Source organism: Alnus glutinosa, chromosome 7 (assembly GCF_958979055.1).
Source record: "Alnus glutinosa chromosome 7, dhAlnGlut1.1, whole genome shotgun sequence".
NCBI classification, from domain to species: Eukaryota; Viridiplantae; Streptophyta; class Magnoliopsida; order Fagales; family Betulaceae; genus Alnus; species Alnus glutinosa.
The window spans coordinates 14,624,610-14,768,788 of record NC_084892.1 but is presented as its reverse complement, the minus strand read 5'-3'; the positions used below and the strand labels follow the sequence as shown (position 1 = coordinate 14,768,788).

The window sequence follows — 144,179 nt, the reverse complement described above, 5'->3', positions numbered from 1 at the left end:
CCGGACCTCTTGCCTCATTAGGCACTGAGTGTTTGCGTCAAAAGAAAAAAGTGATTAATAAAATGGCTAGTTTGACTTCGTAGCTTTCTTGACTTGAGTTATTAAGCCCTTAGGGATGTTTTACATCTAGTACCCTAAAGCCATCTAGTTTGGGAGTCACTGGCCTAACACTTGCTATATAGGTCAATTAGATGCTTAAGGAAGTTAAGCATTACACAGCCATATAAATGTTGTAAATATTAAAATTCTGCCTATGCCATGGGTATTCCATCTTATGAGAAATTTGAAGAAATTTGAGATGCTGGAGCATGTATGCAGGAAAATACTTTGAAGCCCCATAGTGATGTGCTAAAACTAGAGTGCACCAAGTTGAAAATGTGATATCTTATCTGGCCATTTGTAAGTGATTGGACATGAATTCCCTAAATTGTGTGAAGATGGAGTTTATTAAGTTAAAAGTGTTCATGAACAAGATTCCATAATTTTGAAGATACTTAATTCTTAGGGCCAACATGAATATGAAAAATGTTTGCAGGTAGCATTTCTGCTAAACCTTCACAAGACTTCACTCGTCCACTAGGGAGGCGTAGGGGTTTAAAAGGCTTGTTGCATGTGCTAAATGTAATCGCGTTTCCCACGAAAGAGGAATTTTAGAGTAGTTGTTTATCTTTCATTTCTAGTTTTGATGTTAGGGACTACCATTATGTAAGTTTGGGGGTATGATAAGTCTTGAAATATTCTATTCAAAGAACCCTTTATTCACATATGTTATACCTAGTTTGTGTTGTAAATATAATGTTTTATTGTGCTTTTGTGTTTTGTCTTATTTGCAGGTCTTAATTGAAAACTAGTTCAAAACATCCGACTTAGACTTGAAAATACATCAAGGATGATTTCCATCACTTCCAAAGTTCAAGTTTGCTCCTGCCATTTGGAAAATCGGCCAAGGCAAACAGATCGATCGACTTTATAATTGATCGATCGAAATTCATCAGTCGAAGAAAAATCGATCATGCGACATGCGATCGAGTGACACAGGGTAACAACAAAAAATTGATCAAGTGACATTCGATCGAGCGACTTAAAAATCGATCGAGGGACATTCAATTGAGCGATTTCAAATATTGCGGATAAAGTTGCAGGTATCAACCCAATCTGTTTGCAATTCAAAATTCAAAATCAAGTTGTCCGATTGAAATGGGATATCGACGCTCTTCATTTGTGTGGCTGAGATGGATTGTTTGAGAGATTTTGACACATCAAATTTTCTATAAATAAAGAAAAGCCGAGAGAACCATGAGCAGTTTTTTTTATATAGAATTAGTTTTCTTTTATTTTTTAGTTGTAATCCTTTGATGCAACCTTTTCATTTACATTTTCCAGAGAGCTTAGATTAGTTTTTTAAAAAAAAAGCTTTGATCTACTTTGATGCAATTCTTTTCCTTATTTATTTTCAGCAATCTTTTCTTCTTCCTTTAGTTTTGTTTTCCTTTTCTTTTTGAGACAACTCTAGAATCCAAAAATTCCAGAGAGCGTAACCTCGTCCCGTTAATGCTTTTCTTTAATTTTTCTTATTGTCTTTCCATTTTTAGCTTAGGTTTTGTATTCCTTTTTTATTTCTTTTCATGAATCCGAATTTTATACTTTTAATCTAGTGTTTTTAATTCATTTCCAGCTTGTGTCTTTACTATTTTTCTTAGAGTACATGTTTAGATTAGTTTTAATTATGCGTAACTAAATCTGTTCTTAGGGTTTTGATCAATTCTTTTCCAAAATCCATGGTTTGATCTTGATGTTCTTAGGGTTTTCTTGATATGTATGATGATTGCATGGTCTTGAGATCGCAAAACCCATGCTTTTACGATTGCAAAACGGTTTTGTTATTGCTTTTCAATCTATATTGATTCATGAAAAAAAGAGTCCTTGTCTATGAGAGTTCTTAGATTTCTTAAGTTAAACCAACGTTTCCGATTTCTGTGATTGAGGAAACGATGGCTATGCAATGGTAGGTGAACGGGTTATGCATAAAATGCCTTACTATTATTTCTTAATTAAAGTACTTCATGCTTTGTGTATCCTTATTAGGATCTTTTATAGGGCATGATAGCGAACACTAATCACTACACGCCTTTCGTAGTCTAAATGTTTTTCCATTGTAGTGTAACTTTTATGTGGTAGTGATTGGTGTGTAACTAAGATGCGTTATTATTACATCTTAACCGAAGTAATCTTTATGTCGATGTCGTCGTGTGGTTGACACCCATCACGTGCTCATATCATGCGTGTTAGGAAGATCCATGTTAGACTTTAAGCTTTCCATTGGTATGCGGATTTGATGGGATCATTACCTTAAGATTTTCTTTCTCTAAGTTTCTTCATTTTTTTTTCTTAGCTTGTGTTAACTTAGTTTTTTAAATATATATATATATATATATATATTTTTCAAGGTTAAATTGGATAATATCTTAAGTATTCTGTTACGCAAAACAACCCCCTAATCCTTATGGTTCGATAACCCTTACTATAGTACAACTAATTCGTACAATTGCGAGTGGTTCAATTATAAATTTTAAAATCCATGTAGTCGTTCAAAGCCAATTTAGTTTTCAAAACCAAAATTACTAATTTTAGTCATCGGTAAAAACGCTACCAGTAGACCGTAGGGCCGGAGCTCCTTATAGGCATTGTGTGCTGATTGCCATGCAGGTTGTTGCTTTATGGACTATGAACTGCCATGTTTGGTTAAAGTTGATGTTAACTCTGTGATGATGACTTGGTATATGTGGTAATGAACTATAATGTGAAAAGGTAACACGTTGATAAATTGATGTTGAAGAATTGCATGAGATTTGTATTGAGAATGTAAATGTGAAGATGTGAAGATGTAATGATGTAGAGTTATGCATTAAATTGCATGTAAGGGGGTAACATGATGATATGCGTGTGTGTTTTGTTAAAACGATTTGAGAATGATATTATTGAATTATGTGTGTATGTACATTTGTATGCATTGTTTACACCATAGTGAGTCTTATACCACTAAGGCCTCAGTAATTTATTACTGAGGTGGTGAACTCACACTTTCACCTGTACGGATGTAGATAACCCCACAACCGTACAGACTCTAATGCTTTGATTGCAGGTCTAATAATCTAAGGGATGACGCCGAAGCATAGTGCTTGGGATATTATGACTGAACCTTGACACGACAGTGATAATGGTTGGACTATGAGTTGTCCACCTTTTTGGTAGTCTTTGTTCATGGCTCATGTTAGTTTTTGTGTTGGCTGCATTCTTTTGCACAAAATCACTTCTATGTAATGTTGCTGCTTTCACAAGGATGCCGTTTATTTCAGAGCCTTCAGATATTCAAAGTGTATTTCTCTGATATGAAAAGAGCCTCATTATTACAAGTTGCAAGTGTCACAAGCTTCAAGAAGGCTATTTGAGTGTTCCAAGAAGATTCTGTGCAGATTCAAACTGAGAGAAGTCAGATCCCAAGCTTCCATCCGGACGACTCAATATAACGTCCGGACACTCATCAATCAGTAACATCTGTCAGGACGACGAGAACTTTACGTTCGGACGCCCATCAATGTCTAGAAACTTCGAATTGTTCAAGATTGCATCCGTCCGGACGTAATGGCAAATCTTTCGTCCGCTATTCAGAGTTCAAGAAGAATCTAGCATTCAAGTGCATCAGTTTGGACGACGTGGCAATACCGTCTAGACACCACTTAGTGTTCAATCAGCTATGGGATTTCTTTCCAAAACATAGATATGGGAAGACAGCTGTAACCATCTAGATGATGTGGATTCCCATCCGAACGCGCTCATGCATGAGGTAAGTCGTGCATTCAAAATCAAGACGTCTGTATTAGTTTTTGTGTTGGCTGCATTCTGTTGGATAAAATCACTTCTAAGTAATGTTGCTGTTTTCATAGGGATGTTGCTTTATCCACAGTCTAATCTTCAGCTATGTTCTTCAAGAAGATTCTGACGTGGTATTCCGTCCGGACTCTCATCAGTCAACAACATCCATCCAGATGACGTGGTATTCCGTCCGGACGCTCATCAGTCAGCAACATCCGTCCGGACGACGAGAACATTCCGTCTGGATGCCCATCAGTGTCTAGAAGCTTCGAACAGTTCAAGATTGCATCCGTCCGGACGTAATGGCAAATCGTCCGGACGCTCTTCAGAGTTCGAGAAGATCGCAGTGTTCCAACACATCCGTCCGGACAAAGTGGCTATACCATCCGGACGCCATTCAGTGTTTGACAAGCATTAGGGTTTCTGACTCAAGACACAGTTATTGGAAGACGGCTTCTACCGTCCGGACGATGTTCTCTATAAGGCAAGACGTGTATACAAAGTTTAACCATCCGAACGGCAATCTTCATGGTTCGGACAATCAAGCTTCATATATGGAAATTGCGTGCACCAGTTCAACCGTCCGAACGTCAGCCTTTAGGGTCCAGACACTCAAAGCCTTATTATGGTAATTACGTGCAGCCGAAGTTCAACCGTCCAGACGCTAGGGCAACACCGTCTGGACGCGGCCTTGTTATGGTAGTTTTCAGTGCTACTTCGGAAAGGCGGTTGCAGTTGACCCTCCGGACGCTCGGCCAAGCTGTCCAGATGCCCTCCAGTATTTTAGTCATAACTTTTTACTCAAATATCAGATTGGGACGAAATTGGCGTCGTTGGAAAGCTTATAAAAAATGCTGTAAATTGAGCATCCAGATGGCCAATAGATCCAGATGGCCCCCGTCCGGACGGCCTTGCAAAAATTCTAGAATTACTTTTCGGACAAGGAAAAGTTGCCCGTCCGGACGGCCAAGGCTCCCGTCTGGAAGCGCTTGCCTCAGACTCCGTTTTTGACCTAATTTAGAGCTTCCTAAGCCTATAAATAAGAGGCTCTAGGCATGCATTCAACACAGAATTCGGTGGTGAATTCTCTACAGCTTAGAGAGGGTGTTTACGGAGATATTGAAGATCTGCTAGCTCTCTAGCTTTGCCAGTGTGTGATTTGATCAACTGTGAAGTCTATCTTAAGGGTTGGCCCTAAGGTAAAGGATTCCATTGAAGACCCCTTCAAGTAGGAGACCTGGTTGGGAGGCGTTCGTGTTGGGTTACACGTTAGAGAGTAAGGTGCGACCATTGCATCAGGGGTATGTGAGTGTTACTACTTTGTATCTAGTCTTGTCTTCTGAATAGTGGATATCCTGGGTTTGGCTTCCCCAGAGTGGTTTTTCTCTAAATTGTGTTTCCACTTCGTCAACAAAATATTTGTCTCCTTTAATTCCACATTTAATATTTTGTTGCACAGTGTTCACACACACTTGTTAAAATTAGAAGTCCAATAATTTTTTAATTGGTGTCAGAGCAGGCACACTCCGTTGAAAGGATTTATTTCCTGAGTGTGATCCTCATATCTTTGTGATTTCTATTTTTTTATTACACATTTTATCATGGATTTCTCTCAATTATTTGAAGAAAATTATGATATTGAGCTCTCTAAAGTTTTTGCAAAATTCGAAAAACTTGTTTCTCCAAAAGAGCTCAAAAAGGTGAAGCAAGAAAAAGAGTCTTTGATTGTTCAGTTGTCTGAATCACATGCTTTGATTGACTCTTTGAAATCTGAGAATACCATGCTATTTGACTTTATTGATAAACTTGAGAATAAATTAAAAGAATCTGAAGATCTCTTGAAAAAATTCTCTAGTGATAATTTAAAGAGCATGTTTTGTATTCATTCAGATATTCCTAACAAGCCTGGTTTAATTATTGATGATTTGAGAGTTTCTACTTCACATGCTTCTGATTCCAAATTAGATTCCATTATTAGTAAGCCTGTGATAGTAGACACTGCTTGTTTGGATAATTCTTGATTGAATAATTGTGTGAAGCCAAAATCCAAAGATACAAGTACACAAGTTCATGGTAAGTTTGTCCCTACTTGTCATAATTGTGGAAAGATTGGTTATATTATGCCAAATTGTTATTTGTTGAAATCCCACAGGCCTTGGATTAAGTAGGATGCTCTGAGGAAAAGTGAAGTTGAAGATTCTTCCTCATGAAAATATGTCCCTTCGCATAGGAGACATATAAAAGGTAAGGGCAATGTTATTTGTAAGAATGCTAACCATAATTTTGCAAAGAATGTCAAGAAGCATTCAAACAAAAGAAGCTTGCCCACCTGTCATCACTGCGGCATCACTGGTCACATCCAACCCAAATGTCCACAGCTCCAGAAGTTGAAGGTTCAAAGGAAGCTACCAACAAGAGCTACACCTCCGATGGCTCTTCAGGCTCCACGGCATCAGCAGAAGTTTGTTCTACCAATCAGAGTGGCAAACCAAAGAAGAACAAATCTAGGCGCTACAAGAGAAAGCTGCAAAAGCCTAATGGCAGCCATGGCTATGAAGGATTGCTGAGCCTAATACAAGGTATGCTCAGAAGTATGGCCAACATGGATATGACCCGCAAACCATCTCCACGGGTTAAGCAGGTATGGGTCAAGAAGGATGAGACCATTCACCCCTTGAAGGGGAGTCGACTCACCTAGTAGATGATATCTCCCATGCCTAGGATTTTGGTTCCTAAATCCTAGTGCATGTCTAGTATGTTTGCATTGCATTGTCTATCTTGTCATATCTTATTCATACCTTGCATTCTGTTTGAGGAACCATTTATTTTATCCCCCATATTTTCTCTTGTTATCTTGAGAAACATCTGTAGATATTTTTTTTGGGGATGACAATTAAAGCACGTCGGGCGGTTGCTTTTCTGTCTTGGTATTTCTAAACCTCTCCCTGAGGACAAGTTTGGTTTTACCTTACTTGCTGGGACTAGATGTCATTTCCTTTTCCATAAGCATGTCTTTATGGTTTTTCTATGTGTTGGTTTTCAAAAAAAAAAAAATTGGGGAGAAGATGCGGAATTTTATTTTTTTTCTTTTGATAACTTTTCAGATATTGCATGTGATTTTGCCTGATATCTCAGTTCATTATGCATTGATTAAATATGCTTCTATAAGATTGAGAGTTTATGCATGATATCTGCTAAGTTTTCTTGTTGCATCTTAATGATAGATAGTTACTTTCCTCATGCGATGAAAATGTGCACTATCCAAGACTCCCCTAAGGTACATCTTTCCTTCTCTGACTTCTTGCTTCTAGAAATTCTAATGAGAGAGATGTCTTTGATTAAGACGGTCAAATTGACAAAATGCTAGTTAAAACTAGAACCTAAAAATTCTGGCATTCTCTCTAGGTTGCAGCATCAAAAGATTCAAGCAGTTACCTTTATGAATTATGCGCGATATAAGTATATTTTCTGCTTATGTGTTAAAATATGCCTTGTCCTTCATGGTACAAGTAAAACAATTGGATGCTGCATCTTAGGGGGAGTGTATCAGATGAGGGTGGCTAGGCCCTAGTAAGTTATAAGGTTTGACTTTTAACTAATCTTTCACTGATTTTTTCTCTTGTCTAGAAAATCTGGTTGCTTTTTGTCATATCAGTTAAAGTCATACCTTATGGGAAAAGTCTTCACACACACACGCATTGCATGAGTTGAGTAATCTATTTAAAATTTCTATCTGCAGGGAAATTTGTGCTTATTGAATACTTAACTCTCATTTATATCTTTGCATATTTTTGCAATGCTATTTGACTGTTTTATCAGTTGATTATACATGCGTGTTTTGAAGCTAACTTTAGGGAAAAATATTTTTCTGCAAATTTTTCTCCAGCTTCAGAGTGTGAAGCGTCCGAATGGATCTATTCTTACATCCGGACGAGCGCAGTCTTGCCATACGCTGTTCTAGCAATAGCCGTTCGGATGGTTAAGTGACATGTCCAAACGGGATCTCTACAGGTTTAAGACTTGCGTCTCTTTTTTTGCCATACACACATCTTTGCATTTTTATTGATTTATCATGGCATGTTGTGTGTTTTTCTCGTGGATTTCTCCCGCATCTCTTCTCATCCCATGATCTTCATTGTGTCTTCCATTATTCTTTTAAGTTTTTGTGCTTTTAGAATATTGGAATATTCGTTGGGATATTTTCTTGAGATAGTGTGCATGAAAATCCTATTATGTGTGTGTGTTGGGTTGATATTGATATATCTGGGTCATTTGGATTGCGATCTTTGTTTTTGTAATTCTTTGGCATCCATTTGACAACCGTCTTAAATACCACATTATTTTTGGCACTAACAGGATCTAATGGTATTTTTGGAGATATTTCTGATTGGTTTTGGTTCAGGAATATGACATCCAGCGGCTCCCAGCACAGTGTTTGAATAGATGCATCCTTTGGAAAATTAATTTTGTTTGAGGTCATGTGATCAAAATTTCTAAGGGTCTCAGGATTTAAGATGAGCTTTTTCCCCCAAGCTCATGCAGAGCTTTCGGTAGCATTCCCTCAGATCTGCATCAGTCAGAGCTTCAATGGTGAATCTCCTCAGTTATCTTGCAGATCAGTTTCTTAGAGGATGTCAATCTGCGGATAACCAGTTTCAGGCTTTGCAAAATCAAGCGACAGAAGGTTTTTCAGTCCATGGTTCCCGACTTTCGGAGCTAGAAGCCGAAGTAGTACAAATCCAGCTTTTACGGATTTCTCTCCGTTACTTGATTTCAGTGGATCAGCAGGATTTGGTACTTGGAGGAATTTTGTTCCTCTCTTTTGGGCCACTTGCAGACTTTTCTCTATTTTCCTATTGTTTTGGATTTTAGAAAGTTTTTGTCTGTGGATATTATTACTCTGTTTTTTGATTTGGACCGGGATTCTATTTTTAACTGGTCAAGTGATTTTTGTCCCGGAATGGCCAAAGGGGGAGTTTGTTAGTTTTTGTGTTGGCTGCATTCTGTTGGACAAAATCACTTCTATGAAATGTTGCTATTTTCACAGGGATGCTGCTTTATCCAGAGTCTACTCTTCAGCTATGTTCTTCAAGAAGATTCTTTGAAGTTTTCAAGGAAGTTTATTTCAGTTCCCTGTCAGCTGTCTGGACGACATGGTATTCCGTCCGGACTCTCGTCAGTCAGCACTATCCGTCCGGACGACGTGGTATTCCATCCGGATGCTCATCAGTCAGCAACATTCGTCCGGATGACGAGAACTTTCCGTCCGGACGCTCTTCAGAGTTCGAGAAGATCCCAATGTTCCAGCGCATCCGTCCGGACGAAGTGGCTATACCGTCCGGACGCCATTTAGTGTTTGACAAGCATTAGAGTTTCTGACTCAAGACACAGTTATGGGAAGACGGTTGCTACTGTCTGGACGATGTTCTCTATAAGGCAAGACGTGCATACAAAGTTCAACCGTCCGGACGGCAGTCTTCATGGTCCGGACGATCAAGCTTCATATATGGAAATTGCGTGCACCAGTTCAACCGTCCGGACGTCAGCCTTTAGTTCCAGACGCTCAAGGCCTTATTATGGTAATTACGTGCAGCCGAAGTGCAACCATCCGAATGCTAGGGCAACACCGTCCTGACGTGGCCTTGTTATGGAAGTTTTCAGTGCTACTTCGGAAAGGCGGTTGCAGTTGACCGTCCGGACGCCCTCCGGTATTTTGTTCATAACTTTTTACTCAAATATCGGATTGGGATGAAATCAGCATCGTTGGAAAGCTTAGAACAAATACTATAAATTGAGCAGCCGGAAGGCCAATAGAAGCATCTAGAAGACGCCCTTAAGGACGGAAACATCTGGCGTCCGGACGGCCCAGCGAAAATTCTAGAATTACTTTTCGGTTAAGGGAAAAGGTGCCCGTTCAGACAGCCAAGGCTCCCGTCCGGACGTGCGTGCCTCAGACTCCATTTTTTTACCTAAATTAGATCTTCCTAAGCCTATAAATAAGAAGCTCTAGGCATGCATTCAACACAGAATTCGGTGGTGAATTCTCTACGGCTTAGAGACGGTGTTTACGGAGATATTGAAGATCTGCTAGCTCTCTAGCTTTGCCAGTGTGTGATTTGATTAGCTGTGAAGTTTATCTTAGGGGTTGGCCCTAAGGTAAAGAATTTCATTGAAGACCCCTTCAGGTAAGAGACCTGGTTGGGAGACGTTCGTGTTGGGTTACACGTTAGAGAGCAAGGTACGACCACTGCATCAGGGGGTATGTGAGTGTTACTACTTTGTATCTAGTCTTGTCTTCTGAATAGTGGATATCCTGGGTTTGGCTACCCTAGAGTGGTTTTTCTCTTAATTGAGTTTCCACTTCATCAACAAAATATTTTTCTCTTTTAAATTCCTCATTTAATATTTTGTTGCACACTGTTCACACGCACAGTCAATTAGAAGTTCAATAATTTTCAATTGGTATTAGAACGGGTACACTCCGTTTAAAGGATTTACTTCCTAAGTGTGATCCTTATCTCTTTGTGACTTCTATTTTTTTATTACACCTTTTATCATAAATTCTTCTCAGTTATCTAGTGAGGATTCTGATAATAAGCTCTTTAAGGTTTTTAATAAATTAAAGAATGGTCAACATTCTAAAGTTTCTCATAAAGAGCTTAAAAAGGTAAAGCAAGAAAAAAAGTCTTTGATTGTTCAATTATCTTAATCACATGCTTTGATTGACTCTTTGAAATCTAAGAATACCGTGCTATTTGACATTATTGATTCACTTGAGAAGAAATTAGAAAAATTCTCTAGTGATAATATAAAGACCGTGCTTTGTATTCATTCAGATATTTCTAACAAGCCAGATTTAATTGTTGATAATTTGAGTGCTTCTACTTCACATACTTCTGATTCTGAATTAGATTCTATTGTTATTAAGCCTGTGATAGTAGACACTGCTTGTTTGGATAATTCTAAAAATTCTTGTTTGAATAATTGTGTGAAGCCAAAATCCAAAGATACAGGTACACAAGCTCATGGGAAGTTGTCCCTACTTGTCATAATTGTGGGAAGAATGGTCATATTAGGCCAAATTGTTATTTATTGAAATCCCATAGGCCTTTGATTAAGCAGAATGCTCTGAGGAAAAGTGAAATTGAAGATTCTTCCTCATCTAAATATGTCCCTCCTCATAGGAGACATATAAAAGGTAAGGGCAATGTTATTTGTAAGAATGCTAATCATAATTCTGCAGAGAATGTCAAGAAGCATTCAACCAAAAGAAGCCTGCCTACCTGTCATCACTGTGACATCACCGGTCACATCTGATCCAAATGTCCACAGCTCTAGAAGTCGAAGGTTCAGAGGAAGCTGCCAACAAGAGCTACATCAGGCAAAAGTTTGTTCCTGCCAATCAGAGTGGCAAACCAAAGAAGAACAAATCAAAGCGGTATAAGAGAAAGCCACAGAAGCCCAATGGCATCCATGGCTATGAAGGATTGCTGAGCCTAATACAAAGTATGCTAAGGAGTATGGCCAACATGGACATTACCCGCAAACCATCTCCACGGGTTAAGCAGGTATGGGTCAAGAATGATGAGACCATTTACCCCTTGAAGGGGAGTGGACTCACCTAGTAAAGGTAAAGTCTCACCATGCCTAGGATTTTGGTTCCTAAATCCTAGTGCATGTCAAGTATGTTTGCATTGCCATATCTTATTCATGCCTTGCATTTTGTTTGAGGAACCATTTATTCTATCCCTATATTTTTCTCTTGTTATCTTAAGAATCTTCTACATGTATTTTTTTTTGGGATGACAGTTTAAAGCACGTCAGGCGGATGCTTTTCTGTCTTGGTATTTCTAAACCTCTCTCCTTGAGGACAGGTTTGATTTTACCTTACATGCTGGGACTAGATGTTATTTCCTTTTCCATAAGCATGTCCTTGTTGTTTTTCTGTTTTATTGTTTTGAACATAAAAATAAAAAATAAAATAAAATAAAAAAAGAAAAATTGGGTGAGAAGATGCAGAATTTTCTTTTTTTATTTTGATAGCTTTTCAAATATTGCATGTGTTTTTGCCTGATATTTCAGTTCATTGTGCATTAATTGAATATGCTTATATATGATTTAGAGTTTATGTCTGATATCTGCTAAGTTTTTCTTGTTGCATCTTAATGATAGATAGTTGTTTTTCTCATGGGATGAAATATTGTGCACTATCCAAGGCTCCCCTAAGGTACATCATTTCCTCTCTGACTTCTTTATTTGGGAAATTCTAATGAGAGAGACGTTTTTGATAAGATGGTCAAATTGACCAACATGCTAGTTGAACCTAGAGCCTAAAAATTCTAGCATTCTCTCTAGGTTGCAACACCAACAAGAATCAAACAATAATTCTTCAGTTTTCTGTGCTATATGCTTATATTCACTACTTCTGTGCTAAATTAGCTTTATGCCTTGTCCTTGATGGTGCAAGTAAAATTTTACCTTGTCCTTCATGGTACAAGTAAAACAGTTAGGTGTTGCATCTTAGGGGGAGTGTATCAGATGAGGGTGGCTAAGCCCTAGTACTTTATAAGGTTTGACTTTTGACTGATCTTTCATTGATTTTCTCTTTTGTTTAGAAAATCTAGTTGCTTTAAGTTATATCAGTAAACTTCATACCTTACTGAGAAAGCTTTCACATACACATGCATTGCATGAGTTGAGTAATCTATTTAAAATTTCTAACTGTAGGGAAATTTGTGCTTATTGAATACTTAACTCTCATTTATATTTTTTCATATTTTTGCAACGTTATTTGACTGTTTTATCAGTTAATTCTACATGCGTGTTCTGAACCTAATTTTAGGGAAAAATATTTTTTTTGCAAATTCTTCTCCATTTTCAAATTTTCTGTGTGAAGCGTCCGGGCGGGCCTATTCTTACTTCCAGACGAGATCAGTCTTGCCGTACACTGTCCTAGCAGCAGCCGTTCAGACGGTTAAGTGACATGTCCGAACGAGATCTCTACAGGTTTAAGACTTGTGTCTCTTTCTCTGCCATACACACATCTCTACATTTTTATTGATTTATCATATCATGTTGTGTTTTTCTTGCGGATTTCTCCCGAAAGTTTGGCATTCTCTGCACATTTTTTCTCATTCCATGGTATTTGCTGTATTTTCCTTTGTTCTTCTAAGTTTTTGTGCTTTTTAGAATATTGGAATATTTGGTGATTGGAATTTTTTTTTTGAGATATTGTGCATGAAAATCATATTATGTCTGTGTGTTGGGTTTATATTGATATATCCGGGTCATTTGGATTGCGATCTTTGTTTTTGTCATACTTGGGCATCTAATTGACAGCTGTCATAATACCACTTTCTTTTTTAGACTAACAAGATCTAATATTTCTTTGTGGTGTTATTTTGGAAACATTTCTATTTAAATCTTTTTAGGAATATGACGTCCAGCAGCTCTCAACACAATATCTGACAGATGGGTCCTTTGGAAAACTGACTATTGTTGAAGTCAGATGTTCAAATTCCAAAGATCTCAGGATTAAGATGAGCTTTTTTCCCTAGCTCATGCAGAGCCTTCTGAAGCATTCCCTCAAATCTGTATCAGTTAGAGGTTTCAGCGGTGAATCTCCTCATTTATCTTGCAGACCAGTTGCTTAGAGGATGTCAATCTGCAGATAACCAGTTTCAGGCTTTGCAAAATCAAAAGATTGAAGGTTTTTCAGTTTGATGGTTCCCGGCTTCATGAGCTAGAAGCCGAAGTAGTACAAATCTAGCTTTTTATACGGATTTCTCTCCGTTACTTGATTTTAAGGGATCAATAGGATTTGGTACTTGAAGAATTTTTGTTCCTCTCTTTTGGGCCACTTGTAGACTTTTCTCTATTTTCCTATTGTTTTGGATTTTAGAACGTTTTTGTCTGAGGATTTTGTATACTCTGTTTACCCTTGTCCTGCTGAGACATCAAGGGGGAGTATTTTATTACTATGGTCTTTCTATACTCTGTTTACCCTTTGTCCGTTTGAGAGAAAAATTGGGTGTATTGTTAGTTTTGGACCGAAAATGTATTTTTAACCCAGTCAAGCGATTTTTGTCCCAGAATGGCCAAAGGGGAAGTTTGTTAGTTTTTGTGTTGGCTGCATTCTGTTGGACAAAATCACTTCTATGTATTGTTGCTGCTTTCACAGGGATGCCGTTTATTTCAGAATCTTCAGATATTCAGAGTGTATTTCTCTGATATGGAAATAGCCTCATTATGACAAGTTGCAAGTGCCACAAGCTTCAAGAAGGTTATTTCAGTGTTCAAGGAAGATTTTGTGCAGATTCAAACTCAGAGAAGTCGGATCCCAAGCTTCCGTCCGGACGCTCATCAATCAGAAACATCAGTCCGGACGATGAGAACTTTTCATCCGGACGCCCATCAGTGTCTAGAAACTTCAAACTGTTCAAGATTGCATCCGTCCAGACGTAATGGCAAATCGTCCAGCTGCTATTCAGAGTTCTAGAAGAATCCAGTGCTCAAGTGCATCCCTTCGGACGACGTGGCAATACTGTCCAAACGCCACTCTGTGTTCAATCAGCTAAGGGATTTCTTTCCAAAAGACAAATATGGGAAGACAGCTGCAAACATTCGGAAGATGTGGATTCCAGTCCAGACGCGCTCATCCATAAGGCAAGTCATGCATTCAAAATCAAGACGTCTGGACGCCAGTCCTCATGGTCCGGACGAGTGAGCTACATATATGGAAATTGCGTGCATCAGATCAACCATCCAGACAATCATTCCTTTGGTCCGGAAGCGCAAAACATTAATATGGAAATTGCGTGCAGCGAAGGTGCGACAGTCCGGACGACAAGGCAACACCGTCCGGACGTGGCTCAAATCAAGAAAGAATTTCAGCGAAATTTTGGAAAGCCGATCGTACAGTTGTCCTTCCGGACGCCATATGTCTACCATCTAGACGGCGCCTAGGTTTTTCAGCCAGACGCTCATTTGAACCTACAGTTTGTAAATAAGAGGCTCTAGGCATGCATTATGTACAAAATTCAGTAGTGAATTCCTTATAGCTTAGAGAGGGTGTTTAGGGAGATATTAAAGATCTGCTAGCTCTCTAGCTGTTGCTAGTGTATGATTTGATCAGCTGTGAAGTCTATCTTAGGGGTTGGCCATAAGGTAAAGGATTCCATTGAAGACCCCTTCAAGTAAGAGACCTGGTTGGGAGGCGTTCGTGTTGGGTTACACGTCAGAGTTCAAGGTACGACCACTGCATCAGGGGTATGTGATTGCTACTACTTTGTAACTAGCTTTGTCTTCTAAATAGTGGATATCCTAGGTTTGGCTACCCCGGAGTGGTTTTTATCTTTATTGAGTTTCCACTTCGTCAACAAAATATTTGTCTCCTTTAAATTCCGCATTTAATATTTTCTTGCACACTGTTCACACACACAGTCAATTAGAAGTCCAATAATTTTCAGCTCGTGTCTCCTGCGACACTTGTATTTATGAGCCAGTTTTTTGTTATGTATTTAATAACTATGTAATAAGCCTTATACAGATAGATACATCATTGGCTCTTTTGTCGTAATCAAATATTGTTTATAGATGTGTCTTCCGCTATGTTGATAAAGCTATTATGTGTTATCCGTTGCGTAGATGTAACTTTGATTATTAGGTACATGTTATGGAATGTGTACCGTATGTTGGCTGAGCGACTCGTAGTCATGCCACTGTGATGACTCATTTATGTCTTTTTTTTAAAAGAAAAAAAAAAAAAAAAAAAAAAAAAAAACAAGGTCGTCATAGCATGTGTGGTAAGATCAAACATGTCCTCAGGGAGAGAGGTTCAGAACTACCAAGACAGAAAAGCAGCCGCCTGGTGGGCTTTTCTTGTCATCCCCATCAAATACCTGCAGAAATTTTCCTCAAGACAACAAGAGAAAATATTGGGATAAAACAAATATGGTTCCTAGAATGCAAAGCATGTGAACATATATATGATAGGGGGAAACCAATGCAATGCAAGCAAACCTGACATGCTCTAGGATTAGGAACCAAAATCCTAGGCATGTGTGACCTCACCAACTAGGTGGGTCCATTGCCTCTCGAGGGTTGAGTGTCCTCATCCTTTCAGTCCCAACCCTGCCTTTCCTGTGGTGGTTGTTGACAGTCCTTCAATTGGTTTTCCATCGATCGCAACAAGTTCTACATCAAACTACTGAAAAGAGACGACCCTTCATAAAATTGGTCTCTTTTGGGCATCTGCAGCTTCTCCTTGTAGGTCCTTGATTTGTCCTTCTTTGGGATCCATTTTTGATTGATAGGAACAAATCTCTACTGTTGATGCTGATGCTGCAGAACTTGATATCTTGCTGGAGGTCTAATGCCTGATGTAGCGTGTCTTGAGAGCTTCTTCTGACCTTGATGATGAGGACACCTGGGTCGAATGTGACCGCTTACACCATAGTGGTGGCATATGGAATGGCTTCTTTTGGTAAAAGGCTTCTTAATGATTTCTTTACCAACTAGATCTTCTCCTCCAATGACAGCCTTTCCCTTATCTACGCTAGCGGGTGTAGGCTCAGGGACTGTAGGCTTGACAAACACAGCCTCTGAAGTAGAGGGGATATGAGAGGTAAAGGCTACATACTCAAGTCCTATCTTGTCAGTTGGGCACTTTTGAATTGATAACATATGAGTGAGTTTCTCATCAGTGACCCTCTCCAACTGTAGCTGTGCCTCCAACAACTTCTCCTCTATATCTTGAATCTTGAGTAGTAAGGAACTCTTCTCAGTTTGCAAACTGTTCAGCTCATGCACATGTTGTTAGCGAGTCTCCCTTAGCTTCAAGAACTTTATATAGAGGACTTTATAGGTGAAAAATAAATTGAATTCTAATTTAACCATGTGTGTGTCCAACGTGTAACAAAATATCAAAAGCGCGGAATTTAAATGAGACAGATATTTTGTTAACGATGTGGAAACTCAATTAAGAGAAAAACCACATAGAGGCAACCAAACCCAGGAAATCTACTATCAGAAGACAAAGCTAGTACAAAGACAGTAACACTCACATACCCGATGCAACAATCGAATCTTACACTCTAACACATAACCCAACGTGAACGGCTCCCTGAAAAATAGAATGACTTCTAATTTAACCGTGTGTGTGTGTAACGTGTAACAAAATAATGCAAATGCGGAATTTAAAAAACACAATTATTTTGGTAACGAAATGGAAAGTCAATTAAGAGAAAAACCACTCTAGGGCAGCCAAACCCAGGAATTCCACTATTAGAAGACAAAGCTAGTACATAGACGGTAACACTCACATACCCGATGCAGCGATCATATCTAGCACACTGACACGTAACCCAACGTGAACGCCTCCCAACCAAGTCTCCTACTTGAAGGGGTCTTCTGTGGATTCCTTTACCTTAGGGCTCCTCCCTAAGATAGACTTCAATAATGAGCACAGCAACAACAAACAACGGCAACGGCTTGAGAGCTAGCAGATCTTCACAATTTCTACCTAAAATATACTCTCTAAGCTATGAAAAATTCAACACCGAATTCAGTAAATTGTACATGCCTAGAGGCCTTTATTTATAGGCTAAGAAGACCTAAAACAAATCTGTCTCTAATTTCTATAGGCGGCATCCAGACGCAAGCTGAGGCCATTCGGACGGACAACTGTGCAACTGGCTTTCCATAACTCACTTCACGCAATACCATATTAAGGCTACATCCGAACAGTGTTGCCCTAGCATCCGAACAGTTGGCCTTTTACTACATGTAATTTTCATAATAAGGACTGGCGTCTGGACGGTGTTGCCCTGACGTCCGAACGGTTGCAATTCTTCTCCACGTCTTGCCTTAGCAAGGATAGCGTCCGAACTGTGTTGCCCTATCGTCTGGACGGATGCAGCTATCTTCCCATATCTGTGTCTGAGAAGGAAATCTTATTTCTTGTCGAACACTGATGAACGTCTGGACGAGTTGCTGAGACGTCCAGGCTGATACCACCTTGAACAGTTAGAAACTTTTGGACACTGTTTGGACACTGATGGGTGTCCGGACGGTATTTCCACGTAGTCCGGACGAATGTTGCTGACTGATGAGCGTCTGGACATTTTACAAGGCCATCCGGACAGAAACAAGGGATTGGACTTTTCTGAGTTGGAATTTGCACAGAATTTTCCTTGAACATTAAAATAGACTTCTTGCATCTTGTGACACTTGGAGAAATAAACTCTAAATACTTTGAAGATTTTGGAATATATGGCATCCCAGTGAAAACAGCAACATTACATAATAGTGATTTTGTCAACAGAATGCAACCAATCAAAAACTAACAAAACTCCCCATTTGGCCATTATGGGACAAAAATCACTTGACCGGTTAAAAATACATTCCCAGTCCAAAACTAAAAATACTCCCCATTTTTGTCTCAAAAGGACAAAGGGTAAACAGAGTATCGAAAAACTACAAAAATACTCCCCCTTGATGTCTCAAGAGGACAAAGGTAAACAGAGTATATAAAATCCATAGTTAATGATACTAATTTTCAACAAAGTAGGAATAAAAGTAAACTGTCAGAAAGTAACCCAAATAATCAGAAGTTTGTAAAACAACTGATAGAAGGAGGAACCAAAATCCTCCATGTACCAAATCCTGCTTAAAAATTAAAGATGACTTCTAATTTACCAAGTGTGTGCAATAGTGTGCAACAAAATATCAAAACTGCAGAAATTAAAGTGATAGATATTTTGTTGATGAAATGAAAACTCAATTAAGAAAAAAACCATTTCGGGGCAGCCAAACCCAGGATATCCACTATTCAAAAGACAAAGCTAGTTACAAAGCAGTAGCAAGCACATACCCTTATGCAGTGGTCGTACCTTGAACTCAGACGTCTAACCCAACACGAACACTTCCCAACCAAGTCACTTACTTGAAGGAGTTTTCAATGGAATCCTTTACCTTAGGGCCAACCCCTAGGATAGACTTTAGTTCAGCACGGCAACGACTTGAGAGTGAGAGGATCAGTACAATAACTTCTAAAACAAACTCTCTAAGCACTATGGAATTCACTACTGAATTCTTGCAAAGTACATGCCTAGGGGTCTCTATTTATAGGCCACAAAAACCTAAATCATGTCTGATGCGATTTTCCTAGGCAGCATCCAAACGGTAGCTGTGGACGTCCAAACGGACAACTGTACGATCACCTTTCCAAATTCGCTTGAAATTCTTTCTTGAGTAGAGCCGCGTCTGGACGGTGTTGCTCTAGCGTCCAGACGGTTGCACTTCAGCTGCACGCAAATTCCATATTAAGGCTTGAGCGTCCCGACCATGGAGACTGACGCCCGGACGGTTGAACTTCTACGGCACACTATTTCCATATTAAGGCTTGCGCGTCCAGATAGTTGAACTTTGTATGCACGACTTGCCTTATCAAGGATAGCGTCCGGACAAGAACACACATCGTCCAGACGGTTGCAGCTATCTTCCCATATCTGTGTTTTGGAATGAAATATTTTTCCTTGTCGAACACTGAAAGGCGTCCGGTCGTGTTGCTGAGACATCCAGACGGATGCAACCTGAAGCAGTTTGAAGCTTCTCGACATAGAGGAAGGTCCGGACGGAAAGTTCTCGTTGTTCGGACGGATGATGCTTTGACAGTTGAGCGTCCAGATGGAATATCACGTCGTCCGGATGAATGCAAGGGATCTGATTGCTTTTACTTGGAATATGTGCATCTGTGCAAAATCTTTTAGAAGTATAACTCTGAATAAGAAGACTTTGAAAATAACTGAATCCCTATTTAAAAGCATCATTACATAGAAGTGATTTTGTCCAACAGAATGCAGCCAATCACAAACTAACACTACTAAACCACTGAAAGCAAGTGACAGATAGAGATCCATACAATAAGCCAGATTTGTGATACTTTAGGTTTTAGCTCTTGAAGCCGGGTACCATAGACTGAAAAACTTCAGTCACTTGAGTTTGCAAAGTCTGAACCTGATTATCCACATATTGAAATCCTCAAGTCAACTAGTCTGCAAGATAAATGAGAAGATTCGCCACTGAAACTCTAACTGGTACAGATCCGAAGAAAGATCCTACGGAAGGCTCTGCATGAGCTAGAAAAATGCTCATCTAAATCCTGAGACCTTCGGAGTTGATCATTTAACTTTGACACAGTTAATTTTCCAAAGGGTCCATCTGTCGAACACTGTGTTGTGAAATTTTAATTATACTCACAAGTGCACGAATCGTTTGCAGTTAATGGATTACAAGTGCAAGGTCAATCCCATAGGGAATTGTGTTTTTGAAGAAAAAAAATTATGTCTAAACTAATTAAATCTTAACCTAATTCCAAAAAAAACGTTCGATTTTGGTGAGTAAAATAAAACATAAATAAAATAAAAGGTACTAAGGTTTCGGAATCCACACAATCGAATCATAACAATATACTCCATGTTCATCAATATTAATCCGAAGTTCTCACAATTAAAACCATAGGTATGTTTTACTATGCTTCAAATATTTAATTAAAAACATCCCATGTATCCATTTTTTACACAAATCACAAAAGAAATCCAATTTAAATCAAATATCCGTAAATCACAACAAGATATCCAATTTAAATCAAAACATCAATTGTATCCGTAGAATAAATCACAAGGGATATCCAATTGTTTTATAAATAAAAATCAAGCAATCAATTATGTGAAATTATCTCAAATCATCAAATGTATCCTGGAATCACAAAAGATATCCAAGAATTATTCCACACATTGAAAAGAAATAAAACATTGGAAAAATTAAACCAAATAAAATCAGATAATAAAGACTTACATGGAAGTACTGTTGTTCTTCATCGATGAGGCTTCATCCTCAACCTTAGTTGAGAAATTAACTACACCTAATTATGAAAAATAAAACCTAACCTAAAGGAAAACTAAACTAAAAAGAGAAAATATTTCTAGTCTCCAACTCTTCCTCCCTATTTTCTTGAGGCTTAGCAGTCTATTTATAGGGAGCAAACAAACCGTAGAAGCCCTAGAGATCCCATAAAAATCATACTTCAATCTCCTAGTCAAATTAGGAAGCAATCCTAGTACAAATCGGAATAGGATTCGTCCAGATTTGCGTTCTTATATTTCTGGGCACTTTTAACATAGTATATATACTAATTAGGAAAATTCTATTTCACAATTATTTGTAGTATTTTGAGTTAGGTTTCCAACGCCTCTAGTTTTACCTTAATCTGATACTTGAGCAGAAAGTTATGGCCAAAATACTATGATATGTGCAGAATTTGAAATTTTATCTAATCCGATTCTGACTCCAATTAGAAAAATTCCAATTTAATCATTTCATTGATTTGGTTAAACATAACCACTTCATCTAGGCCTTCTCAAAGTGTGCTTTCTTCCAAGCTTTGCATTTTTCACCTTAAAGCTACTGTTTTCCTTTAATAACCTACAAAACACTAAAAACACAAAACATTAGATTAAGATACAGTTAAAGAATTAACTAATGTAAATTAAGGGGTTTAAATATACAATATTTGGCATTCATCACATTGCGCCGGAAGTTGCTGAATGACATATTCCTGAAACAAAATTTAAACAAAAATATTTCCAAAAATACCACCACCAAGAAGGATTAGATCCTGTTAGTTGAAAAAAAAATGTTGTGGTATTATAACAACTGTCAATTGAATGCCAAAGAAAAATAAGCAATGCAGCAATTTGTAACGCACAAATATATCAAGACCAATCTAGCACACAGACAGAAAAGGATTTTCATGCACAAATATCTCAAGAAAATATTCCAATCAACAATTATTCTAATATTCTGAAAAGCACAAAAACTTAAAAGAACAGAGGAAGACAAAGAGATTACCATGGAATGAGAAGAGATGTGCAGAGAATGCCAAAATGTCGAGAGACATCCGCGAGAAAAACACACAAAATGACATGAAAATCAATAAAAATGCAGTAGTGTGCGGCTGACTGAGAAAGAAAGCGGCTGAAAAATACCTGTAAGGATCGCGTCTAGACGTGTTACCAATGCATTCGGACAGTCCACTTGCTAGACTAACAATTGACAGGACCCTATGCGTATGGACTATAAGCCAAGTCCATCCAGGTGCTTCACACTGAAAAGCTGAAAACAGAGGAAAATTTGTAAAAATAATAATTTTCACTAAAGTTAGCTTTAAAACACGCATGTATAAATAACTAAAAAGACAGTTATATAGCAAATCAAAAATATGCAAAGATGTTATTGAGAGTTAAGTATTCAATAAGCACAAATTTCCCTGCAGATAAAAATTTTAAATAGATTACTCAACTCATGCTATGCGTGTTTGTGCGTGTGAAAGCTTTCTCAATAAGGTTTGATATTTGCTGATATGAATTAAAGCAACTGAATTTTCTTAACATGAGAGAAATTCAATGTTGAATCAGTCAAAAGTCAAACCTTATTTTACTACGGCCTAGCCACCCTAATCTGATACACTCCCCCTAAGCTGCAACACTTTTATTTTACTTAGTCCTTTAGTGACTATTTATTTCCGCAATGATTTGGTTACTGACTGTTTCTATAGGGACTAGTTTAAGAACATATTCATAGCACAAAAGTAGTGGATTTTTTTTATTTATCCATATATACTAAAAATTAAATGATTTTATCACTTGGTGCTGCAACCTAGAAAAAATGCCAGAATTTATGGGTTTTAGGTTCAACAAGTGAATTGGTCAATTTGACCATCTTAGCAAACAAATCTCTCTCTCATCAGAATTTCCAGAAGCTAAAAATCAGAGAGTAAAAAAAATGTACCTCAGGGAGCTTTAGATAGTGCACAATTTTTCATCGCATGAGAAAAGCAACTACCTAACATTAAGATGCAACATGAAAACTCGGCAAATATCAGGCATAAACTCTCACTCATATATAAGCATATTTAATCAATGCAAAATGAACTAAAATATCAGGCAAAAATACGTGCAACATCTGGAAAGTTATCAAAAGAAAAAAAAAATCTGCATATTCTCCCCCAATTTTTTTTTTTATTATTTTTTTATTTTTTATGTTGAAAAAAAAAATAAGACACAAAAACAACAAAAACATACTTATGGAAAACAATACACAATATATAGTTCTAGCATGTGAGGAAAAATCAAACCTGTCCTCAGGAAGAGGGGTTTAGGAATACCAAGACAGAATAGCAGCCGCCCGACTTGCTTTTTCTGTCATCCCCAAACAATACTTGCAGAAGTTTCTCAAGACAACAAGAGAAAATATAGGGGATAGAATAAATGGTTCCTCAAATAGAATGTAAGGCATGAATAAGATATGACATGATAAACAATGCAATGTGAAAAATTAAATGACTTCTAAAATGAACAAGTGTGTGCAAAAATGTGTGCAACAAAATATCAAAATGCGGAAAATAAAAGAGACAGATATTTTGTTGATGAAGTAGAAACTCAGTTAAGAGAAAAACTACTCCGGGGCAGCCAAACCCAAGATATCCACTATTCATAAGACAAGACTAGTTACCAAGCAGTAGCACTCACATAACCTTATGCAATGGTCGTACCTTGAACTCTGACGTGTAACCCAACACGAATGCCTCCCAACCAAGTCTCCTACTTGAAGGGGTCTTTAATGGAATCCTTTACTCTAGGGCCAACCTCTAAGATAGACTTCCAATCAGCACAGCAACAGCACACAACGGCAACGGCTTAAGAGAGATCAACTCAGCACAATAATCCTAAAATATAACTCTCTAAGCACTACGGAATTCAATACCGAATTCTTGCAGTTCTCAAGCCTATGGACCTCTATTTATAGGATGCAGGTTCAAATGAGCGTTTGGCTAGGCACCGTCCAGACGGACAACTGTGCAATCGAATTTCCAAATTTCACAGAAATTCTTTCCTAAATTGAGCCGCTTCCGAACGGTGTTGCCCTGTCGTCCGGACGGTCGCACCTTAGCTGCACGCAATTTCCATATCAAGGCTTTGCGTGTCCAGACCAAAGAACATGTTGTCCGAACGGTTGATCTGATGCACGTAATTTCAATATGTGTAGCTCGTGCGTCCGGACCATGAGGACTGTTGTCCGGACGTCTGAATTTTGAATGCTCAACCTGCCTTATGGATGAGCACGTCCGGACGGGAATCCACATCGTCCGGAAGGTTGCAGCTGTCTTCCCATATCTGTGTTTTGGAAAGAAATCCCATAGCTGATCGAACACTAAATGGCATCCGGACGTGCTGCTGAAACGTCCTGATGGATGCAAGCTGGAGCAGTTGACAGCTTCTGGACACAGAGGAAGGTCCAAACCGAAAGTTCTCGTCGTCCAGACAGATTATGCTTGGACAATTGAGCGTCCGGACGGAATATCACGTCGTCCGAACGGATGCAAGGGATCCGGTTTCTTTGACTTGGAATCTGTGCAGAATCTTCTAGAATCATATCTCTGAAGAAGACTTCTGAGAACTGACTGAACCCCTAATTAAAAGCATCATTGTTTATGTTACTGACTGATGAGTGTCCAGGCATTTCACTAGGCCGTTCGGACAATAAACTCGGGATCTGACTTTTACTGAGTTGTAGACTTTGCAGAGTCTTCTTGGAGTCCGGAAATTCCTTCTTGACGCCTGTAACACTGATCTTGTCATAATAAGGCCTTTTCCATATCAGAGAAATAAACTTTGAATATTTGAAGACTTTGAATTGATACGACATCCTTGTGAAATCAGCAATAGTACATGATAGTGATTTTGTCCAACAGAATGCAGCTAACACAAAAACTAGCACAATGCAAACATGTTTGACATGCACTAGGATTTAGGAACCAAAATCCTAGGCATGAAGAGACCTTACCAACTAGGTGAGTCCACTCCCCCTTAAGGGGTGAATGGTTTCATCCTTCCTTTCCCATACTGAAAAACGGAAATTGACTTCTAAACCACAAGTGTGTGCACAAAGTGTTAACAAAAATAATAATGCGAAAATTAAATGACACAGAGATTTTTGTTGACGAAGTAGAAACTCAATTAAGAGAAAAACCACTCCGGGGCAGCCAAACCCAGGATATCCACTATTCAGAAGACAAAGCTAGATACAAGATAGTAGCACTCACATATACCTGATGCAGTGGTCGTACCTTGCTCTCTAACGTGTAACCCAACACGAACGCTTCCCAACCAGGTCTCCTACCTGAAGAGATCTTCAATAGAATCCTTTACCTTAGGGCCAACCCCTAAGATAGACTTCAGATGTAGCGCAGTAACAGCACACTTGCAATGGCTTCAAAGGAAAAATAACGTCTCTGAGCACTTATGGAATTCAATACCAAATTCTTACAGTTCTCAATGCCCAGGGGCCTCTATTTATAGGCTAAGGTTCAGAATGAGCGACTACTGAAATATGTACTGATGCCGTCTGTACGGTGAACCTAGGCCGTCCGTACGGACAATAGTGCGACAGGATTTTCTGAGAATTTCGCTAAAAATCTTTCCTATTTAAAAGCCTCATCCAGATAGTGAGACATTGTCGTCCGGACGGTCGCACGTCCGCTGCAAGTAATTTCCATATAAGGCTTCGCGCGTCCAGACCATGAGGGATGAGCGTCCGAACGGCTGAACTTCAACACGCAATTTCCATATCTACTATGCGCACGTCCGGACCATGAGGGGCAAGCGTCCGGACGGTTGAAGTTGAATCTGCAATTTCTATATTAGTTGCACGCCCGTCCGGACCATGGCTGACTGACGTCCGGACGGTGATATTTGAATTGCGATTCTTGCCTTATGTATGAGCGCGTCCGGACGGGAATCTACGTCATCCGAACGGTTGAAGCAATCTTCCCTTAAATTGAACTTAGAAAGAATCCGAATCTGATCGATCAGCGAGAGGCGTCCGGACAGGCTGCTGAGACGTCCGGACGGATACAGGCTGGAACAGTAACTTCTCAATACAGTAGAGGTCCGAACGGAAAATGCACGTTGTCCGGACGGATGATGCTTGGTCTGAATGGCGTCTGGACGGTAAGGCACGTCCTCCGAACAGATGGAACAGTGGACAGATGGGCGTCTAGACGGGATGGGACGATTGTCTGAACGGCTAATAGGGACTCTAAAAACTTCTGTCTTGAAAGCAGTGCAGAATCTTCTGACATCACTCTGAATAGTGGAATCCCTTGTAAAACAGCTTCTTTACAAACAAGTGATTTTGTCCAAACACAGAATGAGGCCAATAATACTAACAAACTCCCCCTTTGGCCATTCTGGGACAAAAATCACTTGACCGGTTTGGATATACATTCCCGGTCCAAAGGGTAATATTAGTCCAACAGTTTTACAGACAAAATGAAAGGACGAAAAAGAAAACATCAAGCTGAACGGTAGAAAGAGGAGCAACATGGTTAGGTCCTTCACAAGTATAATAGCACATGCATATATCCCTGTCTTAAGAAATTAGTCATGAAGCATGTCAAAATTATTCAAACATATAGTCGATAGACAAGGATGAGATAGGCAAAGATTCCCTTGCAAACAGAGTAACGAGAGTAGCGCTATTAGCTCATGCAATGTGTGGGTGTGTGACGACTTTGCCCATAAGGTATGACTTTCAATATTTTGACAAATAACGACCAGATTTCCTAGACAGGAGAGAAAATAAATGGAAGATAAGCCAAAAGTCAAACCTCATAACTTACTAGGGCCTAGCCACCCTCATCTGTTACACTCCCCCTGAGATACAGCACCTACATGATTTACTTGTACCATGAAGGACAATGTAAATGTTTTACTTGCATGTAGAGGGCAAGGCATAAAGCAAATTTAGCACATAAGCAGTGAATATACAATTTAAAGCACAAAATTCATATGATTAACTGCTTGTTTCTTATGGTGCTGCAAACTAAAGGGAATGCCAGAGTTTTTAGTTTCTAAGTTCAACTAGCATATGGTCAATTTGGTCATCTTATCAAAAACCTCTTCTCTTATCCAAAAATTCTGGAAACACAAAGTCAGATAAGGAAAGATGTACCTTTAGGGGAGTCTTTGGATAGTGCACATTTTCATCACACGAGGAAATAAGCTATCAATCATAACAAGTGAGCAGGAAACCTTTGCATATGTCAGACTTATGTTCTCAACCATATGTAAGAATAGTTCATCAATGCATAGTGAACTAATAATCCAAGTAAAATACATGAGAGAGCCGACATACCTTAGAAGGGACCAACCTGCTACAACCTCCAAAAAAAAATATATTTTTTTTTTTATTTTTTTTATTTTTACAACATCATGCTATCAGAGGACGAAAATTTCATCCTAGCATGGAACATCATGTCTATGACATGGCACAAACACCAATGGCTTTCCGAAGGGACTCAAACCTGCTACCATCTAGGGGCTTGGTAAGAATGTCAGCCAATTGGTTTTCAGTGGGGATGAACAAGAGGGAGACTACCTCGGATTCCACAAGATCACGTAAGAAGTGATGTCTGATGTCGATGTTCTTGGTCTAAGAGTGCTGAACAGGATTCTTGGAAATATTGATAGCACTAGTATTATCACAGTTGATAATCATAGTATCCTGAGAGAATCCGTAGTCGCCTAGCAGTGTCTTCATCCACAGTAATTGGGTGCAATAGCTACCCACAGCAATATACTCAGCCTCAGCAGTGGAGAGAGATATAGAGGCTTGTTTCTTACTCATCCATGCTACAAGATTGTTCCCCACATAGAAACATCCTCTCGAAGTGCTCTTTTTATCATCATCATTTCCAGCCCAGTCTGCATCAGAGTATCCTGCAACAAGAAGATTTATTTCTCTAAAATACCAAATGCCATAGAGAAGGATATCATTGACATACCTGACGATACACTTGACTGCAATGAGATGGGACTCCTTCGGATTTGCTTGAAAGCGAGCACAAACTCCCACACTGAAAGCAATGCCTGGTCGGCTGGCTGTAAGAAACAAGAGACTCCCTATCATACTTCTGTAAAGAGATGGATCAACAGATTTTCCTGCAAGATCACCGTTAATCTTGACACTGGTGCTCATGGTAGTGCGGGCACGACTCTTTCTGAAAAATGAAATTGACTTCTAAAAATAAAGTGTGTGCATAAGTGTCAACAAAAATTAAAGCACAGCGGAAAATAAATGATACAGATTTTTGTTGAAGAAGTGGAAACTCAATCAAGAGAAAAACCACTCCGGGGCAACCAAACCCAGGAATTCCACTATTCAGAAGACAAAGCTAGATACAAGATAGTAACACTCACATGTACCGATGCAGTGGTCGTACCTTGATCTCTGACGTGTAACCAAACACGAACGCTTCCCAACCAGGTTCTCCTACCTGAAGAGGTCTTCAATGGAATCCTTTATCTTAGAGCTGACCTCTAAGAAAGACTTCGGTTTATAGCACAGTACACTTGTAAAACGGCTTCAGAGGGATTGATGACTTCTCTGAGCTCTAATGGAATTCACACTGAATTCTTGCAGTTCTCAATGCCTAGGGGCCTCTATTTATAGGCTGGGGGCTCAAATGAGCGTCAGGAAAAATATACCTGGGCGCCGTCCAGACGGTGGACATGGGCTGTCCGGACGGACAACTGTGCGACAAGATTTTTCAAAAATTTCACGGGGAAATCTTTCCTGTTTAAGAGCTTCATCCGGACGGGATGGCACATCGTCTGGAAGGTCGCACGTCCGCTGCAAGTAATTTCCTTCTAAGGCTTTCGAGAGTCCGAACCATGGGGGATGAACGTCCGGACGGCAATTCTTCAACGCGCAATTTCCATATCTGCAATGCGCGTGTCCGGATCATGAGGAGCAATCGTTCGGACGATTGAAGTAGAATCGGCAATTTCCTTCTTTGATGAACGCGCGTCCAGACCACAGCTGTTAGACGTCCGGACGGTGATATTTGAATTACGATTCTTACGTTAAGGAGACGCGTGTCCGGACGGGATACCACATCGTCCGGACGGTTGATTGATCTTCCCTTTCTTGGAACTTGGAAAGAAATCTGAAACTGATCGAGTACTGAGAGGCGTCCGGACGTGCTGCTGAAACGTCCGGACGGATGCAAGCTGGATAGAACCTTCTCGATATAGTATAGCGTCCGGACGAATGGAACAGTGGACAGATGGGCGTCCGGACGGGATGGCTAGATCGTCCGGACGGCTGACAAGGAACTTGAATTCTTCTAACTTGCAGACTCTGAATGGTGGAATCCCTATTTTCAGCATCTTTACACTTAAGTGATTTTGTCCAAACACAGAATGAGGCCAAAATACTAACAAACTCCCCCTTTGGCCATTCTGGGACAAAAATGACTTGACCGGTTTGGAAATACATTCCCAGTCCAAAATAAAAATTACTCCCCCTTTTTGTCACAAAGGGACAAAGGGTAAAACAGAGTAATAAAATAACCAACTGAAATAAAAATTACTCCCCCTGACGATCTCAGAAGGACCCGGGAAACAGAGTAATATAAATCCAAGTGTTATAACAACAGAAAAGTAATAAAATGTTCCAAAATAACAAAAGACAACAAAAAAACAAAAGGGAATCAAACATCCTCAGGCAAAGGTAAAGTCCCGTCTGCATCAGCCTCATCATCACTACTGCTGGGATGATGATACTTCATGCACTCCTTGAGGTCCAGCTGGTTCTGCTCCACGCGCTTGTTGATGGAGTGCACTTCTAGCTGTATGGAAGTGATGGACTGCTGCATGGTGGACATAGACACCTGTATATTGCTCATCCCCCCCTGAAGAGTAGCAAGAGCCTCCATAATTTGAGCATAGTTGACCTTCGGCTCGGATGGCGGAACAGTCTGTGAGGATGAAACCATATCCGAAAAGCCGACTGGCATAGTAGCAGATGGGGGCACCTCATCATCGGAGTCATCTCTCCATAGCTGCGCATTGGACTTCATCAATGTCTGCTTGCTGATTGGCTGCTGGATTTTCATCTTCGGTTCGCGATTGACATTCACTCCCGACTGAAGAATAATCTGAGTGAGCAGGCAGCCAAACGGAAGACCAGCATTTCCCTCATCACGGGCCTCTAACATAACACCCAAAATATGCTTGCACAGGCAGAAAGGCAAGCGAAGGTGGACTGCATAGACAAACTGGGCCCGTTTCAGGATCAAATCACTGCGCCGAACAACAGGCCAGATGTTCTGCTGAATGATCTTGGCCAGCATGCGGTGGGAGGAAGACAGGGCACCAATCCTGATGGCAGTAGAGCACTACTCGCCTTGGGGAATGGCATGGAAGAATTCCTTGAGATCATCCAGGGATGGAGGAAGCACCACCTCATTGTATGGGCTGGCCGAAATCTCGAGCACTGGGACTTGGATGATGTGACTGATGACCTGAGGATCAACAATGATGAGATGGCCTGCAACAGAGGACTGAAGCACCACTCCGTGATCATCGTTCTGCACCACTTCCATGTTGGCGTAGAACAGCTTGACCAGTCTGGTGTACACCACACAAGCACAGCTGTGGAGATATCCCCAATTGTATGTCTGGATAATGGCAAGAATGTTGTCCAGCAGTGGCACCATGATGTCAGCCCGAAGGACGTTCCGCTCAGCAATGACAGTGTGGTCCATTATCTTGGCCTGAATTGCAGCCCTATCTTCAACAAGCCTCTGACGGACCTTGCGGGGTGGACTGCCGGCAGACATGATTCTGCAAAAGATCCAACAAGAATTTTGCCAAAACAAATATTCAAAAAATATTCTTGTTAGGATAACAAAAATTTGGCAGAATAACAGCAGTAAAAGGACTTGTGTAAAAAATAAATACAGAATAAAATCACAACTAAGTCCAAGGAATTTCAATATGGCAGATATATGCATCTCATATTCCAAAAGAAATAACATTCTAACAGTTTAAAACAAACTGAAGAGAAAAAAAAAATGAGAAAAATACCTGGAAAATGAGAGGAAAATGCAAAAATGCCAAAAACTCATAAGAAGGAACACTCACAAACAGCCAAAAGTGAGATTGTGTGGGGTATATAGAGAGAATGCAGTGAGCAGGGGAATTTATAGCCACTGTGGGGTCCCCGTCCGGACGCGCACTGCATTGGGAACATGCGGACAGGTTGCGCACGTCCGGACGATTTTACTCACCGTCCGCCCAGTGGTTGCCGCATGCGTCTGGACTCAATCAGGTCCTGTCCGGACGATTTGGCTCCATACCCGTCCGGACTCCAAGAGAGTACTATCCAGACCACTAATCCGTCCAGACGTCAATGGAGACTGTCCGGACGCTCCACACTGAAACACCAGAAAAACTGAGAAAAATTTACAGAGATCAAATTTCCTCAAGTTAGTGTCAGAACACGCATGTATAATCAACTGATAGCACAATCAGAGAGCATCTCAAAAACTAAATAGAGATATAAATGAGAGTTGAGATTTCAATTAGCACAAATAATTTTCCTAATTATAGAAAATTCAAATAGGCAACTCAACTCATGCAATGCGTGTGTGTGTGTGTGAAGACTGAACCCACAAGGTTTGAAAAAATCATGACAAGAGCAACTGGATTTCCTAAAGAAGAGAGAGAATCCGTGACAGATTAGCCAAAAGTCAAACCTTACTTTTACTAGGGCCTAGCCATCCTCATCTGATACACTCCCCCTGAGATACAGCACCGAATTGTTTTACTTGTACCATGAAGGACAAGATAAATTTTTACTTGCTCATAGAGGGCAAGGCATATTGCAAATTCAGTACAGAAGCAGTGAATAGACAATTTTAAAGCACAAAATTTATACGAATAACTGCTCAATTCTTATGGTGCTGCAAGCTAGAGGAAATGCAAGAGTTTTTAGATCCTAGGTTCAACTAGCCTGTGGTCAATTTGACCATCTTATCACAAACCTCTTCTCTTATTCAGAAATTTTAGAAGCAAATAGTAAGACAAGGAAAGATGTACCTTTAGAGAGTCTCGGATAGTGCACTTTTTCATCGCATGAGGAAAGGAGCTATCCTACTTTTGCACAACCAGGAAAAATAACTTGGCCAAAATAGTCATAAACTCTCAAATATGTCTAAGCAAAGTAAATTAATGCTCATAGAATTGAGATATCAGGTAAAGATACATACAATATCTAAACAGCCAAGGAAAAAAAATCCTGCAAATTCTCCCCAAATTTTTTTATTATTATTTATTTAAAACAAACAAAACATGCAATATGGAAATGACATCATATGCAAAGGCAACATCAAACCTGTGAACGCTTGATGATGCCAACATAGAAAAATAGTCGCTCGACCTGCTTTTTCTGTCTTCCCCAATAAATACCTGCATAATTCTCTCAAGAGACATAGGGGGCAAACATACCTGGTTCCTAGATTGCATATAAAGATATATCAAGTAAAATAAGCAACCTAACCTAGTGCCATAGGATTAGGAACCAAATCCTAGGCATAAACACCTGAACCTGCTAGGTGCGTCGGTTCCCCCTCAAGGGGTAACTGTCCTTCTAAATCCAAGTCTGCCTTCCAGTGGGTGGTTGCTGGCAAGACTGCATCATCCACTCCATCATATTCTACATCCAGATAGGAGGCTCACTGGAGTATTGTTCTTCTTGCATCTTCTAAGGCCTTCTCACTTGCTTGGGTTTGCTCTTGTAGACGCCATTGTGATTGGCTGGTACAAACCGCTGCTGAGGCCGCTAATGTTGGGGAGCATGAGACCAAGGGGCTTGATACTGATGCCTTGATGCTTGTCCCCATGGCACTTGATAGGACGCCTGATGCCAAGGAGTCTGATGCTGAGCCGCAGGTCTAGCACCATAATGAGCTTGTCTGGGAGCTTCTTTCTTGGCTTTGGCCTTTTGAGCTTTCAAGAGGGAGCATTGAGGCCGAACATGCCCACTGAGACCGCAGTGATGGCAAATAGGAGGTCTTCTAATGGAATGAGGCTGCTAAGTGCCTGGAACATCATCATTGACCTTTTCCTTCTGTTTATCTTCAACAGCGGGAGGAAGCTCTGGGACTGTAGGCTTCACAAATACAATCCTTGAGGAGAAGGAACATCAGAAGAGGGAGCTACATACCCGAGACCAGTCTTGTCATTTGGGCTCTTCTGGATGGACATGATACGAGTCAGTTTCTCATCAGTGACTCTCTCTAGCTGGAGCTGCGTCTCTAGCAGCTTTTCCTCCAGCTCTTGTACTTTGAGCAGCAACAAACTCTTCTCGGTCTACAAACTGTTCAGATCATTCAAATGCTGCTTTCGGTCTTCCCTCAGCTTCTCATACTCTATGTAGAGTGTTTTGTAGGCCTCCTTGAGCTCTTCCTCATTATCACTATGCTCAGAGTAATACGATTCTTCTTCTTCTTCAACATGTGGGGGGACAAAGGCCAAAAAAATTTCAGACTCTGGAGCTTCTTCTTCTGACTCATCACTGAGAGTCACATTGTATGCCTTCACCTTGCCCTTTTTAAGATTCCCACAATCCGCCCGGATATGCCCAAAGCCTGAGCATTCAAAACATCGGGGTCCTCGGGGATCTTTCTTCTCCGCTTCCTCTGGTTCAGCTTCTCTAAGAGGTTTCTTTATTTTATCAGAAAACTTCTTCTTGAACCTATCATCTTTCATCAGTCTTCTGAAATTTTTGGCTAACATAGCCACAGCTTTGTCTTCATCCTCAAAGTCATCTTCAGAGGAGGCTTCTACCTTCTTCTTGGAAGCCTTTAGGGCAATGGTCTTCAACTTCTTGACCGGGGGCAGAGACAGCTCATATGTTTGAAGAGATCCCACTAGCTCTTCAATCTTCATCTCTTCAAGATCCTTGCTTTCCTCGATTGTCGTTACCTTGATCTTGAAACGCTCGGGCAAAGATCTGAGAATTTTTTGGATGAGTTTTACATCCGAGATAGGTTTCCCAAGACTCACCATGGAGTTCCTCAGGTCACTCATCTTGGAATAAAACTCTCCAAAGATCTCTTCTTCCAACATCTTAATTTCTTTAAATCTAGAAATCGACATTTGAAGTTTGGCAGATTTAACAAGTTTCGTGCCTTCATATGTTGTTTCCAAGATTTGCCATGCTTGTTTGGCTTATTCGCAGTTTGAAATTTTGGCGAATTCAGAAGGAGAAAGTGCTTGGCACAGAGCATGGAGGGCTTTATAATTGGAAAGTCGGGCATTTTTCAAAGGGACTGTCTCGAGAGTTGTATCCTCTAGTTTAGTCCAACCAATTTCAACAATACTCCAACAGTCAATAGATTTTAAAAAGAATCGCATCCGAGCTTTCCAATAGCTGTAGTTCATACCATCAAAGGTAGGAACAGAATTAAGAGTTTGAGACATATCTAAATATAGAAGTCAAATATAATAACACTCAAGAAATTAATCTTCTCAGAGTGTACCAAGCTCTGATATCAATTGAAAAATGAAATTGACTTCTAAAAATAAAGTGCGTGCATAAGTGTCAACAAAAATTAAAGCACAACGGAAAATAAATGACACACAGATTTTTGTTGACGAAGTGGAAACTCAATCAAGAGAAAAATCACTACGGGGCAGCCAAACCCAGGAATTCCACTATTCAGAAGACAAAGCTAGATACAAGATAGTAACACTCACATGTACAGATGCAGTGGTCGTACCTTGATCTCTGACGTGTAACCCAACACGAACGCTTCCCAACCAGGTTCTCCTACCTGAAAGGGTCTTCAATGGAATCCTTATCTTAGAGTTGACCTCTAAGATAGACTTCGGTTTATAGCACAGCACACTTGTAAAATGGCTTCAGAGGGATTGATGACTTCTCTGAGCTCTAATGGAATTCACACCTTGCAATTCTCAATGCCTAGGGGCCTCTATTTATAGGCTGGGGGCTCAAATGAGCATCAAGCAAAATATACCTGGGCGCCGTCCGGACGGTGGACATGGGCCGTCCGGACGGACAACTGTGCGACAAGATTTTCCAAAAATTTCGCGGGGAAATCTTTCCTGTTTAAGAGCTTCGTCCAGACGGGATGGCACATCGTCCGGACGGTCGCACGTCCGCTGCAAGTAATTTCCTTATAAGGCTTTCGAGCGTTCGGACCATGGGGGATGAACGTCCAGACGGCAATTCTTCAACACGCAATTTCCATATCTGCAATGCGCGTGTCTGGACCATGAGGAGTAGTCGTTCGGACGGTTGAAGTAGAATTGGCAATTTCCTTCTTTGATGAATGCGGGTCCGGACCACAGTTGTCAGACGTCCGGATGGTGATATTTGAATTGCGATTCTTGCCTTAAGGAGACGCGCGTCCGGACGGGATACCACATCGTCCGGACGGTTGATTGATCTTCCCTTTCTTGGAACTTGGAAAGAAATCTGAAACTGATCGAGTACTGAGAGGCGTCTGGACGTGCTGCTGAAACGTCCCAACGGATGCAAGCTGGATAGAACCTTCTCGATACAGTATAGCATCCGGACGGAATGATCACATCGTCCGGACGGATGATGCTGATCTGTCTTGGCGATCCGGACGGTAGAACACGTCGTCTGGACGGATGGAACAGTGGACAGATGGCCGTCCGGACGGGATGGCTCGATCGTCCGGACGGCTGACAGGGAACTTGAATTCTTCTAACTTGCAGACTCTGAATAGTGGAATCCCTGTTTACAACATCTTTACACTTAAGTGATTTTGTCTAAACACAGAATGAGGCCAAACTACTAACACTTTCCATCCAACCCAAATCGTTTGACCAGATCCTTAGCATACTTGGACTGAGAGATGAAAATGCCTTCAGCAGTTTGCTTGACTTGAAGGCCAAGGAAGTAGTTCAGCTCACCAATCATGCTCATCTCAAATTCCTGCTTCATCTCTTCAGAGAACTCATGGGCAAGAGAGTCTAATGTAGCTCCAAAAATGATGTCATCAACATAAATTTGAGCAATGAGTTTGTGAGTACCTTGTTGCCTGATGAACAAGGTTCGATCAGCTTGTCCCCTTGTAAACCCCTTAGCCAGGAGATAAGTGGTGAGACACTCATACCATGCTCGAGGAGCCTGCTTAAGCCCATATAATGCCTTCTTCAGTTTGTACACATGATGGGGATGATGAGGATCTTGTAAACCCTTCGGCTGTTCTACATAAACTTCTTCTTGAAGAACACCGTTCAGAAAGGCACTCTTTACATCCATCTGGTATAGCTTGAACCCAAGATGACAAGCAATGGAGAGAAGAACTCTAATGGATTCTAACCTGGCAACTGGAGCAAAGGTTTCATGAAAGTCTACTCCCTCTATCTGAGTGTATCCTTGAGCAACAAGGCGAGCTTTATTCCTAACCACAGTGCCATGCTCATTGTTTTATTCTTGAAAATCCACTTAGTACCAATGATATTATGTTCAGCAGGACGGGGAACCAAGGTCCAAACATCATTTCTAGTGAATTAATGGAGCTCATCATGCATGGCAGACACCCATCCTTCATCCTGTAAAGCTTCATCAACTTTCTTGGGTTCCGACTGAGCAAGGTAACAGCTGTAGGAAACCTGATTGGCTACTTCACTGTTAGGCTGAATGACTCTGCTTCTTAGCCTACGCCTTTCATCTATGGTTCCGAGGAGATACTGAGGAGGATGATTGTGCTTCACCCATGCTTGCTTAGGCTGATTAGCAGAAATATCCTCATCTTCGGAAGTAGTGGGAGTGGTATCCGAAGCCGTGGGAGAGGGAGATTCCTCTGGAGACATGTTCGGAGAAGACTTAATAATATAAGTTGGAGCTGAATCAACTGAGTTGAGCTGATTTTCTTCACTGCTACTTGGTCTCTCATCTTCTTCATCATCAACAACCACGTTTATGGATTCCATCACAGTCTCTGTCCTTTTATTGAAGACCCTGTAGGCACAACTGTTTGTGGAGTATCCCAGGAATATACCTTCGTCACTCTTGGAATCAAACTTCCCAAGATTCTCCCTGTCACGAAGGATATAGCATTTACTTCCAAAAGTTTTGAAGTACTTTACCGTGGGTTTCTTACCTCGCCAAATTTCATAGGGAGTCTTGTTTGTTTCAGGCCTCAGGTAGACTCTGTTGATAATGTGGCATGCAGTGTTTACTGCTTCTCCCCAGAAGTTTTGAGCAAGATTCCTTGAGTGGATCATCACACGAGCCATCTCTTGAATAACCCTGTTCTTTCTTTCATTAACTCCATTTTGCTGAGGAGTGATAGGAGAAGAAAATTCCTGCTTGATTCCGTATGAGAGACAGAATTCTTCGAATTTGGAATTTTCGAACTCTCTTCCATGATCACTGCGGATTCTCATAATCTGGCAGTTTTGCTCAACCTGAATCTTCTTGAATAAATACTGAGCTGCATCAAAAGCATCAGATTTTTCCCGAAGAGGAATAGCCCAAGAATATCGAGAGAAATCATCCACAATAACCAAAATATATCTTTTCCCACCTAGACTAGCAGTTCTAGTGGGACCCATGAGATCCATGTGCAGCAATTCTAAATTTCTGGAAGTTTGAATACCTGAGGTCTTCTTATGGGCTGCTCGAGTTTGTTTCCCCAGTTGGCAAGAACCACAGATTCCTTTCCCAGTCTTCTCCATTTTGGGCAGATCTTTAACAATTTCTTTGCCTGCAATTTTTAACATATCGGAGAAATTTAGATGCCCTAACCTCCGATGCCACAGCTCACTGTCATCTATGGTTGCTTTATTGCAAAAGATCTGAGGATCTGTAGTGAGACCAGGAAGACCATAGCAATTGTCGACAGTTCTTTTTCCCCCCATAAGCCATTTGCCACTGCTGTCAAATAGTCGTTTCGGTGTCAAAAAGTGTCCAGAATGGTACTTGTTTTTAATGAAAAAAACCGAGTGGATACTTCCGTTTGGATTCTGTCCATTTTTTTTAACGATAATTCTTAAAATTCTTACACCTATCTCGAATCCTGCGTATCAGTGTATCACAAGTAATACACATGCTTTTACTGCCACGTAAACGAAAAAATTATTAAAAAATTACATTTTTTATTAAAAAAAAATAAAGAGGAAAATATTGAGGGTGACCGAAACCAATCCCAAAGTTTTCCTTGGGGTGGGTTCAGCTACCATAGACCGATAAGTCTGGGGGTAGCTCTTGGCGAAAGCAATTTTTTTTTTTGAATTATTATTATTATTATTATTTTTTTAAGGTTGGCTCCATGGAGGTGGCCAAACCACCCACAAGGGCCATGGAGTGGGTTCGACTACCCCAAACCGGCCGATCTGGGGTGGGTTCGTGGCTCGAACCACCACCAAAAGGCCAAACGATTTTTTTTTTTTTTTTTTTATTTAAAGGGTTGGCCAGTCAAGGGGTCTCTAAACCAACACCAGGCCAAGAGGGGGTGGCCCAAGGCATTTGGAACTGATTTCGACCACCCCCATTTTGGCCTTGGTGGTGGTTCAGAGACCCCTTGACTGGCCATAGGGGGTGGGTGAAGCCATCCCACAAAATCCCCACAAAATGAGGGGTCACCAGCCATCCCCAATATGTAAAAGCATGAGTATTACACTGCCACGTAGGATTCGAGACAGGTATCAACATTTTAAGCGAGGTGACATAGACTACTGTTAAAAAAATAAATAGAATACAGACATAAGCATCAACTGGATATTTTCATTAAAGATAGGTATTATTCGTGACACTATAAAATCGTATCAACTATTTAATTTCAGTTCAAACCACAAGGACCTGTGGAGCGTTTAACCCCAAATTTTTAAGCAGACCAAGAAGGTAAGTTGCCCCGTCTTGCCCACCCCTGACTCCACCGTTGCACACCACCATTTTGTACTCGTGGAGTTACCAAACCTTGCAATTCAAATTTACCACAACACTTTCACAATAGGTATGGACATCTCAAATATTCAAGGTTTACGTTTAAGTTTTAGTGAAAACACCTGTGGCTATATTGCTAATCCTGGCCGTTTACACTATTCTTGGGGCCTATATTGTCAAGTTGAATGCAAATCTTTTCTGCTCAGAATTCTTTTTCCTTTCCGATACAAACTTGAGCATTATAATTACAGTAGCTACCATTTTAATCAAGTCACTTCCTTTAGAGCAGTCCAACTGAGAAAGCACCATCTCATATGCATAGTGAAGTTGAGAAGATCATTTCCCAGGGGCTGCATCCAAGAAATCTGATGACTGAAATGGTTGCTAGGAGTGTTTAGTCAATTTAGTAGCAGCTTCGTGGAGGCCCCACACCCCATATACAAGGCTCATACAATTGGGGAAAACGAACATTAGTGATACTCCAGCGATGGAGGAGGTTCTTTGTTGCTCGTAGCCTCAATGCCAATGCAGTCGGTACTTTCGAGAACATCTGCAACTGAAGTATCAGTATCAACTACCAAGTAACTACTTTGCAGGTGTGGAGGCATCAAAACACCCTGGCCACTAATTGGGTTGGGAAGGTGTGAAATGTAAAGGAGAGATGTGTGCAGGACTTCAGATTAAGTCTAGAAGACATCACTAAATTTCTAACAATTTACATAATAACACAATGCCTCTTCAAAGACACAATCCAGCCTCCATGATTCCAAGAGGAACTCACAGCCAAGGTTTTGGCAATGATGCCTTTGCCCACAATCCAGCTACTCACGAGCCCAAGAAAATATCTTTGGCCCAATCTTTCAACAGAAACTCACTGCCGAGGTACTGTGGGTGGTGTTGGCTGATGGCTTTGCCCATAGAACCCGATACCCGGTGGCCGGTAGAATCCTCCAGTGGCTGGCTGTTGCTGTTGCTGAGGCGGAGGCTGTCCTGGTTGCTGGGGGGCAGGCCTTGATAAACTCATTGCAACATGTGGAGGAAGAGGAGGTGGAGGTGGTAGATTGTTTGCTCCATACCCATAAGGCATCACAACCAGACCGGCAGATTGGACAAATTGATTCGCTGGTTGAGTTGCAGGGGATAAAGGTGGTGGCGGAGGTGGTGGTGGTGGTAGAGCAGCAAAGGGACCTGGCATCTGGTTGGCTTGAGACATGGGTTGCACGCTAGCAGATGGTGCAGAGGGCACGTTGGTCATTGATTGCTGTTGTAGAGGGGTAAAATAGGTTGTGCTGCTGACATCAGAGCTAGTAACATCAGAAACAGGCATTGGTTTCTCGAGTTTGGGCCGTTTATCTGGGGAGAACATGGATAGCCCTGAACTAAATCCAGTTGAATTTATACTACCATTCATGGAGGCAGCTTCTTCTGCAACAAGGGATGAAAGAACAGAGGTAAGCATCTGTGCAGAGGATGTAGAGGCTGCAAGCTTAGCAGCAACAGCAGCAGCTGCTGCTTTCTTGCTCTCTTCTTCAGTAGTTCTCAGGGGTGCAAAAGAAACCACAGGTTGCGTAAAAGAAGGCTGAGGCAGGATACTGGTTGGTTGAACTGAAAGCAGATTCTGTTCTACGGCCCTTGTTGCCTCTGTTGTTGGGTTCAGGGTGGTGGTAGGGGGGCCAGGAACAGTGAACGATGTTAGCCTCTTCCTAATATTGCTTGCTTGGTCAATCTGCACCCGAGCAACCTGCACAACCAGAAACAGTCTGCCCTTATACCAGCAAAGTAGTGACTCAATATAAATTTATGCTGTATTTATTGAGAATATAGCGCACACTGAAAATAAATTTATAATGTATTAATTACAAATATAGCAGAGACAAACGCTGCACAATATTAGAACACAAGCAAGTTGCATGATACTTTTATTTTATTTTCCTTCTCTGGAAGAAGTTACAATATCATAAAAAAGGCAACCATGTTATGATCCTGATGACAAGTCTAAGGTTCTAGCACATTAGGGTAGTGTTTACCCAGTATATAATGTGTATATACGTGCATGCTTGTGCAAGGGTGAACATGTGTGTATTGGGGAAACTACTTAAAATTTTCTTTTATAGCAAACTCATAATAGACAAATAACAAACTCATAATAGACAAATAACAGTAGGAAATAAACCTATATAACTAGAATTATATAAGTTCGACAAATTTTAGAGTAACTTCTGTTGTGAAGGCAACTAGTCAGGCACGGATAAGCTTATAGCATTAGGCCTCGGGTAAGATTAGTCTTCTAAATCGTTCAAATGAAAACAAAAAGATAATATAATTCCATGTTTCAAATATTCATGTCAAAATATACTTAACAGAGATCTATTGCTGAATAAAATTCGACCAAATAGAATGTGATGTTTAAATGGCCAAAGCTGATATCAAGAGACATCTCAAAGGGGCAGTTTTAGGTATTTCAAGGCTCAAGGCCAAAAGAAAACTTAATTTACCCATCTACTATCGTTTTAAAAAGTTCAGGACTTTTAAACTGGGTAATTTATTTAAAGTCGTGGAAACGTCAGAGCTTGTTGCAAGGGCACTTTTTTATCAAATGGAAGTATTCTTTTCTCACGGCTTATGATATAGAAGTATCAATTGTTATAAATAGAGACAGGTTTTGCAAATCAATTCATAAGGCTATATCCAGAAATTTTGCACAAGCTAGTTGATACGTTCAGAATTTTAGGGCTTACGTGACAGTACACATGGCAGTACCAAATCCCCAAGACAGCAGTGAATAATTAGTAGAATCTCCATATATTATTTCCTTATATGTTGTAACTAATAAGGAATGTATTTCCACTAGTTTATTCTCTTCCTAGTTAATTTTCCTGCATGATGTAATGACGGCCAGACATAATGGTTGTCTTATGACCTAGCCATCTTCTATATAATGACAAAATATTATGTGAATGGCTCCCTTTAGCCTTGAGTTCTGTCTATTATAAAGGCTTTACACGAATGCTATACATGGAAAGAAAATAAAGTCCCGCATGATTCTAGCCCTATACATATAAACTATATTCGGTCAAATATATATATGCCAACTATACAAAATAAGAGATGGAGAAATAAGGAAAGAATCGGGGGCTCAAAAGTAAGGAAACAATGAACAATTATGGACAGCACAGCTGTCCATTGACAGCCCCCCTCAAATAGATGCAGGGTGATCAACAAGCATCAATTTGCTACTTAGGAAGCAATGTCGATGACGAGTGAGAACCTTGGTGAAAATATCCGCAATTTGTAGATCAGTGGAAATATGTGGAAGAGTGATAATCCTAGCTTCAAAGGCTTCCCGGATAGAGTGACAGTCCACTTCAATATGCTTGGTGCGCTCATGATAGACAGGATTGGCTGTGATCTGAATAGCACTAGTATTATCGGCATGTAGCGGTGTAGGGTCGGTCTCAAAAGCATCTAACTCAGCAAGCAAACCACGAAGCCAAATAATTTCTGAACAAGCAAGAGACATAGCGCGGTACTCAGATTCCGTAGGTGACTTAGAGACTCTGTCTTGCTTCTTACTTTTCCAGGAGATCAAGGCATCACCTAAGAACACACACCAACCAGTGATGGAGCGACGAGTATCCGCACAACCAGCCCAATCCGCATCACTATAAGCGGCAAGACGAGTAGAATTGCTGGCAGGAAAGAATAAGCCACGGGTAGAAGTACCGCGAACATAGTGTATAATTCTTCAGATAGCAGTCAAATGTAGATGACGAGGAGTCTGAAGGAACTGGCTGACTTGCTGGACAGCAAAAGAAATGTCCGGTCTAGTAATGGTGAGATAAACGAGGCTCCCCACCAACTTCCGGTATAAGCTGGGATCAGCAAGTAAGTCGCCCTCCTCTTTGCGAAGCTTGACATTTAATTCCATGGGAGTATCAACGGAAGGAGCCTCTTGAAGACCAGCTGTAGCCACCAAGTCACTAGCATACTTATGTTGATTGAGAGAAATGCCGGAGGGACCACGATGCACCTCAAGACCAAGAAAATATGTGAGAGACCCAAGATCTTTCATATGAAAGGACCCCGAGAGATGAGTTTTGAGCTGGTCAAGTAAAATCGAATCGGAACCATTGATCACAATATCATCAACATAAACCAATAGAAGAACAATACCCATGTCAGATTTCCGAAGAAACAAAGAGGTGTCATACTTGCTCTGCTTGAATGAAAATTGTAATAAAGTGGTGCGAAATTTATCAAACCAGGCCCTCGGAGCCTGTTTGAGACCATAAAGGGAGCGACGAAGCTTACACACATGTGAAGTCGGAGATGAAAACAAGCCTGGAGGTGGCTTCATGTAAATACACTCTTTCAGATCCCCATGGAGAAAAGCATTCTTAACATCCGTCTGATGTAGGGGCCAATCATTGGAAGCAGCAAGGGCGAGAATCGTACGAACAGTTGTCATTTTAGCCACTGGAGCAAAAGTCTCTTCATAATTGACACCATACTCCTGATTATTTCCAAGAGCAAAAAGCTGAGCCTTGTAACGGTCCAAACTTCCATCAGATCGAACTTTGACTGAGTAAACCCATTTGCATCCCAGAGGCACAACAGTAGGACGACAGGGCTCAATGTCCCAGGTGTGATTGGCCTCTAGAGCGGCAATTTCTTCTTGCATAGCTTGTCGCCAACAATCATGCTTGGCAGCATGTGAGTAACAGTTGGGAATATCAAAATTGGCCAATGTAGCAGTAAGAGCTGAAATAGAATTTTCAGCACTGGAAGGAGAAAAACCATACCTATCCGGAGGGACCAACACTCGAGAAGAGCGACGAACCAAAGGCACAGGAGGTGCTGCCACGGACTGAATCTGGAGAGCGATAGGATCAGATACCAGGTGAGCTACCGGAAGAGACTGTGGGAGGGAGCGTCTTGTATACACAATACCTGGTTTAAATCGGGAACTGACGGGAGGAAGATCTGAGAGCCCTTCCTCAAAGGAGGGAAGAACCATAGTAGAAGATGATGGCAGAGAGGACACAGGAAAGAAATGTTGGTTTTCAAAGAAAATAACATTCCTAAAAATGCGAGTACGATGTAAAATAGGATCATAGCAAACAAATCCCTTTTGACACACATTATATCCCAAGAAAGCACAATGGACAAATTGAGCAAATAATTTATGTCGCTCATGAGGAGGTAAATCAACAAAGCATACACAACTAAAAGTACGAAGGTTATCATAACTAGGTTGCTTAGCAAATAAGCAGAAATAGGGAGACTCCATATGTAGGACTTGAGAAGGTAAACGGTTAATCAAGTGAGTAGCAGTTTTCATAGTCTCTACCCAAAACATGGACGGAACAGAAGATTCTAACAAGAGAGTACGTACCACATCAAGGAGATGACGATTTTTGCGTTCAGCTACTCCATTTTGTTGAGGAGTAGAGGGACATGAACGTTGATGAAGAATACCCTTAGACGCCAAGAAAGCTTGAAACTCAGTAGACAAATATTCATCACCGGAATCGGTGCGTAATGTCTTAATAGAAGAAGAAAATTGATTGGTAACATACGCAAAAAAACTCAGTGAAAATACGAAAGACCTCAGATTTAGAGCGAAGAAAGTAGACCCAAGTAAATCTGCTATGATCATCAATGAAAGTCACATAGTATTTAAATTTTTCATGTGAACTCACTGGGAAAGGACCCCAAACATCACTATGGATAAGGTCAAAGCAGTGAGATGCCCAACTAGCATGCAAAGGAAAGGGAAGAATTTTACTTTTACCAAGTTTGCAAGAAGCACACTCAAGAGAGAAAGAAGAACTGTTTTTATTACCAAGTAAACCAGAGTTCTATACATGAGATAAAATCTGAGTATTGGGATGGCCCAAACGACGATGCCACACCATACTAAGAACGGAAACTTTATTACAAGCAAAAGACTTAATAGAAGAAATTGGAATAGGTAAAAATAGTGGAAACAAGCGCCCCACTTTAGGTCCCTTCACGATCTGCTCCCCCGTTACCTGGTCTTGCACAACACAACCATCACCAGAAAATTTAACATCACAATTGTTTTCAACTAATTGGCTAACCGAAATAAGATTTGTGGAAAGCTGAGGAGCAAGAAACACATCAGTGAACGTAGAAGAGGCATCTCCGACAGCAGCTATTGGCAGAGAACTGCCATTGGCAGTCTGAATAACAGAAGTACCAGCATAGGGCCGAACATGACGAAAAGCGGTGTGAGTAGGAGTCATGTGATTAGAAGCTGCCGAGCCCACATACCAGAGTTTAGGGGAATGTTTACCTTGAAACCCCATTGCTGATAAGGCTGAAATCAGAATCTGTTGCACCATTGCTGGAGTGCAATAATCTAGTGCAGGAGGGGTGGCAGGAGCAGCAGTAGTCGTGGCAAGAACTGAAGTCTCAAATGCTTGGGCTGGACGATTTGAGGGACGAATACGACATTCTTTGATAATGTGACCCTTCTTCTGGCAATAAGAGCAGAATTTTTTAGGACAATTAACAGCAATATGCCCAGATTCCTTGCAGCAGAAACACTGCAAGGTCCAAGAATGCATAGGCGGTCCGCGGCCTTGGGCAGAGAAGGCCACAGTTGCAGCCCCAGAACTGCCATGAGATTGCTCCAAAATAGCTTGAGTACTAAGACGTTCTTCTTCTCGAAGTAACTCACCAAAACAAACATCAAGAGAGGGAACCGGAGAGCGATTCAGTAAAGAGGAGCGAGCAGATTCATATTCTGGGCGAAGTTTCATAAGAAACTGATCACGCTGGGTAGTGGCGTGAAGAGTTTGAATAGCAGAAAGAGCAGCAGCAGGAACTTCCGCGGTAACTAAGGCAGCATATTCGTGCCAAAGTGTCAAAAAACCCGAGTAATAGTCTTGGATGGAAAGACTATTATGCTGAAACATGGCAATTGCATGTTCTAACTGAAAACGACGAGCATCATTATCTTGATGATAAACCTTCTTCAAATAAGCCCACATGGCTTGAGCAAAGCGATGAGGCCGCAAGTGAGTGACAATATGAGACTCCACTGAACCAAGAAGCCAGGACATGATACGTGCATCAAGCACAGCCCAGGACGGAGAAGACCCGTCAGCCTTAGATTTTTCAGAAGTGGACGATGAGTCAACATCCGTGCCATCAATATGACCCCAAAGCGCTTTGCTCTTGAGAAATAACTCAAACTGAAATGCCCAGGTAGCATAATTGGTGCCGGTAAACTTAACACACACAGGAGCTGAATCCATAGGGAAGAAAGAGAACCCGAAAAGAGAGACTTGCCGAGAAATCCACTGAGAGGGACAAACTGCACTGTTGCCCAGAGAAGTGCCGAGAAAACCACCGAGAATCAAACAGAGACTGCCGAAAACACCAACACAAGCTGCAGAAAACTGTTCCGAGAGACTGAGGCCGAGAAAATTGTGCCGAGAGTGCGCGGTGAGTACCCAGACTAGCGAAAGACCAAAAACCGAGAACCGAGAAGAAAAAAAAATCAGGAGAAGGAAAAATTTAGCAATTGGGCTCTGATACCATGGCAAAATATTATGTGAATGGCTCCCTTTAGCCTTGAGTTCTGTCTATTATAAAGGCTTTACACGAATGCTATACATGGAAAGAAAATAAAGTCCCGCATGATTCTAGCCCTATACATATAAACTATATTCGGTCAAATATATATATGCCAACTATACAAAATAAGAGATGGAGAAATAAGGAAAGAATCGGGGGCTGAAAAGTAAGGAAACAATGAACAATTATGGACAGCACAGCTGTCCATTGACATATAAGTGTAACCCTAATGAATAAAATGTCATGCTGAATAATATGGAAACCTAGAACTTTTGTTCATATCTTGGAGGTCACGGCTCCCTCGAAGTAGCCGTTGAAAATCACAACTCTCTCGAAGTAGCTCATATCCTTTTTCTTTGCTCTTTTTATTATTTGATTGCATCAAGTGGTATCATAGCAAAGGTAGATTATTTTCTACAACAATCTCCGATCCATATCATCACCATGTCTTTCCAATCTTTTTGGAATGAAGAGAAACAAGCAAGGCTAGAGAAGATGCGGTCAGAATTCCTTGTGTGGAAAGATGAATCTAGTAAACGAATGGAAGAGATCAGGAAAATAATTGAAAGTTTTTCTCCACCACGCACTTCTCCAACAAGCCAATCCTTGCCCAAAACGGGAGAGTTCAATGCAAGTTCTGTTGGTACGAATTTTATGCCCCATATAATCAATGTCAAGGCTGGCAAGGACATCACGATGCAGCCTGATTTTCATGAAGGTATTTCAAGCCCAGATGGTCGTATTCTCGGGGGAGGAGTTGCTGGACATCTTGTAGCAGCTAGTCCAGTGCCGTTTGGCATCGACAATAGGGTTCTACCTAGCTACCAGATTGAGCCGAAACCAAAGAAGATGAAGAATGGGTCTGACAGGCCAAGAGAGTTCCTGTCTCTCTATCCAAAAAGGGCTGAAAATATCAAGGGGGTGCTGAAACAGAATGTGAAGGAGAAGGAAAAGGGATGGAGAAAAGGTTGGAAGAGCCGAGCGTGATTTTTGCTTGTTCAGGAACAAAAAGAAGGAGATAGCACCAACAGCACCTTTAAAGGCAATTGATTTTGGGCTTTTAGTATTCTTTAAACCTGGTGATAAATTTACTGAGATAGTTGGAAGTCCGTACTACATGGCTCCTGAGGTTCTAAAACGGAAGTATAGTCAAGAAATAGATGTTTGGAGTGTTGGAGTAATCCTTTACATCCTCCTTTGTGGAGTTCCGCCTTTTTGGGTAAAAACTGAAGAAGGAGAATGCACATAGCCATATCTGGAGATCGTGGCCATATGCTATAGAGACATATCAAAAAGAATCTTATGGCTCTGTGCAAGGCTTGTGTTCAAGAAATTTGACCCGGCAGAAGCTACATGGGAAGATCAAGACATGGTCCAAGTTCAAGTTCCTGATTTCTTCCTTGGGGACAAGGAAGATTTAAGGAGAGAGGGATGATAGGTTCAGAATTTTAGGGCTTACGTGGCAGTACCGAATCCCCAAGACAGTACTGAATAAGGAGTAGAATCTCCATATATGTTGTAGCTAATAAGGAATGTTTATTTCCTTCTTAGTTAATTTTCCTACATGATGTAATGACGACTAGAACCCTAATGAATAAAATATCATGCTGAATATTATGAAAACCTAGAACCTTTGTTGGTATCTTGGATATCACGGCTTTCACGAAGTAGCCATTGGAGATCACGGCTCTCTCGAAGTAACCCATATCCTTTTTCTTTGTTCTTTTTATTATTTGATTGCATCACTAGTTCATTCAGATTTGTCGTAAAAATAGGAATCGGATAAAAACTATGCGTGACCTAGAGCCCCCACATCACAAATCAATTTAATTCCAAGATTTCTTTAGTATTTGCTTTTCCTTCATCTTATTTTACCCTGCTTCATATGTATTCATTAAGCAATGGATAATGCATTTTATGGTACCAATTAAATGCTCCACAAGCACCCGTGGTTTGGACCGGAATCAAATAGCCGCCTCGGTTTCAAAACGTATCATGGATGGTACCTACCTGTCTTTAATAAAAAAAACCCAGTTGATAATTCCGTCCACTTTCGGCATTCCACGTCACCCCGTTTAAAATGCTGACACCTGTCTCGAATCCTACGTGATGGTGTATCACAAGTGATACCTATGCTTTTACAACCATGTAAACAAAAAAATTATTAAAAAATTAACTTTTTTTATTAAAAGAAAAAAATAAGAGGAAAATATTGGGGAAGGCCGGCCACCCCATGGCCAAAATGGGGGTAGCCGAAACCACCCCCAAGTGCCTTCGTGGTGGGTCGGTCACCCCCGTTTGGCCTGGGAGTGCGTTCGGGCACCCTGACCCGCCGATCTGGGGGTGGCTCGGCTCTTGGGGGTGGTTAAGCCACCTCTCAAACAAAAAAAAAAATCATCTAGCTTTTCGGGAGTGGGTTCGGCCACCCCAGATCGGCCGGTAGCCCATGACCCTTGGAGGTGATTTGGCCAACCCTCAAAAAAAAAAAAAAAAAAAAATGTGAAATTGCTTTGGCCTTTTGGGGTTTCCCGAACCACCCCAAGGGCCATGAGGGTGGGGTGGTCTGGGTGGTTGAACCCACCACATGGCCCTTGGTTGAACCCAAGGGCCAACCCTCAAAAAAAAGAAAAAAAAAGGTTTGCTTTTGGCCTTTTGGGGGTGGTTTCGACCACCCCCAATATTTTCCTCCTAATTTTTTTCTTTAATAAAAAATGTAATTTTTTAATATTTTTTAATCTGCGTGGTAGTAAAAGCATGGGTATCACCTGTGATACACCGCCACGTAGGATTCGAAAAAGGTGTTAGCATTTTAAGCAGGGTGACGTGGACTGCTATTAAAAAAATGGACAGAATTCAGACGAAAGTATCTACGAAGTTTTTTTATTAAAGACAAGTATCATCCGTGACATTTTTTGAAACCGAGGCGGCTATTTGATTCCGGTCCAAACCACATGTACCTATGGAACATTTAACCCTAAAAGCTGTTACTCCTATAAAACCCCAATTACAAAACATAGAATGTAATCTATTCATCAAATGGCCATAAGTTCTCAAATATATCCTTATATTATCAGTGCTTCAAACTTTTTGTAAAGGACAGAAATTTCATGGTTGGGATAAAAAAAGAAAGAAATACTAGACTATTAACTTTTTTCTTCTCAGTAGCAAAACTTTTAATTGTTTGGAATCGACCCATTATATAAACAAACTTTAAAAATAAGAGACTCACTAGAAAGAGGAAGAAATATTATTCCTGCAACAAAAGAAAATGGCATATGGCAGTTCTTGTTGGCAAGTGGCCCTTCTCCACAAGGAGACATTGTTGAAGCTAGGGTTGGCAAAACGGGTTATCATGTCAGGTTCGGGTCTACCTGATTGACCTGCCAACCCGAAACCGACACGATTAGCTAAACATGTTGGGCGGGTCTTCCCGTCGGGTTGGCAAGTCAACCCATTTAACGAATCAGATTATAAACGGGTTGGCAGGTCAACCTGCAGGTTGACCCGTTTATAAGACCCGAACTCGTTAGCCTAAACCCAAACCATATAACTTCGTGTCGGATTCGCGAGTCATGTCAAAAACTGACAACCCTGGCTGAAGCAGCCATTTTCCAGGAGTGAAATAGTGTCACCCTATTCCGATTTCTACCCTTGGAACTACAAAAGTCAGTGACTTTGCAAATAGCTTATTGTTTTTATTCATTAGTTTGTAAAATACTAAATATATAATTCTTTTAATAACAAAAAAACACAAGTCAGGAACCGATAAAGGATTGAACCCTTGACTTAACCTTCCAACGCTTTTTTATGGGAAGAGAAGCCATTTAGTGTCAGCAGCACTTCTCACAAAAGGAATGGCTCAGAACTGCACTTTTTGGAGAAGTGCCAAATCAGTGTTCAAGCAGGAAGACACTCTTTTATCTAACAATGAGGCCCAGTAGTGATTTTGAGCAGTGGTCACCAAACACCAAAAAAAGGTAGGCTCCCATCCAGATTCACTTTTTACCCACTTAAAACCATCTAAAAAATGCGGGCCGGAGGGACGTAGACGTTTGCAGTAAGCCTCCAGCATCAAATGGCTGAACCTTATAAAACCAATTTCCATACTCTAGTTACACTTACTAGTCATCTTTTGATGAAATGATCATAAATACCATAGCAAATAAAACAGCAATTCAACATCAAAATATTTGTTTTCCAAGCAGCATTTCAGGAGCAAACAATTTTAAGAAGCAGATAGAGGGATGGTGATTATTCTTACATGTAATTGAGTGCGAATAAGTTCCAGCTTTGATTCCTGAAAAGGTTTTAGATCAGTAAGCAGTTACAAATATGCCACTTTAATCGTAGTTACAGGGCTACGATATATAGCATAATAAAAACAGAACCATACTTGGTCCTGAAGTGCTTCTTTAAGCTGGGAAATCAATGTAGCCCTAGTTGCTTCTGCACTCTCAAGTTGCTCAACACATTGTTTAAGCACATTTTCCTGATCTTGCAGCTCGTCCACTACAACAAGTTCCTGCTGATTTCCTGGTGTCATTACCGGCAAAAGGGGAAAAAGAATCAACTACCTTGGCAGTAAAACAATATAGAAGGCATAAAAATGTTAAATGGATTTATTGAACTAGGATATGGGAAAACTGAATTACATCTCCCTTCCAGCACGGTGTCATGGTCAACATCAATACTAGGAAAATAGTTGTTAATCTTCAAAGCCAATTAAATAGAAGGGTTAAATACGTTACAGCCTCTTGTGGTTTTAAATCCTTATTTTTTGCCCCCTGTGCTTTCATTTTTATCATAGGTGGTACCTATGCTATGGGAAAAGACGGAGATGGTACCTCCATCCATTTTTCTGTCCAAAACTAACGAATTTCCACATCAGCAACACGTAGCACCATTAAAATTGCGAAACGTAGCTGCACAATTTTTTTTTTTATTTTAAGGCTTTAAAAAAAAAAATAAATAAATAAAAAATAAAAAAATGTATGGGTTGCCGCCCACCCCCATGTTGACCAAAGAGCAGTTTTGGGGGTGGTTTCAGCCACCCCCAATTGGCCTGGGGGTGGTTCGGCCACCCCCAAGGGCCAAAACATCTTTTTTTTTCTTTTTCACTTTGGCCCTTGGGGGTGGCCGAACCACCCCCATGGGCCACGGACCGGCCGGTCTAGGGATGGTTTTGGCCACCCCCAAAACTGGCCTTGGCACCCCTACATTTTTTTTGTTTTTTTGAAAAAAAAAGCCTTAAAATTAAAAAATTAAAAATTAAAAACCACGATTTTTTCTTAATTTTTTTTAAAGCCTTAAAATTTAAAATATATATATGACAGCACGTGTCGCAATTTTAATGGTGTCACATGTCGTTAACGTGGAAATCCGTCAGTTTTGGACGGAAAAATGGACGGAAATACCGTCTCCCTCTTTTTCCATAGCATAGGTATCACCTGTGATAAAAACGAAAACACAGGGGACAAAAAATAAAGATTTGAAACCACATGGGGCAAAAGGGTATTTAACCCTAAATAGAAAGAGAGAAATTCTCAAAAAAGATACTGAATTGTGTGGGTGTGTCTATATATATATAAATGTGTGTGTGTGTGTGTGTGTGTGTGTGTGTGTGTGAGCCATAATAGCCATATTACATGCTCAAGTATAAGTGTTTCAAATGTGTATGCATCCTCAAAATATATACAATGTATACTTCTGGATGACAAACATTTCCACTCACACTGCGAGAAAAATGAAGCATTGCATATGATGTTTTTAGTTCAAAACATCTCACATAACAAAGAAGCACATTAAGGAAGCATTCCGAGGAATTTCTTTGGCCGGACAAAGAAATTCGCAGACACGCTTGTTGGGAACTTCAAACAATAGGCACTTCGAGACATCTTTTAACAATTCCTAATCCATGTCATGTTCCAGACAGGTACTTAAAAAATCTTAAAGTAACACTCGTAAATCGTGTAGATGTACTAATTAAAAAATCGTGCAGATGTACATGAGCAATTTATATTCTCAAGGGGATGACAGAGACTATGATTTTGATGTGTAAAATGGAGGAGAAGAATGTATGTCCAGCCCCAAATTAGTTGAAGAGAATCGCAGCAATTTGATTGGGATCAGGGCTTACTTGAGTTTAATTGAGTTGTATTTCCTAAACCTTCAGTAACATTTCTTCTTAGCATGAAATACAAATTACCTTTATATTCTATTGGTCCTCATGTTATATTTGAAAATCTAAATTCTACACCATACATAAGGATCCAATGTATAAATCCACCAAAACCATGACACAGTGCTTTATGTAAGAGGTTAAAAAGAAAAGGACAAATGTATTTTGGCCTAAAAATCAAAGGAAGTGAGCAGTATGAAAAATGATAAAATCCATTGAGAGCATAAATATCTAGGCAACATATGTCAAAATGCTTCGAAACAATCATGGCTCTCACAAAGGTACAATGATAACTCCTAATCGATCACAAACAATAAAACCAACATGAAAACAACATCATAATTACGCAATAGACACAGATTACACAAAACAATTTCAAAGTCGGCTTCAAGGACAAACTTGTCAACTGCAAACCGGCTAAACATGATGCGAAGACACTCAATCACCTAATCAAGACAAGGCACCTTGATGATAATTTGACATCAGTATTAGTAGATTACACGTGCAAATTTATTTCACTTCTGATACGTGGAAAGTTCTTTGAGAAAGACAACCGATGTGGAGTGGTGGCAATTGGTTTGGTTTCCCTTAACTATTCCAAAGCATGGGTTTATTTTGTGCTTGGCGATGAAAAACGCTCTGATGACTGGTGATTGGCAGCTTAGTTGGGGTTATCAAAGGGGAGACGACATGTATTTTTTGGAGATATGGTGTAGAAGACAGAGACTGTCTATTTTTCTGCTGTAGCTACAGTAAAAGAATTTGGTTGTCTATTATGCAGCTGTGTGGTTTGGAGAGGCCTCCTGTTTGCTGGGATGATGCGCTTCTTGAATGGGTGCAGAATTGGAGAAGGAAAGTGTCTAAAACTCATGTTTGTAGGCTGGCTTTGGGGCTACTGTATATCATATTTGGCGTAACAGGAATGATTTAAGGCATAGCAATCATCCTTCGTCTCCAGAGCATCTTCTGCAGAAAATTAAATGGGAATTTAGGTGTCATGTAACGGGGAAAGGCAAATTTAAAAGGACCAAGGGAAATGAGAGTATTTGCTGTAATTGGGGTCTTGGTTACCAGATCCTAGTATAAGATTAATTTGTTTGTTTAGTGAGTTGAGAGTAAATTAGTTTGTGAGACTTTGAAGCCTGTTTCAAAGTATGCTTTCTGCTGATTTTGCAGAATAGTAAAGAGGTACGTTTGTGGATCTAAAAGATACTCATTCATCAAAAAAACAAAAAATTATTTCAGTTGGAGAATTTTGACACTAGAGTCTTGACAGTTAAATTTCGGTTAGACAAAAAAAAAAGAAATAATTTTGGAAAAATTTCAACCACATAATACACAGGCTAGGACTACGGAATCAAATTGGTACGCCTGGTCATACCACTCTTTAACGTGGTACATAAATCAGGGAGAGTGAAACTGCTACAATACATAATTGTTTCAACAAAACTCATCCGGCTCTACATTCTTGAATTATAAGAACCCGCATCATTTTTTCTTTGTCATTATGGCATTTGCATGAGAAATTATCACACTGTAAAAAATAAAAATCAACTACAGCATTATTGATGGGGAAAACATATATACACTACAACACATTTTCTTGGTGTTGCGTGTCCATTTCTCTAGATCAAGGTAAGTAGATCAAAGTGTCTATGGACAAAGAAAATGATCACTAAACGTAATGTATTAAAAGCGTAGAAGGCGCAACCTAAGTAAACAAAAAATATACAAGAGATACACCTAGCTAGAAAAAAAAAAAAAAAAGCTTAAGAAAATTTAAAATATTTCAGTCAAATGCATGCTTCTAGAGGTAAAGTGTTTTAAAGAAAAATCCTTTAGATCCCCCATCGTCCGCTCACAGTCTTCAAAGCATCGATCATTTCTTCCCCTCCAAATACACTACATAAGGCACAACTGAACCTACTTCCATAAAACAACATCCCGAAACTTACCACATTGACCTTTCCAGCAAGCGAAAAGGTCTACCACTCAATTAGGTATAACCCAAGCTGACCCTACAAGGCTAAAAATGGTACTCCATAGGGCACTAGAAATCTCACAATAGAGTAAAATGTGGCCCACTAACGCCCCATTTCTTCTTACACATACAGCACTAATCAACCACAATGAGATGACGCCGTCTAAGATTATCTATGGTTAGGATCTTCCCAAAGCAGCCGTCGAAGCCAAGAACATCTCTCTCAAAGAGGCCTTATTCATTAAAATACACGGGGAACAAGGACATTTTAGTAAGATTTGACATCAAACAACCCTCTCTTGTAAGGAACCTAGCAAAACTTGCCTTAACTGCCCCGTCTGAATTTGAAGGAGTACAACAAAGTAAAGAACGAGGTAAAGAGATCCACCTCCAAATCATGAGCCACCCTGACAAAGTTAATATTCCACTGATGAGAGTCGCTCAAAAGCACCAAATAGTCAGCCATAGAGGCATCCTAATAACAAGCCAAATTGAACAAGTTTGGAAGAACTACCCTGAGGGCCTGATCCCCACACCACACTGTTGGGAATTATGCCCTAAAAATCCCAATGTTTTATCTTTGAATGACATTCCAATTTGCAATGAATAAAGCTATTATTCATTGGTCTATTTAATTGAGTATATGGCATATAATCCTTTTATATGCTTCTTGTATTATTTATATTGTGCATGTAAATGGTCCTTAGATTACATTGAATATAATCTATGGTGTGAGTAATGAGATTTTCACACAAGATCTTAGACTATAAACCTTGTAGTCTAAAACCCTATTGCTCGCAATTGGTAATGGAATTGGACATTCCATTTGTGAAGACTGTTACGCATCAATCATGATAATCTATCATGAAACTTCGGGTTGATGTGTAGGTGTAATGCACTGAATGGATCGTCATTCCAATGAAACTGTCAATAGGAATGACTTCGCTCACAAAATACTACTTATGATATTGATTATAAATCTTAAAATGATTATGGTCTCAGATGTTAAGTGGAGATCACCTTCATGCATTTAGGAGTGAGACATTTGCTTTCTCCATTTCTCAAAAAGGAATCTAAGTCCTTTATTTAAAAGAATAAGAAATTTCCCCTTGAGAAAGATTTTATGGATTGAATTATTCTTAGTCTCTGGCAGGACATTTTGGTAAAAGTTACTAAAATACTTATGTACATGATGAAAAGAGTTGTTTTCTAAAGTACGAGAATAATAAATAAAATCGGTTACTTAGGATAAAAAAGTGGAGAATTAAAGTGACAATATTATTGACTTTAACTCTGCTACGAAAAGTTTCATAGAGGAATCAGAAGTCAATGTTAAGAATTGTCTAAGGGATTATTTTTTATTTTTTTTTATAGGTAAGAAATCAATTATATATAAAAAGCGTAAGGCGCCCCTTAGTACACTGGTAGTATACAGGAAAAACACCTATCTAGAAATAGAACAGCGAGTGAGGAAGTCAGAAAAAGAAATATACAAAGGATGGACATAAGCCGAAGTCCAACAATACAAAGAGTGATAGAGCAAAGAAAGGATCTCTTCTAAGGATCTTTCCAAGTCTTCAAAACTCCTATTGTTTCTTTCCCACCAAAAAATACAAATAGGCGCCATTTTCCAAACAGTAGCACTCCTTGATCTACCAAATGACCACCAACATGCAAGCAAGTCAATAACCCGTCTAGGCATAACCTAAGAACATCCCGAAACGGCTGAAGAGAGAATTCCACAAGACAGAAGCCACGTCGCAGTGGAGAAGAAGATGATCCACAGTTTCCTCGGTCTTCTTACACATGCAGCATCGATTGATCACAACAACATCACGACGACATGTCGTTTCCTAAGGTTGTCCTGGGTGAGTATCTTACTGAGTGCCGCAGTCCACACAAAGAAAGCAGCCCTAGGAGGAGCTTGAGTACGCCAAACACTTTACTAGGGAAAGCGGATGCTGCCAGCGCTAGTTAAGGAGTAAAAAAAGGTCTTGACTTTGAAAACTCCTTTTTTGGAGGGGGCCCACCACAAACTGTCTTCATTGTCTCAGTTCACTTTGACTAAGTGAAGCAATTGAAAGAAAGAAGCAAAGACATCCACCTCCCAGTCATGAGCCTCCCTAATGAAGCTCACATTCCACTGGAGTGAGTCGCCCACCACCTCTAGATTATCCGCAACAACGGCATCCTTAAGACGTGCAATGCCGAATAAAGCTGGAAAAGCTTCTTTGAGGGTTGTGTCTCCACACCACAAATCATGCTAAAAACTGATCTCGGAGCCATCCCCCACGACAAATCTAGAGAAACAAGAAAACAAAATCCAGCCTTTCCTGATGTTTTTCCAAACCCCCACTCCAAAGGCACCTGATGGCTCGAGAGAGCACCAACCGCCCCTAAGGCTGCCATATTTAGAGTCCACCACAACTTTCCACCAACCATCTCGCTCAGACCCATAACGTCATAGCCATTTGCCTAGTAGGGCTTGATTGAAAGTCCTTAAGTTTCTGATACCCAATCCTCCCTCAGAGATCAAAGAGCAAACCTTATCCCATCTGACCAAGTGATATTTCAATTCTTCACCTATCCCTCCCCAAAGAAAGTCTCTTTGAAGCTTCTCAAAACGGTTGGCTACACGAATAGGAATGGAGAAGAGAGACAAGAAATACGTAGGGAAGTTGGAAAGTGTACTCTTGATGAGGGTAACCCTAGCACCCTTGGACAAATACAACCTTTGCCAACTAGCCAAACGACGCTCCATATTAACCACGATATCATCCCAAGTAGATGTAGCCTTGTGGCGCGCCCCAAGCGGCATGCCAAGATACTTCAAGGGAAGTGAGAAAGTCCCACAACCCAAGATAGAAGCCAACTCAGCAACATTGTCCACATTGCCAATAGGGACCAAGAGAGATTTAGCCAAATTAACCTTCAAACCAGAGACGGCTTCAAAACAAACTAGAAGAACACGCAAATAGCGAAGATGGTCAGGATTAGCCTCACAAAATACCAAGATGTCATCTGCAAACAACAAGTGAGAAATGTTGATCACGGTAGGCCTAGAACCCACCGAAAAGCCTGAGAGGCGACCACAATCAACAGCACCAGAGAGCATTTTGCTCAAAGCCTCCATGACAACTATAAACAGGATGGGAGAAAGAGGATCACCCTGTCTCAGCCCTCTAGGACTATTGAAGAAGCCAGCCAGCGAACCATTGACCAACACAGAGTGACGCGCCGAAGAGAATGAGAAATCCAAACACTTCCAGTTGACGTGGTCAAAAGCCTTCGTAATATCCAATTTGCAAAGAACCCCTGGGATACCAAACTTGATACGGCTATCCAAGCATTCACGGGCTATGAGAACCGAATCCAAAATATGTCTACCTTTGACAAAAGCGTTCTGAGGCACTGAAATAATCTTTCTCCAAAATATGGCTCATCCTATTAGCGAGAACTTTAGCAATGACCTTGTAAATACCACTCACAAGGCTGATGGGCCGAAAGTTTGCAAGATCGGTTGCCCCAGGGGATTTGGGGATTAATGCAATGAAAGAGGCATTGAGGCTTTTCACAAATTTGCTATGAGCATGAAAGTCTGTGAAGACCCCCATGATATCAGCTTTGAACACATCCCAGCAGTCTTGAAAAAAAGCCAAGGGGTAGCCATCAGGACCAGGAGCCTTGTCTCGGTTCATAGATTTTATCACCTCTAGAACCTCCCTTTCCTCAAAAGGAAGCTCCAACTGAGCGGCCTCCTCCGGGGATAAGGAGTTGAAAGCAATACCATCCAACTTGGGCCTCCAATTGTGTTGCTCAGAAAAAAGAGACTCATAGAATTGAACAATGTGGTCTCTGATGGCCTAATTATCAGAAGTGACTGAACCATTAACAGACAAGGATTCTATGGAGCTGGATCTTCTGTTCGAGTTAGCGATCTGATGAAAGAACTTATTGCATTTGTCGCCCGCTTTAAGCCAAAGGACCCTGGACTTTTGTCTCCAGCTGATTTCTTCTTGGAGAATAGTTCTTTCCAGCTCACTAGCAATCGAGTTTCTCCTCAAAAGATCCTCAGAGTCTAAGCCTCTCTCTACCTCAAGACTGTCAAGCGCGCGCAATTCTTCAAGAACCAATTTAAGGGATTCCACATTTCCAAACACCTGTTCGTTCCAAGATTTGAGATCAACCTTTAAAGCCTTCAATTTATGAGCAAGGACAAATCTAGGGGAGCCTTGAAAGGAGTAAGACTCCCACCAAAGCCGCACCTTTTTCCTCTCCACGAAGCCATCTTCTTGAAGCCACATATTCTCAAACTTAAAAGGTCTTTTCCTCCTAAGAATTCCTCCGCAAACGAGGAGGATGGGGAAGTCATCAGAGCACAAGCGGGGCAGCCTCTTCTAGATGAGACCAGGATATTTAGCTTCCCAATTCAGAGAGACTAGAGATCTATCAAGCCTAGACCAACAGGTGAGATTGGTCCAAGTGAACGACCCTCCTGCAAGGGGAAGATCCTGAGCTCATGCTCTAAGATAAGAGTCCGAGAATTCCATCATCGCGGAAGAAATACCCGCGGCTCCTGAACGCTCACAGGAAAAGCGGATGACATTGAAGTCGCCACCAATGCACCAAGGGAGATCCACAAACTGAGCAAACCAGCCAATTCATCCCATAAACTCCTACGAAGAGGATCGAGGTTAGGGCCATAAACCCTAGCAAAAGCCGAAGTGAAGTTATCTGCACAATTTCTAAAGCTGCAAGCCACGACGTATTCCCCCACGTGAGCCTCAAGTTTTTCCACAACCCTCCTATCGCACATCAATAAGATACCACCGGAAGCCCCGCTAGAAGGAAGATAGCACCAATCCGCAAACTGAGAACCCCACAAGCTTTTCACAATACGGTTAGAGATAAGATCTAATTTGGTTTCTTGCAAACAAATGATGTCAGCCTTCCACTGTCTGAGGAGGTTCTTGATTTTTAACCGCTTGCTTCTTTGATTTAGCCCTCTTAACATTCCAAGAGATCAACCTAGGATTCATGAGGAATCACTAAGAACCCTCCTCTAGTTCCTACCACGAGAGACACTGCCGCTGCGAGTATCGTCGTTGATAAAGCAAAAGAGGCCATTAATTTCTCTTACACCTTTTTTACCCACCTTCGAACTGGAGCACTTCCCTTGATCTTCATGCTTAGACAGCAAATTTGAAAACAGGGGCATAATATTGTGCTCAGAACCATCGCAAAAGAGGCCCACAGAGTACCAGGAATCCTCTAACATCGGCAAAAGCCAGTCCGGAGAGCTTCTCCCAGTCTTCCGCTTGGGCTTGGTTGGAGGGCAACAAGCCACAAGGGTGGGATAGACCTCAGTGGGGAAATCCAACTCTAATCCACCAGCCACCGAGGGGGGGGGGGGGGGGGGGGGGGGCTGCCTCCTCAGGGATCAGTGCAAGAGGGAGAGGGCCAGGGCCAGGAAGAGAAGAAGCAGCACCGAAGGACCCAAAGGGGAGAGGGAGAGCCATCAAAGGGAGAGGATCCCTGACCAAGGGTGGGGACCTGAGTTGTAACCTGAGAGACCCAGCCAACGGTGCCTCCAAGGGGGAGAAGAGGTGCTAAAGACGTGCCAAAGGGAAGACCACCGGAGAAGCAAGAGGCGGCAACACGGAGGGGGCCGGAGCTAAACAGGGAGCACAACTGACTGGGGACCCCGGACCGGAGGGAGGTTCTGGTGAAGGAATCTCCAGAGAAGAGCCATTTGAGTTTGGGAGAGAAGAGTCGGGCCAGGGTGACATGGGCACACGACCGGTAGGGGGCAGAGAAGATGAATCCAGAGAGGAAGAAGAAGCCCCTGGGTCGCAAGAAACATGGCCCGAACCAACCTTGGATTTAAAAACGAGCTTGGGCCGAAAGCTAGGGTGGACCAGAGGGGCTTTACCTTTAAGGTCAATAGCAGGCGCTGAACAGACTTGAGCCGGCGAGGGTCTTGAAGATTTGGGCCGGAAGAAACTGGAGCCCAGAGGAGCGAACCGAGACTTGGGCTTGGAGCGGTAAACGGGTTGCTTGGGCCCTCGACCCAACAGACCATCACCCAACTGGTCTAGAACCGAAAGGCATTGTCCAATATCTACGAGAAGACTTTCCAACGTTCTCCTGAGGCTGCGAAAATCGAGGTTGTCACCAAAATGTGACTTGCATGTTGAAGGCTTGCGTGGTGCAGAGGACGATGTAGGGGGGCTAGAGACAGCCGCTCTTTTCCTTAGGCCTGATGCCGGAGCATAGAGGAATGCCAGAGCCCTAGCTACCTTTGTCGGACCTGCCATCACCGAAGAGACTGACTTTGCCAAGGTCGTTTTAACCACCGCTTTCATCTGATCACCAAGACCCTTAGCCAGAGGACACGCCTAAACCTGAGAACCTTTCACTCCGGCTAAAGCGGGAGAAATGTGACGCTTAGGGGCCCTAGGAAAAGGGCAAGAGAGAGGACCAAGTGGCTCTTCCAGCTTCAGCTGCGAGGACCCCAGTACCTCGGCGTAACTCCTCTTCTCGGTATTAGACTCAGCTAGAGGTGCTCCAGGTGCACCCAACTGCTTCGAGGAGCTGGAAGTTCCAGTGTGGATAAGCCTGAAAGCTAAACGGAGTTCCAAACCGAATTTCTCCCATCCTTCGCCAAATTTCCCTTTCAGAACCATGATGGAGCCTCTCTTCCTTCTACCCTCATATTCTTCCATGGTCAAAAAATAACCATGTCTGTTAGAGCATTGCTGCGTAAGAATGCGAGGAAAACCACGAACTGATTGATTCCAGAAGACTCTAGAGTCTTGGACCGAAACTATCTCACCCAGAGACTTGATCAACCAAGCAGCCTCGTCTTTGTCCAGGAGAATGGACCTCGTCAAACCTTTGTCTTTCTCGCGGACCTCGATACCCGTAGCACCTCCCACCACCGAGAGAGCAAACTCCTTGGATTCTACTAGCCACCAACGCAAGGATCTCACCATGAAGAAGCAAAACAGAGGAACCAAGGGCAGAGGGAGAGAGAGAGAGAGAGAGAGAGAGAGAGAGAGAGAGAGAGAGAGAGAGAGGCTAGTTGACCTCCTTAGGCAGTACTCTTCGTTTTTTTCTAAGGGATTAATTGATTTAATAAAAAGGAAAAAACTTCATTTGTAACTCCTGATCTTTCACCACTTTTGAGATGAGGTACCCAAACTTTAAAACGTGTCAATTTAGGGTATCCATTTTTCAAATTTTTTCAATCTAAACCCTTCGTTAGAAATTTAAGTTAAATCCTATCAAAATTCCAAAATATCCATGTGTTTTATTTTTAAATTGTATTTTTGCAAATTCCTTTCAATTATGAATGACACCTAAATCCTTGCAATTTTTTTCTTTTTTTTTTTCTAAAAAAAATATGAGTATTTTCGAAATTTTAATAGAATTTAAAGAAAAATTCTAACAGATGATTGAAATTGAAAAAAAAATTAAAAGATGGACACCCCAAATTGACACGTTTTAAAGTTTGGGTACTTTATTTCCACAGTGATGAAAGATCAGGAGTTACAAGTGAAGTTTTTCCTAATAAAAAATATAAACTAGAGTACAATTACAATTATTTAGTGGAATCAATTATAATTAAATAGAAACTTGTGATAGTCAAGCCTATTTGAAACTAGTTTTTATTTTTTTCTTTGGGTCCCTCGCCAAGCTATTGTAAATTAACCAAACGGACTTTTTATTTATTGAACTACTTGTTTTTAATTATTAAAATATGGACTAGAGAGAAACAGTGCATGAGATGTGCTAGAGTCCCACATTGCTAAAATCTATCTTCTCTTTCTCTTTGCTAAGCCTATAAATAGAGAAGCATCAAATTCAATTCCATTACTTGAGTTCTTTAGTATTCACTAAGAAATGTTCTTGAGCACTCTCAAAAATAAGTTAAAATTTTGTGAGCAAGAAAAGAGCCTACACTCTTGGTTATCTTAGTCATTTGTGAAAAGACTGGAAGATTACATAATCTCAGAGGTTGCTTGTATTTTTATTGAAGAAGCAAGAAGAAAGCGTTGCCCAATAGCCACGGTGTGCCTGTACAACCGAGTAAGTGGTTCTTGCTTTTGCAGTTATTTTAAAATAACATAGTTCTTCACATGTTCTTCTCAAAGTCTGATCTTAAAATGAGAATTTTTTTTGGGTTAAATAACTTTGACCCTCCTGTGGTTTAAAGACTTAATTTTTTTTACCCCTTGTTATTAATTTCATATTGTAAATGATGCATCATTTATGGTTAAAGACAGAGATGATACATCCATTCAAATATTGAAGGAAGTCCACGTCACTAGCCTTAAAAAACCGACATGTGTCTGTAGCCTAATTAAAATAAAAACTAAAAATAATAGAAACTTTAGAAAAATTAAAAACTATAAAATTAAATAAAACAAAATAAAATAAAATAAAAACATTTTGAAAATAAATAAATAAAAAGAGGGGTGGCTCGAGCTACCCCCATGGCCAGTTTGGGGGGGAAGGGTTTGGCCATCCCGAAAAAGCAAAATGGGGGTGGTTTTGAGGGCAAAATCCTAAGACAATTTTTTTTTCTTTTTGGCTTTGTGGGGGAGGCCGAATCCACCCCCAGACCGGCCATGCCACCCCACTTTTTTCAAAAAGTTTTTATTTTTTTTATTTTTTTATTTTTAATTAGGCCTTAGCACGTGTCGTTTTTTAAGGCCAATGATGTGGACTTTCGTGATTTTTAGACAGAAGTACCATCTCTATCTTTAACCATAAACGAGGTACTATCTACGATATGAAATGAACCACAAGGGGCAAAAAATAAAGTCTTTAAACCACAAGGAGCAAAACAATATTTCACCCTTTTTTTTCCACTACGTAATCATATTTTTGCATTCCTAGTCCCAACACACATCATGCTAGAATCTAATTTTAGAGACATCACCGACCTCAAATCTAGTGTCTCTAGAGAACTACCGCTAGCCCCTCCTGATATTCTTCCAAAGGCCCACCTCATAACCTCATTAGAACACCACCCACCCCACCTGCTACCAAAATTTTAGTCCATTGCTGTTACGGACCTATGTGAGACGTAGGAAACGTGGGCAGGAAGCAAAAGAAGACCTAGCTAGGGTTCAAGGAAAAGATACAAGTGGCGGCTGAGTTGAGAAGGCTAGGAATAGAAAGGAAGGAAATCATCCTTTAAGGACAGTATTTCCTAATAATAAGGGATATTGATTCCCACTAGAATAGGGTATTGCTAAATAAGGGAATTTCTCTATAGAAAGAATTCCATAGAATAAGGGATTTGATTTCCTTCCTTTCTATTCCTAGCCTTCTCAACTCAGCCGCCACTTGTATCTTTTCGTTGAACCCTAGCTAGGTCTTCTTTTGCTTCCTGCCCACGTTTCCTACGTCTCACATAGGTCCGTAACAATTGCCACCCTCCACAAAGCTCCCTCTCATGAACATAACGCCAATGCAACTTCCCCAAAAGAGCTCAATTGAATAAAAGTAAATTACGAACCCCCAACTCTCCTTTTGAGATCGAAGAACAAACCTTAGACCAACTAAGCAAATATAATTTGAACTCTTCACCAGTACTATCCCACAAAAAGTCCCCCCGCAACTTTCTTTATGCGGATGGCAACACCAACCGGAAGGGGAAAAAGAGACAAGTAGGTAGGTAGATAAGATAAGTACTTTCAATCAAGGTAACCCTCCCACCCTTCGACAAAAACATACTCTTCCAGCCAGGCCAAATGATGTCCTATCTTTTCAATAATGCCATCACATATAGATTTGGCTTTAAATGAAGCTCTCAACGGAAGGCCTAGATATGTGTATAATATTCTGATTAAGCCTTAAACAGATAAACAAATGTATGGCTATGATGTTGTAATTTAACACTCGTTAGTTTAAGAATTCAGTTTCCGCTGCATAGTTGTTGTCTCTGATATATTAGGTACATATTATAGGATATGTACTATGAGTTGGCTTAGTGACTAATCGCCATGCCATTGTGATGATTCCATTTTGTATAATATAAAAATAAAATAAAAGATAGGTTGTCACACATTACCCTTGAATCTTGCTCAAACTCCACAAATTTCGAAACACACCCAGAATATTTATACCCTTCTAACGCCTTACATACATGCGGTGAACCCCTCTCTCCCAAGCCTAAAAAACCCCACCCCAATAGCTGCATCCCTCGAACTCACACCCCCTTTATCACCCTCATCACTATCCTCACCTACACCAACACTCGAATCAGAAACCAATTGATACTCACCATCAAAGTCGGTCACAACTCCACTCCCTGTTGAGCACCACTCCATGCCTTGCACATATAGTCTCTGGAGACCCAAGCAATGCAACCCCTTCACTAGCCATCCTCGTGCCCCCAAAGACACCATTGGCGCCCTCTAGTTTTTTTTTTATAAGTAATTGTAATTCAATTCATTAATAGCACAGAAAGGCGCAACCCTTATACACGGGAAGTATACAAGAGAGCCCCTAAATGGGACGAGAAGAGAATAAATTTAAAAAGTCTACATAAGTAAAATCATTCAAGCAATGATGGGACGCTATCCAAATATATAATAAATTAAGCAAACGCTTCCGTAACTCCACCATTGATGTCTCAACATCTTCAAAGAGCCGCACATTCCGTTCCCGCCAAATACACCACAATAAACATAATGGAGCTAACCACCAAGCTTCTTTAGCACGACCATACCCAACCGACACACCCCAACTAATCAACAACTCCAACACCATTCGTGGCATAACCCACTCTACCCCAAATAAGATAAGAATGTAACTCCAAAGATCACGGCCCTCTAGTTGAAACCCAGTCTTTCCCATTGTCATCTCCTTTCGCACAACAATAACACCCAAGGATCCAGACCCTATATTGGCAGCCTTTGGCTCAGTATCAGCCTTCGACATCGTCGTCTCCACCCTCTGGATAGTCCCTGCCATCTCGCCCAACACCCTCCCCTCGCTTTAGGCTGGACCGGCTGCTTTGACTGAGTCTGGCGACTATAAATTGTCATTGCCGAACTCCCAATTGGTTCCTGGTTGGCTTCAAGTATTTCTTTTCCCTTAGCCTTCCACAAGCCTAAAGCTTGCTCCTTCAAATGAGCCAATCCACTATTCTCTCCCTCTCCCGACAAAGCCACTTCATTGTTTGTTGGACCTTGCATTGGGCCTGCAGTAAGCACAGCCTCATCCCTCACTAGGCCCAAATCGATCAAACCCAACCACCTCACAACTTCCTCTCTAATCGATATCAGCTTCTTCAAATTTTCCAGCTGGAAGTTGCCTTCCACAAAACCGTTCTGCGTGAAATCTGCACCAATATACACCAGGCGATCTCCATCCACCAATTTCTTCTCCTTTTCCGCTCATCAAAATCGACAATGCTTGATCTTCGGGTGTTCCCGAATTGCCCCTGCTCGACGCACCTTTTTCTTGATCATGACCTTGCCCTACCAACATTGCCGCAAACGTTCAGCCTCCATGGTTCGCCGGCTTTGTCACCATCGTCTGCATAGTTTGTATCTTCCCACCTTTATTCCCCCCATCATCTGTCTTCGAACAGAATCTCTCTAACTTCCTCAATTGCACAAGAAAATTAGCCCATCCACTACGTTCTCTTCCGTTCAGTATAATCACAAAGGTCCGACAACCACCATTACCATATTTCGACAACTCCAAAAATCTTCCATAGGTATTACCTCGTTGTTGCAGAATATGCACCATAGAACCCACCCGGAATGTCCTGCAAAACTCACGCATCTCCCCACCCTGCCGCAATTCCTCCATCGCCCTCCTAAATCATCCTACACTCAATTTACTCAAGAACACTACTCTAAAAAGACTACTCCTCTCTGCTATTATTACGCCATCCCCTACACAAAACCCATAACAAAGCTCAAAACATTTAGCTTCTACATAGAAAATCCCACATAACCCATCAGAATTCTGATAATAGACCTACACGACACTAATCACGAGCCGCCCCTATCCTCACGCGCTACTCATGAGAGAGAGAGAGAGAGAGAGAGAGAGAGAGAGAGAGAGAGAGAGAGAGAGAGAGAGCGAGTGAGCGAAAAGAATCAAACCTGGCCTCTGTACCTTAACAACTACCAGCTCTCCAAAATGCAGGTGAGCTGCAAGACTTGAAGCAACAAAACATAACATTGAGCTTGAGTTTTCTCCAAACAAGCAGATCTTCTTAGTAAAAAAGAAAACAATTAGCTTAATGAAAAACTAACTCAATGTTACAACCAACATAAAGCAACCATCTGACACCCGTACTACATGAGTTATAAATAAATCACAAATCTCATTACCACAATCCTCAAACCATTCTCTTTTCAACTTCTTCCCATTATCACTCCCACTCTCACCGCTGCCACCAATCTCATCTTCATCATGGTAAATGTTGCTATTCTCCATAATTTTAGTTCTCTCTTAGAAATTTTATCAAACATTTCGAATGTAGACTAAAAATAAAACACAAGCAATGTAGACAATTACCAAAAGCATTAAGCTACAATGGTAAAAAGCAACACACAACAATCTAAACAATCAGAGCAACAAATAAGATCGGTTACTAAATAAACACATAACAAATGCTAATTATATTTATTAAAAAAAAAACTATTTTGTAGCAAGATCCAGTAGCAGCAGGAGAGGAGAAGACCATGGTGCATAAGAACAGTGACAGCACCAACAACAAAACCTTTTACTACCGCTACCCTTCCTCTTCTTCAAAGATCACTGCCGCCTCAAAACCCCACAAAAATAAACCCAAAGGCAACAGCTCCAGAGATCTCACCCATTCAAATTCAACCCTCTACAACCCCAACCACTCACTCATCAACTCAGACCTCGACACACTCTTCACCTCTGGCAGGGTCACGTGCATGACTATCCTCAAGGATTGGCCACGTGCCTAAGCCACGGCGTTGCCTTTATCCAGTTCGTCTTCCTGGGCGACCCGCACTCAATGGTGTGCCAGATGCATCACAAGGTCCTCATGGGCACACCCTCTCCACCTCCACTGCTGGAAATAGCAGTCACTTACCCAAGTCCATCCACATGATGCGTCTACAAGGACAGGTTATGTTGCTTTGATTGCTTATCAAAGCAACAGATAACATCCATTACTAGTGCTTGTGGAAAAGCAAAAATAATGGCCACAACTCAAAAAACAAGGTATCTGAACCAAAAATTACAATAATCCTTCAGCTGCTGCACTCCATGCTATACCACATGTGTTCCTCTACTCCAAGTTGTGGGTCTGGAGGATCCTGGAGCTCAGGCACATCAGCCTAGAGTAATGTGGTCAGTCAGATCATAGTTCCAGTTGGCACATGCAGCACGCATGTTGAAATTCCATTCAAATTAACATCTGCTTTAGACAGAAGGGGGCATTGCAACAAATTCTCAATTTAGTGAGCCAATTGAGCCAAGATTAGACAGGGGATTGCAAATGGAGTGGTAATTTGATGGAGGAAAATCATTTTTACCAAAATATAAATATAGAACACCAAATACTTTAGAGCATTAATCCAGACCAAAGGTGGCAGAATTTTAAACAATAGCTAACACTAAAATGCTGATAACAAGTGTAACTCATAGTACAGATGATCCTTACCTGTGAAGGCAGAAATTGTCCTCATATTAACTTAAGATCCCTTCTAAAACATTTAGAAGCATGAATCTCCTAGTGCAAATAACATTTTAGATGCCGAATTTTCAGCAAGTAGTGCGATAAGGAAGTACAAATTGTTGAAGAAGAATTCAGTAGAAAGATATAGCTGATGAACATAAGAATCAAAGCCAAGAGAATGCTCCCAGGCACCAAATTTATAAGCCAGGATCTAAACATATTCGTACTTAACGCTTGCAAGTTCCAACAATGTTGTCATGCCTAACTGCTAAGTTGTAATTCACCAGAGTTCAGGAATGGAAAAGAAGAATACAAAAGTTCATTTGGTTCGGTGTTCCACACTAGAACACAATGAACACAGAACCAACAAAACAAAGAAAAAGTGACTTCTTTTTCTAATACATAAATATATCTTTGACATTAAGTTCTTTGAAACAGTCCCAAATCTTTTTTTGATTAGTAATTGCAATTAAAAAAACAGCGTAAGGCCTAGTACAGTCCCAAATCTTCTGAACTCAAGATTCTATTCACAAGATTTTCTTTTTCATCAAGGCAGATTAACAGATCAAATTTTGCAGCCTTAAAAAATGTGCAAGACTACATGCACATTCAGAATGTATTATTCAACTTTTTCATGCCAAATCATTATTCTCAATATTTCATCTTCTGAAAAAAAAAAAAAAAAAAAAAAAAAAAAAAAAAAAGAGGGGTGGGGGGACAAAAGTTCCACGCTTCACATGCAATCAGATATGCCCCTAAGAAACTTCAATTCACATATCATTACAGGAAGCGACAAACCAGAGGTCAAGGTACGGAAGTTAACAGGTTTAACAACAATTTAGTGGAACTTTGTCTCAACCACTGATGTCGGCTCTATGAAAACTCTCTGGCCATTAAGACCAAGTATATGTCAACAACAATTTCCTCACAATACCATGCACATCTTTCTTGACCTTAACAATACATTTGCACCATAATTCTAACATCCAACGAAGTTCAGATTCTGATAATGACAACCTGGGCAAACGTACCAACAAACCACTTATCAAGAAAACACACTAACAAAACCACACATACACTAAAACCCTATCCTTGCCTTCATCTCCCGAATATAACCCCTGGACAGGACATGTGCACACCAACTAATTAACTACAAAAGATAACTAAGTATACAAAGAAGAGAAGAGTGGCCCAACCATCACAAACAGAAAATACTAAGAATTTGCAAATAAAAAAAATTAAAAAAATAATAAAAATAAAAATAAAACAACAACAACTAGAAAATACATACAAAAATGACAGCATTTGTCATGCTCACCAAACAAATCATTTCAGAGCACTACACAGACATGTCAGTGAATGTAAAAGTCCACCCTTTTCTTCATAAGTATGTCAGTACATGCAAAAGTATCTGACAGACCAAAATAGGCTAGTACAAATATTTTAACATAAAATCACATTTTTGTTCATGATCTAAAATTATCCACTCTGTTCTCTCTCTTGTCTTTGTCTACATGTCTATGTGTGCAATCATAATTCTTTGCTGCTCTCGTCCATCTACTTTTCTCTGAGGCTCCATGGTTCGACTGATTTGATGGGGCTCTATTTCTTCTAAGTATGACTAAAGAGATTAGTGCCGAAAGGGCCTTCCGCTTCCAGCTAAGCATGTAGTATAGTTTTGTTTAAGCATATTATTGTCTCTCCAAAGCATGGAGAGGTGAGCTAGTTCTTTGAAACCAGTTCTTCCTCAAAAAAAATTATATTCTCTCATAGACACATGGCTCTCCTACAAAAGGAGCCAGATCCTACATATCATATATCAAACACTTCAAGGTTACTAAACATCAGAATTATAAGACTTTACTCCAGGGCCTAGTTTTAATTACATCTTACTACTACTTATCATTTAATACTACAAATCATCCTCATTTGAACACTAAAGATTCTCAATAAAAAAAATTATTACGCGACTGATGGAATTTAGAGCTTCATTTTAGAAGAAAATCGCATGCAGAAAACATCAAACCTGTAGCAGAACTCTTACCTTGTATTAAGACACTTTCAACATCTTCCTCAATTTTACCCACATGACGTAGAGTGACATCACACTTGCTCAAGGCAGCTTCTTCAGTAGGATGCTCATCAAGTACAGATTGAAATGCAGTTAATATTTTCTCCGGGAGACCTCCAACAGCCAATTTCTGAAGTTCAGATAACCAAAAAGGCATAACCAAGATCAAAATATGTAACAATCCAGCAGAAATGGCCACAGATTAGGATCAGATACTATCAGCTAAGTTCTTACAATTCTAACTGAGTGTGCATCCCTCTTCACTATCTTGATAGGAATTGAACTCTTCCCATTGCTCACAGACACAGGAGGATTCTTACCCAGCATTTCATCTTTAAGACTTCGCCCTCGAGAACCAAAAACCTTCCTTTCTTCCCATATGTCAACCTGAACAAAAAAAAAAAAAAAAAAAAAAGCCCCAAAGGACGCTTTAAGAGGATCACTACATTTTCAGCTTTTTATTAGTAATCGTTCAATTCAAACCCTATCAACTTTTCGTGACGGATGCAGTGGTATTATACAACTCATCTTTTGGCCATAATCTTTTTATGCATTTAAAACTCAAATCATAAAAACGTCTGATACTATAGAATCAACTGTAAGCCTGAAATTTACCAAACTGAGAACATCAACAAAAGTGTGAGTAATGCATGAAAGGGTTGGTGTTGTTGCATGCATGTGTATGTGTGCATAATACCCCCTCCATCCTCAATTGACCAATACTCTTTCCTTTTCTCTCCATCCCAAACTGAGTGTCAACTCATAAAGAAAATTACTTTTAACTTTTTCATGTTACCCTTACATCAAATATACTAAATGCATGAAATAACATGCAATAGGTGGCACCAACTTCAAGAGGAATTTTGTCTCAATACAAGGGCAATTTTTTAAACACTGTTAACTAAGTATGTGTGACGTACGCCATTGCTCTATTTAGAGATTAGCACTCATAGGATAAATATTGAAGGGCTAAAAGCCTCTAGATATAATGGTCTTTTTAGTTATTTTTTAGTTAAAAGCTTAGCTTAAGGGTTAAGGAGGGTTATGAGTTCATATAACAAATGAAAACAAATAAACGGAGGCGACGTACAGGGGCTGTGAGCAGTAACTCTGAATTTAGGGTACTTGGCAGCTAAATCTGAATTTTTGTGCGTTGAGTTGATGACAAGTTTTAATTCCTCCTACTCGGTCTAAGATATGTGCTCCAATTTTCTCAGTTGGTTTGCGGGTTAGAAACTTGATTCAGTGTAACCAGGCTCTATTGGAGAAATGGTCATGGCGTTTTGCCACAAAAAGGGATGCCTAATGGAGAACGGTGGTGGAAGTTAAACATGATAACATGTGGCAAGGGAGGGTGGTGTTCCAATGATGTTTTTGAGTCCTTTGGGATTGGGGTGTGATAAAATATTAGGAAGGGGTAGGAGATTTCTCTAGATTGTCAAATATGAAGTGGGAGATAGGTCTAAGATCAGCTTTTGGCAAGATTTGAGGTGTGGGGTCTAACCCTTGAAGGCAATTTTCCCAGGGTGGTTTAGTATTCCTAACTATGAGGCTTCGGTGGCGGAACATGTGCAGTTTTCTAACGACAATCTTCAGTGGAATATTATTTTTACCAGATCAATGCATGATAAGGAGGTGAAGTTAGTCACTTTGTTCTTTAGTCTTTTGTACTCTCTCAGTTTGAGACAGGAGGCAATAATAAAATATGTTGGATCCCATCCAAAAGGCGCATGTTCGAGGTAAAATCCTTTTATCATGTACTTTCTTGCCCGCTGGCTCTCCATTTTCTTAGAAGAGCATTTGGAGAAATAAAGCTCCTTCGAGAGTGACGTTCTTTGTATGGATAGCAGCGTTAGGAAAAATTTTAACTTTGTATAACCTAAGAAAGAGGCACATCATATTGATTAATTGGTATTGCATGTGCAAAAGGAGCAAGGAGATCATAGATCATCTTCTACTCCACTATGATGTGGCTAAAGATTTGTGGGTTTCAATCTTCCGTCTTTTTGGATTAGAGTGGGTCATGCCCCAACGGGTGGTGGAGTTGTTAGCTAGCTGGAGAGGTCAATTTGAAAGCCGTCGCAATTTAGAAGCTTTGAGGATAACTCTTATATGCCTAGTGTGGTGCATTTGGAGTAGAATGCTCGAAACTATGAATATTGTGAGAGAAAATTGTTGGTTAACAGCTATTACGTTCAAATCCTTATGTATGGATGGCAGCTTACAATAGTTCTAGCTTTTCTAATTTTATAGAATTTATGGATTTGTATCATCATTGTAAAGTTGTTACTAAAGAGTGTGCCTGTTCGAGATGGTGAGGTCCTTGAGATAGTCATCCGTAGAGTCTTAAGGAACTCGATAAGTCGATGGTGGGAGGCATAGCAGGAATAAGGATTCGCAAAAAGTGCAAAGGAGTGACGAGGTCCATCCTCTTGGACAAAGACAAGGCAGCTTGGTTGATTAAATCCTACGAAGAACTGGTGACGGTGAAAGATTCTAGAGTCTTCTGGAACCAATCCATGCCTAGCTACCCTTTGATCCTTGCTCACCAATGCTCCAACAGGCATGGCTTTTTTTTGGTCATAGAAGAATTCGAGGGTAGGAGAAAGAAGCAGTTCCATATTAGTGCCAAAAGGGAGATACAATAAAGGTTGGGATCGTTTCGCTTTGGAGTTCCGTTTGGCTGATAACTTCTCCGAGCTAGGCAAACCAGCCACACCAAGCAGCTTCATATGCCAAAAGACCCAAAGGTCGAGACGAAATGGGGAAGGAGGAGCTACGCAGAAGTGTTGGAGTCATCTCTGCCAGCTCTAGAGGAGCCTTTTGGGTATCCTTTGCCATTTGCTAGGGTGCCAAGGTGGTTGAAAGCTTCTTCTGAGGAAGCCGAGGCGAAGGCAGTTCAGAGGCCGACAACGATGGCCATTTCAGCTCTAGTGAAGGGCTTTAAAGCTCAGGCAAAGGCTCCTACGGCCCCGGCGATACGTATCTGCTTATTGGCGAAGACAACTACGGTGAAGGCAACTCCGACGTTGAATTGCGGTCCTCAGCCCTCTGTTTCCCCTGCAACATTGGGATTGGAGACGCCCGACAAGGACCTAGGGGTTGCAAGTTGTAAGACCTATTTTGGTGAAAGCTTTGATTTACTCAACCTAAGAAAGACGTTGTTGACACTACAAGAGGAAATTGCTCTGTCTTTTGGGTTTGGCTTTGTTTGAGGGTGCACTGTTGGGTTGGGTAAACCCAACCGGTAAGGCTTCTAATTCTCGGCCCAAGCCTAGGGCCCAAGATCCAAAAGGGACTACTTCCTTGGGCTTCAGAGAACAGCGGCCCAAGTCCAAGAAGACTACAGGTCTTCCTTTGGACCCAGGATCATCGACGTCTACCCATGACCCAAAAGGGAAAGCCCCTTGTGGTCTTTACCGTTAATCGGCCCAACTTCGTGTTCAAACACAAGGTTGTCTCATGCCCCCATTTGAATGAGGCTTCTTTGGGCTCCAAAGAACCACAGGCCAATCTCAAGGAATTTTCGGGACTTTTTCATCAGTAGAATACTCTGGGCTCGAGCGCGGGTCAGCCCAGCGACCTAGGAGCCTCGTGTTCTCTGGAGGTGACTCCTCTAGGTTCAGACGTGAGTCACCCAGGCACCTAGACTTCTGCTAGTGGTGTACCCACCATACCTCGATCGCCAGTGACTGTAGGGAGCCATCACTTCGTTTTTCCCGACGGGGCCTCCGGCGACCCTCTAATTTTCGTTCCTAGAGGTCTTGGAATCTTTGGAGGGGACGGTTTCTTTCCTCAAGCCTCCGATTGTCTTGGTCTCTTCCGCCGGGGGGGGGGGGGTGGTCTTCCTCTCCTCTATTTCTTCCGGCGACCCAGAACCCCACTCTCAATGGGCTTTCCGGCGATCCAATAGAGCCGATAGTAGGCTTGTACCAATGGGGCAATTATAACCATCCCGTAACCACTAACCGCTTTTGAAGGAGGTTATAAATAACTGTTAACCATCTAGGGGTAGGGATAGGCGGTTAATAACCACTAACCGCCTACCCTTATATATAAATAATATATATTTATATTATATATTTAATATAAAAATAAAAAATAAAATAAAATAAAAGTACCTTTTACATGTTCAAATAATACATGACATTTTTAAAAATTAAGTTTGAGAAAGTTCTTTGACCGTGTCTAGAAAAAAATTGTCCTCCATAATAAATAGCTAAGAATGGGAGACCTCTATGCTCAAAGAGAAAAGAAAGAAAAAAGAATCCATGATGGATCTCTATCCAATTATGAAGCAAAATCCTTTACCATGCATTCACCATTAGTTTGAGGTGTGGACAACCATTTGGTAGTTTGTTGCATGAAGGCCTGCAGGAAAAGGGGCTCGCTTTCTTCTTTAGGTAAAGACATACTCCTATAGATAGATATTTTGCCAAAGTAAATTGATTTACTATCTATAATGTGTACAAGAAGCTGAAGACATTTGTAATGTTATCCAAAAAAGTGGATTGCCTAAATTATGATTTAGGTTTGTTCCTAGAATTTTGGATCAAAATTGATTGCTTGAATGAATGATTTGATCTGCAAGGTTGTTAGTAGTGTTGCAAGTCATAATGGAAATACAAAGATTGATCTTATGTTTTCTTTGTATTTATGGTTTTCAAAAGCCCATAAATAAAAAGCGGTTATTAACCGCCGGTCATGTTTTAATAACTGCTAACCGCCGGTTATAAATAACCCCTAACCGCCTAAGCGAAGCGGTTGCGGTTGTTAAAATTCAATAACCACCTTAGGCGGTTGCGGTTAAAGCCAATAACCGCTAATCACAACCGCTTGTAAATGCCTAGTTGACAGACCCTCACCTGAAGCCTTCGGTGGCCATAGATTCTCTTGGGGAGGCATCCTCTTCGGCGACCCAACAGAGTCGTTTCCTTTGGGTTCTCCGGCGATCCAATTTTTCATCCCCGTTGGGCTATCCCGCAAGGTTAGCCCTCCTCTCTCTGTGCCGATCCCTGTGGTGGGTGGGGGATGGGGTTACCTTCTCCCTCCTGCAGTAGCTATTCCTGGCGAGCCTCCCATTTCAATTGGGTGTCCTCTACCCTGTTCATCTTCGGGCTTTGGGGGTCCGTTGGGATTTGAATCTTCCTCCTTGGTTTGTGGTCTCTTCTCCCTCTTCTCCAGCAAACTCTCCCCCTCTCTCTATGAAAGGGGGAGATGTTGGGCATTGTCTTGTTTTTTCTGATACCTTGGATCATCCCCGTTGGGCTATCCCGCAAGGTTAGCCCTCCTCTCTCTGTGCCGATCCCTGTGGTGGGTGGGGGATGGGGTTACCTTCTCCCTCCTGCAGTAGCTATTCCTGGCGAGCCTCCCATTTCAATTGGGTGTCCTCTACCCTGTTCATCTTCGGGCTTTGGGGGTCCGTTGGGATTTGAATCTTCCTCCTTGGTTTGTGGTCTCTTCTCCCTCTTCTCCAGCAAACTCTCCCCCTCTCTCTATGAAAGGGGGAGATGTTGGGCATTGTCTTGTTTTTTCTGATACCTTGGATAATCGACATGATTTAGAGGTGGAGTTGTTCGCAGAGACAGAGCCCACACCCTTGGCATGCTGCCTGCCAGCAAAGTTTAAGAGGAAGGTTGGGATGTGGTCTTCAGACAGGGTTATGCAGTTATTAGAGGAATTCAATCTCTTTGCGGGTCTTTCTTGTGATGGTTTTAAAGGAAGATTATCGGCTTTGTTTGAGAATATATTAGCAAGTAATGATGCTTAGGGTGCAGGCTCTTGTTCGAAAGTGAGAGAAAAAAGTGTGAGAGAACTTAATAGTCTATTCAACTCCATTAACTATGACGCTCACAGTGGCAATGCTTCTTGTGATAGGAACAAGGGGAGGATTCAAAGAGGTTGTACATGAAACCCAAGTTGATTTCTTGGAACGTTAGATAAAGGGCTTAATCAAGGTGGCAAGCGGTTGAAAGATAGAAATCTTTTAAGGCAATGGAAGGTAGACATTATATGCTTGCAAGAAACTAAATTGGAGCTTCTTTTTAGCAGTTTTGTGAGAAGCTTATGGTGATGCCAATTTCTCGATTGGTGCTATCTTCCTTCTAGTGGGGTGTCTGGCGGCATTCTACTTATGTCGAATAGGAGGGTTGTGGAGAAGATTGAGGTGTGTATGGGGGAATATGTTGTGGCTTGCTCTTTTAGAAACGTTGAAGACAACTCAACTTGAGCTTTTGCAGGGGTTTACGATCCTAATATCGATACTTTCAGAAGGTCTTTATGGGAGGAATTGGCTGGCTCTCTTAGCTGGTGGCACTTGCCTTGGGGCATTGGTGGTGACTTAATGTCACCCGCTTTCCTTGCAAAAGATCAGGGGTAGCTCGTCTTTCACCCACGATGACAAAGTTTTCTGACTTTATTTCAAAGCAAGGTCTTGTGGATCTTCCCCTCTTAGGGGGGTTGTTCACGTGGTCCAATAATTCCTCTTGGTCAAGACTTAATAGGTTTCTTGTCTCTCCAGATTGGGAAGATAAATATCATGGGCTTTTCCAGAAGAGAGTTCCTCATTTGTGCTCTGACCATTTTCCTATCTTTCATGACTGTGGCAATATCCAAAGAGGGGGGGGGGGGGGGGGGGGGAAGACATTTTAAGTTTGAGAACATGTGGCTAAAGGAAGAGGGGTTTGTGGATAGGGTGAGCTTTGGTGGGAGACTTATAGCTTTCAAGGCTCTCCTAGCTTTGCTCTTGCTCAAAAATTGACCATTTTCCTATCTTTCATGACTGTGGCAATATCCAAAGGAGGGGGAGAACATGTGGCTAAAGGAAGAGGGGTTTGTGGATAGGGTGAGCTTTGGTGGGAGACTTATAGCTTTCAAGGCTCTCCTAGCTTTGCTCTTGCTCAAAAATTGAAGGCCTTAATGGTCGATCTAAAACACTAGAACAAACAGGTGTTTGGGAATGTGGATTCCCTTAAAAAAGCTCACCTTGAAGAACTACGCGCTCTTGATAGGCTTGAGGAAGAGAGAGGGTTAGACGCTGAAGAGAAGCTGAGGAAAAGCCTGATTGTCAGTGATCTGAAAAAATAAATAAATAAATTATTCTTCAAGAAGAAATTAGTTGGAGACAAAAATCAAAGGTTCTTTGGCTAAAAGAAGGTGACAAAAGCACAAATTTCTTTCATCGGATTGCAAACTTGAACAGGAGATCCAACTCCATAAAATCATTGTTTGTAAATGGCTCAGTCTCTTCTGAACAACTGGCTATCAGAGATCATATTGTTCAATTCTATGAGACCTTATTTTCAGAACAATACAACTAGCAGCCTAAACTAGATGGCCTTGTTTTCAAATCCTTAGATGTGGAGGAGGCCTCTTGGTTAGAGCTTCCTTTTGAGGAAATGGAGGTTTTAGAGGTGGTGAAAGGTATGAATAGAGATAAGACTCCAAGTCCTCCTGATGGTTTCCCTATGGCTTTCTTCCAAGATTGTTGGGATGTTGGCTTCCCATGGTTTTCTTCCAAGACTGTTGGGATGTGATCAAAACTGATATCATGGATTCATGAGGTCTTTTTTGATTTTCATGCTCATAGCAAATTTGTGAAAAGCCTCAATGCCTCTATCATTGCCCTAATCCCAAAGACTTCTGGGGGCGATTGAACTCACGGACTTCCGACCTATTAGCCTTGTGAGTGGCGTTTACAAGATCATAGCTAGAGTTCTTGCTAATAGAATGAGTTGTGTTATGGAGAAGATCATCTCAAATCCTCAGAACGCCTTTGCTAAAGGTAGACAAATTCTGGACTCGGTCCTCGTTGCCAACGAATGTTTGAATAGCCATATCAAGTCTGGTGTGCCTGCGGTGCTTTGCAAGCTGGATATTACAAAGGCCTTTGATCACATTAACTGGAAGTTCTTATTGTACATGTTAAGAATGTGCGGTTTTGGGGAGAAATGGATCTCATGGATAGCACACTACATTTCTTCAGTGCGCTTCTCCGTTTTGGTTAATGGTTCCCCGTCCAGTTTATTTAGTAGTCCTCGTGGGTTGAGACAAAGCAATCCTCTATCTCCCCTCTTGTTTGTAGTGGTCATGGAAACTTTGAGCAAAATGTTTTTTGTTACTATTGACATGGGTCGTCTCTCAGGCTTTTCTGTGGGATCTAGGCCCGCCGTGGTTAATATCTCACACTTGTTGTTCCCGGATGATACTTGGTTTTTTGTAAGGCCAACATTGATCATCTTCACCATCTATGTGTCCTCTTATTATGTTTAGAAGTTGTATCTGGCTTAAAAACTTGGCCAAATCAATCTTGGTTCCTGTGGGCAATGTGGATAATGTGGATGAGTTGGGTGACATCTTAGGCTACGAGACTTCCTCTCTGCCCTGGAAGTATCTTGGTATGCCGCTAGGGGCATGTTACAAGGTTAAGTCTATTTGGGATAGCACTGTGGAAAAGATGGAGTGCCGATTGGCCAATTGGAAAAGGCTATATTTGTTCAAGGGTGGCAGGGTTACCCTCATCAAGAGCACTCTTTCCAATCTACCTACATAGTTCTTGTCTCTCTTCCCCATTCCTGCTAGTGTGGCCAATCGAATTGAGAAGCTCCAATGGGACTTTCTATGGAGAAGGATAGGCGAAGAATTTAAATATCACCTGGTTAGCTGGGCCAAGGTTTGCTCGCCAATATTTGAGGGAGGGTTAGGGATCAGAAATTTGAGGGTGTTCAATTGCGCTATGCTAGGTAAATGGCCGGGGCGTTATGGGATTGAGAGAGATGCATGGTGGCGAGTTGTTGTGGACTCCAAATACGGCAGCTCATGGGGTGGGTGGTGCTCTCTTGAGCTGGCAGGAGCTTATGGGGTGAGGGAGTGGAAGAACATCAAAAAAGGTTGGGATTCTTTCTCAAGCTTCACTAGAGTTGTCGTGGGGGATGGAACCAATATCAGCTTTTGGAATGATTTGTGGTGTAGGGACACGGCTCTTAAGGTAGCTTTTCCAGCTTTATTTGGTATTGCTCATGTAAAGGACGCCTCTGTTGTAGATAATTTGGAGTTTTTGAGCGGTTCCAACCAGTGGAACGTGAGTTTTAAAAGGGAGGCTCACAACTGGGAGGTGAATGTTTTTGCTTCTTTTTTCCAAGCGTTGCATTCAGTTAAAGTGAGTAGAGGTACCGAACACAAGTTGTGGTGGGTCTCTTCCAAAAAGTGGTTAGTCATTTTCTCTGGAAAAGTGTTTGGCGCACTCAGGCTCCTTCAAGGGTGGCCTTCTTTGGGTGGTCCACAGCTCTTGGCAAGATCCTTACCCTGGACAATCTCAGGAAGTTGCATATTATCATGATAAACATATGCTATATGTGTAAGACTGGTGAGTCCATGGATCATCTTCTTTTTCACTGCGACATGGCTTCTGCTTTGTGGAGTACTCTCTTCAGTCGCTTCGGTATGTCTTGGATTATGCCCATACGGGTTATCGACTTGCTTGTTGGTGGTCCTCTGGAAGGCCAAGGAGTGTTGCGGTGTGAAAAATGGTGCCCATTTGTCTCTTTTGGTATTTGTGGAGGGAAAGAAAAAATAGAAGCTTTGAGGATTTAGAAAGTACCTTGAAGAAGATCTTATCCTTGTTTTACCTTACGTTGTACCTTTGGACTACGGCTTATGTACACCCTTTGTCATTTAGTTTTGATGACCTTTTTGCTCGCTTTTCTCGATCTAATTAGGTGTTTCCTTTGTATACTCCCAGTTTACTAAAGGGCACTTTACGCTTTTAATGAGGTTGGTTTCTTACTTAACAAAAAGAAAAAATTATGGATTTGTGATCTTTTTTGTTAAAGGTCTACAACCCGGTGAAAATATAGCCCAATTAGAATTAGGGTTTTGGTCAAAAGTCATAACTCTTGTTAGATAAGGAGAGTGTTGTATTATCCCTTTAGAAGAATAATAGATTTATTATCCCTATTAGGAAAATAAGGAGACTTGCTCATAAAGCAATATATCCAGTATGAAAATAAGGGATTTGTCTCCCATTAGAATTAGATTTGTTGTTTACGTTATTTCTATTCTTACTATGTAATCTTCTATTTAAACATGAGAATTGATTAATAAAAATATGAGAAGTTTATGATTCAACTCTAGTAGTTGTTTTAGGAGGTTTAGGATTCCTCGAACTACCCTAAAATAAGGAGGCCCAAGATTCCTCGAATTATCCTACCAAAATTTATCGTTCTTGTTTATTTTTCAACCTTTGTTACAGAGGCCCGTAACAACTTGGTATCAGAGCCAAGTTTCAACATGTCAAACCAAAGACTAGATCGTATGGAAAAGGTGTTGAATACGTTGAGTACCATGGAGGACCAAATTCTCAAACATATGGAAGAGAGGATGGTGGCGATGTTCAACCAATCCCAGAATTCTCATGGAGACAACTAGGCAGGTAAGGAAAGCTCTTCAAGGAACAAATCCAAGGGCTTTAACGAATGGACAAAATAGTTTCTCAAGCAATGGAGAGATGACATTGAGGCACATCGCAAGCAGGTAATATCACTCTCATCTTCACCATTAGAAAATCTACCAGGAAAACAACCAACAAAAGAAACCATAGCACCGATATCGAGCAAGGACCCAAAACCCACCACCGCTCAAAAGAAAACCCAAATAACCATACCCACCGTCGCAAGCCCTCAAAACCGTCACCAACCACTCTGTTAGCCACACTGTCGCCCAATACCCACCATAGAACTACCTCCAAACCACGACCTTCCCTTCACCAACTCAGCCACCCTTGCCGACCTAATCCACCATCAACTACCCAGCGTCTACCCTTCCGCAAACAGCTTCCATCACTGACCTTTCAGCAGCGGCCACGGACCAAATGGCTCACGTTTTACTGCCCCAAGTACAAACCACCAAACCTCCATCTCAGATGCAACTCAAATCACCGCCTCTACAGAACCTCAAGCGCCCCGCATCAGTTATCATCCAGTTGGAGCGCGCGTCCGACTCTCAGTCGCCGATGTTTCGTGTTTTCTGGTTCATTAGAAAGAAGAAAAAGAAGTTTGCTTTCTTTGTTTGGTCTAAAAAAAGAAAATAAAAAATAAAATTGTGGAGAAAGAAGTCAAGAGAAGCGGCAGATAAGTTTCAACAAAAGCAAGGAAACAAAAAAAAAAAAAAATGGAGGGGAAAGGAACAGGTTACATGAACCACGTGGAGTCTACAAATGCGAGTCAACATGATGTGCCAGCTTGCAGTTCTTTCTTCTTTCTTTTTTTGCCTTCTTCCGGTGACGATACTCCACGTCAACAGCTATTTGAGAAATAATTCTAGGACCTTCAGGACAAGGTCATTTTAAGGGAAAATGAGTGTAACGGGTCTATAACCCGGTAAAAAGATAGCCCAATTAGAATTAGGGTTTTGGTCATAAGTTATAACTCTTGTTAGATAAGGTAAAAGTCGTAATGTCGCTTTAGGAGAATAATAGATTTATTATTTCTATTAGGAAAATAAGGAGACTTGCTCATAAAGCAATATCTCCAGTATGAAAATAAGGGATTTGTCTCCCATTAGAATTAGATTTGCTATTTACGTTATTTCTATACTTACTACGTAATCTACTATTTAAACGTGAGAATTTATTAATAAAAATATGAGAAGTTTATGATTCAACTCTAATAGTTGTTTTAGGAAGTTTAGGTGCCCCTAAGTACACAGGAAATATACATAGGAACAACCAAAGTCAACCCACAAATATAAAACAACAAAACCCACCAGGATCAAAATCCCAAAACCCAAAAGGAACACCGAATAACATCCCATAAAAATAAAATAATAATAAAAATAAAAATAAAATAAAAAACCCCAAATAAGCTCGCAAAGAACTAAACCAAACACCCAAAGCCTAACACCGCAAAACCCCCAAAGGCACACATCCATATGTAATGTGGGCCTTGCCTTTCCCACGCCTAGATTGAGCAAGCATCTCGCCATAATTAATGAAGCTTTTCAAATTCAAAAGCTCCCTCTTGCCTTTGGTTTTTTGGCGTGCAATCATCTTATCCCATACTTCTTCCAAAGGGTCTAGGATTGCCAAGGACTCCTCGCCATAACCCCCATCTATCACCCAATCCAAGGGCAGTCCCTCCAAAAATTCGGCATCCTTTTCCCAAACAACTAATTCCCCGGAAGGATCAAAACTGACAGGCCAATGCTGAGAAAGAGAAAAGCCATTGTCCTTTTCAAATGAAGGAAAGGAGCTACATCTTCGAGTGTGGGGAGGGGGGGGGAAGCCTAGCCACCCCAACATCCTTGGCCTCCCGAGGCGTAATAGAAGGGGCTAGCACAGTCGGACGATGGTTGAGAAAGCCCTTCCGAAGGAAGTCCTTCGCATGAACCACATAATTCTTCATCAATGGGGAGAGGAGAAGGGAAGAAAGGATGAGCCAACTAAGCACCAACACCAACAGAACTACATGATGTAGGAGCAAAAGAACCAAAGAAACCAGAACCCATCGAGGACCTTACAGTAGCCGGAGAAACTTCCGGAACCAGCAAGGGGGGAAAAGATAAATGCTTGACAGGTACGGCCGCTTGGTCGAGAGGCAGCAAACACGACCCACCTCCAGAAGTTGACATGCCTTGAGCCACCCCACAGTCTGCCGTCGACAACTTCTCTGGCCTAAGAATTATCCCATAGGCGGCCGTTAGACTGGCGCCCTTAGAAGTATCCGTCTGAAGAGAGGCTTTGGATTTAATCTTCGGCAAACAAGACCCAGCCGAAAGCCCTTACGTTTGAAGCCCAGACCGGACCCAGCAAGGCAACCCAAAAACTTCTTAAAAACCCGGCCCAAAGCCAACTTGAAACTGACGAAAATTTTGCTCCACGTGCACAGATTCAAATTCAAACAAGAAGAGAGACAAGCATCAACTTGCTGATTACCCAACGAACAAAGAGGCGAACCCATGTCCAACGGATCGAATGGAGGGATCTCCAAAAGAGAGCAGTCCACCGCCGGTCTCGAAGCTTCGATTTCTCCACTTCTCACCCCCGGAAGTAGATCAAGAGCGCACGGCTCTTACATAGGGGCCCTCATCCTGAGATGACGACCACCCTCAAAGGGCGTCGCCTTCACAACAAAAGAAGAAGCTGAGCTCACCACAGCCGCAAACGAAGAACCCAGACTTACAAAGGTGGAACCCAACCTATTCCCTTCCTTTTTACCACCCTAAATAAACGCATCCGAGGAAAAACTCCCACAACCCACCTTAGCATAGAGAAATTCTGAGGCCTTTCTCAACTCGCCCGAAAACTTGTGCCAGCCCCAACCTCCATGTCCTTCAGGGATCAGAATGATCCCTCTCCGACCACCCAATCCATATGCTGCCGCCTCCAAGAACTGGCCGTCTTTGTTGCCCCCTCTACTGGCAATCAGAACCCTTGACCCTTCCCTGATGGACTTAATGAAGTCTTGATCTTCAGAGAAACCCAGGAGAGATTCTATCGTCATCGCAAGCCAAGTGGAACTCTGGAAGCTCAGGACGACTGCACCCAAGAAACCCTGTCTCTTCTCCTCCACCCGCAACACTGAAGCCCCCTCCAGCACCGAGAGGGCAAAGGATTTCAATTCCTCAAGGAATCTCCTTTCCATCTCGGTACACACCCAAAAACAAGGGACCTACATTTAAAAGTAACACAATCGCCGAAAGAGAGGATTGCCCAGACACAAGAACCACCGGCTGACTAGCTCGCGCGACCCAAGAAAGTACTGAGGCATGAAAAAAAATAAAAAAAGCTAACGTAAAGTCTATTTAGATGAGAGTGGATGCGCGGCCACCCCCCTGTTCTGTTAGGGGATGGCCGCGCAGCCACCCCTTAGTTCAAACGAGGGTGATCACAGCAGCTACCTCCATCTGTTCAGATGGGGGTGGCTTTTTCTAGGCCAATGTTTTTAATAAATAATAAAGAGTTTTATTAAAAGCGTAAGGCGCCCCTAAATATACCAGCAGTATACAAAGGAAGCACCTAGCTAGAAAGAGAACAAACAAGCCCAAAAGAACCCAAGAAGCAGCCCACAAAATAAACACAACTAAACCCACAAGGAAATATGCCCAAAACTCGAGAACAAAACACCTCAAGACCCACAAAGGCTCCCTCTAGCCTTTGGACATTTGGCGAGCCATCATCTCACCCATGATGGCCAAGAACTTCTCGCAGCGACCCGCATCCTTCGCCCGCTCAACGGGCAACCCGTCCCAAAACTCAAGAACCGTCTCCCTAGCACGAACGCTCAAAGCGGAAGGGGCCTGTTGCAATATTGGCTGATTTCTTGCCAGGAGGAGCTACAGAGAGGTTCTTGGCAAACTTCTTCTCTTCTACTTTTACTTTCTGCCTTGATTGATCAGGTGCCACAGCAGCAACACCTGATCTGGTCGGCAGGGGGACAGGCCTATATTTTTAACGTGGAGTATTTGAAGAGAAAGGAATCGGCGCCTCTTAGAGGACTACGAGACCCCTATGCTTTGTTTAGAATCCTCTTTTTTGAGATACCAACGAGCTTTAGCTCAAATGGTACTTCCTCCTTTTGTAGCAAGGTGAAGGGTGAGGTCATTGGATCAAGTTCTACTGGATGCGTGTAACTTACCAATAAAAAATAAAAAAATAAAAAATCCTCTTTTTTTACATCTCTCTTAGAGTGGATTGAAGTCTGTGTTCTGTCTTTCTCCTCTTCGATTATTTTAGATCTTGTCTCCCTTGTATATTGTTCGTATACGACGGCTTTACTTTATTTTGCTTGGATAGTGATGAGGATATGGATCCGTCATTGGCAATTTTGGAAGCCATTGAAGAGGCCTTCCATCGGGGAGCTAAGGCAGCACGTCCAAAGGCCAAAGATAGGAGGGAAGTATTGAATCTGGTGAGCTCCATCAACTAGGTGATTCTGATGTAGGGTTAGGGTCTTTCGATGGTTTTGGGTTTGAGGGTTTGGGTTTTTTAAGGCTGTTGGGTTTTGATGGTTTTGGGTTTGAGGGTTTGGGTTTTTGAAGGATGTTGGGTTTTCTTTCTTGTTGTAGGCTGCTTTGGTAATTCATGTGTACTTAGAGGCGCCTTACGTTTTTTTTAATAAAACCTTTATTACTTATCAAAAAACAAATTATTATTCATAAAATATATAAAATAAAAAAGAAAAAAGAAAAAAAATGTTGCAAGAAAATAAAGTACTAAAACTACTAACAGAGAGTACGAATTCGGGGGAGAAGAGAAATAGTTTCACCTACAAACCACAAAGTGGTTGAATTCCACCTTTTTTTACAACAAAAGTCAACAATATGCAAGCCTCAAGTCACTTACCTATGACATATACCTACAAATATGATATATGTGTGTATGTGCGCGCGCGTGTATGTATTCTGATTTCTTTATTATAATCCAATGTGGCATATGTAAGACAAGAAACTAAAAGAAGACAATTCACAATGGACGTACCAGTCTGGTTACCGCTTTCTTTCCATGTTCATCACCATTTTCATAAACATGCCTAAGAGCTGAAGGAAGAACTTTCCAGAACTCATTGACAAACTCACTGCCCTTTCGCCTACTATTTTGCAAAATGTCATTAGCCAAATACAGAAAAGAAACGCGCTGCTCTCTCTGAGAAGAGTTGAACAATTTATCCCATGTTTCAACAATCTGTTTTGCCTTCTTCCGGTGAGAGATACACCAACGGGACAAAGCTGATCAAAAGTTTAAAGAAAAATGTACCACAATATCCAAGTTACAGTATCAAAGGGAAAAAATGAAACAAAAAAAAAAAAAAAAAAAAAAAAAAAAAAAAACAAACAAACAAACAAACAAACCACACACACAACTGTCACCATTAAAAGCAAATCAAATTATAAACCATTCGGTGGAAGATGTTTAAATTTTGCTGTAAAAAAAGTCTGAAGATATTTGTTTTCCCTCAAAAGTATTCAATTGCTGTGTAGAGAAATCATGCAGAGTATGCTTCACAAGTTACAAACAATCCTAGTCTTTGATAAGAAATAAACCAGAATTGTTCACATTGGCCCTTGAACAGAAGATAGGTTTCTAATCATTTCAAAGAAATACGTATCTGATGTTAAAGGAACAAGTTTTCAAATCTGAACCAAATTTATAGTGCATCATATTATGAGTTAAACACAAAAAGTGTTCGAAAGCACAATTCTTCATGACATCCAAACTCAAAAGGGCCTTATACAATACATTGAAGCTATCATGAAAGTTTGTATCTTTGCATGGAAAATGATAAACAATTAGCATCTAAGACGTTTATATGAAACGCAGAGAAAAAAAACCATGTGAGAAGATATAGAGAAGAAACAAGAACCCCTACCATTAACATAGAGGTTATGGGCTGGCAGAAGCTTCATTCATCTATATTATAAATCAATAATCAGCACACTAAAGATTTTACTGATATATCTCCTTACATAATTTATCTAAATGTTTAAGAAACCAAACCAATAACTGAACCAAAAAGGTGGCCTCCGAATCGACCTATTTGATAATAAATACATTTATATTAGTGTAATTTTCATTTTCATGACCTTAATGTGCATATTAGATCACAAAAACATTGTGTTCAGATTGAAACAATACAAGATTTTTTCAATATTTAAGAAGAAAAAAAATTAAAAATAGGGCTTCTAAAATTTTTTTTAAAATGGCCAATTTGATTCTTTACTTTTTGTGTCAATAATTTTTTCTTTTTTTTTTTTATGACGAAGAACCCCTCTAAGGCAAGCCACTTCGTATACCCATCTCTGTCAAATAAACCTCAGATCCATGCAAAGCGCCTCCTCCACATGGATCAAGTAAGACTAGCTTCGCTGGCGGGCGTGGTCCCAATAAATTTTTTGCACCTAAAAGGATTCGAACCTTAGACTTGATCAAATACCACCAAGACCAAGGCCCTTACCACTTAAGCCAACCCATTGTGTCAATTTTTCACCGGTCCATTGGTTGGTTTAATCAGGTCAAACCACTGAACCGGCCTGTTTAATCTGATTTAGTGCAGTTGAACTGGCGAGCAAATATAAAAGGGTGACCCAGATTAAAAAAAAATAATAATAATAAAAAAAAAAAAAAAAAAATGAGGCTAATTCACAGTTGAACCAATAGGTTTCCATCATTTAAAACAATGGTTTATCTTTCGATGAAATACTACTTCCTAGCCCTAGAATTTAGTGAATCTTGTCATTTCTAACCAAAGGGGACAATGAAGAAAATTTCTACAAAAGCAATACCAAAAGAATTTCTTTTGGTACTTCATATTTTGGTCTAAGCACTACTCATATTGTTGCAATTTAAAGATTTTTTTGTATTTCTTTGATTCTTTACTTTTTGTTTGTGTCAATGATTTTCTTGATCTTTTTTCTTCTCTTGATTAGGTGTATCTCTTGTATACTTCATATGTACTTGGGTTACGCTTTACGCTTTACGCTTTTTTAATAAAGATGGGTGAGTAATATGAAGTATGGGATCCAAAAAGGGGTTGATGTTTAAAGGAAGCACAAGGACCTTACAAGGTGAGTCTTTAGAGGAATATTAGAAACGGTTGGGGATCTTTTTCCAATTTTATATCCTACTACGTTGGGGACGATTCCCGCATTCGCTTCTAACATGACTTGTAGTGCAGAGAAGGAGCTCTTCAGTATTCATTTTCAGAATTCTATACCAAAGCTCATAACAAAGAGGCCTTAGTATCAAACTACGTCAACCTCTCCAATTCCCTAATCCATTGGAATCCAAGCTTCATTAGGGCAACCCATGATTGGGAACTGGAATTTGTTGACTCCTTTCTCAATCTATTATACTCCTTAAAAACTAATTCGAGAGAAGTGGATAGTACATTGTGAACATCATCTAGCAGCCACGGTTTTGCAGTGAAGAGCTATTGTAAAATGTTACAATCAAGTGAGCATAGTTCATTCCCTTGAAAGAGTATTTGGGATGGTTAAGGCCCCTCCTCACATTGCCTTCTTCTTATCGACAGCAACAAATGGTAGAATCTTCACGATGGATAACCTTTGAAGGAGGGGTTTCTCTCTAGCTAACCGGTATTGCCTGTGCAAAAAGAGTGAGGAAACTATTAATCACTTTCTCATCCACTGCGAGTATGCAAGTATACTATTGATCCCCAGCACTTGGTTCTTAACATATTTGGGGTTTATTAGGTGATACTAGTAACATCCTTGAGCTGCTTTATTGTTGAAAATTTCAAGGGCAGGGGCAACCCAAAGAGGTAATCTAGAAAGTTATTCATGATTTCTTAATGTGGATATAAATACTAAAGGAAAAGCACTAGTCACATCTACGCTATCACCTCAAAAAAATTAATCAATTTGAAGCTTTCCTGGAATTCCTTATGAAGTCCAACTTCACCTAATAACTAGACAATGTAGGACTTAACACTCATGACTATCTTTATAAACCACTCATTCTATGTGGGCTACTCTTCATCTTTTCAATGAGAGACAGGGGTATTACAATGGAGCATTTGAAGAGAGGAATTAGTGCGGGCGCAACCCTTATACACGGGAAGTATACAAGAGAACTCTTAAAAGGGACGAACAGAGAATAAATTTAAAAAGTCTACATAAGTAAAAACACTCAAACTATGATAGGGCGCTATCCAAATATATAACGTATTGAGCAACCGCTTCCGTAGCTCCACCATAGAAGTCTCTACATCTTCAAACAGTCGGGCATTCCGCTTCCTCCAAATACACCACAACAAGCACAGAGGAGCTAACCGCCAAGCCTCTTTAGCATGACCACACCCAATCGCCGCCCCCCAACTTTTCAACAACTCCAACACCGTTCGTGGCATAACCCACTCTACCCCAAATAAAATAAGAATGTAGTTCCAAAGATCTCGGGCGACTTCACAGTGAAGCAACAAGTGATCAATAGACTCCCCACTCTTCTTAAATAAACAACACCACTCAATCACTATAACATTCCTCTTACGCAAGCTATCATGCATCAATATTTACCCAAAGCAACTGACCATACGAAGAAAGCCACCCTTGTTGGAGCCTTAACACGCCAAATATTCTCTCAGTGAAAAGATGGAAAAGATGGGCCATCTTTCCTAATAAGCTCTTTCATCAAATAAACTTTTTTTAGAGGGATTCCACACTAACTTGTCACCCTCTCCATGTCGAGCCGAAATGGAGTATAGTCAATCGAAGAAAGAAAGGACCATATCCATCTCCCAATCCTGGATTTGTCGCATAAAGAGAACATTCCACTGAATTACACCATTATGAACAATCAAATTATCCGCCACCATCGCATCTTTGTTCCTTACTATACTAAAAAGAGCTGGAAAGCATTGCTTCAAGGAACTATCCCCACACCACCAATCATGCCAAAAACTAATATTTGATCCATTCCCCACTTCAAAACAAACAAAATTGCGAAATTTCTCCCATCCCCTCCTTATATGTTTCCATACACCCACTCCAAAAGAAGCTGAAACCTCTTTCAAGCACCACCCACCCTTTAAACTCTCAAATTTGGCATCAATCACCGATCGCCATAGAGCCTCTCTCTCCCTACCATATCTCCACAACCACTTACCCAAGAGAGCTCGATTGAATTGGATGAAGTTGTGAGCTCCCAACCCACCTGCATGCAAAGGAGTACAAATCTTGTTCCAATTCACTAGATGAAATTTGGCCTCGTCACCAATGCCACCCCAAAGAAAATCCTTTTGAATTTTATCAAGACGATTAGCCACCCTTACTGGAATAGGAAACAAAGATAAGTAATATGTAGGAATATTAGAGAGCGTACTATTAATAAGAGTCAATTGGGCACCCTTCGACAAATACATCCGCTTCCAACCCGCCAACCTCCTTTCCATTTTTTCAATAACACCATTCCAAATAGAAGTGGACTTGTAAGAAGCCCCTAAAGGCAAACCCAAGTAAGTCATAGGCAAAGATGCAACCCGACATCCAAGAAGATTAGCCAACCTTTCGACATCCTCTACTTCACCAATTGGAACAATTTCTGATTTTCCTAAATTAATTCTCAAACCAGAAGCTGCCTCAAAGCATAAGAAGATACATCTCAGATGTCGAATTTGTTCTTCTTGAGCACCACAAAAGATCAATGTGTCATCAGCAAACAGAAGATGATTCACAACTAAGGCCTCAGAATCTCTGGAACCCACTGAAAACCCTGTCAAATTACCCTGATCCAATGCGGCAGTCAGCATCCGACTCAGAGCTTTCATAACCACCACTAACAAAAAAGGACAAAGAGGATCTCCTTGTCGCAAACCACGAGAGCTACTAAAAAAACCCAACGGGGTTCCATTTACAAGAATAGAAAATCTCACCGTAGAAATACAAAAACATATCCAATCCCTCCATTTTTCCCCCAAACCACATCTCTGCAACAAATAAAGCAGGAAATCCCAGTTCACATGATCATATTCCTTCTCCAAATCTAGCTTACACAGGAGTCCTGGGTCCCCCGATCGAATATGACTATCCACACATTCATTTGCAATAAGCACAGACACTAATATTTGTCGACCACCAATAAATGCATTCTGAGTGTTGGAGATAATCTTGCCCAAAACGAATTTAAATCTGTTTGCAATAACCTTTGAAATAATCTTGTAAATCCCCCCTACCAAACTAATAGGGCGAAAATCTCTCACATCCATGGCACCAGTCTTCTTAGGAACCAAAGAGACAAAAGTAGCATTCAAACTCTTTTCAAACTTGCCTCGAGCATGAAATTCTTTAGAAAGTTGGGCCGGCTTTGGTGGACCTCGAGTCGAAGAGGATCTTGCGGGCATCATTGAATTGGGCCGAGGAAGACTGGAGCCCAAGGAATTAGATTGGGTCCTAGGAAAAGAGTTGGGACCAGGAAGCTTTGAACCACTACCCATCAACTCGTCTTCCAACAAATGCAAACCTTTCAGACAATACCCGATTTCCCCATGCAACGTCTCCAACGTCTTCCTGATGCTACGCAAATCGAGGCAATCACCAAAATGTGACTTGCGTGGCGCAGAGGGCAACATAGAGGGGCTAGAGCCCTCCACCCTACCCCTTAGGTCTGAAGCAGGCTCGCTATCCGACAAAGCAAAGAGTGAGTTTTGAATCTTCAACTCACCAGGTTTCGCCGGAAAATCCTTCACCATATTTTCTATCTTCAGCCCAGCAGGATTCGCCGAAAAATCCTTCACCAACTTTTCTATCTTCAACCCAGCAAGTTCCGCCGTAACCAGCTTTGCCGTTAAGAGTGCTTGATCACAACAACCATTTGCCGAAGACGTTGCCCAAGCCTGGAAATCTTCCTCAGTAAAAGAATATGATGCCTTATCCTTTGGCAGAGAAGCTCTCAAAACTTCAGCATAGCTCCTCCTCATCTCAGAATGAGGCTTAGGCTTTGACACTTCCTTTACTTGAAAATGCTTCGAATAGCTTGTACTACTAGCATGTAGACTATTAAAAGCTAAACGAAGTTCCTCCCCGAAACGCTTCCACCCTTCACCAAATTTCCCTTTAGGCACCAAGACAGAACCTTTCCTTCTTCTACCCTCATATTCTTCTATGGTCAGAAAGTAACCATGCCTATTTGCACATTGCTGCGCAAGAATCCACGGAAATCCCGAAACAGATTGATTCCAGAACACTCTACGGTCATGAACCATAACCAGATCGTGAAAAGACTTACGCAACCAGGCAGCTTCATCCTTGCCTATAAGAATGGACCTCGTCACTCCTTTTCGTTTTTCATAGATCCTAATGCCTGTGAATCCACCCACCACCGACAAAGCAAACTCCTTAGACTCTACTAACCACCAACGGGACGAACTCGCCATCGAGAGAGAGTTTTCTGATTGATTAATATGACTTACAACCATATGGGATTACTTCCACATTCATTATGGCAACAACAATTACATAGTGCAAAATTTGGAAACTGAAACTAAGCTGTGAAGATTGTCTTTCATTTTTTTTGTCAAGAGGATTTTCACGTGCAATGAAAACTATACATTAGCTCTACCGTTAGTCAATGTAATGCATTGTTCCAATTATGTAAATGTACCTAATTATGACTCAGAGAATCTGATAGATTTGCTTTTCATATTGTAGTAGTCTTTAAAGTATTCGGCAATCTTGTATACTCATCATGTACGAGGGCTTTGCCCTTTTCTTTCCATAATATTATTATTATTCATTGAAAAAAACAAATGGAAAATATATCCTTGTAACCCTATCTTATATCATCTTCTAGTTTTTAAACAAACAAACAAACAAGAAAAAAAAAAAAAAAAAGTTCAGCAGAAACATAGAATTTCTTCTTTCCTTATATCAACACCAAACTGTCAGAAATATTTCGCTGAAAACTGCTGCCCATGTAAAAGTACTTTTTACCAAACCACATTTTCCAGGTGAAACAAAACAAAGCCCAATTGGTTGCAAAAACTATATCCAAGAGCTAAGGGCTACTGAAGCACCTGCAATTTATCGAAAACATAACAATAACAGCATTAGACATAAAATAATATAAAAAAATGACAATTGCGGAGGCACTAAGAGTTGAGACCCATTAGAAGATCAACACTAACAGGGATAATATAAGTAATTCAAACACTGCTCACAATTTTTTTCCTCTTTCATTGATAAGTAAAAACTCCATTCATTCAAGAAACACTGCATTCAAGCTTCCAATACAAATAAAAGTAGTTTAACAAGAGGAATTACTACATGTCAATTTCAAATTTTCATCACCAATGCTGCCCAAGATATATGGGTAATATCTAGCTTAGTTCATAAAAACTCTCATTCTGTTTTTTTATATAAGTGATTGAAACCCTTTTTATTCAAGCAATGACACTATAGGAGCTTAACAGCGAACAACCCTTTTTCTAGATGGGGACCACCAAAGCTTGTCTTCACCATCCCATCTCACTCTAATTGAGTACAACAAATCGAAAAACAAAGCAAAGATATCCACCTCCCAATCATAAGCCACTCAAACAAAGCTTGCATTCTACTGATTGGAGTCACCAGAAAACTCCAAGTGAGCCGCTAATGAAGCAGCTTATGCACAAGCAATACCATATAAGTCTGGAAATTCTAATTTTAGGGCCTTGTCCCTACACCACAGATCATGCCAAAATCTACCATTGGCGTCATCTTCCACCTCAAACCTAGTATGACTACAAAACATCCCCCAACCCCTCCCGATACTCAAACCCCCACCGCATACGAACCAAAAGGCTCATTTGAACACCACCCACTAGGGTTAGCAATTCGAGTTGTCGTATTGGGTTCGGGGCAACCCACTTGACCCATCAACCCGATTAGGACAACCCGAACCCGACACTATTATTAATCGGGCTGAAACCCGCAACTCGAACACGACACGATTAAGTTAACAGCTCATGTCGACCCGACAGGACCCGACTTTTTTAAAGATTTTTTCCGTTTTTCTTTTCCTGGATCCCCGGGAATCATGGCTTTTGTTTTAAGATATTTACTTTTTTTAAAGAGCATAATTTTTTTTTAAAACCAAGTCTAGTAACTTCTAATTTTTTTTCTTTTTTTTTTTAATAAGTACAAGGGTTGGCGGGTCAACCCGCGAGTTGAAGGGTTGACAGGTGACCCGAAAACAAACAGGTTGGCAGGTCAAACAACGGGTTGACCCGTCAACCCTTTTATAATCATGTCGGTAAACCGGTCAACCAGCCAACTCGTTTAACCTAAACCATAACCTTATAATTTCGTGTCAGATTCGCAAGTCGTGTCAAAAATTGCCAACCGTACCACGCACCTCACAAACTGCCAAGTTTAGAGTCCATAACAACTCTCAAGCACGCCTCTCTCATATACATAGCGTCAAAGCCATTTTCCCAAAAGAGAACGGTTGAACTTCAACATGTTCTGAATGCCCAACCCTCTCTCAAAGATCAGAGAAATTTGAACTCTTCACCAAGCCTACCCCCATAAGAAATCACGATGAAGCTTCTCCATGCAGTTTGCAACACCCGCAGGGAGAGGGAAGAGGGATAAGAGACATGTAAGCAAATTGGAAAGTGTGCTAGCCTTAGAGAAGTACATCGTTTTCCAACAAACCAAATGATGTTCTATCTTTTCAATAACTCCGTCTCAAATAGACTTAGCCTTAAAGTAGGCCCCCAACGGAAGACCAAGATACTTTGAAGGCAATGAAGAAACCCCACAACCCAGAATGCCAGCCAACCCATCCAAATTCTCAACATTACCCACAAGGACCATTTTTTACTTGGCCAGGTTAATCTTAAAGTCAGAGGCAGCTTCAAAGCATAAAAATAAAACACGTAGGTAGCAAAGATAGTCAGCCTTAGCCCCACAGAAAACAAAAGCATCTTCCGCAAACAACAAATGTGAAATGTTAACCACACTCGAATGCCTAGACCCCGCAAAAAAGCTTGTTTCTGAAAACCCCCATTAACAATAGCACAGCATTCTACTTAAGGCCTCCATAACAATAACAAAAAGAAACGACAGTAAATGATCTCTTTGTCTCAAGCCACGGAGCTACTAAAGAAACCAAACGGATTGCCATTAACAAATACGGAAAAGCGCACTGAAGAAAACAATGTGCTATCCAAGAGCACCATTTCTCCCTAAAACCACACCTCCTCAGCAAGTAAGAAAATCACCCATGGCTCACCAAATCTGATTCTACTATCCAATCATTCATTAAGAATGAAAACGGAGTCAAGGATTTGCCTACCTAGAACAAACGCATTATGGAGCTTTGAAATAATCTTCTTCTCAATCTATTGGCAAGGACTTTGGCAATAATCTTATAAACTCCACCCACAAGACTAATAGACCAAAAGTCCTTAAGATCAATAGCCCAACAATGATGGTAGCATTGAGAATTTTTTCAAACTTACAAGCGTGAAAATCATGGAACACACCCATAATGTCTGCCTTGATTACATCCCAACCAGCTTGAAAAAAAGCCATAGAAAAACCATCAAGCCCAAGCACTATGTAATACCCCAGGGCATTACACCTAGTCACTGTTCATATATTTCACCACCTCAAGAACCTCCCACTCCTCAAACTAGCTCTGTAGCCTAAAGGCTTCCACCGCATCTATGGAGTCGAAAGCAATGTAATCTAGCTTAGGCCACCAATTGAACTATTCTAAAAATAAACTATCATAGTATTGCACATTGTGTTCCCTAATAGCAAATTGATCAAATGAGACTGAGCCATTTACAAACAGAGCTTCAATGGAGTTGTTTCCCCTACTCGAGTTAGCCACCCGATGAAAGAACTTTGTGCATTTATCACCCTCTCTAAGCCAAAGCGCCCTAGACGTTTGCCGCCAACTAATCTCCTCCATAAGGGTCAATTTTTCCAATTCACTAATAACCAATGATTTCCTCAACTTCTCTTCACAATCAAAGCTCTCACTTCCTCCAACCCATCGAAAAAACACAACTCTTCCATAAGAATTTTTTGACGGGACTCCACGTCGCCAAACACCTGCTCATTCCAAGTTTTTAAATCAGCTTTCAAGGCCTCAAGTTTACTAGCCAAAATGAAGCTAGGAGAGCCTTGAAATTGGTAAGAAGACCACGACCGCCTTAAAACGACTTCTTGCCTCCCTGGAAGCCACCACAATCAAGGACAATAGAAAAGTGGTCTGAGCACAATCTATGCAACCTTTTTTGAAATAAATGGGGAAACTTAGATTCCCACCCCAAAGAGTCAAGAAACCTATCAATTATTGGCCAAAACGGAGAGTCTCGATTAATGGACCATGTAAATGTCCCCCTACAGCAAGAAGGTCCATGAGGCCCTGCTCAAAAATAAAATCAGAAAACTCCATCATAGCGGGACTAAAATGCTCTACACCCGATTTCTCACTAGGAAAGCGGGTGACATTGAAGTTTCCCTCAATACAACATGGCATATTCCACCAACTAAGCAAACCAGCCAACTCATCCCCATAAGTACCTTCTATCGCAATCATAAATGGGCCCATAAACCCCTGCAAAAGCCCAAAAGAAACCATCTTTGACATTTTTGAAGGACCAAGCAACAGAATACTCCCCAACATACTCTTCAATCCTCTCCATCACCCTCCTATCCCACATAACCAAAATACCGTTGAAAGCCCCACTAGAAGGACAGTAACACCAATCCATATGCTGACACCCCGACAGACTTTGCACTACACTGCTGGAAATGAGTTCCAACTTGGACTCCTGCAACCAAATAATATCCCCCTTCCACTGTCTAAGAAGATTTTTAACTCCCATACACTTATCACCCTCGTTCAAACCTCTTTCATTCCAAGATAGCAATTTGGGCTTCATAAAAAACCACTGGCAGCCCTCCCCTTGACTCTATCGTGGCTAGCATTGCCTCTATCCGCGTCATAGTTTATGGAGCAAACTAAACTTCTTAATTTTCTATTACCTATTTTTCCCAAACCGATGCAAGATGTCGCCGCTTGCTTAGAGTTGCTCGCTTCAATGGCTGCAAACAAGGCCACCAGCTCCTCTTCAAAACCCTCACACGAGAGCCCCACAACATGACAAATTTCCTTCATGATCTACAAAACCCAAACTAAGGGCAAAACACTCAGCGGAGTGGGCTCCTCCTCAAAGAACAATTCAAACTCCATACAAGGCTGAGAAAAATAAGCACCACTTCTCCCCACACCCCCCACAGCATCCCCACCCAACTCAGCAAAATCAAGCCCTTTGTCCTTCACAACACCTGCTCTGACCCCTACGTTTCCTTCCGCTATTCACCCCCCCCCCCCCCCCCCTCTTTAGCAACAAAATCCCATCCTGGACTTGCCTGCAAAGTGCCTTAGAGGGAAAAACCTCATAAGAAGAACTAGCATCTCCTTGCCTACCCAGATGAGACAGACTTCCAAGCCAACAGCCAAAACCATTAGACCTCACAGCAATGATGAGCCCAGAGGGGAAAGAGATTGAACTATCCGCAACACCGACGAAATCAGAGGGAGGACAACAACCCCGAAGAGGGTTGTACTGCACACATTAAAACCTCAAGGTCCACCAGTTTACTGCCAGGTTGGGCGAGGTCCATCGGCGTCTTCTGTCTCCCAGGGGGAAGAGAGATCAACACAACCACTCCACCAGCACGATCTAAGGGAAGATGTACTACGGCGGAAGCCCCCGAAGAATTTTGTGCTATGCGCTCAACAGCCACAAGGACTGACATCGAGTCCACCAACATGCCACCAGGCTGAGCGGGGCTCCTCCACGCCACCGCAGAGCCTTGACCCAGGTACAAATGATCACAAGTTTTGTTCTTCAAAGCTCACTTGATGTTGGGCTTAAGATGGACCCCCAAGGTAGAGGGGTCGTTAGCACTCGGGTCCACTCCAACTCATTATTTTCTTCTTAAAACCCGACCCAACCCCATTTGACGATGGGCTTAAGATGGACCGCTTGGGCTTTTAAAACCCAGTTTGGCCCATTCTTTCTGTTTTGGAAGATTAGCCACAGTTTGGGCCTTAGAACCCTCCAAGAGATCTGAGATTGAATTTAGCCTACATCAAAGAATAGTGAGTTTAAGGGATGAGAGGTTATTTCTACCCATAAGAGCATCTAATGGACCAAAAACAAATGATGCCAAAAGATATTGAATAGAATATTATAGACAACTGTAAATGCAACATGCTCTACAAGAAAACAGCAATTAGGGGAACCATGGATGCAATTCTGATGTGACAACCAAAATATCAGGGAGACAAGTAATACTGGCTGGTAAAATAAAGCATACTGGAAAAGCGAGAGAAAACAATTATATATGTTCTATTGCTAACTCGGCCACAAAGAAACAGGTCACAATTTCTCAAACAATTTTGGAACCACATATGAACTCCATTTATATGGTGAATCTATAACCGAATGGCACACAACAGCCAAAATATCATCAACCATTGTACTTTTTTATGACCATGAATCAAATATAAGTATGGGCATTTCGTTGCAGGATACATTCAATGCTTTGTTGCGAATTGTTGAGTTTCGACAATTTCTCGGCTAAAATCTGTCCATCAAAATCACCGTTGCTCATCCTGCTGTTTAACAAGCTTTTACATACCGCGCAGGATGTCCTATATCTTACAAAAAGAAAGTGTTACTTTTCTGAAATGTGAGAAATCCTGGCTTTCAGCCAAAAATAAAGGCAGAAACAAAAACAGGTAAATCTTTACATTGATAGGAGACTTGTTAACAATAATGAGTTGAACATTGGGTTGTTGTATATGTTTCAATCATACCCCGGCAAATTAAACACACAGAGAGGCACAAATACTCCACTTTACCAAGAATTAGTACCCATCAAGGTTAGCCTCTATGTTTCACATACCACTGTACCAACTAAAACTAAGGAATACAATTTTTCATTGAGTGAAATATGAAAATTGTTTGGTAGAATCCAGATTATACCAGTAGCATAGGGATCAACTTTACGCATAGGATAATCGTCCCCATCATACAACAATGGAACTCTAAGTTCTTAAATTAAGTGGAAAAAAGCACAGCATTCACAAGGTATTTCAAACAAATAATCCAAACTCACTTCTGAAAAACATCCCTTAACACTTCTAGGCTTTTTCCTCCATCAGAAGAGCCCAATAGAGATATCCCACACCGGGATAGAGCAAAAGCTACAAGGAAAATTTAAGGAAGTTCTAGAGGTAGACAATTAATCCTGAATTGCAGATGAATAATCTACTAAACTTATATGTGTATGTGTACATAATTATAGGGTTACAGGGTTCTTAATTAGCTTTAGATTCAAAATTGGGTTTAAACTAATAGAGGACAAACAGAGAAGAATCAAAATCACATCATTTCTCACCCAAAGGAGCCGTTCTGACGCAAGCAATAAGAAAGAAAAAGATTATGCTTTCTAATTTATTTTTGGGTTGACAATTGTTCTGATGCAAATAATTTTGTGCTATAAAGTTCCATCTTGGTGAATGAAGGGCAAAGGCAGTGAAACGGAAAAATAATCATGCTTTCCACATTAGCATCATCTCAAACATGCGAAACTTAAGAACATGCAGACAACAACAAACCAAGCGGTATGCATACTCTCTCGCTTGAACACGAAGATATCACAAACAATTCTCATTAAAAAAAAAATTTGAAAGCTTAAACATAATGACATGCCTCCATACCCCTATCTGTATAGGCCACTAGTAAAGACGATATATCGTAACTTATATTGCATGAAAGTGTAAAACGCGAAACAAATCATAAGATTCAGAAATTTTTGATTCTCCACAACCAACAGAGAGACTTAGGGTTTTGTCATACAATATGCCACTAAGAAAACGAAAGGTCCATAGTGTAATTCAGAGTCAAATTAAAATGAAGAAGAAAATTATGGATGATAAAATGAAACTATGATTAAAGAGCTAAGCTTTACCAACGACACAGCGAGGACGAAGAAAGCAAACTCAACTACAGAACTTAAGAATGGCTGCGGATTTAATTCGCAGATTTGCTCGACGCAAAAACCCTAGAATTGACACAACCTGCTGGTTTTGCACAGAGAGAGAGAGAGAGAGAGATGCGGAAACCTGCCGTGCTGAGAAACCAATGACTTTCTTCTCTTCTTTTCTTTTTTTTTTCTTTTTGGAATTTTGGATGCGGAGAAAAATATACTGGAATTGATAAATGAGAGATGCACAGGTGGCACGTGCGGTCAGTGAAGCAACGGGGCGTGCGAGTAAGTAGGGCCACTTATTATTACAAAAACAAACAAACAAAAAAAATTAAAAAAATAGGACTTCTTTATAAAACAGAAATTTCTTACAAATTAGTTTTTAGAAAATTTTATACAACTCACATATAAAAGTGACATGTATCTTTTAAACATGTGAGAAGCATATGTTTTTTTATTAATGATATTAAAAAAATATATGAAAAGCACATGTTAGTAAAACAACAAGGGATACATGTCAATCTTATATATGGGTTGTATGAAATTTCCTACAAACCAGTTTATAAGAAATTTATGTCCTTACTTATCTACGCTCGGTATAAATGTATAAGAGCATTCCTAACAACCTTATAGCCATTTTGGTTAGGGAATTTGGTAAAAACACACAAAAATACACTTCAACAACCTCACTATTATAACCAAGAAGTTTTGATGAGTGAAGTGAGTATGTCACAAGTCAGAGATGGAGCTAGGGCAAAGTTGGGATTTTTGAAGATAGAAGAGTTGAGAAGATAGAAGATAGAGTGGAAGTGAGTTGTGTGGAAAGAGTACGTGGTAGTTAGAGAAGTGTAGAGTGAAGGGTTGCGCGCCAGCTGGTTCCTAAGTTGTGTTTTGGTACTCCTGGGCTAACCGGGCTAAGTAAATAAAGGTCGGATATATGGGCTGTGCTATTGGTTGTAGTTGGGCTGCTGTCCTTATGTTATGGGTTAATGGGTTGTTTTGTAAAGGGTTATATATATACGCTAGGGTTGATAGAGGGTTTATGCCGGCATTGATTGCTTTTGTACTGGAGGTTGGCTTCCTCGAATCAGCCATCATTGTTATCCTCTTATTTCATTTTCCCCATTAATGATACTATCCTTGATTCACCGCCATTACTAAAATTGTCAGACTACTCCATTTAATTCACTCAAAATCCTTACATTATAAATTGCCTTGTTTCAATTTGGTTTTAGAGCCTTCGATCCTATCTATGAAAACTCGTTTTGCTGCTATGGCCGAAGATGCCCAGAATTTGGCTACTCTACAAAGTAGGTGACCGCCCTTCAACAAACAGAAATGGCTACTCGGGCGAAAGTGCAGAGCACTCGGGAAACTATTGACCGGTTAACCCAGATGGTTCAATTCTTGATGGACGACCGTTTAGGAAACCCCAAGAAACAACCTATCACTGATACCCAACCTCCACTAACACCCCTCCCCCTCGTAATCCCCCTCCTCAGACCCTGCCTCACCCACCTCCCAATTCTTTTGGTGGGGAAACATCCTCCTTCCCAGGAAGCTTCGGCTCTGGGGATGGCATCAAACCCAAAACGGTCCGATTGGAATTTCCCCGTTTTGATGGGGAAGACCTAGAGACTTGGTGTTGCCGCGCTGAGCAATTCTTTGAGACGTATGGTACTCCAGACACTTAGCGCCTCTCCATCTCAGCCTTCCACATGGATGGAAAAGCCTTGGTATGGTTCCAAGAACTCAAGGCCTTCATTGAGGTCACCACTTGGGTTGAATTTGTACGCACAATTTAGATCCGGTTTGGCCAGGGCCCCTATGACGACCCCATGGAGACACTGTCTAAGCTGAAACAAAAGGGATCCTTGGATGACTATAAAAATCAATTTGACATTCTGGCATTCAAGGTTCATCGCCACCAGATGAGCATAAGCTCAGCTGCTTTTTGGGTGGGCTCAAGAATGAAATCCGATTGCCTATCCGAATGTTCAACCCCAAGACCTTGGTGGAGGCTTATTCCCTCCCTCGAATTCAAGAGGAATGCCTGTCTAACCTTGCTAAGGGCCTTAGACCCTCGTGGCGTTCAACGCCATTCTCTTCGTCCAATCGCAGCATGAGTTATGAGTTAACTATTGGCGAGGGGAAGGGACCTCCCGTCCGGGCTAACCCACTAAGTCCAAACCGGTCGAATGCCAATTTCTTGGGGAGACAAGGAATCAATCAAAACAAGGCCCCTAATCCGAACCAAGCTCTGGTTCCAGTCCAAAGAGTCACCCAAGCTCAAATAAGAGGACCGTCGCAAAATAGGCCTCTGCTACTCCTGTGACTCTAAGTGGACCCGCGGCCATGTCTGTGCGGTACCAAAGTTGTTCCTAATCGAAGCTGTTCAGAAGGAAAATGAAGGTGACGACACTCAAGCTGTTCCGACTGAGGAAGATCCCGGAGAATTCTTCTTGGAAGAGTTTCCGAAAATCTCGTTGAATGCTATTACTGGGACATCGAACTCGAAGACCATGAGGATTGTTGGCGTTATTCGATTCCACTGAGTCGTTGTCCTCATCGACACAGGGAGTACTCACAATTTTGTGGACTCCAAATTAGCAGTCTCTTTGGGTATTCATCCTCAACTGCACGATGGAATCAAGGTTCAAATTGCCAATGGCCAAGAAATGGCCAGCCCTGGATGTAGCAGAGAGGTGGAGGTGAAGCTCCAGGGCATTGTTGTCAGGACGAATCTCTTCATCTTGCCCTTGGCAGGCTGTGACGCAGTACTAGGTATCCAATGGCTCCGGACCTTGGGGCCCATTCTCTAGGACTTCTCAGCTCTCACTATGCAGTTTACGTGGAACGAATCTCCCTGTGTGTTACAGGGCTTAGGGCAAGGGCCTAGTGTGATTTTGGAGGGTGAAGAGTCCTTCAGGCTCCCAAAAAAGAAAAAAAAAAAAAAAAAGAAAAAAAAAAAAAAAAAAAGGGCTGCTTCTCCAAATATTGGGCCAATCTCCTTCTGAAGCCCAGTTGAGCTTGAGTAACCAGGCCCAACCTCCAGGCCCTATAGCAGAAATTCTGAAAGAATTTGAGACCTTTTTCAGTGAACCCAAGGGCCTACCCCCTTCTCGGGCCCATGATCATGTTATTCCCTTGCAGGATGGAGCTCAGCCCGTCTTAGTCCAGCCCTACAGATACCCATATTTCCATAAAGAAGAAATTGAAAGGATAGTCCAGGAACTGATCGATTCCGGCGTGATCTGACCCAGTCACAACCCCTTCTCCTCTCCTGTCTTACTCGTTAGGAAGACCAATGGCACATGGAGAATGTGCATGGACTATCGGGCTCTTAACAAGGTGACGATAAAAGATAAGTTTCACATTCCCTTAGTTAATGAATTACTAGACAAATTATGGGGATCACGGGTTTTCTCTAAGTTGGATCTAAGGTCCGGGTATCACTAAATAAGGGTAGTAGAAGCTGACATTCCCAAAACCGCCTTTCGTACCCATTCTGGGCACTACGAATTTCTGGTTATGTCATTCGGCCTCACCAATGCATCCTTCACATTCCAAAGCTTGATGAACCACATATTTAAACCATACTTGCGGAAATTCGTCCTAGTTTTTTTTGACAATATTCTCATCTATAGTAAGGACATGGAATCCCACTTAGACCACCTCTCAAAAGCTTTAACCGTTCTTAAACAGCACCATCTTTTTGCCAAGATGTCTAAATGTAAATTCGGTAGCCTTGAGGTGGAGTACTTGGGCCATATCATCTTAGCCCAAGGAGTTCGTGCGGATCCCTGGAAAATTCAAGCTATGCTAAACTGGCCTCTTCCCAAAACTCCCAAAGCACTTAGAGGGTTCCTAGGACTTACCGGAAGTTCATTAAGGGCTATGGGTCAATTGTTGCACCCCTAACCGCGATGTTAAGACACAATTCCTTCACATGGACTGATTCAGCCCGTGAAGCCTTTCAAGTTCTTAAGAGGGCCGTGTCCCAAACTCTTGTCTTGGCCCTTCCAAATTTCTCCCAGCCTTTCCTAATCGAATATGATGCCAGTGGAATTGGCATCGGAGCAGTCCTAATGCAGAGCAACAGGCCTATAGTCTTCTTGAGTAAAGCATTGAAGGGGAAGGCACTGGACATGTCAGTTTATGAAATGGAACTATTTGCCTTGGTAACAGCAATACAGAAATGGAGATCCTACTTGTTGGAAAGGCCCTTTGTCGTTAGAACAGACCAACAGAGCTTAAAAGTTTTACTGGAACAGAAGATTGAGACCCTATTCCAGCAAAAATGGATAACTAAACTGCTGGGTACAACTTTGTCGTAGAATACAAGAAGGGGGCAGAGAATCGGGTGGCTGACGCCCTATCCCGGAAGGAAGATGACTCACTAGCTCTCTTATCCATTCATATAGCATATTGGGTGGAGGAACTTAAACAGCAGTACACTATTGATGCTGAACTCCAACAACTTTGAGAGAAATGGCAAAAAAATGAGCTCAATGCCCGGAGATTCTCAGTTCAAGATAGGATCTTATTATACAAACAAAGGATTGTGCTAGGGCAATCCCCTCGGATCAAGGCTCAAGTCCTCCAATTTGTTCATAGTGACCCTATGGCAGGGACACTCTGGGTACGATAAAACCCTCAAGCGGGCAAGGCAAGACTTTCACTGGAAAGGTAAGAGGAAGGAGATAAAGAAATTCATCCGAGAGTGCAATGTGTGCCAGCAGAACAAACACAAAAACACTCGGCCAGCAGGGCTTCTACAGCCACTACCAGTGCCTAGCAGAATATGGACTGACATAACTATGGGCTTCATAGAAGGTCTACCCCTCTCACAAGGTCAATTTGTAGTCCTTGTAGTAGTGGATAGGTTGTCCAAGTACAGTCATTTCATAGCCCTATCGCATCCCTATACAGTGGCAAATGTAGCTCAGCTGTTTATACAACATGTTTTCAAGCTACATGGAATGCCCAGTCGATTGTCTCAGACATGGACCCCTCATTTACCAGCCAATTTTGGGGTGAACTATTCCGGCTGCAGGGAACTTCACTGAAGCTTAGAACTAGTTACCACCCACAGACCAACGGCCAGTTTGAGGTGGTTAGCAAGTGTTTGGAAAACTACCTATGTTGCTTCACACAAGACACTTCTAAGGACTGGACCCACTGGTTACCATGGGCTGAGTACTGGTATAACACCTTGTGGCACTTGGCCATTCGGATGACACCCTACGAGGCGGTCTACGACGTTCCTCCACCAAGACTCCTCAATTATGTTCCCGGTACTACTCGGGTGGAAGCCGTGGACGAAGTGCTCCGCAACAGAGAGCAAATCATCCACCTACTCCAACACAACATCAAACAGGCTCAACAAAGAATGAAAAAGTATGCAGATTTACGTAGATCAGAAAGAGAATTTGAAGCCGGTCAAGAGACTTGAGACTTCAGCCCTACCGACAGACCACTGTGGCTCACCGCCGCGCCTTAAAGCTCGCTCCAAGGTTTTATGGGCCGTTCCAAGTGCTGCGTCGGGTGGGAAAAGTGGCGTACGAGTTTGATCTGCCGCCGGAGGCCCACATCCATCCGGTGTTCCATGCCTCACAACTAAAGCTCAAACTGGGATCAGCCGCTATAGCGCTGCCTAAGCTGCTGCCAGTCAACGCCAAGGGGGTTCTCCAATTGGAACCCATTGAAGTACTGGGCCGCCACTCTCGACTGAAGAACAATCGTCCTCTCATCGAAATCTTGGTTCGATGGGAAGGACAGTCGGCCGATATCGCCACCTCGGAGGAGTTCCACCTTCTGAGAGACACTTACCCACACCTTGTGGGCAAGGTGTTCTGAGCGGGAGGTATTGTCACAATACAGAGATGGAGCTAGGGCAAAGTTGGGATTTTTGAGGATAGAAGAGTTGAGAAGATAGAAGATAGAGTGGAAGTGAGTTGTGCGGGAAGAGTACGTGGCAGTTAGAGAAGTGCAGAGTGAAGGGTTGTGTGCCAACTGGTTCTTAAGCTCTGTGTTTTGGTACTCCTGGGCTAACCAGGCTAAGTAAATAAAGGTCGGATATATGGGCCGTGCTAGTGGTTGTAGTTGGGCTGCTGTCCTTTTTATGTTATGGGTTAATGGGTTGTTTTGTAAAGGGTTATATATATACGCTAGGGTTGATAGAGGGTTTATGCTGGCATTGATTGCTTTTATACTGGAGGTTGGCTTCCTTGAATCAGCCATCACTGTTATCCTCTTATTTCATTTTCCCCATTAATGATACTATCCTTGATTCACTGCCATTACTGGAATTGTCAGACTACTCCATTTAATTCACTCAATATCCTTTCATTATAAATTACCTTGTTTTAGAGTACTGTTCACTCAACAAATGATTAAAATATCATTAAATTTGTTTTCGCCATCTCTTTTTTAATTTTTTTTTTCGTTTTCTCCTACACTGTCCATTCTCTTCAGTCCTCTCCATCGTAATGTTAATTGTTGAGTAACGGCTTGATGAGAAAATTAATAAAAAAACTTGAATATATTTTTTAATCTTACAGCTTTTGAGGTCTTGGGTCGTTTTAGTTAGTGAGGTGGCTTTTTCTTATATTTTCTTAGCATCGAAACAAAAATGTTTTGAAATTTTAATATGAGAGTACATTTTCGTATTCATAAATATGTCGATTGGGAAAAAAAAACAAAATTTTAAAAATATGAAAATTAGGAAAAGATAAACATTAAACCTAGATGATAGAAAAAGAATAATCAAATCTAAAAAAAAAAAAAAATTATTTAAATGGAATAGTGATAGTGGATAGTTAAAATGGTGAGGCTATGAGTACTATAAAAAAGTTGATGACTAAAATAGAGAAAATAAATTTTTAGCTATTTTGTCTAATAAAATTTGGCGAAGCTACTACAAATGCTCTAATGGAGTGAAAAGAGAGGAAGGACAAGTGATGTTTTCTATTTATAAATTAGAAAAACTTTACTTACAACTTCTGTTCTTTAATTACTTTTGCTCAAACTTTAAAAAGTGTTAATTTTGGGTATTTATTTTTTAATTTTTTTTTTCAATTTCAACCACTTGTTAGAATTTTCCTTTAAGTCTTGTCAAAATTTTCAAAATGCTCCTCATTTTTTTTAGGGAAAAAAAAATAGTTGCATAGATTTAGGTGTTGGTCAGAATTTAACGGAATTTGCAAAAATACCAATGCCTGAATTTTTGAAAAAAATTTAATTTAATTTAATTTTTTTTTTTTAAAAAAAAGGAACACGTGGTCATTTTATGAATTTTTAAAATTGAAATATGGATACCCTAAATTAACACTTTTTAAAGTTTGAGGTCATAATTGCAAAAGTGATGAAAAATTAAGAATTGTAAGTGAAGTTCTCCCTATAAATTAAAAAGACATGTTGAATGTATGATAGATTTCTCAGTAAATCCGTAATTTGAAATTATTTCTTTATTTTTTAATTTTGAAAATTAAATGCTTGAGTTTTCGATTATTCTAAATAGATCTCTCCGTAAATTTGTCGTCCAAGTTTACAGTATATCGTTAGGGGTGTACAAGTGGTTGAAACCGGCGGTTATTGGCTAAAAAGGGTTTGTAAGCTGGACAATCAATGGCTGCCTAATTCTTAAAAAAAACCGCTACCCACAACCGCCTAAGGCGGTTATTGCATTTTATTAACTGTAAACCACTAACCGCCTAGGCGGAGGCGGTTATTTTTATAACTGCCGGTTAGCGGTTATTGTGTTTATAACCATCGGTTTTAAAACCGCTTTTTAATTTGGGCTTTGGACCGGTTTTAGGCAGGTTTAAATTGTTTTCAAAAAGAAATTTAATAATTTTTGGACCCTTTTTTCTTCTTTTTTTTTTAATAATTTTTGGGCGACATATCAACAAGAGATTTGGAAAATAAAGATATTAGCTTTATTTAATTGCACCTTTTTTTTTACCTTACATTTTCCAGGTTTTTCAACGAGGAAAAGAATGAGATTAATGTGTTTTTACCATGCAATTGAGTTTCCAAACACCCATTTTGCATCAGTTCGTAAACAATAAACCTTGTCTTGCCATAAACACTGCAACCCAATAGAGAAATTATATTTGGATGTTGAATTTTGCTTAACAAATTGACCTCATTCTGCAAATCTAAATGACAACTCAAGACCAAAACAATCAGGTCATAATACTAAATTTTTTAAAATCGTATAAACAGACCGGTTAATCTGTTACGCCTCAAAGTTGTAAACATAGTTTTTTTTTTGGTTAAATACAATTTAGCCCACAAACTACCACCCTTTCTCTGGATGGCCTCCCGAACTATCAAGGCTTGCACTTTAGTCCCTCAAACTACTAATTGCTTATTTTTTGGTCCCCTTCGTCAATTTTTACCGTCAATATGGATGGAAAACACTACAAGTGCCGCGCACGTGACTCTGAGGGACAAAAAAAAAATCCCAAAATGCCCTACTCTTCATGTTTGGAAGTCATCTGGTTGCACCGAACAATGGTCTCGACGAACACTGAAGTGCCCTCTCTGGTGTTTCGGGGCGGCACATTGACCACGTAAGACTCGATGGCCTCCCAGTCTTGCTACTCCTGGCACACCTTGAGCCTCTGCGTGGTGAAGCTCTCCACGACCTTCTAGTAACCCTCATCCTCTAGCACCGCTTGGATCTCCTTTAGCGTCTTCGTGTACAACAGGATCAGCACCTCCCGCACGTTCGGCACCACATCCAGCCCTACGATCCCCGTCATCTCTTTCACCCTCGCCAACTGTAGCGCCCCAGATTTTAAGTAATTAAATAAATGTCTTAAATTAGAATTTAAGACCGAATAAAATAGACAAGTCTAGAATTGACGTTCGAATCATGAGACTCGACGTTCGAACGGCTTAATATTGTAGGAAACAATATTCACATCAATCAATTAATAAAATACATGGCTTTAAACACGATATTTTTATTCCCGATAAATAATAAGGAATATATGGATATTTATGAAAAATAAATATTCCTCAGTCTTATTATTCATAAATTGTAATTTTATAAATGAAAAATACTATTATTATACTCTAATAGTATTACGAGACCAATTAATAAACATATTGAATTAATCAGTGGATTAATTGATCAATAATATCGTTGAATAATATTGATGTGTAATATTCACCATGTGTAATAATTATCATGCATAATATTATTGTGTATTATATAAATATATATGTTTAGCATATATTGATGGTGTTATAATATTATTGAGACAATAATATTACCGATGGAACGAACTAGACACAAAACGGATGTAGTTTATAATTTTAATGAATTATACATAGACCCAACGTAAAAATATCTAGAGGGATATTTCTATGAGAGATATTTTATAAGAGATATTTTTATAAAAACTTAACTACTAAGTTATGTTCAAAATATCTAGTGATATTTACTAAACTTAATCATTAAGAAAAATAATATCTCCTCTCCTCTTCAATATAACCCGATACACTTCTTCTTTTTATTATTTTCTTCTTCTCTCTTCTTCCTTCTTCATTTTCTCTTCTCTGTTCTTTTTTGCCCGAAAACAGAGACAGCGAGAGGGAGAGAGTGAGACTAAGATGAGAGATCGAGTGAGAGAGAGATGCGAGAGATTGAGAGAGAGAGAGAGAGAGAGAGTGGCGGGGAAGAGAGGACCCGGTGGATCCGTGAGAGAGAGAGAGAGACCCAACGGAGAGGGAGAGGAATCAGGAAGATCAGACCCGATCTTCCGATGGCCGAGCTGGGTGACGCCGGAGAGACCAGGGAACGCCGGTGATGCGATTTCCGACGAACCCATGGGCTAAAACCCATCAACCCAGGAGCTTGGACCCTCGACCCGCGAGCCAAACCCGACGGATCCGGGAGAACCCGTGCGACCCGAACCTTCCGGAGGTCCGATCCTCCATGTCCAGCGGCCAGACGCCGATTTTCGGCGGGCTAAGGTGACTTTCCGGCCGATCCACGAAGACCCGAAGCCTTTGACCCAAAACCCGACCCGGTGACCCGTCAGACCCGAGAGGTAGACCCGGTTCTTCCTGTGCGTTTTCCGGTGGCTTTTCCAGCGGAATCGGTGGCTTTTCCGGTGGATTTTCTGATTAAATCCTCAAGGTATAAAAACCCTATGATTAAGTTTAATTTGTTAAATCTATTATTGTAGATTTGTGTATGATTGGGTATTTTAGGGTTCTACCCGATTGTGTTAAAATGGGTTGTGATGTTTTCAATTGATTTGTATTTTCTGTTGTGGGTTCTTGTTATGGCCGAATGGTTAGGAGTCCCTGTTCCTTAAATAACGCATGAAAACTATCACTACATCATTATGTCATATCTCTGTTCCTTAAATAACGCATAAATCATGATGTTGTTGAATGACAGTTAGCTCACTTATGGAACTATGGGATTGTGGCGGTAACCACCTTCTCATAGATGTTTGCCCAGGTTCTGAAGATTATGGATTGGATTAACTGCTAGCTTAAGAGATTTAAAGCTGTGTAGTTAGGATTTTAGTACTTTGTACTCATAAATGTTTGTACTATTTGCGTGTAACATGTTTAGACATTTACTTGTATTTATTAAGTCCCATGTATGCTTTAGTGTCATATGTGACACATGTTTCTTTGTAAATGGTGTAAAGACTTTTAATGTATTTCTAAAGGATGTCAGTTAAAGCTCTGAATGTGTTGTAAGGGAATTGTCCCTGATGTTTGAAAAAAAAAGATATTCGTATTTTCCGCTGCCAGATTTATCATCTCTGAATGGTTAATGACACGTAATTATCCAGATATAATTACTTACATTTTTTGTAAAAAGCGGGTCGTTACACCAACAGGGGCCGTGAGATCGCCCGTATGAACATCGTCTCCTCGGCCTTGATACGAGTGAGCCTAGTACCGGTGACAGGGTTATTTGTTGGGTTCGAGATAAATGGGCGAGTGTGTGTGGAGGTGTTTGGGTTGTGTTCAGTTAGATTTGGTATGAGTGAGTACAGTACTAAGTGTCTGGGTGTTGTGTTTTGCCACATCCCACTTTTTGGATTGGTCTGGTGCAGTGAGGTGCTTCGCCAGGACTCGGACTACTTGACATAGATTTCATGAGCCTAAATAAATTTTCTGTTCATTTCATTTTCTGTTTGATTTCTTAGATTATGTATAAAACCTCCATGTTCCAATGCAGAAACCCAGTTCTCTCAGTTGATTTTATCACACATGCTAGGAAGTGTTTGTGCATTTATTTTTCATCTAGCATGTTTTTGTTGTTTTTCTATCTTATTTTTCAACATAAAAAAAAAATTGGGGGAGAAGATGCTGAAATTTTATATTTTTTTTTTCTTTTTATAGCTTTTCTAATATTGCATGTATTTTTGCTTAATACCTCAGTTCATTGTGCATTGATTGAATATGCTTATATATGATTGAGAGTTTATGACTGATATCTGCTAAGTTTTCCTGTTGCGTTTTTATGATAGATAGTTGCTTTTCTCATGCGATGAAAAATTGTGCACTATCCAAAACTCCCCTAAGGTACATTTTTAACTCTATGATTTTTGGCTTTTTGAAAATTCTGATAAGAGGTATTTTTGCTAAGATAGTGAAATTAACCAACTCGCTAGTTGAACCTAGAACCTAAAATTTTTGGCACTCTCTAGGTTGCAGCACCAAGTGATAAAAAGCTTTCAAAAATCAATAAATATAGATAAATAAAAAGATCCACTGCTTATTGTGCCATAAATATGTTCTTAAACTTGTCTCTATAGAAACAGTCAGTGACCAAATCATTGCGGAAATAAACGGTCGCTAAAGGACTAAGTAAAAGAAAGTGCTGCATCTTAAGGGGAGTGTATCAGATGAGGGTGACTAGGCCCTCGTAAAATAAGGTTTGACTTTTAACTGATCTCACATTGATTTTCTCTCTTGTTTAGAAAATTCGGTTGCTTTGAATCATATCAGCAAACTTCACAACTTATTGAGAAAGCTTTCGCACACACACGCATTGCATGAGTTAAGTTTACTATTGAAACATTTCTATTTGCAGGGAAATTTGTGCTGATTGGTTACTTAACTCTCAATTATATCTTTGCATAATTTTGAATTGCTATTTGACTATTTTATTAGTTATTTATACATGCGTGTTCTGAAGCTAACGTTAGGGAAGATTTTTTTTTTCTGCAAATTTTCCTCTAGTTTCAGCCTTTTAGTGTGAAACGTCCGGACGGACTTTCTCCTGTGTCTGGACGTGTGTGGCTTTGACGTCCGGACGATTATGTGATACATCCGGACTCACGCATTTTTTTGAATGTTGATCTGGCAACAGGCGTCCGGACAAGTAAGTTGTGCTTCCGGACGGGAACCCTACAGGGTAAAAATCGCGTTCTTTGTTTTCTTTACCTTTAGCACAACATTGCATTGTTTTTAGTATCTTTATCATGCTGTGTTTTTCTCGCGGTTTTATCCTGAAATTTTGGCATTCTCTGCACATCTCCCATCATTCCCAGGTATTTTTCATTGACTTTCCTTGTTCTCTTAAAGCTTGGGGTCTTTTTAGAATAATGGAATATTTGTTGATTGGAATGTTGTTTTGAGATATTGTGCATGAATATCATTTTCTCTCTTTATGCTGTGTTGATGTTAATATATCTGTGTCTTTTGGATTGCTATATTTACTTTTGTATTTCTCTGTGCATCCAATTGACAGCCATTATAATACCTTTTTTGAGCTAACAGGATCTAATAATTTTTTTGTGATGGTATTTTTGGAAATATTTATGTTTAAAACTTGTTTTCAGGAACATGTTTTCCAGTGGCTCCCAGCATAGTGTTAGACAGATGGACCTTTTGGATATTAGACTTGTGAAGGCATATCTAAAGGTCTTAGAATTTAAGATGAGTTTTTTCCCCCAGCTCATGCATAGCCTTCCGTAGCATCTTCCTCAGATTTGTATCAGTTAGATGTTCAGTGGTGAATCTTCTCATTTATCTTGCAAACCAGTTGCTTAAAGGATGTTAATCTGCGGATAACCAGTTTCAAGCTTTGCAAAATCAAGCGACTGAAGGTTTTTCAGTCCTTGTTTCCCGACTTCCAAAGCTAGAAGCCGAAGTAGTACAAATCTAGCATTTTGTACGGCTTCTCTTCGTTACTTGATTTCAGTGGATCAACAAGATTTGGTACTTGGAGCATTTTTGTTCCTCTCTTTTGGGCCATTTGTAGAATCTTCTCTATTTTCCTATTGTTTTGGATTTTAGAACGTTTTTGTCTGTGAATTTTATATACTAGATTTACCCTTGTCCTGTTGAGACATCAAGGGGGAGTATTTTATTACTGTGGTTTTTCTATACTCTATTTACCCTTTGTCCTTTTAAGACAAAAATGGGGAGTATGTTAGTTTTTGGACCGGGAATGTATTTTTAAACCGGTCAAGTGATTTTTGTCCCAAAATGACTAAAGGGGGAGTTTGTTAATTTTTGATTGGCTGCATTCTGTTGACAAAATCACTATCATGTAATGTTGTTATTTTCACAGGGACGCCGTATATTCCTGAATCTTCAAAATATCTAGAGTTTATTTTTCTAAGATGTAAGGAGCCTTATTATGACAAGTTCAGTGTCACAAGCATAAAGAAGGCTATTTCAGAAAATCTAGAAAGATTTTGTGCAGATTCCAACTCAGAGAAGTTGGACCCCAAGATTTTGTTCCCCTGTTTAGAGTCCAGACGCTATTCAGTTAGCAAAATTAGTACGGATGACGTGGCAATACCGTCCGAACACCCATCAGTGTCAAGAAGTTTCGAACATTTCAAGTTTGCATACGTCCAGACATCATGGCAACATGTCGAAACGCTCTTCAGAGTTCCAGAAGAATCCTGCGTTCAAGTGCATCCGTCTAGACGACGTGGCAATACCGTCCGGACGCCAGTCAGTGTTCAACAAGTAAAATGATTTCCTTAATAGACACAGATATGGGAAGACAGCTGCAACCGTCTGGATGTCAGGTCTACACTGTTCGAACACTATCCTTGATAAGGAAAGACGTGGAGAAGATTTGCAACCGTTCGGACGTCAGGGCAACATTGTCCGGACGCAGACCTTATTATGGAAATTGCGTGCAGCTGAAGTGCAACTGTTCAGACGCTAGGGCAACACTGTCCGGACGCGGCTCTATTCAGGAAAGTATTTCAAGGAATTTGAAAAGCTAGTAGCACAGTTGGCCGTCTGGACGCCACCTAGAGAAAATCGATTTAGACTCAATTTAGGTCTTATGTAGCCTATAAATAGAGGTCTCTAGGCATGTACAATTTACAAAATTCGGTGTTGAATTCTCTATAGCTTAGAGAGGGTGTTTAGGGAGATTTGAAGATCTGCTAGCTCTCTAGCTGTTGCTAGTGTGTGATTTGAACAGCTGTGAAGTCTATCTTAGGGAGAAGCCCTAAGGTAAAGGATTCCATTGAAGACTCCTTCAGGTAGGAGACACGTCAGAGTTCAAGGTACGACCACTGCATCAGGGGTATGTGAGTGCTACTGCTTAGTAACTAGCTTTGTCTTCTGAATAGTGGAAATCCTGGATTTGGCTATCCCGGAGTGATTTTTCTCTTAATTGAGTTTCCACTTCGTCAACAAAATATTTGTCTCCTTTAAATTTCGCATTTAATATTTTGTTGCACATTGTTCACACCCATACAATTAATTAGAAGTTATCTTTATTTTTCATCAAACATCATTCATCTCAATCTAAAAATTTCTACTAACCTGTAAAAAAATGATTCAAATATATACAAGGTAGACAATGCTGTAATTCATCAGCAGAATAAATGAATAAAAAATTCCTCGAAATTCCTATATGGGTCGTACTAGGAAAGTGAATTCCATGGCATTCAAAAGATCTTTCTCAGAGATGAGAAAGATCTATCTTCGAAAAATGGTTGATAAAATATATGAGAAGAATGTGATTTTCTTGAAGTGGGATGGATACTATATGGGCATGCATAATTGGATGAGGATGAAAAAGCTTTGAGATGATTTATGCAAAGCCTAGTGTGAATATTTGAATGTTAATGATTACTCATTTTCAGTGTAAACCAAATAGCAGACAGACTTAGCTTTGACGCCTTGATGGAGAGAGCATTGAGAGAGGGAGAGAGGGGTTGACGGCTGAGAATTGAGAGTGATTTAGGGTTTCAAGTTTTACGGTTTTAAGTTTACAGATGGATTGCCTATGATATGTTGAAGATGTTTCTTGCTTAGATACACCCATATGTATGCATTTTCCCAAGGTTATAAAATACAAGTATATGCGTGTACCTGGGTCAAGATGTTTGATAATGTTTCTGAAAATTAATGGACTTCTAATTTAACAAGTGTATGCAATAGTGTGCAACAAAATATTACAATGCGAAAAATAAAGAGACAAATATTTTGTTGACAAAGTAGAAACTCAATTAAGAGAAAAACCACTCCGAGGCAGCCAAACCCAGGATATCCACTATTTAGAAGACAAAGCTAGTTACAAAGCAGTAGCACTCCATACCCTTATGCAGTGGTCGTACCTTGAACTCTGACGTGTAACCCAGCACGAACGCTTCCTAACCAAGTCACCTACTTGAAGGGGTCTTCAATGGACTCTTTTACCTTAAGGCCAACCCCTAAGATAGACTTAAATTCAGTACAGCAACATCACTCGGCAATTGCTTGAGAGTGAGCAGATCAGCACAATAACTCTTACAATAAACTCTTTGCAGATCAGCACTACAGAATTCACTACCGAATTCTTACAAACAACATGTCTAGAGGCCTCTATTTATAGGCTATAGGAATCCAAATTCGCGTTTGACTTGAATTACCTAGGCGGCGTTCGGACTGTAGCTGAAGGTGTCCGGACACACAACTGTGCGATCGACTTTCCAAATTCGCTTGAAATTCTTTCCTGAATAGAGCTGCGTCCGGATGGTGTTGCCCTAGCGTCTGGACGGTTGCACTTTAGCTGCACGCAATTTTCATATCAAGGCTTTGAGCGTCCGGACCTTGAGGTATGACGTCCGGACGGTTGAACTGATGCACGCAATTTCCATATATATGGCTTGAGCGTCCGGACCACGAAGTTTGACGTCCAGACAATTGAACTTCTTCTGCACGACTTGCCTTATCAAAGGACAGCGTCCGGACAGGAACACACATTGTCCGGATGAGTGCAGCTTTCTTCCCATATCTATGTTTTGGAAAGAAATCTTTCAACTTGTCGAACACTGAAAGGAGCTCGGACGTGTTGCTGACTAGTCCAGACGGATGCAAGCTGGAACAGTTCGAAGGTTCTCGACACAGAGGAAGGTTTGGACCGAAAGTTCTTGTCGTTCGGATGTACGGATGATGCTTGGACAATTGAGGGTCTGGACGGAATATCACGTCGTCCAGACGAATGCAAGGGATCCAATTTCTCTTACTTGAAGTCTGTGCAGAATCTTTTAGAAGCATATCTCTGAAAAAGAAGACTTCTGAAAATGACTAACCCCTGATAAAAAGCATCATTAAATGAAAGTGATTTTGTCCAACAGAATGTAGCCAATTACAAACCAACAAATTCCCCATTTGGCCATTCTGGGACAAAAACACTTGACCGATTAAAAATACAATCCCGGTCTAAATAAAAAAATACTCCCCATTTTTTTCACAAAATGAAAAAGGGTAAAACATAGTATTAGAAAAACCACAAATAAATTACTCCCCTTATATGTCTTAGCAAGACAAGGGTAAACAGAGTAATAAATATCCAAGAGTTAAAATGTTTAACAAATTATCCAAAAAAAAAAATGTATCAAAATAAATAAAAACCAAACACAAAAAAATCAAGCAGCCTCAGCCATAGGCGCATCATCCTCGTCATCACTGCTACTGCTGTATGGATGATGGTGCTTGAGGCACTCTCGGATGTTGAGCTGGCTCTGCTCCACACAGAGGTTTATAGAGTGAACCTCTTGCTGTATTGATGACATTGTCTGCTGCATAGACGAAATAGTCAGCTGCATAGCGCTTATGCCCCCTGTAGAGAAGCCAAAGCCTCAAAAATCTGTGTATAACCGGCATCCTGCTGTGGAGGCGGTGGAGCATTCTAAGATGAAGAAGCAATGTCCGGCATCTCAACTTGAATAGGAGGCGGAGGAAGGTCGTCATCCTAATCATCACGCCTCAGTTGTGTATTGGACTTCATCAGGGTCTGTTTGCTGAGGGATCCTGGATCTTCATCTTTGGCTTTCCAGCTACATCAATGCCAGTCTGCAAGATGATCTGAGTAAGTACCAAAAGGGAGACCGGTATTATTCTCATCCCGAGCCTCAAGCATAACACCTATAATATGTTTGCATAAACAAAAAGGCAAGTGCAGACAAATGGGATAAACAAACTGTGCCCTCTTCATAATCAGATTACTCAGCCTAACAATAGGCCAAAGATTGTGTTGGATGATCTTTGCAAGCATGCGGTGCGAGGAAGACAAAGCACCAATCCTGATGGTAAAAGCTCGCTCCTCGCCCTGCGGGATAGCATGAAAGAACTCTCTGAGCTCATCCAAAGAAGGGGCCAATACTACTTCATTGAAGGGACGGGCAGAAATCTGAAGCACTGGTACCCCAATGATCTAGCTGATGACCTGTGGATCAACCAAGACAACATGCCCTGCAATGGTCGACTGAAGGATAATGCCATTGTCATCATGCTGCACCACCTCTAGATGTGCATAGAATTCCCTGACCAGCCTGGTGAGCACAATGCAGGTGCAGTTGTGGAGGTAGCCCCAGTGATAGGTCTAGATGATCTCATAGAAACTATCCAGTGGAGCAACCATAAAGTCTGCTAAAAAAACATTCCTTTTAGGAATCACAGGCATGTTCATAATCTTGGCTCTGGAGGCTGCCACATCCTCCTCTATCCTCTTTCGGACTCTACGCTGTGGACTGTCAGCATACATGATTCTGCAAAAATAACCAACAAGGTATGCCAAAAATATTCTCAAAAATATTAGGTTCTTGTTAGTTCCCAAAAAAAAATCTGGCAATAAAATGGACTTCTCCAAAAATTACAAACAGTAAATGACCCAATACAGTCCATGCCAAAATATATAATCCCAACACAGCAGATATCACAAATATGCATTTTTAATGTCAAACACATTTCCCAAAAAATTCAACATTCTAATAGTTAATAATACACTGAAAAGAATAAAGAGAATTGAAAAAATACCTGGAATGGAGAGAAAAATACACAAAAGGACAAAAATCACCGAGATTATGCAATAATTAACGAGAAAAACTCACAAAAGGACAAAAAGGTACAAGAAAACTCGAGAGAAAGTGAGAGGATGCGGCGGCTAGGATTGGATTCGCGACATATAACCTGTGGGGTCCCCGTCCGGATGGATCACTAACTTGTTCGAACACGCGTTGCCACATAAGCATGTGATAGGCCGCGAGCGTCCACATTTGTAACCTGACCGTCTGGCCGTCTGAGTTGCACCCATCCGGGCACAAGGAGAGACCGTTCGAAAGCTTCACATTGAAAAATAGAAACTAAAGGAAAATTTGCAGAAAAATTATTTTCCCTAATGTCAGCTTTAGAACACGCATGTATAATCAACTAATAAAGCAGTCAGATAGCATCTCAAAAATATGCAGAGATATAAAAGAGAGTTCAGAGTTCAATCAGTGCAAAAATTCCTTGTAGATAGAAATATTACATAGATTACTCAACTCATGCAATGCGTGTGTGTGTGAAGACTTTCTCAATAAGGTATGATGTTCACTGATATGACTTGAAGCAGCTGAATTTTCTAAACAAGAGAAAATTAATGCAAGATCAGTCAAAAGTCAAACCTTATTATTTAATAGGGCCTAGCCACCTTCATTTGATATACTCCCCCTAAGATGAATCACCTAATTGTTTTACTTGTACCATGAAGGACAAGATATAAAGCTAACTCAGCACAGAAGCAGTAAATATAAGCATATAACAAGGAATTCAGAAGAATAACTGCTTGTTTCTTTTTGGTGCTGCAACCTAGAGAGAATTCTAAAATTTTTAGGCTCTACGTTCAACTAGCATATTGGTCAATTTGACCATCTTATCAAAAACATATCTCTCATTAGAATTTCCAAATGCAAGAAGTCAAAGAGGAAAAGATGTACCTTAGGGGAGTCTTGAATAGTGCACATTTTCATCGCATGAGAAAAGTAACTATCTAACATTTAGATGCATAGGAAAAACTTGGCAGATATTTAGGCATAAACTCTCAATCATATAAAAACATAGTCAATTAATGAATAATGAACTGAGATATCAGGCAAAAATACATGCAATATCTAACATGCCAAGAATAGAAAAAATAAAATTCCTTGCATTTTCTCCCCCATTTTTTTAAAAAAATAAAAACAATAAAAACATGCTATATGAATAAAAACATCATAAGACTAGCATGTAAGGCAAGATCAAACCTGTGAAGGATCAAAATTACCAATACAGAAAAGCAGTCGCCCAACATGCTTTTCTGTCTTCCCCAAATAGTACCTGTAAAGTTTTCTCAAGAGAAATATGAGGCAAATAACAGTGGTTCCTAATTTGCAAAGCAAACAGAAGATATAACAAGTAAAAGATCATGCAATGCAATCAAACCTGATGCTCTAGGATTAGGAACCAAACTCTAGGCATGAACATCCTCACCAACTAGGTGAGTCCATTCCCCCTCAAGGGGTGAATGTCTTTCTTCTTCCTGACCCATGCCTGCCTTCTTGTCGATGGTTGTTAGCAGGATTTCATCTGATGATCCATCCACTGTATCATGCTCTGCATCCAAATAGGTAACTCCTTGCAGTATTGATCACCCTCCACCTTTTACGGCTTTTTGAAGTGCTTGGATTTGTTAGTCTTGGATTTGCCATTTTGCTTGGCTGGAACAAATCTCTGCTAAGGCCGCTGATGTTGAGGAGCCTGGCACAGTGGGGCATGATGCCTTGGAACTTGATGCCATGGGGCTTGATATTGAGGAGCCTGATGTCTTGGAGCTTGATTCCATGGAGCCTGATGGGGAGCTTGATGCCTTGAAGCTTGATTCCATGGAGTCTGATACTGGGCTAGGGTCTTGTGTCGTAATTTACTTGTTTGGGCACCTCTTTCTTGAACTTTGCTCTCTGAGCCTGGAGAAGGGAGCACTGGGGTCGGACATGCCCGCTTAATCCGCAATGATGGCATATGGGAGATCTTCTAATAGTATGGAGCTTTTGAGTGACCGATAGATCTCCATTGATTATATCCTTCCCTTTGTCCACTACTGTGGGTGGAGGCTCGAGGATTGTGGGCTTAACAAAGACAGTCCTAGAAGTAGATGGAATGTTAGAGGGAGGAGCTACATACTTGAGTCTAGTCTTGTTTGTTGGGCTCTTCTGGATTGATAACATATGAGTCAGCTTCACATCAGTGGCCCTATCCAATTGTAGTTGTGTCTCCATTAGCTTCTCCTCTAGCCCCTGTATCTTGAGCAGTAGTGAGCTTTTCTCTGTCTATACACTATTCAGGTCATGAATGTGCTGCTTGCGAGCCTCCCTCAGCTTCTCGAACTCTACATAGAGGATTTTATAAGCCTCCCTGAGTTCTTCTCTATCTTCATCACTGTGCTCTGAGTAGTAAGCATCTTCCTTTTCTACATGTGGAGCCACAAAGGCTAGAAATTTCTCTTGCTCAGGAGCTTCTTCTTCTTTGGACTCATCACTGAGAGTCACATTGTATGCCTTCCCCTTTTCCAACTTGAGATTTCCATAGCCAGCCCGTATATGCCCAAACCCTGAGCATTCATAACATCTTGGGCCTCTGGAATCTTTCTTTTCAGCTTCCTCAGGTTCAAACTCTCTGGGGGACTTCTTTAGTTTTTTGGAAAATTTCTTCTTGAACCAATCATTCCTTATTAATCTTTTGAAATTTTTGGCCAGCATTGCCACAGCTTTTTCTTCATCCTCAGAGTCGTCTTCAGATGAGACTTCGACTTTCTTTTTGGAAGCTTTAAGGGCAATGGTCTTCACCTTTTTGACCGGGGGCAGGGACAGCTCATAAGTTTGAAGAGAACCCACCAACTCTTCAATCTTCATCTCTTCCAAGTCTTTGCTTTCTTCAATTGTAGTTACCTTGATTCTGAAATGCTCAGGCAAAGATCTTAGAATTTTTCAGATGAGTTTCACATCTGAGACGGTTTTCCGAAGACTCATCATTGAGTTTCATAGGTCGCTCATTTTGGAGTAAAACTCTTTGAATGTCTCATCTTCCAACATCTTAATTTCTTCAAATCTAGAAATAAACATTTGAAGATTGACAGATTTAACAAGTTTGGTGCCTTCATATGTTGTTTCTAAGATTTCCCATGCTTCTTTAGCAGATTCACTATTTGAGATTTTTGCAAATTCAGATGGTGAAAGTGCTTGGCATAAAGCATGGAGGGCTTTATCGTTGGTAAGTCGAATGTTTTTCTCAGTGACTACTTCAGGAGTTGTATCCGCAAGTTTAGTCCAACCAGTTTCAACAATTTTCCAACAGTCAATGGATTTTAAAAAGAATTACATACGATCTTTTCAATAGCCATAGTTCGTACAATTAAAGGTAGGAACATTATTAAGATTTTGAGACAATAAAGTAAAACTAGAAGTCAAAAAAGAAAGATAACACTCAAGAATTGAATCTTAAACAGAATGTGCCAAGCTCTGATACCAATTGAAAATAAATGGACTTATAATTTAACAAGTATGTGCAATAGTGTGCAACAAAATATTACAATACGAAAAATAAAGAGACAGATATTTTCTTGACGAAGTGGAGACTCAATTAAGAGAAAAACCCACTCCGGGTAGCCAAACCCAGGATATCCACTATTCAGAAGACAAAGCTAGTTACAAAGCAGTAGCACTCACATACCCTTATGCAGTGGTCGTACCTTGAACTCAGACGTGTAACCCAACACAAACGCTTCCCAATCAAGTCACCTACTTGAAAGGGTCTTCAATGGAATTCTTTATCTAAGGGCCAACCCCTGAGATAGACTTTAGTTTAGCACAGCAACAACACTTGGCAACGGCTTGAGAGTGAGCAGATTAACACAATAACTCTTACAATAAACTCCCTAAGAACTACGGAATTCATTACCAAATTCTTACAAATAACATGCCTAGGGGCCTCTATTTATAAACTATAGGAATCCAAATTCACGTCTAACTTGAATTACCTAGGCGGCGTTTGGACAATAGCTGAGGGTGTCTGAACGGACAACTGTGCGATTGGCTTTCCAAATTCACTTGAAATTCTTTCTTGAATAGAGCTGCGTCCGGACAGTGTTACCCTATCGTTTGGACAGTTGCACTTTAACTGCACGTAATTTCCATATCAAGGCTTTGAGCGTCCGGACGGTTGAACTGATGCATGCAATTGCCATATATAAGGCTTGAGCATCCGGACCATGAAGTCTGACGTCTGGACGGTTGAAATTCTTCTGCACGACTTGCCTTATCAAGGATAGCGTCCGGACGAGAACAAACGTCATCCCGACGAGTGTAGCGATCTTCCCATTTATGTGTTTTGGAAAGAAATCTTTCAACTTGTCGAACACTGAAAGGCATCCGGACGTGTTGCTGAGAAGTCCAGACGGATGCAAGCTGGAATAGTTTGAAGGTTCTCGACACAGAGGAAGGTTCTGACGGAAAGTTCTCATCGTCCGGACGGAAGGATGATGCTTGGACAATTGAGCGTCCAAACGGAATATCACGTCGTCTGGACGGATGCAAGGGATCCGATTTCTCTGACTTAAAATCTATGCAGAATCTTCTAGAAGCATATCTCTAAAAAAGAAGACTTCTGAAAATGGCTGAACCTCTGAAGGTTGTAGAATGCATGTATATCCTTGTACTTGAGTCATGATATTTGATGATATTTCTTGCTTAAATACGCCTATATGTATGTGTTCTCTGAAAGTTGCAAAATACATGTATATAAGTGTAGTTGGGTTATATGTTGTACACATGGATATGTATTAGATTGTTTTGTATGTTTATGTTCTTAAGTAGGAGATTGGGTTGTACATATACACTCATCGCTAAATAATATGTTTCAAATGTTTTCATAACTACAATGTTTACTTGATCAGCTACTGTATATTTCAAATGAAAAGATAACTAAGGTAATTGTTATTGTAAACTCATGTAGAAATTTAAAAGTTGGTTTAGTGCAAATGTGAATAATTTCTATACTTACTAAGACCATAGGCTCATAATTTAATCTGTGGGAATGTGATTAACTCTACGATTGCATAGGCAATGTTGTTGCTGAAGATCTAGTAGCCATATACTTGGGCTACTATGACTGACGTTATATAGGACCTCGGATGCTTGTGTCAGACTATCATCTAGTCCACTTTTGTACTGTACATCTTTTGTTATGATTACTTTTCTTTATGGCAATGTGTCTTATGTGACACCTTTTGTACAACCATTCTTTTGTACGTAAAAGATACAATGTATAAGCTTTAATCCCATAGATGTTTATGTCAGCTATGTTGTGTTATCTCTCTCTCTCTCTCTCTCTCTCTCTCTCTCTCTCTCTCTCTCTCTCTCTCTCTCTCTCTCTCTCTCTCTCTCTCTCTCTCTCTCTCTCTCTCTCTCTCTCTCTCTCTCTCTCTCTCATGTTGTTATGTTTCCACTTTAGTGTTATGGAACTCTAATATTTAGTTCATGTTCATGCTATATTGCATGGCCTTGATTTTGTCTATCAAGTAGGGGTGTAAACCTAGAGCTGGTTTCCGGTTTTATTGGCCAAAACCAGGAACTGACTCCGAGGTCCCCGGCTATTAAAAAATTCTAACCGACTCCGGAACCAGGGACCCCAGTTAACCGGTTATCCAGTTAACTGGCGGTTACCCAGTTACCTCGGGGGTACTCGGTTATTCGGACTAGGTACTAGTGTTGTTCTCTACTTTCTTAGTTTCTCAGCAATCAAGCAGAGGGTAAACCTACTAACCGAGAGCTAATCGAACCCCAAATTTTTCTCCCAAACAATAACTATTCAAATATCCCCAAAAACAAGAAATAATCAGACCTTTCATTTATTTAATTACTTCTAAATTTTCGTCCGATTTCTCGGCAACCAAACAGAGACGTAACCAAGTCAACCTAATCTGATTGAGTCAGAACAAAGCAGATCAGACACAAAGAAAACAACGAACAAAACAATATTGTTAAGGGTTTTGGGTTATTACCTCAGAGTTGGTGAGAGTAAGCGCGATTCTGTGGTTAGGGAAGGGATCAGAGTGGAGAGCTTTGGTGAGGAGAGGCAAGCCCGATCTGATGCGCCCAGCCAATGTCATTTCCCTTCGAAACCCTAATTTATCTGATTCTTCTTCTTCTTCTTGTCCTAAGCGACCGAGAGAGAGATTATTGCAGAGAACCAGCGGAACTAGTGAAGACTGAAGATATTAGAGACAAAGTCGATGATCGACGCTAAAGCCTGAAGGAACTTTGATGACTAATGAGGAGCTCAAGAAGCCTAAAGTGAAGATGGCGCTGATTCTGTGAAGGAAGAGCCGAGGAAGGGTCTGGAAACTAAAAGCGAAGGAAGAACTAAAGTGAAGGAGAAGGAATAGCTGAAGAAGAGTTCGGAAACTAAAAGAGAAATGAGTGAAAATTGAAAAGAAAAGATTGAAAGTGAGTTCGTTTATTTTATATTTTTTCATATATATATATATATATATATATATATATATATACATACATACATACCCGGAGCCAGTTACCCAGTTATAACCGGGTTTCTAAGAAATGAATAACTGGCTCTGGCTCTGGGTGCCCGTTACAGTTTCTCAACCAATTATAACTAGTCCGGAATTACACCCCTACTATCAGGTTGATGTATGTACAATCTCCCAACCTTTGTGACAGCTTGGTTAAAAAAAAAAAAAAAAAATTTGACATGTATTTGAATTGGGTGGCTACATGTCCCAGTATGTAAAGGACCTCAACCGTATGAAGGTAAGATACGGGTATGGTAATGTTAAAGAAAGATGAAATGATGTGAGGAGATAAAGTTAAGGTTTTAAAGTAAATGAAATGTACAAAAATATTAAGTTTAAACTCAAATGTTTTTAAATACCTCAAAGTGAAACTATCATGAAACGATGCCTTGTTTTATAATTTACAAATTCAATCAATATTTTTCAAACATTTGGGAAAACCTTCAAAAAGAGTATAGTATTATGAAAAGTCATTTTGAGTCTATCAAGGGCTTATTTCATGGATGTGGCACCCCATGACCTCAATCATAGTAATCCAAGTAATAGCCTGCGGGATCCTCATTGAAACTGTTAGCACTTGCACCAACAGAATCTATGCAATCGTGGAGATCCACTAATTTTTAGTAAGAAGCCGACTTCACTTTCTACATGTGTTTACATCTATTACTGTTTTGACATCTCTTTTAAAACGTTTTGTAGCTTATAAAGTAAACATCGTAGTCAGGAAAATTCACAGAACTTACCATTTAGTTGGGAGAGTGTAAGAACATTCAATTTTTCACTTGAATTGTACACATACTAACTCATATAAATCGCAATGTAACTCTCTCTCTCTCTCTCTCTCTCTCTCTCTCTCTCTCTCTATATATATATATATATATATATGTGTGTGTGTGTGTGTGTGTGTGTGTGTGTGTGTGTGTGTGTGTGTGTGTGTGTGTGTGAACTCGAGATTGTTATAAAATCAAAGTAAAAATAAAACAACCACACCTTTCCATGAAATAACACAAGATAGGAATTTAAAATTTATAATATATATTCTTTTTAATATTATAACATTCTTGTAGTTTAAGTCAGTACAATAAAATACCAGGGGTTAACAAAAAGAAAACATTGTACAATACTATATCAAAAGTTGGTTTGGTATAGGAAAAGCTGTTGTGTTGGTGAGGTCATCGTCATCTCACTTCTATGATCCAACCATACAGTGTTTCTAAAAACTATACATAGTCAAAAGGCTATTGGCTAAAAAATATACTAGTCAAAACAAACATAGTGCCACTTGTCCTCATCATTGGGCCAATACTCTGGGTCATCAACCATAGCGACTCCTATGGGAATCCCTGCTAGTAAGATGATGATGACCAATGCCATCTGAAAAAGTTTATAGGAAAAATGGGTGAATTTGACAACTCAATAAGTAAACGCAAGACAACATTAGAATTAAATAAATTATTTAAATTGGATGAGTATAAAAACACAAAAATAATAATAATAATTGGATGAGAATTAAAAATCACTTGTAGTGTGGAACTTAGATCATAAATACCTTTGAATGCAGTTTTGAACATTGTAGATTAAAATAGATCATATACACAAAATTATAATAAAATAATAATACTTTAAGACTTCCTTCTATGTACCTAACCCTTTGACCCAATTCCAACCATAAACCATGAGCAATGCATGCTTGTCCCAAAAGACCTATATGGGTTCATCTTATTGTCACAGGGGAGAGTTTTCCTGGATGGGGGCTTCCCTAGGTGAATGCCATCCAGTTGATAGCCCACATCTTCGCGTATCTGTCCTTCGGTGTGGTTGTTAAGCTATCCATATAAATGTATATGATCCAAATCGGTCGAAAAATTTTGGTATCATGGGGTTAAACTTTATACATATTTATATATAACTTTGGGAATTTATTCATAACCATGTGTAAATTCATCAATTTCATATAATCATATGAGATTCTAATCACATATCATAGCATGAAGATTTATCATGACTGAAATATAAAAAGTCAAGTAATCTTTAGAAACATGAAAAATAAATGCGCTATAAAATTTCTGACCTTTTTTTTAAAAAAAATTAATAAAATTTATGTCGGGGTTTTAAGAATGTGTTCCCTTACCTGAACCTTGTTGGGTGGAGTTAGCCTCGCTTCTACATAGTTTTGGCCATAAAGATATGTTTAGAGGATATATAAATAAGGCTTTTGTGTTGTTTGCAATAATTTTTGTTATGGTGTTGTTAACTAAAATACTAGAGAGAGTAACTTCATTGGTAGTTTTATTCAAGAAGAGTTAAGTTAAAGAATATCGTACAAGATGATACAGAGAGTAGAACTTTAAATCCTAAATTTATTACTCTAGAACTTAAGTTTAAATGTAAAGAAAGAATATATATATATAGGATGATATATTATTGTCTTACGGTTCTAATTTAAACAGCCACAAAAAATAACATAATACAATGTTCACTGCCATGTTGATAGTATTTTAAGTATAAAAGCTCAAATAATTTATCTTTGAAGAACAACTTTCACAACTAAACTATGGGTATAATCATATGATCTTTATTCAAATAATGAGTCACGATTTCATCACAATATCTCAGGCTATTTAGCCGAAAAATAAAATCAAACAAGCTCTCATATGAATCATACTCTGTATAGCCACATACGTCCATGCATTCATCCTTACAATAATAATCAAAACTCAAAACAAAGAGAGGGGAAATGCCGAATTGGTATCACTAACATTTTGAACATTTATCAATTCAATATAACATTTCTCGAATAATCCACCTCAGTTTTGGTCTTCTTATACTTTTGTTCGTATTTTGTTAAACCAACATGTGGGTACGTTGAAACTCATTTAAATACAATTATTCTAATTAATAATTAACATAACCAAACCTCATATATTACAAGGACAAAATAAAATCTATAACTATCCAATCTATATAGAACCACACAGTGTACACAATGAAAAGTATACAATATTTTGACAATATATGGGTTGAACAATATATGTTCTAAAAAATAAGTAGTACATAGAAAAGAAAACTCTATATATATCAATGTAAATCTCAGTGCCTTAAAACAAACTCCCATCAAAGTGATTAACATGCAAGGATCTCAAGGGTATACGAAATAGGTATCATAAACCATATGGGTAAAAGAAAAACGAATTTGAAATCATTAGTAGGACTACATGTGATTTTGCAAGGAATAGACATTACTGTTTTCATTCAAAATTCTCCTAATATAAGATGGTTAATGGAATGGGTAGCTAATGTGTATGTCAAAAAGGGACTATAATCCTTTTGGATAGTGAATTTTTCAAATAATACTTCCAAATTTTGAATCGATACTCAACAATGAAGAAAAAAAATAGAAAGAAAAAAAAAACAAAGTGCTAAGCGCTAAGAAATCAGAATATGCCAGAGAGAGAGAGAGATATGAAAAAATACCTACTGTGAGGAGGAGAGGTTGGGTTTGATCTCTCTCAATCTAGAATGTTTCACGTTTGCTTGCATGTGAGAAGAAGAGGGTGGGTTCGGTTTGTATAAGGGAAGGAGATGAGTGTTGGGCTATTAGGAGCAAGACAACAAGAGGGCTTTCGTGGCTCAATTCTACAGATTTTATTGATGCATAACTGAAAAATGGCAAGGATCTTGGAGACATGTATAAGTCATGCATTCCATTTGTGCTCATAACCATGTCTTCTTAAATGAAATGCCTCACATTTTTTTTTTTAGAAGATTCACGTGTGTGCTGTATTGTGACCCTTTTTCTTTAATAATTTTATTTGGGTTCTCTTTTAATTATTAAAATTTTTATTGAATTTTCTAAGGAGTTATAGATATGCTATGTTCTATTCAAACACATGCATACTGCCACATCTGGCATGAAAATTCTCATAAACCATAGCATAAATCAATCATAGAACATGTGTCATGCATTTCATTTTCTCATGTCTTTTCATTACCATTTAATGAAATGACGGGTGAGGCTTACCCTCACCGATGACTTTATCTTTTATCGCCAAACCCTTTTGTTGATAAGGATAAGGCTCACCCCCAACAAGGACTTTCTCCTTTTTCATCATTTATTAAACATTGCATCTTATCAGTCATCTTATCATTACCTTCTTGATGGATGAGGCTCATCACTATCAAGGACTTTCTTCTTTGTCACTCAACCATTTTGTTGAGAAGATGTGCTCACCCCCAACAAAACCTTTCTCCTCTTTCATCAGTCATTTAACCTTTAACCTTTTTTCACATGTCTCATTTCATCATACATTCCATTCCACATGTACATGCTCATGATGCGTGCTATAACATACTTTGCTTTCATGCTCATGAAATCATTAATATCATATTTTAACTCAAATTATTCATCATATATTTAACACTTCTAAACATAATAAATCTCATAAACATTAATCAAATCATCGAAGTACCATAAATCAAGTAATATCTGAACATATTGTTAGCTCAAATTTAAACCTTCATATCATGCTTAAGAAGTTCGTTTCAAATTCATTTCTTTTACTTAGGAAGGAAAAAACTCACTAAGCTTTGAAAACATTTAAAACACACTAATAAATACTAATCACAACTCTACTTTACTTTAGACAACACATTGACACACATGATAACTCATAGAGATTATAGGGTTCCATTTGACACCCCAATAAGTATTAACATTAATCCATGGAGGAATTCTAGGGTTAGATAGTAAAAATTCCAATTTACAACACTTGGAAAAAAATCCAGGGTTTGGCATCATACCTTGATTTACGGAGGAAATCCAAAGTTTCGCACCGCGAAACTCCTACCCGTTGCTAGAAGAACACTTTGAACTCCACATATTACCAAAGCCCTAAATAAATTCGAGGAATTAAACATAAACCCCATAGAATTAACCCAAAGTAAGGATAATCTAGGGGTCAAGGATTTACCTCAAATCGTTCGGTGGAAATAATGTTCTAACACCGAGAATGACGTTTTTGGTGTTAGATTTGACCTTGGAAACTCCTTTGAATCGATACCCAAGGTTTGGGTACAAACCCCAAGTGAGAGAAGAATAGGCCAAAAATTGTGTTTTTACCCCCCATTTTCACGTTAGACACGACGTGCTTTCGGACGGTCTAAGCCACTGTTCGAATTGGCCTCTCAGTACACGAACGTGGACCCTCTCAAAGGATCCTGTTCGAATGCTCTTAGTGAATGGACTAGCAAACGGGATGCTCTATCTCATTCCCGTTTTCTCGTCGTTTGAATGTCCCCAGCAATTGAGATGTTCTGCCCCACCACTGGAACGTTCTGTTCAAATAGAGAAAATCTCATGTTCGAATGCCCAAGTAGAATAAGACAATTTTCCCAACTTTTAAGGCTTTAACCACTTTCTAAGTATTTTTCTTTGGTTATTGGTTACACTTGTTTTATTTACTAAATCCAATTATGGTGACTCTCGTAATTAGTTTATTGAGTTTTACACATTGTATCCCAAAAAGTTCCATGTACACCAACTAAACTCAAAAACTGACTATAGTAAGTTAGCCTATCCAAAAGTTTAAGGCTCATGTCAGGCTCATGAACAATGCTTAAGACATGTGAATCGGCTCACATCCTATTTTTCCTCCTCAATCACATCTGTAAAATTACCATCATTTTATATGTGTATCTTTGAGTTCATGGCTCAGCAAGTTTGAGCATATTGACCATTTTAATAGATTGAGTCCCCTTTTTAACATTGAAAAATATCTCTAACAAGTATTTACTAAACAACCATATATACAGGGTTTTTGCCAAAGAGTTTAATAAACTTATGGCTTATTTGGCAAACCACATGATAGAGAAATTTAGGCATAATAAAAACATAAATTTTCTTACAATATGAATAACTCCACATCTCAAAATATGGAGCAGTAAAAAAGTTTGTAACTTGATAATGGAAACAACAGTTAAATCATAAATACTACATATCATATTTCATGCACATATTAACATACTCAGCATAACATAACCTAACATACTTTTCATTTTTACATACTCCCACTTAACCGCTGGAGTTTGATGAATGTATTCCCTCATTTAACCGTAGGGTTGCTATTGTAATACCCAATAAATGAATAAAACAAAAAAAGCTCAGTTATAATTAAGTATCATGAACATGTGCACAAAAGAAGAAATGAAAATTAAGAGATTAAAGTATTTGGACCATTCCCCAACATTACATTAAGCAACCATTTCACATAACATACATGTTATCCATAATGATATCCTACAAGAAAGAAAGAAGGTAATTGAATGATAATTAATGAAGGTGTTCATTCAGTTTACTTCAAAAAAGTATTTGTAATACTCGTACTAATGTAGAACAAATTAAAATATATATTTTTTAAAATAAAATAGAACAAGTATCTTTTAAGTTGTCCTTTGTCTCGTGGGTAAGGGGAGGGATTATTTCTCATTAAAGCTAAGAAAAAAGAAGAAAAGTTGAGTAAAGTATTCATTACGTGCATGGAAAATGGGAAACCTTGTTCCATGATTTTGCTTATATCATCCATGACATCCAATCAAACTCATGATTTAGAAGTTTCCAATCGCATTTTTTTTTTAGAGTTGCCAATCAAATGATCGATAATAACTTGGATTTTGATAAAAATATGAGGAATAAAAAATAGAAAAAATGATAAATATTATCAAAAAAAAAAAAAAAACACATGGAGTAACATGATGGTGTTTTTGAAACCTAGATCTACAACCTATAAACGCATGCATTGCAGAGTTTCATGCTAAATGTATCCGTATGCATATGTTTCTGGATGAGACATCGAACATTATATATATATATATATATATATATATATATATATATATATATATATATAGTTACAGCTGGTTGCATATGATGCTTGCTTAGATATGCCTATATTTTGCCTTCACAGATGGTGGAATGCATATAATAAGAGTGTAGCAGAGTTATATGATATATGTGGAATGTTGAAAAAAGATAATGAATTTTTATGTGTTTTCAACTCCTCTACCGTGTTTATTTTATTAGCCCTGGTTGGTTTGTATCATAAATCATTGCATTGTCTTGGGAAGACCTATCATGGCTGGTATTCTAAACAATTGGGATAAATAAATTTATAAAGATGGCACACTTCAAAAACTTAGTGATTATTGTACTCACTAAGATTGTTGACTCACCTATCTACTTATGCTATTGTGGTGACCCCAAAATAGCATAGTTGTTGCAAGTTGAGAGATTAGCTTTGATCTGAGTGTGCGCTTAGAGGTTACCAAAGGGTAAGCTTGGATTACGTGGCTGGTGGGGTTCTTGCTTAAGTTAAATTAGCCTCTCTTTATATTTTATTTGATGCCATGTGTGGCATTTTGATGTGATATCGTATATTCATTGATGTATTGTTTTGATGAAATTATGTAACCTAATAAAATCTCTAGTTAGTTTTATTATTGAGTTTAGAAGGTCAATTCAAATGTAAAAATAAAATAAAATAAAAATTAGGGGTAATTACCTTTTTCCCCCATCAACTACCAGCCATTGTCAATATGGCCCCATGAACTGACACATCGACCAAAAGAGAGCATCCAACTACCAACTTTACATACTTTGCCCCCTTCCGTCAGTTTAATTCATAAAAAGACTTAAATACCCTAACTCAAATTCAAAAATGACATAAATGCCCTCAACTTTTTTAAACATATTAATTTTAATATTTTTTTATTAATTATTGTTGGAGGGCATTTTGGTATTTAAACTAAAATTAACGCCCAAAAATGGAATATTCCGTCCAAGTTAACGGGATTCCCTGACGGAGGGGGAAAAAGTATATAAAGTTGGTAGTTGGATGCTCTCTTTTGGTCGATGTGTCAGTTCATGGGGGCATGTTGACAATGGTTGGTAGTTGATGGGGGGAAAAGGTAATTACCCCTAAAAATTATTACAGGATTTCCATTGCGTTGAATTATTTATAAGCAATAGCGGTAGCATCTTGTGGTAGATAGAGGAAATCTCAACTTAAGCCCTTGTAAGTTAGAGCGGAACGTTATAGTTTGGTATCAAAGCAATTTGGATTTGAGGACCGTAGGAGCTGATCGTGCTAGAGGTTTAAATTTTAGGATCTAGGTTATGAATTTGACTTGAGAAATGATATAAATACATCTCCTACACATCTCATTTTTAAATCCCCCATTGAATTTCTGGGTCCCATATTGGGTCTCCAATTCAACGGAGGATTCGAAACTTTGTTGCATGGAGAGATGTGTAGGAGATTGAAGGGGATATATGTGTATCATTTCTCATTTGATTTTGGCAGCAGAGCATAAGCGATGATCAGTTTAAGGGTGAGATAATTTTTCTTTTCCTAAGTTTGTTAGGTCCAAGGGTTGAGTGGCGCAGTATTTTACAAAGGGTCTAACGAAGTAGAATTAGATTTTGAACAATAGTATGAATAGATTTCTCATGAGGATGGACTAACGACTGTTCTTTTCTAGGAGATGACAACATGTTTGGGAAGAAGCATTGAAAAAGGCATGGATAGTGGGAAAGTGTGTCCAACTAATTGAGGGAATGGGAAGCTTCGTAGACGCTATACCTACCTTGGGGAAGATAGCGAACCAGTTAAAAGGAATGATCTCCAGCATCGAGAAGGAAGAGATAAGGAGCGACAATGAGAAGCGTTACTTTGAGGAATTTAACAGGCATCAATATCCTACGTTTCGTGGTGACTTACACCCTTCTCAAGCAAAAGATTGGTTTGTGATTATTGATGTGGTCTTTTGTTTACCAAAATATATCAATAATGTTAATATTTTGGCCTCATTCTGGACAAAATCACTTGTGTATGTAAAGATGATGTAAACAGGGATTCCACTATTCAGAGCACTCTTAGAAGACTTTGCACTGCGTGAAAGATCGAAGATTTCGGTTCCCTGTCAGCCGTCCGGACGATCGAGCCATCCCGTTCGGACTCCCATCTAACCACTGTTCCATCTGTCCAGACAACGTGCCATACCGTCCTGACACCAGTCAGACCAAGCATCATCCGTCCGGACGACGTGCATTTCCGTCCGGACCTTACACTGTGTCGAGAAGTTTCTATCCAGCTTGCATCCATCTGGACAACTCAGCAGCACGTCCGGACGCCTATCAGTACTCAACCAGCTTCAGATTCTTTCCAAGTTCAAATATGGGAAGATTGATTCAACCGTCCGGACGATGTGGTATCCCGTCCGGACGCGCGTCTCCTTAAGGCAAGAATTGCAATTCAAATATGACCTTCCGGACGACAGTCAGCCTTGGTCCGGACGCGCGTGTAACTAATATGGAAATTGTCGATTCGACTTCAACCGTCCGGACGACTTCCTTTCATGGTCTGGACGCGCGCATAGCAGATATGGAAATTACATGTTGAAGTTCAGCCGTCTGGACCCTCATCCCCATGGTCCGGACACGCGAAGCCTCATAAGGAAATTACTTGCAGCGGACGTGCGACTGTCCGGACGATGTCCCATCCCGTCCGGACATGGCTCTTAAACAGGAAAAATTTCTCAGCGAAATTTTCGGAAAATCCTGTCGCACAGTTGTCTGTCTGGACGGCCATGACCACCGTCCGGATGGCTCCTAACTATATTTTGTCTGACGCTCATTTGAGCCCCCAGCCTATAAATAGAGGCCCCTGGGCATTGAGAACTGCAAGAATTCGGTACTGAATTCCACAACTGCTTAGAGATGTGATTTTTCTTCTGAAGCCATTGCAAGTGTATTGTTGCTGTGCTACATCTGAAGTCTATCTTAGGGGTTGGCCCTAAGGTAAAGAATTCCATTGAAGACCCCTTCAGGTAGGAGACCTGGTTGGGAAGCGTTCGTGTTGGGTTACACGTTAGAGAGCAAGGTACGACCACTGCATCGGGTATATGTGAGTGTTACTATCTTGTATCTAGCTTTGTCTCCTAAATAGTGGAATTCTTGGGTTTGGCTGCCACGGAGTGATTTTTCTCTTAATTGAGTTTTCACTTCATCAACAAAAATCTCTGTGTCATTTACTTTCAGCTGTGCTTATTTTTGTTGACACTTTGTGCACACACTTGCCTTTTATTTAGAAGTTAATTTCAATTTTCAAATAATAAATACCCACTCGCAATAAGAGGAATCCTTGTAGGATAAGGCTATAGAGAGAGTGTCAAACCTCAAGGACTGCATGGGTATTGTTATCAAGTTTATGAAGATTAAAAATAACTAAAGAAAAGATTGTTGAATTTTTGATTAACTAAAGTGCATAAAATCAACATAAAAGAGAATTGAAATATAATAGAGAGAAAGAGTAGAGTATTGACTTCATCGCTATCCGTACATCAATGGTTAATCATATTTAATTTGAGAAATTCATTCTATGTATGCTATAAATAAACAAGAAATTACCATATTAAATAATAAGTATAATCCATCTTCGGTTGGCACGGACTGTCCACCTAACCCTTAAGATGCGGTACGACCCGTCTTCCCTATGTATGGATTAGCTATGTCTTTAATAGGATACATACAATCAATGGAATAGTATAACCCATCTTTGGTTGGCACGGATCGTCTACCTAAATTACACTAAACTAAGGTGTAGTACGATCCGTCTTCCCTAGGCATGACCTAACTAATTCTCTTGATCATATGTCAATTAAACCCATTGTATAATCATCATTCTCATAATCACAGAAAATAAGAATGATTTGAGTTCAATAAAAGTAAAAAGCTTTCTAAGACAGGAGAAGAATTCTACCAATATTGATTATGAATTGAAGAACAATTGCATTAAAAAATGAAGAACAATATCAAATTGTAGCAATTCTCATAATTATACAACCAATATCCATAAACTAAAATTTTCTAAATTAAAATACAATCAAACCATTGTGCTTGCATAGGGCTACATCAATACCCTACAAAGGCTTTTAGCCGCTCATGACGCTGTTGCAATGGCCTTCTGCCATGATTACTTCTCTTCAACTCTTCAAGCCTTCAATAAGTTTTTCTCTAAATTCGCTCTAGGCAGCAGTGTGTCTTTCTTCAATATGTAGAGGCCTATTTATAGAGATTATGAGAGACCTAAAAGATCTAGAAATCCAAGAAAAATCAGAACTTAGTCTATTAGTCTAAGTAAGAGATTGAAACTTCAATCCAAGTAGGAAAAGAATTCCAAGTTCATTCAAATTTGCGGTCTTTTATTGCGGGGTGATTTTTGTATAGTAAACTTCCGAATTAGGGAAAATCTATTTTTGACATATTGTTTCATTTTTTATTAGCTTTTCAACGCCATAAATTTCATCGCAATTTGAGATCTGAGCCGAAAGTTATGATCAAAACACTGATACATATGCTGAATCCAAATTTAAATCCAATCCGATTTTGACTCTTATTGGATAAATTCCGATTTAATCATTCCCTTGGTTTGATTAAACTTAACCACATCTTCTAGGTCTTCTCAAAGTGTGCTTTAAGCCCAAAATCAATGGAATTAATTGTATCTTTATTTAAAACCTGAAAACAATAAAACAACACAAAATCAAACAAATAGTAATGCTTAGGAATTAACATATATAAGTTAAGGAGCTTGAATATGCAACATTCAACACTTATCAATTATCAAGAAATTGCTTCGCTTACAAATTGTCTAGAGGAGCATAAATTTAACTTCGTCACCTACGCGTTGACAAGAGAAGCAAGACTTTGGTGGCATCACCAAAGGGATTTGCTGACAAAGAAATTGGGAAGTGAGGAGGCCATTATTTGGGCCTAGTTCAAGGAAAGGTTTCGCTAGCGGTACTCATCAATCCTGTAAACACCACACGACTCGCAAACAATTGTGCGGGCGGCTAGCCAAAAGTGGTTGAAACGGAGGTTGAAGCATGCGGTCTCTAAACCTTCGACAAAGCAAATATGCCCCGACTTTTCACTATGTCGTCTGAACTCTTCTTCTCCCTATTTGGACGCTTAGCTCTATACTTGTCTTCTCTTAGTAGTTTCTTCATATTCTCCAACTGCGAACCACGAGCTGCCCTTTATCTCCAAAACATAAAATAAAGTTTTGGACACCGAATGAGCCAATCTATAAAACCTAACAAATAGGATTACGATGGATGATTTGGCTAGGATAATATTTGTGAAGAACCCTGTAGTGCCCCGAATTTTAAGTAATAAAATAAAATGTCTTAAATTAGAATTTAAGACTGAGTAAAATAGATGAGTCTAGAATTGACGTTCGATCCACAAGACTTGACGCTCGAACGGCTTAATATTGTAGGAAACAATATTCACATCCAGTAGTCAATAAAATGCGTGGCTTTAAACACGATATTTTAATCCCCGATAAATAATAAGGAATATATGAATATTTATGAAAATAAATATTCTTTTGTCTTATTATTTATAAACAATAATTTTATAAATAAAGAATAATATTATTAAACTCTAATAATATTACAGGATTAATAAATAGACAGACTGAATTAATCAGTGGACTAATTGATATGATAATATTGTTGAATAATATTAATGTGTAATATTTACCGTGAGTAATATTATTGTGTAAATTATATATATATATATATATATATATATATATATATATATATATATATATATATATATATATATATATGTGGTGTTATATTATTATTGAGACAATAATATTGACAATTAAACGAACTAGACTCAAAACGGACTTAGATTGTAATCTTAATGAGTTAGATTAAATGGTAAAGATCCGATGTAAAAATATCCACAAATATCTATGAGAAATATCTATGGTAAAAAGGTAACTAGTAAGTTATGAATAAATATCTACATATTAACCCAGGTTAAACTAACTAAAATAGAATTTAACCCTCAGTTTATTAAAACATCTGCTGATATTTTGTATAGTCATTATTCCATTTGATGATTTGACTCGTGACTCACCCTGTGACTCACTCCCACGCTAAGCCTATAGAACCGGCCTCTTCCCTTCAGTGAAAACGCACCTATCTTCCTTTTCTTATTTCTTCTTCTTTCTTCTTTCTTCTTTCTTGTTCTTCTTCTTTCTGTTCTTCATTCTTCTTCCCTTGTTTTACTCGATCGAGACAGAGAGAGGCTGAGATGGGAGAGAATGAGAGTGGGACTGAGAGAGAGACCAGAGAGAGAGACCGAGAGATCAAGAGAGAAGGAGAGACAGAGATCGGAGGCCGATCCTCCATGGGTCGCCGATGGCTAGAGCTGGGACGACGCCTGCAGAACCAGGAGCCAAGACCAAAACCCGATCCTCTGGTGGATCGCCTTGCAACCAAAGAAGACTCGTGACCCGAGAACTCGTGACCCATGTGTGTGAAACCCGAATGACCCGTCAAACCCGTGCAACCCAGACCGAACCAGAGACGATTCGACGGCCTGAGATGCGATTTTCGGTGAATTTTCCGGTGGATTTGCTGAGAAAACCTTTGGGGTAATTTCTTGTAATCCATTTGATTTATTTTGGGTAATGATTTATGATTTGATATTTTTGGGTGTTTTGTGGATTGTTGGCCGATTGGGTATTTTTAGGGGTTCACTGTTGTTGGCTGATTTGGGGAAATTATTGTGGTTGATGATCTCCCTATTTTGGATTCTTGATGGCTGATTTTGTGTGGTTTGATCTTGGCCGGTTGATTGTGTAGCTGTATAGGTTGAGTTTATTTTGATGATTTTGGCCTTTGTGGTGTTCGGTTGCCGTGATTTCCAATGTGTGTTTCGGCTGATTGTGGGTTGAAGTTTGATAGGATAATTTGATGGGTATTCTGATTTTGTAAATGCTGTCTTAATAGGTTGTGCTTGTGATGTGTCGGTTTTTAGTGAATTATGTGGGGAGATTTTATTGTTGAATTCATGTTCGTTAATTGAAGCTATATATTGACTTTGGCTTGTGATGATTTTAGAAGCCTTTATTTTCTATTAGGTTATTGAACCAAGGATTGAGTAGGAGATTTGGAGTTATTGTGGATTTGAATTCCCTATGTTAACTGATTAGTTTATTGGTATTTTGAGAAGTTGATATTTTGTTGATGATTATGCTTTGGAAGTAACCCTTTATCATTGGATTTGAGAAATACGGTTTAAAGTATTATTAGGTTGATTGATTTGTGGTATTAATACTATGTATTCATGCTCTAATAATTTAGGTATTTGATTTCCTGAATTAGTTGTGAAGTTCTGAAATTAAGATTATTTCCAAAAGTAATAAAAACATGATTTTCTGGTTCGGTTGATTAAGTGTGTTTTTCTAAGATTAATATGTAATGTATTGGAAATTGGATATTATTGTGATGGCTTTTAAATTGGCGGTGTGATATTAATATCTTGCTAAAAGTATGCATAGGTTTCTTATTGGTTGATTTATCTATGCTTTAGAAAATGATATTAGGGATTTTAGATTGTACTCAAGTGCTTATTGACATCTAGATTGGATATTTTCCTAGGGTAATGATTTGCTAATTGGTTAAGTATTGATATTGGTATAAATAAAAAATGGGTAATGTATTACTAGATGACTTCTGAGTCATTAAGTATTAATAAGGTTTTGCTAATTAGATTTCTAAGTTGGTTAATGATGATTTTATGATAATTGGAGTTGTGTATACAAATAGGATTCATGAATTTCTAAAGTAATGATATTAACCTTCTATGTACATATATATGTATTTGATGCATATGATGAACTGAGAATGCACAAAATGGCTGTAAGTATAAATTACTTACTAAGGGTAGTACTGGATTTCAATAGTGTTGTGTTTATATTTTATTTTAAATGGATGTGTGTGACTGATTATTGCATACTGTTAATAATCAACCTATTAATATTGGAAGCTACGCTTCCCAAAGGTTTAGGATGGGAATAATGCCAGAACCGAAAATCCCAATAATTCATATTGATTGGAACGTCTTTCAAAGAGCTAGTAGAGTGATGTGGAATGTACTCTGCTAGTGCAAAAATAAGCTAATCAAAATGTAATGTAGGGGGAACGGCCTCGAGAAAGACGCTTACCGAGTTAACGGCTTCAAAACGAGTGGAGTGCAATGAGTATATTCAACTGTTTAAAACTTTGCATAGAAAATTATCATCTCATCATATGTTGTCTCTGTCCTTAAATAACGCATAAATCATGATCTTGTTGAATGACAGTTAGCTCACTTATGGAACTATGGGGTTGTGGTAATAACCACCGTCTCATAGATGTTTGCGCAGGTTCTGAAGATTATGGAATGGATTAACTGCTAGCTTAAGAGATTTAAAGCTATTGTAGTTACATTTTAGTGCTTTGTACTCAACAATGTTTGTACTCTTTTGTAAATAACATGTTTAGGAATTTACTTGTATTTAGTAAGTTTCCATGTATGCTTTTGTGTCATATATGACACATGTTTCTTTGTAAATAGTGTAAAGGACAGTAAAGGATTTTTAATGTATGTCTAGAGGAATTTTAGTTAAAGCTTTGAATGTATTGTAAGAAAATTGTCCTTGGTGTTTGAAAAGAAAAAAAGAAAAAAGAAAAGAAGAAGAAGATATTTGTATTTTTCCGCTGCGAGAGTTATCGTCTCTGAAGTAGTAATGATATGTAATTATCTAGATATAATTACTTACTCCTTTTTGTAAAGAGCGGGTCGTTACAAACCCCGAAATGATGGCTCACTAGCTAGCTCATGAGCGAGAGGAAGGCTTCACATTCCTTACGCTTGAGTGGTATTGTTATTGTGTTTATCATTCGACGCCTTGAGGATGTTTGTTGGATATTAGTTGCCTTTTGTATCCTGATCACTTTATGACAATTAAACTTTGGTTGTAATATCTGATACCTGAGTTGGTGATCAGTCTTCAACCAAGATACTTGATGTTATCCCTATTTTGCTAAGTTATATAATGATGCTTTAGTTTAATCTGATTATTTTGTGATATGACTTAGTAGTATGGCTATCTTGTGAGGTAAGTGACTTTGCCCTCTTATTAGAGGGGTCCTAGTATTCTTTCACCTCATTTCCTTGGAAAAAAGGTTAGCACATCGAGTTAATTAGTTTTGGGGGCGTACACTTAGGGTTTCTAGAGGTATCACCAGAGCTAAAAATGATTTTTTGGAGGTTAAGGACGACGAACAGTATCTTGGTCGATCACTGTTCATCACTGATTGAGCAAGGATCAGCATTAAGGAGTGTTGATTGATCACCCCTGGTCCAGAATGCTTGTTTTGGCTATTTTGAGGTATAGGGTTAGGTTTTTAGCCACTAGGATTTTCTAATGTTAGGGTATTTTGCAGGCCACGGTGTTGGAGAGTTTGAGGACGTGTATTAAGGAGACCCTAAAGACCAAGGTGAGTGAAACTCATGTGGAAACCTTCTATCGATCTTTCTGGCATGTCTTCCCTAGCATCAAACTTGCATATCTTATACTCACATGAAATGCTTTGTATAAATATTCTGAACTCTAATTTTTGTGTAAATGGGATATTTGAAAAAATAAATGATTGATTGTTTGAGTTTTGTAAATTCATGCATCGAAAGAAAAATGATTAATATCGTCGTATGACATGGCAAACATGGGAAATATGGGTGAAGAATTTGGAGCATGTGCATATTAGTATATGGGTTTGACCCTATGGTCCATGTTTAGTTTAATATTATTTGTCTTGGATCTAATGACTGGAAGTGACAGACGTAACCATGTATAGGTGGTGGTCACGTTTTGCGGCACTATGAGTTGTGTGGATCACTTGAAATCGAACTCGGTCAAAGAACTAGTGGTAGGTTGCTGTTATACCACACTAAGGCACCGATATTGCACCATTTCTTACACGAGACACGCAAATCTCATCATAAGAGGGTAAACGGCATATGGAGGAGTAGCTATGATTTGCACACTTGTCATATCATATATTTTTATTAGTCATTAGACTCACTATAGTAGTCCGTCTAGCTGCTCTTACTGAAATCATTACTCTTCATTCTCCCATGCTCTAGCAATTGCGCCCCCTAAACCATTAACATGTAGGTAGGTAGGAACAATTATATCTGTAATGGTGGGAATCTAGAAATGAATGGGGATCCCTATCAATATAAAAATTAAGAATGATTGCATCTGCTAGAGATGCTTTACCTAAAAATACTTTCAATTCAAGCAGGGAGTGAATGAAAGTCGATATCAAAATCATAGTCTCAAAAGTCACATTTTTCAATCCTTTAGGCCGTAATCACCCGATTGAAGAAGGCCAAGGGAGGAGAAAAGTATGATTTTCTGTTTTGTTATTCTAATAAGAACCCTGTTGCATGATGTTGTGTATGATTTACATTATCTTTATAAAACATTAAGTTCATTGCATAAAATAACATGTTTCCCTATGTGCTAAATCACTAAGTCATTGAATTATCTTTTCCATCGGTAAAACATCTTCGTTTTACAGTTGAACATACGTTAGAAGATGGAGCCTGAAATTCGAACAAGAACATGATGACATTGGCCGACCTTGGTAAATTGGTCTTTGAGGCTAACCCTAGGTTAATGGATATTATATGGAACGATAATTACGAAGAGATGGACAAGTCTTTCATAGTGATCCTTTATGTGTGTTACACGGTGTTTTGATGTTGTGAGGAATTCATTTGATGGATCCCAAGTTATCTTTTGTATTTGATGTTCTTAAACTATTCAGATTGTTATGTATTATTTAAGTTTTAATTTTTGGCGACCGGTATGTGACCGAAACACTTGATGTTATCCTTTATTCACTAAGTTGATATGATGCTTTAGTATTTTGCTCTGGCTATTGTGTGATGTGACTTAGTTGTGTGGCTTATCTTGTGGTGTTAAAGGTATGTTTTCTTCCACTGCATTGCCCTATGATCAGGAGATCTTTGTAACTCTTCAACTTATTTTCTTACTAAATAAGCTCGGGGAAGTTATGCTGACATTCTAAATTAATTACCAGTTAATTAATTTCGGGGGCTTTTCAATTTTGGTTGAGTTTTGGAAGCATGTTTACATTTAATTGTGTTTGGATGATTAAATTTTCTTTGTGTTTCGGATTATATACATATATGGTTTTCCTTGGCCCTTGCATCCATTATCTAACAATTTACGTTTAGATTTTTTTAAAAGGATTTATAAAACTATGTAGATGAGTGGTAACCAAACTTTTATGTCACTACGGACTTTCAAGAACAAAATTTTATTAAGAAAGATGAATGTAATACTCCACTCAAATAAATAAGAAAACCTGAATTTGAAAGAAAAATGTTATAATAAACATGAAGAGAAATCAGGTTAGTAATTGCACGAAAATAATAAATAAATAGGAGGATTACACTAACTGTTATAAAAACAAATGAAAAAGGCAATGCACTTTTAGAAATCTCTGAATCAAGAATCTTGTTTGACGGACGAGGAAAGTTGTTCGAACGTGCCATGTAGGATGCCACAACTTAAATGATTTGAATCTTCCTTTCGAACGATATACAGACTGTCCAAATAAGAACGCTCTGCATGTGAATTAAATACGTCTAAAGCTGAGAAACATTGTGATTTAAAGCATGGAAACCCTAGCCACCTCTCATTCCTCACTTCCCACTCATCTAGAAACCTAATAGGAGAGAGAGAGAGAGAGGGAGGAAAGCTTTCAAGTTGGAGGACAAATCTTAGGCTGCAAGGATAAGATTTCTAAACTTTCCTCTCGATTTTATAAAGCTAATTAATGTATACACTTGTGTTATTTTCAAAATATTGTGTATGAGAGTGTTGGTGGATACTTTAAATAGTGTTTGTGTTAGATATGGAGAAATTGGAGGGAATTTTATGGGAAAGACTTAAGCTTTTTCGGGAAAGAGAAAAGAAATTTGTGTTGTTGCCATTCGAATAAGGGGAACCGCTTTCTAACAAAACCCGTGCAAACCATGTTCTAATGAGAACACTGTTTGATGAGTTAGGCAATAAAATAAATTAGGGTTTTGAATGTTAGAGTTGGATTTATGATTTAGGAACCTAACTAATGATAGGGAAACAATTTGCAGAAAAATAAGCCAAGGTAATAAGGGGCCTTTAGCTGAAAATTACACGCAAGGTAAGTAAATGTATGTGAAAACTTTAAAGTAATAGCATGACTATTATTTTGATAAATGATAAGTATAATCTTATTGACATTAAATGTTTTGTAATGCATATGTTGGGGGCCTAAAGTTTGAAATTTGAAATGAAATGTGTTGACTCTTGTGTTACTCAACTGCATAATTTATAATATGAAAATGAAGTAAAGTAATATAATTTGTATGATATGGCCACAAGTGAATTGTTGAGTGAAAAGATTTAAAAGAAATTTTGTGGCATGGACATACCAATTTATATAAGCTTAACCCTACGGTCAGTTGATGAGATGCTACTTTGTACACTGGATCCAAGTGCTATTTGTGACCAGGACAACCCACCTATGTGGTGGAGTCACCAATTACAGGTATCACTGGTCGACTATCACTCGAGGTTGGACCTAGTTGATCAACTAGAG

The 144,179-nt window shown here is 39.9% G+C and overlaps 1 protein-coding gene across 3 annotated transcripts; it reads right to left on the bottom strand.

Moving 5' to 3' along the window:
- Positions 1 to 38,786: 38,786 nt before the first annotated feature.
- LOC133872255 (uncharacterized) lies at positions 38,787 to 99,951 on the bottom strand. 3 transcript variants are annotated; one of them, XM_062309728.1, is made up of 8 exons: positions 99,900 to 99,951; positions 98,305 to 98,423; positions 85,728 to 85,975; positions 70,490 to 70,642; positions 70,229 to 70,385; positions 50,729 to 50,868; positions 50,597 to 50,632; positions 38,787 to 40,468 (listed from the first exon to the last, which is right to left on the bottom strand). In XM_062309728.1, exons 2-8 carry the CDS (start codon positions 98,381 to 98,383, stop codon positions 39,599 to 39,601), a joined length of 1,683 nt encoding a protein of 560 aa, XP_062165712.1. In that variant the 5' UTR covers positions 98,384 to 98,423; positions 99,900 to 99,951; the 3' UTR covers positions 38,787 to 39,598. The 3 variants fall into 3 exon arrangements, with proteins under 3 accessions (XP_062165712.1, XP_062165711.1, XP_062165710.1); XM_062309727.1 differs by lacking the exon at positions 99,900 to 99,951 and adding an exon at positions 99,746 to 99,893 and having other exon boundaries at positions 98,305 to 98,429; XM_062309726.1 differs by lacking the exon at positions 99,900 to 99,951 and adding an exon at positions 99,746 to 99,893.
- Positions 99,952 to 144,179: the final 44,228 nt, after the last annotated feature.

Coding starts and splice junctions, on each gene's coding strand:
- LOC133872255 (XM_062309728.1), bottom strand. CDS start 98,383: ATGAGCAACGGTGATTTTGATGGACAGATTTTAGCCGAGAAATTGTCG. Junction 70,386..70,489: donor ATGCACACTCAGTTAGAATT/GTAAGAACTTAG, acceptor TCTGAACTTCAG/AAATTGGCTGTTGGAGGTCT. Junction 40,469..50,596: donor TTATTCGCACTCAATTACAT/GTAAGAATAATC, acceptor CTGGTTGTGCAG/GTTGCTCGGGTGCAGATTGA.